Here is a 114,691-nt window from a genome sequence, read left to right as displayed (position 1 = left end):
AAGAACTAGTTAATTATAGACCAATCTTGAATCTCCCTTTTCTGTACAAGATACTAGAAAAGGTGTTATCCTCACAATTATATTCCTTCTTAGAGAAAAATGGTATATGTGAGGATTTCCAGTCAGGATTTAGACTGTACACTGTTAACCCTTGCTGTATTTTCTAGGGTAAATAACTGTAAAATAGCCAGTGTTTTGCTGTATCTTCTGGGAACAATATCTTACTGTAATATGAGGTGCATCTTTAAGAATTTATGCAGCTCAAATAATAAATTACAGTAAATTACTCTATGTACCCATTACAGGTACCAACTGTAACATTAATCAGTAAATAACTGTCCTCCGACACTACTCGAATGCATTACGTCACATTATATTGTGAAGTGTACACATATTCAGGCAGAAACCAAGGATTTATGCAATATGCATTAACACACACATACACACGCACTGACTGCCTTATCCTAAAAGTGAAGGTGTTGCCTCTTTAAGGCAGCCTGGTGGTCAAGTCATTTGTTTACTTTTCAGCCTGCATCGTTAGTCAAGCAGCTGTGACGTTTTCACGTTTTAAGCCTTAAAATGGAACCTTACACAAGGAGTAAGTAAACTGTTCAAATATAAGTGTGGTTTCTAGAATACTTTATGTGAAGTTAAATCGTTATTATTTGTTCTTGGACTTCCTTTGTTTCCAGAATGCTATATGGTAAGCTGAGTTTTGAGCCTCTCCTCAAAACTTTGAGTGACATCCCTTGGTGTTGCAAAATATTGAATTGATCAAAAATTTACCAACTCAGATTGTTTATTTATTTAGTAATTAATTTTTTATTTATTCATTTAATTGGTTAGTCAACATTTGCCACAATGTACAGATGCAAACTGTGCAATGTGCCTTTCCACCAGCTTAGTGTTTTTTATGCACATATAAAAACACCAACATAGAGCAAATTTTCAATATGCCTTTGGAATGCAGAAGTGCCCTTGTACATTTAAGAAATTCTCCTCGTTTAGGCCTCATATGCACAGAAATCACAGGCAGTCACAAAAACAAGATAAAGTTATACATAGGCATCCACAGGCAAACCTCCACTGTCAGGTCCTAGCGTGTGCATTTGTGGCTTGTAATTTTTCAGAGGTGTGCTTCCACTTGCGAATTCATATGAGATGGTAGAAAAGTTTGCTCACTCCCTTTAATTCACTAATTTTATTTAAATTATTAAATAAAACTATTAAAATAAACCCTTTTAAAGGGAACATTTCTACATTTTTGCTGAGTAATCTTTTTATTTAAAAAAAAAAAAAATTATGTTTTCAAGGAAACTTCAATAGAGACTGAACAAATCCTACCAGCCACACCAAGGCTCATCATGGTAAGCATAAAACATATGGTAAACAACCTATATGTTCTTTGCAGTTTTTAGAGTGACTTTTCATTTTTCAGGAGATAAACTTCTAACCTCATCTAAGTGGATGGTCAGCATTGAGGGGAAAGTGAAACATTGCATTGAAGAGAAGCTGGATTATGCTGCAGCACTCTCTGTGCTTTTTGGTTGCTTTTATTTTTTTAACATTGGGTACCAGGAGTCAGCCAGTGCCACACTTGAGCTTATTCAAAGGTAAGTGTTAAAAATTGTTATGTCCAATCATGGTTTTAATTAAGGAATATCTTTTTTGCCAATATGTATTTGTTGTTGTACTTGGTTCTCATAATAAAGGTTTTTTTTTTTTTTTTTTTTTTTTTTTGCCGCAAAACTGGGTCTACAGTTAAAAGAAAGGTTCAAAATGTGAATCCACATGACCTTACATTTTTGCAGAGCCATAGTGAATTTAAATAGAAAACATCTGATTAAGTAAGCAAAAGAAGTATTTCATAAGACTTTCATTATAAAGAAATAAACTGGTAATTAAATTTTTGTTGAATTATTACAGGTTTGGAACAACATGTGGGTCAATGGTGACTGAGTATTATATTTTGTCACTACATATTTTATGTGTGTGTGTAATATTGTAAAGGAAGAAAACATTATTTCTATTTGGTTATAATTTTATTGTAAATGTTGATTTCATTAATTTGCTTTTATTGAAAATATGCCTGATTAATTAAGTTACTAACATACACTGGCGTTGTTGTTTATTTATTTTACTTTTGTTATTATATTGTTAAGGAAATAAGAATACTTGTATTTTGTTTATAATTTTTACTGATGTTGTAAGATGTTATTTAGCCAATTCTATAGATAATGTGGTTGTTTTTGTGTGTGTGTGTTTTTTTTTTCATTTTAGTATATGTTCTGATTTGTTAAATTTTGCGATATATTTCATGTTATGTATTTGTTTTTCCCAAATGAATAAAATATATTTCTATGAACATTTTCTATGCATTCTCTTTTAAAGAAAAATATATAAATAAAAATATTGTCATTCTGGTGTTACACAAATATTATATACAGTAAATTTATATGCAGTATTATACTGAGTGGTTTCATGTAATTACAGTAAACAACTGCCAACACTCCTGCCAGTTATTCACTGTAATTCTTTATTTACAGTATATAACTGGCAACACTGTTGCCAGTTAGTCACCGTAATGGTTCAGTTACAGTAAAATACTAGCAACACTGTTGCCAGTTAGTCACTGTTAAAGATGAATTACAGCAACTAGCTGGCAACAGTGTTGCCAGTATTTTACTGTAAAAAAACCCCGGTAAGGTCTAACAGTGTATCATAGCACTGAGACTGCTCTCCTTGGAGTTACAAATGATCTGCTCTTATCATCTGATCGTGGGTGTATCTCTCTATTAGTTTTATTGGATCTTAGTGCTGCATTTGACACAATTGACCACAACATTCTTTTGCATAGACTTGAACACTTTGTTGGCATTAATGGAAGTGCATTAGCATGGTTCAAATCATACTTATATGACCACCATCAGTTCGTAGCAGTGAATGAAGATGTATCATATCGATCACAAGTGCAGTATGGAGTACCTCAAAGCTCAGTACTAGGGCCGCTACTCTTCACGCTTTATATGTTACCCTTGGGAGATCTCATCAGGAAACATGGTGTTAGCTTTCACTGTTATGCTGATGATACTCAGCTCTATATTTCTTCGCGGCCCGGTGAAACACACCAGTTTGAAAAACTAATGGAATGTATAGTCGATATAAAAAACTGGATGACGAGTAATTTCTTACTGCTAAATTCTGACAAAACAGAGGTGTTAATTATAGGACCTAAAAACTCTGCTTGTAATAACATAGAACACTGTCTAAGACTTGATGATTGCTCTGTTAATGCTTTGTCATCAGTTAGGAACCTAGGTGTGCTATTTGATCGCAATCTTTCCTTAGAAAGCCAAGTTTTTTAGCATTTGTAAAACTGCATTTTTCCATCTCAAAAATATATCTAAATTACGGCCTATGCTCTCAATGTCAAATGCAGAAATGTTAATCCATGCATTTATGACCTCAAGGTTAGATTATTGTAATGCTTTATTTGGTGTTTGTTCTGCACGCTTGGTAAACAAACTACAGCTAGTCCAAAATGCAGCAGCAAGAGTTCTTACTAGAACCAGGAAGTATGACCTGGTCCTGTCAACACTGCACTGGCTCCCTATCAAACATCGTATAGATTTTAAAATATTGCTTATTACTTATAAAGCCCTCAATGGTTTAGCACCTCATTATTTGAATGAGCTCCTTTTACATTATAATCCTCTATGTCTGCTACGTTCTCAAAACTCAGGCAATTTGATAATACCTAGAATATCAAAATCAACTGCGGGCGGCAGATCCTTTTCCTATTTGGCGCCTAAACTCTGGAATAACCTACCTAACATTGTTCGGGAGGCAGACACACTCTTGCAGTTTAAATCTAGATTAAAGACCCATCTCTTTGACCTGGCTTACACATAACATACTATTATGCTTTTAATATCCAAATCCGTTAAAGGATTTTTAGGCTGCATTAATAAGGTAAACCGGAACCGAGAACACCCTATGTACTTGCTACATCATTAGAAGAATGGCATCTACGCTAATATTTGTCTGTTTCTCTCTTATTCCGAGGTCACCGTGGCCACCAGATCCAGATGGTGGATCAGCACCTAGAAAGGACCTCTACTGCCCTGAAAGACAGCGGAGACCAGGACAACTAGAGCCCCAGATACAGATCCCCTGTAAAGACCTTGTCTCAGAGGACCACCAGGACAAGACCACAGGAAACAGATGATTCTTCTGCACAATCTGACTTTGCTGCAGCCTGGAATTGAACTACTGGTTTCGTCTGGTCAGAGGAGAACTGGCCCCCCAACTGAGCCTGGTTTCTCCCAAGGTTTTTTTCTCCATTCTGTCACCGATGGAGTTTCGGTTCCTTGCCGCTGTCGCCTCTGGCTTGCTTAGTTGGGGTCACTTCATCTACAGCGATATCGTTGACTTGATTGCAAATAAATGCACAGACACTATTTAACTGAAAAGAGATGACATCACTGAATTGAATGATGAACTGCCTTTAACTATCATTTTGCATTATTGACACACTGTTTTCCTAATGAATTTTGTTCAGTTGCTTTGATGCAATCTATTTTGTTTAAAGTGCTATATAAATAAAGTTGACTTGACTTGACCTGCGCTTTAATTGGAGTCAAAAGCACTTTAGGCACTTAACCTTTTCTAGGCTTCAAGGTGAGTCTGCAATCACCTGGGCCAAATTCAATACACCTGTCATCTATTGACAGTGTTTGCATGTCCCCAACTCATTAACAGATGCCAACATGCGCAGGAGCGCTGTTTTGAGGGAGACTACTCGCAAGTTTGCTGATTGCATGGGCTCAAATGGGGGTTCTGTGAGAGCTTCCCCCAAGTGGGTAGGGTGGTAGGGCAAGAAGGGTTCAGCTGTCTTGCTTCTTTTAAAAATCATATATGATCAGGTCATTTCTGCCGATTGAGTGATTATTGACGTGTACATGAGAGGCTGTTATAGCGGCCACATACACTTTCAGTGTGGATGGCATACGGCCACTATCAAATTGCTCTTGAAAGAAAGCAAGAATTATTGGTATTGGACAGTTATATGGGTCTTCGCCCCGTGATAAGCACCAATTTGTGAAAATTCTCAAATTTATCCACGTAAAGACACCTCGTGGAAGGATCCATAGCCTCAGAGATAGAGTATGGTTGCCATATTGTTCCTTGTGCAGAGAGAGGAGGTCTCTCTTCGGTGAAACAGTGGATGGTTGGGCCACTAACAGAACAGATTCCCTTTCCTCTCTGATTTTGCAAAGCACACGAGTCAGAAGTTTAAATGGATGAAAGGCATACTTGCGTACTTTCGGCCTGCTGTTAGCAAGTACATCCACTCCCAGGGGAGACTGTGTCAGTGAATAAAACAGCGGGCAGTGAGTGTTCTCCGCTGATGCGAAGAGATCCACCTCCACCCTGCCGAATACACTCCAAATAGTATTGACTGTCAAAGGGTGTAATCTCCACTCTCCATGTATCACACCTCCCCACGACAGTAAGTCTGCGCAGTGATTCAGGCGTACGTGGACATGCACTGCCCGGATGGAGTGGAGGTGTTGATGTGCCCACAGAGGGAGGTCTCTCACCTGCCGCAGCTCCAGCTGCAAGCTCACGCCTCCTTGGTGATTTGTAAACACTAGCTCTGTCATGTTGTCCGTCCTGATGAGAACACGATGGTGGAGAATATCCGGGAGAAAACACTTGAGCACTAGGTGTACAGCACGAGGCTCCAGACAGTTTATGTGCCACAACTTCTCAGTTTCTGACCACTTCTCGAAGGCTGGTCTGTCATCGCATATGGCTCCCAACCCATGCTCGATGCATCTATCATCTTTCTCCTGATCACTTGGCCAATAGGAACACCCTGGCGATACAGGGTCATATCGTGCCAAGGGGTCAGCGCTTTGAAGCAGTCGCATGTTACTTGTACATGCAAGGTTCCCGTATGCCATGCGCAGACCATAACTGGGGCACGTGACTTTTCAGAGCTGAAGCTGTCGCATATGTAGGAGACCTAATTTGCACACTTTTGAGGCGGCAGCCATCTTGCCAAGCATCCTTTGAAAGCATTTCAATGGGGAGAGTGTCGTAGCTTGAAGACTGCAAGAGAGCGGATCAATTTTTGTGTGCACTCCTCTGACAGACACACTCGCATAGTGATTGAATTCTGCTCCACTCCTAAAAAAGACTAGCAAATCGTCGAGATAGTTCAGAATGCACATTTCACTCTGCTTTAGAGGAGAGAGAGAAGCATCCATGCACTTCGTAAATGTATGAGGGGCAAGGGATAAACCAAAGGGTAGGACTGTGAATTGATATGCTATCCCCTCAAATGTAAACCACAGGAAGCGCCTGTGCCAGGGGGCTACCTGAATGTGGAAATAAGCATCCTTTAAATCCATGGCGATAAACTAATCTCCCGGTCTGACATGTCAGAGGATTTGCTTTAGTGTAATCATTCTGAATGAGCGCTTGAAAATTGCGTGATTCAACAGTCTCAAATCCAAGATTGGGCAGAATCTGCCAATGGTGGTGGGGTGTCGGTGTCGAACACACACAGCAAAGCAAGCAGACTTGTTCAGTGGCTTGTCTTCGGCACTGGGTGCAGCTTTCCCCCTCCGAGAGACAGCGTCAGGAACACAGTTTTGATTTTGGAGCCGATTGCCTACCATTTCTGTCAGGGCCACTGGTTCTTGGATCCCTGATTGCGCCTTGGCCACGGCTGTCTTGGCTGGCTCATGTTCTCACGGACCTGCAGCAGAAGAGGTGGAGCGGAGCGGGAACACACAGGAGGGTTCTTGGGTTTTGGCAGGAAATGGCTAAAGGCCTTAGACTGTTTCTGCATTTCAATTAAGTGCTCTGTTTAAGTCTCCAGCACTGCTCCAAAGAGACTTGATGCTTTAATGGTTGCCTCCAGAAGAGCCGTCTTGTCTGAGTCTTTCAGCTCAGTAAGGGTAAGCCACAGGTGACGATCCAGCACTACAAGGTAACCCATGTAGCGGCCGATCACACAAGCTGTAACATTCGTCACTCTGAAGGCCAGATTTGCGGCATGTTGGAGCTCTTTAAAGACTTAATGGTCCGAGCAACCCTCATCCAGAGACCTGAGAACACCTGATACACCTGGAGAATTGCCATGACATGCAGTGCTGAAGCTGCCTGGCCTGCAGCAGAGAAAGCCTTGCTAGCGAAGTTTGCAGTGGCGTGGCAAGGTTTCGAGTGGAGGGATGTGTTGTTTCTCACTCTACAGTTCACCACAACTGCAGGACAGAGGTGGGCAGCAATGGCTTCCTCCACAGGGGGGATGTTTAAAAAGGGGCCAGACCTCCATGGGGTGTCTTTACGGCCGTGGTCCGACTGGAGGTACCACTCATCCAGACAGCTTCTGGCCAGCTCGGCAGGAGGCGCCCTTTCCAAACTGAGCACATCAACCGCCTTAATTGGTCAGAACGCTTACCCCTCTTTCACACCGCAAGCGTGAGCAGCGCATATTTTTTTCGGTGTCCATGTTAATCAATGAGTGCATTCACACTGGGAGCAGGAGCCACGCATGAGCGTCGCGTGAACAGCAGTGCAGTGGGGGTTTTGGGTGTCCGGTCTATTTTTGCTATGCTGCACACGCTCAATTAAAGTGAAAGCACACTTTTGATTAACAAAATATATGTGATTTAACAACAAAACGTGCTCAAAATGCACAGAATAAGCATGTCAAGATTTTTAACAACAATGCCAATGTCTAGTGTTTTAACAATTATGCCAGAATACTCGCGAGTTCATCTGCTGCTGCAATGATGATGTAGTTGCGCGTCATGCTTGAAAAGAGGTTAGGAGCTCAACATCACTATGATTGAGGTCCCCCGAGTCGCTGTCATGAGTTGCAGTGTAATCCAGAGTGCTGTTGGATGCTGCCACCAAAATGGAATCATCTTCATCCTCAGCTCCCTCCATGGCACTGAAAGACATCATATCCCGCGTCCTGGGGGAGGGTCGGATATCAGCGGTGATGAAGTGCATTGGAAGTAGGGTTGGATATCGATTGGGTTTTTTACGAGACCGTTGCCATTTCGATAATTTTAAAAATGGTACCGTGCCAGAACCAATACTTATACAAAATAAAAAATATTAAAAACTATGGATAACATTAAAGAACATAACAAAATATTTAAAATATCCATAGCTTTCACACACTGCTTGGATGCTCTCATTTCCCAAGCTTCCCTTACTCTAAGGCTAATACATTTATTTCATGATCTGGGTCATTGTTTAATACAAAACCACATATAATGTTTCTACTGTATCTCTGTGAATCACTCTGATATTTAGTTAAATTGAGTGCTGTCTGTCACTATCTCTAATTAGCTCTGTGAATGACTGTATGGTCATTCTTTATAAAGAAGCAAAATGTCGTTTGTAAAGTAGGCCTACCGTACTGTGCAAAAGTCTTAATGTGCAAAAGCACATTAATATTTTCACCCCAAAAAATATTATATATTTTTTATAAATATTATATATTTATATATTTTGCTGTAGTATGTCAGTAGGAAAGTTTACATTTCCAAACATTCATTTTGCCATTAATTTGAATAATCATCTAGTGAGCACCAGCTGTTTTTAGACTGCTTGTGCGTTCAAAAATCTCACTAGATGATTATTAAAATTAATGGCAAAATGAATGTTTGGAAATCTAGACTTATATTTTCTACCGACACACTACAGCAAAAGATTTAAATAACTGGCTGAACACCATTCTTTGGGGTTAAAATACTAACGTGCCTAAGACTTTGGCACAGTAGTGTAAATATAAATTATGTATGATTAAATTAAATACAGTATATTTAAATAAGTTTAATTAAACTATGCATTCATATGTGTTAAGGGCTAGATTTTCTCTGGAGGAAACAGCTGTGGTGTGATGGGCGGTGAATGGATGACGTACAAGTGCTCCCTTTTATAGAGTGGGGGCAACCCTCATCACTGGTGTGATTCAATAAGGCTTCAGTAGTATTTGGAGGAAAGGGTAATTCCCATAGCAATGTAGAGTGACCAAATCGAAAGGGAATAAGCAGTTAGAGGACTGTAGGGACGGGGCTAACCGGCTTGAAAGATGTTCATGTCATTTAAGGTGGAACTATTACTTTTTTGTTCACCCAATTAATTTATTTTTTTATTGTGACTAACATACACACTCAAAATTAAAATCCACACACTCTAACTGTAATTCATTCATTCATTCATTCATTCATTCAAACATTAATTAATTAATTAATTAAAACATTCATCCATCCATCCATCCATTCATTCATTCTTTTGTGTAATTTTGTACATAAAAAAACTTCAAGTATATAAAAACACCATGAAACATTTGTGAAAATTAAATGTGATCTAGGAACTTTATACAGTACTTAGTTCGTTCGCTGCGAGGCCCCCTCAAGCATGCATCCCCCTATACTCCTGGTGTCCTCGTTCCTTGCTCCGTGTTCATATATATTATTTCTGACAGACATCTGCAGAAGATCTTCTTACAATTGTTACATGGGTTTATGCATATTAGACAGTGGTCTAATAAATCTTATAAACACAGACAGTGCTTCACAGATTTATTAGACTGTATTTATTAACTGCAATTGGGCATCTGAATAAATAAAAAATAATAATAACATGCTTTACTATTTTTTTTCTGGCTTTCTTGTAAAACAGTAAATCTGAAAATTATCTGATAACAATACTTATGTGCACAAAGCTTACGTTGGGCGGTGGTCTAATAAATATGTCGGTAACACTTTAGAATAAGGTTCCATTAGTTAATGTTAGTTAATGTATTAATTAACATGAACAAACAATGAATAATACATTTATTACTGTATTTATTCATCTTCGTTAATGTTAGTTAATGAAAATACAGTTATTCATTGTTAGTTCATGGTAATTCACAGTGCATTAACTAATGTTAACAAGCTCAACTTTTGATTTAAATAATGCATTAGTAAATGTTGAAATTAACATGAACTAAGACTTATAAATGCTGTAGAAGGATTGTTCTTGCTTAGTTCATGTTAACGAAAGTAGTTAACTAACATTAACTAATGGAACCTTATTCTAAAGTGTTACCAATATGTCAAGCACTGTGTGTTGCTCTCATAGAGTGAAAAATCCTCTCGATTGCCCTCTGGAGGAGAAAAAAAGAAGATGACATGTTCATTCCCACACTGAAAACAGACAGAAGCCACAGAGAAAGTGAATGAAAAAAAACAACAACAACTAAACAATGGTAAATCATGTAAATCACCTTAAATGTAAAATATATTGTATAATAATAATAATAATAATAATAATAATGAAAATGGTGGAGATTTTACATAGTTTTAGCACAAAGAAGGCCTGGCTAATTTAACGTTTTTAAGTAAGTATGTGGTAAGTAAGTATGAGGATTCAAGATGTATTGTAAACAAATGCTGTGAGGGCACTTCATAAATGATTTCCAGAGCACCTGTGTCCTAACTTGGATTTTCCCAGCTGTAAAGGGCAGAACAAATTTTCCAGCCACATGTTCGACTCAGAGTTAATCATCATCAGAAACTTTAGTGCACTCAAACTGAACAGCTCACCTGTTTCATTTAGCTTATTACCAGTTATAATTCACATTTGAAATGTTACAGAAAGGCTTTTATCTGGTTTGGCTTCTGTTATTATTTGGGTTGAGCAACAGTGGAGCGCTGAAGGACCCTCATCCAGAGCTTTCTGATCAGGACCTTTTCTGGGGAGCTGACCAGTATGACTTTTCCATCATGCTGCGTGCTGGAGACCTCCAGTGCTACTGGCACTTTGCTCACTTCGGCGAGCACTTCTACTTAAACTTCATGGTAAAACAACTTTCTACATGTAAATATTAGTATGGTCTTGAATCCTTTGAATGTTGTAGCTCACTGTGTATTTGTTCAGGTCCAGCTGGTGACCGGTGTGGCTCTGGACCGACATCTCTCTGTGATTGTTAATGCTCCGAGCGGTTTAATAGTCGGCAAAGTTGACGATGCAAGTGGTCAGATTGCCTTCAGTGTTAAGGAGACTGGTGAGACTCTCCTTGATAAGAGTTTTATATCTGCTGCTAGGTTATGAAGAAGTTCATATGGATCATGCAGTGAATGGGAGACACAGAATATTTCACCTCAAAACAAAAAAAAATATGTTGTTCTGTGTATTGTATACTGTTACTTGAAACATTAAGAGGAAAAATTACACAAAATAAATTAAGTGCAAAATTGATTTTCAAACATTTAAACATAACAAAGCTATCCAAAGTGCAGAACAATACAGACAATAAAACAACAATGAAGAGAAAATGCTGAGGAGAAAAGATACATTTTCAACCTCGATTTAAAATTGTAATGGAAGGTGCAAGGCAGCAGTCTAGAGGCAATTGGTTCCACAGATGGGGGGCAGTGACTGAAAAGGCTCTGTCACCCTTAGTTTTCAAATGGGAATGAGGGACAGATAAAAGAGTCCTGTCAGCAGATATTAACTCTTGTAGATGGCAAAGGTATAATAAGATCTATGAAGGAGCTTGATTGTTAAGAGCTTTAAAAACAAAGAGAATCTTAAACTGAACTCTAAAATGGACCGGAAGTCAGTGAAGTGAAGCTAAAATTGAAGTAACAGTCATATTTCTTTGCCCCAGTAAGCAGCCTCGGAGCTGCATTTTGTTCCGACTGGAGGCGAGAAAGTGATGACTGAGGAAGACTGAGTACAGTGAATTACAGTAATCTAAACTTGAGGTAATAAAAGTATGAATAACCTTCTCCAAATCCTGAAAAGACAAAAATGATTTAAGTTTGGAGATGACCCGTAATTGATAAAAACTGTTCCTAATGACAGAATTAATTTGTTTAATGATAACGCCCAAGTTTCTAACCTGTGTGGAAATGTAGGGGAAATGATTGCCCAGCTCCTTAATAATATCCATTCTAATTTTTTGGGGCCAAAAATAAAATTTCTGTTTTGTTCTCATTGAGTTGGAGAAAGATATTTGATAACCATTTTTTGGTATCTGAGAGTCCAGAAATGGTTGAATGGAATCACCGGCTTTTAGCGTGAGGTATAACTGTGCATCATCAGCATATAAATGTAAAAAAAACATTGTGCTTCCTGATAATATCCCACAGAGGGCGCATATATAAGTTAAAAAGAAGCGGTCCCAGAATAGAGCCCTGAGGTAATTAGGCCAGATGATGAGGAAAACTTGCCTAGTTCTAAAGAAAAATACCTATCTTTGAGATATGAGATGAACCATCATAAGGCTGTGCCCCTGATACCAATCAGATGTTATAAATAGCAAATAAGAACATTATGATCCACTGTATCAAAGGCAGCTGTAAGATCCAGTAAAATCATTACCGAATTTTTCAGGCATCAACTGAAACCAAAATATCATTGAACACTTTGAGCAAAGCAGACTCTGTACTGTGATACGTAGTGACACCAGATTGAAAAGTTTCTAATAAATAAGCTGTATTTAAGAATGTGATCAAATGTAATTGCATAACTTTCTCCAGAAGCTTTGACAGAAATTATAAGTTTGAGACAGGTCGAGAATTGTTTTCTTGAAAATATTTCTTAAGAAAAGGCTGAACAACCGCATGCTTAAAGCAGTTCGGACCCACACCAATGTCCAAAGATGAGTTAATCAACACTTGAACACTGGGGCCAAATTACTGGAAAAGCTGCCTTTATGATCTCAGAATGAACAACATCCAGTGAGAAGTTAGTAGACTTCATAAATAAACAAACACAAACAAACAAATGATCATCTTTTTTTGTGCAGGTTTTTATCAGATGTGCTTCAGTAATTTCCACAATCGCTTCGGGAGCATGCAGGTTTCCCTGAACTTTGGTGTGTATTATGAGGGACAAAAGGAAGAAGAGAAGAAAAAGAAAGAAGAGGATATGAAACAGATAAATAGTACACTGTCCTTCATTGAGGTAATAAACAATGACATCCAACAGCAACAAGCACATCCTTACCAAACTGTTACTTTATATTAATTATCATAACCTCCTCACTCCTATTTTTTTAATTATCATATTTATTTCTTTAAGGAATTCTATCTGATTATTTTTAAAATTATTTTTATTTAATTTCAGATCTTTATTATTCTTCCCCCTGCAGAGCCAACTGAATAAAATGACATGTTTATTTTGACATAGTAAGTCCTTGAATGTCGTACACTTTTCTCAAATCTTCATGTAGGAAAGCAGCAGCAGGCTGCAGAGGTTTGTCTTCCACATGTGGCGTCATTATAACTACGAGCGAATGAGACGTGGCACCGATTTCTACCTGCTTCAGTCCAACTCCACTTATGTGAACATCTGGTCTGCTGTCCAGAGTCTGCTCATCATCACAGCTGGATACCTGCAGCTCTACTGCCTCAAGAGACTCTTTAACACCAAACCAGCAGATGGAGATAAACCCCGCTGTTAACATCGACACCAGACCAGCAGAGGGAGACAAACCCACTGTTAACATCAACACTACACCAGCAGAGGGAGACAAACCCCACCGTTAACATCAACAATACACCAGCAGAGGGAGACAAACCCTGCTGTTAACATCGACACTACACCAGCAGAGGGAGATAAACCCCTCGGTTAACATCGACACTACACCAGCAGAGGGAGACAAAACCCGCTGTTAACATCGACACTACACCAGCAGAGGGAGACAAACCCCGCTGTTAACATCGACACTACACCAGCAGAGGGAGACAAACCCCGCCGTTAACATAGACACTACACCAGCAGAGGGAGACAAAACCCGCTGTTAACATCAACACTACACCAGCAGAGGGAGACAAACCCCGCTGTTAACATCAACACTACACCAGCAGAGGGAGACAAACCCCGCTGTTAACATCGACACTACACCAGCAGAGGGGGACAAACCCCCTGTTAACATCAACACTACACCAGCAGAGAGAGACAAACCCCGCTGTTAACATCAACACTACACCAGCAGAGGGAGACAAACCCCGCTGTTAACATCAACACTACACCAGCAGAGGGAGACATACCCACTGTTAACATCAACACTACACCAGCAGAGGGAGACAAACCCCGCTGTTAACATCAACACTACACCAGCAGAGAGAGACAAACCCCGCTGTTAACATCAACACTACACCAGCAGAGGGAGACAAACCCACTGTTAACATCAACACTACACCAGCAGAGGGAGACAAACCCACTGTTAACATCAACACTACACCAGCAGAGGGAGACAAACCCCGCTGTTAACATAGACACTACACCAGCAGAGGGAGACAAACCCACTGTTAACATCGACACTACACCAGCAGAGGGAGACAAACCCCGCTGTTAACATCAACACTACACCAGCAGAGGGAGACAAACCCCGCTGTTAACATAGACACTACACCAGCAGAGGGAGACAAACCCACTGTTAACATCGACACTACACCAGCAGAGGGAGATAAACACCGCTGTTAACATCAACACTACACCAGCAGAGGGAGACAAACCCCGCCGTTAACATCAACACTACACCAGCAGAGGGAGACAAACCCACTGTTAACATCGACACTACACCAGCAGAGGGAGACTTTTTTTTTTACCAAGAAATGCATTTATTAAGATGCGGAACACCGTATCTCTCTTTATGACCACATCAAACAGGAGAATTTTAAAAAGCGCACTTCAGCTTCACCTCAGCATCAGGCGTGAGTCAAACGAGCGCGGAAAAGCTACAGCAGCCAAATCAACTTAAGTAGAACAACTGCGAACTTCAGTCTTATGAAATGTTATTAGACTAGCCTTTATGTCAGTAAAACACACTTTCCTAAGGAGCCCCTCTGGTCCCACTTTGTCAAAAAAAAAAAAAAAAAACTAACTCGTGGCCTCAAGATAAGTTAACTCGTGGCCTCAAGATAGTGAAGTGTCTGACACATGGACCCTTTGTTATTAAACTGGACCCTGTACTGTAGTGCAATGTAATACTTCACATTCTGTGCAATATTATCTGTTTTAATATTCAGTGTAATATAGTTTGCTGCAGTACTGTTTCTATTTATTTACTAGTACTGTTCATCACAATCAATTAAATTCTGTTAATACAGTAATGTAAATCTTGTAGGCTGCATATCCATAGTCCTTTATAATTCTTCTTCATATTTTATAGCATATTTTATACTATTTACATGTATATAGGCTACTTGTTTATTTACCAACTTCTATTATTATTTATATTCCTTTAAATGTCTTGATGTGCACATCAACTGTGACACAAGAATTGTCCCCCGGGTTATCAATATCAATAAAGATCAAAGTATTTCTGATTCTGATTTTAAGATAGCTTATAGTAGTGTGCAGACTGGTTCATTAATTATTGAAGTGTTTCACAATTTGGAAAAGCATGTCTGTGTAGCCTACGATAAAACGTCAGAAGATGGCATTCTATGCTTAGGTCACGGTACCTCCGTCTGGCTGTATGTATTTATGTGTATTTCCCGGTATTTCCCAGTTGACAGCAAGGAGTTGCGGGATGAGAATGCGTTAGATGATCATATGAATAATTGTGATGGCTTTACAGAGGTAAGAGTGTTTTAATTAGAATCGTTAACATTTAGTTAGATGGCAAATTACTGAGTTAAGATAACTGCAAGCCTATAGGTGTTCGAGCTGGAAGTATTAACGATTAGCATAACAAGTTAAGCAGGCTAATTCAACGTTAATGGCTATCAAGTCACTGCTATCTTAGTCTCTGTTACTAACGTTACAAATTTTATCGGACTTGATAGCCATTAACGTTGAATTAGCCTGCTTAACTTGTTATGCTAATTATTCATATGATCATCTAACGCATTACCATCCCGCAACTTGTGGCCTTATCTTGAGGCCACGAGTTAACTTATCTTGAGGCCACGAGTTAACTTATCTTGAGGCCACGAGTTAGTATCTTGAGGCCACAAGTTAACTTATCTTGAGGCCACAAGTTAGTATCTTGAGGGCACGAGTTAACTTATCTTGAGGCCACGAGTTAACTTATCTTGAGGCCACGAGTTAACTTATCTTGAGGCCACAAGTTAACTTATCTTGAGGCCACGAGTTAGTATCTTGAGGCCACAAGTTAACTTATCTTGAGGCCACAAGTTAGTATCTTGAGGGCACGAGTTAACTTATCTTGAGGCCACAAGTTAACTTATCTTGAGGCCACGAGTTAACTTATCTTGAGGCCACAAGTTAACTTATCTTGAGGCCACGAGTTAACTTATCTTGAGGCCACGATTTAACTTATCTTGAGGCCATGAGTTAGTATCTTGAGGCCACGAGTTAACTTATCTTGAGGCCACGATTTAACTTATCTTGAGGCCATGAGTTAGTATCTTGAGGCCACAAGTTAACTTATCTTGAGGCCACGAGTTAACTTATCTTGAGGCCATGAGTTAGTATCTTGAGGCCACGAGTTAACTTATCTTGAGGCCACAAGTTAACTTATCTTGAGGCCACGAGTTAACTTATCTTGAGGCCACGAGTTAACTTATCTTGAGGCCACGATTTAACTTATCTTGAGGCCACAAGTTAACTTATCTTGAGGCCACGAGTTAACTTATCTTGAGGCCACAAGTTAACTTATCTTGAGGCCACGAGTTAACTTATCTTGAGGCCACGAGTTAACTTATCTTGAGGCCACGAGTTAACTTATCTTGAGGCCACGATTTAACTTATCTTGAGGCCATGAGTTAGTATCTTGAGGCCACGAGTTAACTTATCTTGAGGCCACGAGTTAACTTATCTTGAGTTTTCATCATAAATAACCCGCAAAAGAAATATGAGCATACATACCCAGTTCTGTCGTCAGTCATGCAATCTCCAAAAAGATGATCAAAGCTGAAAACTTTGCATGTATACGCAGCATGCATGAACGTTGCTCAAATGCATACTAAAATATATTCTATAATTCGAGAATACCTAAGGCACAAACTATTTTTATTTGTAATTTAATGCATAGATAAATGTGAGCACATTGCACTTATACTAGTATAAGTGTACTGTGTTCACATTTATTTGTGCATTAAATTACAAATTTTACAAATCTAGTAGAACATATATGAAAATGAAAATTGAAATGCATAAAATAACAAATTTTATATCCTGGCATTTATGTCTACTGTTGACTTCCAGCCATTTTCACATCTTTCTGTGTGTCTCATCCATTAGTATGCAATATTGGAGAGCAATTCGGGTTGAGAAGTTGAATGAGCAATAAAGCTATAGTGAGCCCTTTTATAAAATACCTGGAGGTGAGGAATAATAAAAAAAAATTCATATTCACTCAGTATTACTTGATCTAATTCACAAATATTTCAATTACAGTTTAGTAGAAATTAATTGTACTTTGTTGTGTTTTTGGAATGAAAACAGTCCAGTACATTATAGTCAAACACATTTTTATATTGAAATAATGAAGATTTCTGTGCCACCCCAGACTGGTTGCTGGCCCTTCCCTAGCCACCCCTATGAAAACGTCCTGGCTCCGTCACTGAGAAGAAGAAGAAGAAAATGAAGAATTAATTTTTAATGTTTCATGACACTTAAAAGGAAATCATGAAGAACTCATTTTGTGTAGTTCTGGATTGAAAGGACATGAGGACTCTATCTGATTCCCTGCATGAGTATCGTTAGATTTCATTGGATTGTTTAATGGTGGATCATTTTGAATAATGAATTAACTTCATCCATGGTGAAGTTGTTTGTAAAAAACAGATCCAAAAAAGACCCACAGATAATTACAAGACTTCAACATTTTTGAGTGAACGAGACTGTTATAAGAAATAACAGAAAATAAAATCCATCAGCAGCTGCAGTAACTCTCAGCTGTATCAGTGCAGTCACTGTGACTCTGACTGACGGAGGTTTTTGTATGACTCTTTATCACTGTGTGAACACTGGACCACTGTGTGTACTCTGACAGTAATAATCTCCTGTATCTTCAGTCTGGACTCCACTGATGGTCAGAGTGAAATCTCGTCCAGTATCTCTTGTTCCACTGCCACTGAATCTAGATGGAGTTCCTGACTGGAGGGTGTTTATATAAGATATCAGAAGTTTAGGAGTTTCTCCAGGTTTCTGCTGATACCAGTATAAGTGAGTGCTGTATATTCCTACATCTATATGACACTCTATTGTAGCTGTTTGACCGAGCTGGACAGTTTTCTCTTTAGGTTGAGTCAAAGTGACTCCTCTGGATGCTGAATAAGAGAAAATAAAGTCATTTTGTTTGTAAATCACCTTTTTATCAGAATACTGGAGTATTAAAATGGTAAAAACCACAATAGCTTATTATTCATATCAAAAAGTATTATCACACCTTGAATAAAAGCTGCAATGGTCCAGATGAGGATGATGATGTTGTTCATTGTTGTTGTTGTGTCTTGTGTGATGATGAAGATTGTGTTCTGTTCTGCTCTCAGTCATGAAGTGTTAAACTCACAGCACTATAAACTCTCTCATGCAAAGTGTCTCTATGTAAATGCTCTTCACACACAGAACAGACAGCTGTCAGTCTCAGACCTCAGATTGATTTCTTCATGCATGTTCATGTTCTACAAAACATTAGAAACGTTCATACTTTGTGATGAATATAAACTAGAAATACACTCTCTACAATGAATGTTTGATTAGTTTCTGAGTTGATAAAAGATCTAATAATATTAAAGATTGTTCGCTCTCAAAGCATATAGATTCATACATGTGAACCAGTTTGATGTGAGACTGAAATCTGAGGTGATATTTCTATTTCTATTTTATAGTAAATAATTTTGTGTGCAATTCTATTTTAAAAATGTACTGCACTCTTAATGTTTTGCTTTCAATCCTTCGGTAAACTGACTAATATTACAGAAGTCAAAAAGATTGGTGAAATCTTACATAAATATAGTAATTAAAAGCTAAAGAAAAATGTCAAAAGTATACTGGTTTTCTTTGCTCATGAATGCAGTTCTGGTTCATAAAGGGATATTTGTGGCTGTGTTTGTTCACTGTGCTTGAATTTTAAGATGAACTAAGATTCATAATGTGGGATGCTTTTATGGACATTTTAGAGCATATGTTTTTTTAAATCGTCTGTAGGGACCTTTTGGTAATTTAAACTCATATTTTATAATCAAATGTCACGCAGTGTACCATGAAAACACCTGCAGATGAAGCAAATAATGAAACTAGACTGTGTAGTCAAATTATGAACCTCAAACAATGAAACATTTCCTAAGATCACTGTTGGTTCTCTGTTTGTTGACTCTGTGTAGTTTTACTGTATCATGAAGCTCCTGTGAGGATGCTGAACATCTGCTGATGGAGCTGCTCTGTTCTGAGAGGAACACAATCACTCAGATATGAGTTTGACTGTTTGACTCTTTATTCTCTGAAATGAGTCAGTAGAGTTGGACTCATGGAGAGATGAGGTTTGTTCATATTCATCAGTTCACACTGAGACTCAGCAGTCAAACTGAGCTCTGAATGTTTGAATCAACTGTTGACTCTGTGATGAGACGCAGTGAATGATTCAGTGTCTCTGTCCCTCACAGCTGATGAACTAAACCCATCCATGCTGAAGCTGTGTGTGAAAATCAGATGAGAGGATCAGGTTAGCCAGATTACCATGAACCAACCACCAAGTGATGAACTACCTAAGTACCATCTATGACTCCATTTAATTATTGTCTCTGTATCTATTTTTTTGTTTTGAAATATTACCTCATATATTTAAAAAGGCAGCGGGAAGAAGAGATACATCGAGTATCTCAGGAATAAGTGTTAAATCCTCTTATTCTCAGAAAACCAGACAGGTGCAGAAACAGGTGGATAGTTTTATTGAACAGCAATATTAAATAGTCTTCAGATTTGATCATTTATTTCAACGCTTACAGTCTATATTTATTTATTAGGTCATAGATCATAGGCATAAACGAGGACAGGACATGTGTGCATGATTGCGTTCGATTGTGTGTTTGGAAAGTGTGTGTGCTTGTGTGTGTGCTCATGTATGATACTGGTTTAAAATGTTCTAAATAAAAATTGGCCATTTTAAAATTAATAAAATGAGTTTCGAGACATAAATGTCACATTGTCTGGGTTGTACTCCCTGGGAATCCACTAGGTGTCCTCCTTCCCCACGGTGTCTGTCACTTTATTAATCACATTCCTCACGTCCTCTGCTTAATTTGCACCCAGCTGTCACTAGTTACTAATCATTACACTCGGTCTAATTCCATTAGCATTTGTCTCTCTGCTTGTGTATTTAACCCGGTCTGTCTTAGTATGTGTCACGGAGTCCTTGTTAATTCATGTCCGTCATCTTGTCGTGCTCTTGCCCTGTGTTCTTGTTTGTTTATGTTTGGTTTTGTCTGGTATCGACCCGTGCTTGGACTGTTTATTCTCTCTGGATTACCCCTTAAATAAAGACTTACCTGCAATTGGATCTCTCACCGTGTATCCTTGTATCACCGGTTGTGACAATAAAATCGTAGGTTTTAATGAATAACTTTTTATACTGTCGATGCATGGTGTCACTGCAGTGGACAGATATGTAACTGGCTCAAAAAAAAAAAAAATTATATATATATATATATATATATACACACACACACACACACACACACACACACACACACACACACACACACACACACACACACACACACACACACACATATATATATATATATATATATATGTATATATATATTTATTTATTTGTTTAAAAGTAAAAACAAACATAAAAAAAATTACTTTTTCAATTAATAATTCATGCACGTGAGTGAAGCAGTATAAAAGCTGAGCAGAATATTCAGAAGATGAGAAGTTCTCTCAGAGCATGTCCTTTGACCTGCCCCGCCCCACCCTGCACTGCCCCGCCCCACACTGACCTGCCCTGACCTGCCGAAGCCTTTTGGAGTTCTGTATAGTTGTTATCTTCATTAATCTGAAGAACTGTTGACTAAATCTCTGTTGCTGCCAGAAGACCGAGGTAACCTTTCTTGTTCTGTGTTGAACAAGATACTCAGCCTACAGCTGTACAGCTGTTTAACCCTTATTTTCTATTTCCCATCACCAACTGCCTAAGCTTTTAATCTGTTGATTGATTTTAACCCTTTAGGAAGCTGTAGGGAGCTGGGTGCCCTTTCCTTTGTACTATACATGTTTTTCTCCTGGTTTGAGGATTTTTTTTAATTTTTCTTTCATTTGACAGGTTTAGAAAGAATCTAACCCAGAAATACTTTCGTTTCTTATTTTCTGCATTGTTCCCCCTCCTGAAGTTTTTTTTGCTTCCCTCTTAATTTTGCATTCTTTTGTTTGAGAATTATTTATACTCTCCGAGCTGTTAATAAAACCTGTTAAAGGGATGTTGTTGTTGTTGTTGTGCTGTGGAAGGAGCTCGGGCTCGGTTCTTCTTAAACCCTTAATATTGTTACGTTACTTTTAACCCCCCAAGACACTTAAGATGTAACAAATTCAGTGGTTTAATGGTTACATTTAATTATCTTGTTTCATCCATCTTGCTTCATAAAAAAAACACATTAATAATGAATTATTCAAATATTTAGCCTCATTGTCATTGTTTTTTTTTATCTGTGTATACAATCTCATGATAAAAGCAAACCCATGATATTTGTTTTTGTATTGTTATTACGATTTATTATTGTTAGATACAACCATATCTCCCTGATCTTATATGTAATTAAGTTTGGCAATAATATTATAAAACAGATGTGCACTAACACCCCACAGCATCACTAACTCCACAACTCTACTCGAAAGGTAGAAGGTAAGGTAAGCATTTTCTGCACAAAAAAATGGCATCTGCTGGAAGATCTCGACTTTGGAGAAGAAGGAAACATTTTAATATTACTCCTTAAAAATGATGATTGCCTCAGAATGAATTGCATTGCACACCCCAACCCTTATGCAACAATTTCTTACTGAAAGAGATAAGTTTTAGCAAAACAAGCATTATTTTTATCATATGACATAGCGATGCATGAATGTACACTAGTTAGAACACAGATTCATTCTCTCCAGAAATACAAGATTCTGATTGGTAATGCTATTGTGTTATTAGTGTTTGTGTTGATCAGTGTTGTGTGTGATTGTGTTCATCAGCAGCTGCAGTATCTCTCAGCTGTATCAGTGCAGTCACTGTGACTCTGACTGATGGAGGTTTTTGTACGACTCTTTATCACTGTGTTGAACACATAGTTACTGTTTGGATAGTGTAAACTCTGACAGTAATAATCTCCTGTATCTTCAGTCTGGACTCCACTGATGGTCAGAGTGAAATCTTTTCCATAAGTAGATCCACTGCCACTGAATCTAGACGGAGTTCCTGAATAAAGGCTACTTATATCATGAATCAGAAGTTTAGGAGTTTCTTTAGGTTTCTGCTGATACCAGTGTAAGTCATCATGTGTTAGTCCTACATCTATACTACACTCTATTGTAACTCTCTGACCCAGCTGGACAGTTTTAACTCCAGGCTGAGTCACAGTAAATCCTCTGGATTCTGAGGAAGAGAAAATGAAGTTAATTAGTTTGTAAATCTTCTTAATAGCAGAATAATAAAACGATAAACAAAACAATAGCTTATTATTCATATCAAAAAGTATTATCAAACCTTGAATAAAAGCTGCAATGGTCCAGATGAGGATGATATTGTTCATTGTTGTTGTTGTGTCTTGTGTGATGATGAAGATTGTGTTCTGTTCTGCTCTCAGTCATGAAGTGTTAAACTCACAGCACTATAAACTCTCTCAGAGCACTGAAGCATGTGCTGATGATGCAAAGAAGTGGGCAGGATTTACAACAGATCGAGCTGCCAACAAACTAATAAACACTAGAATAATAGAAAACATAATTTCAGTATTAAATTTATAATGTTATATTTAGTAACTCTTTTAGAATACAAGAGAAGTTCAAGGGTCAATGGATTTTCAGGGCTTACAAAACATGAATTCAGTTTTCACTGAATAATCACATTTGAATCAATCAGTTAACTGACTTCTAAGACAATAAAGAAATATAGATGAAGCACAATCTCTGTGTTCACATGACATTCATTAAAGTGCCCATCTTCAATCTCAAGATCATCTTCACTGCTACACATCCATCAGGGATCTCAAAACCTGACCCTGGAGACTTCAGTTTAGACCCTGATCAAATGCCCTCTTCTCTGCAGATCTCTAGTGTCAAAGTACTGGCTGATCTTTCAATCTGCTGTTTTCTGCTACATTCAACAAAGCTTCTCAACAAACTCCATTTGTGTCTGACAACATCATTCAACTAACAGATGAAGATGCATGTAGTGTTTGTCCAGGTGTTTTTCAGAAGCTCGATCAGTAGCAGTAAATCTAGTCAAATAAAGCTCTTGGGGTTTGAACATGGTCTCTGGAGACAGAGCTGCTCTATTCTGAGAGGATCACAATCACTCCACACTCACAATGTAAATGAGATTTTCAGTCCACACTCCCAGTGTCTCTGTTTGATTGGTTACATGATCTGAACTGAAACAGACCAGTTTCACTTCTGCTGTAGTCAAGCAGCACACAGACAAACCTATCATTAAATTTGCAGGAGAGGGAGAAAATATATGTAAAATATAATACAAATAATGACAAATCGAACAAATCCATAATCATAAATCAAGAATCAGTCATTCTGACATTAACAGAATGTCATTAGAAAGATTGTAAATCTTTCTGTGGGTCAAATGGAAAGCATCACATCCAGACAGCAGAAGTGACTGAATGCAGTCTGTTCAGTTTGATTGACTGTATTAATATATTACACATGAAACATGATGATTATATTAAAACACTGACTCATTCTCTTCAGAAATACAAGATAAATGTTGATTGTGATGATACTGTGTTATTGGTGTTTGTGTTGATCAGTGTTGTGTGTGATTGTGTTCATCAGCAGCTGCAGTATCTCTCAGCTGTATCAGTGCAGTCACTGTGACTCTGACTGATGGAGGTTTTTGTACGACTCTTTATCACTGTGTGAACACATCTTTACTGTTGATCCAGTGGTAACTCTGACAGTAATAATCTCCTGTATCTTCAGTGTGGACTCCACTGATGGTCAGAGTGAAATCACTGTAAGATCCACTGCCACTGAATCTAGATGGAGTGTTTGACTCTCTTTGGTTTGCTGAATGAATCAAGCGTTTAGGAGCTTCTCCAGGTTTCTGCTGATACCAGGCCATACAAGTATATGAACCTGTACAGCCATTATGCACTACTGTGTTAGTTTTGCAGTTTATAGTGACTGTACCACCAATCTGAACTGTTTTAACAGATGGAGTCTGAGTCACAGTCACCTGCCCACTGAAACCTAGAAACAGAGTTGAAAGAACAGGTATATATGTGTAATATTCATTGTTGACAATATACTACTACTACTACTACTACTAATAATAATTTTTTACCTCTAATACATATGCAGAGAGTCAGTGTCCAGATGAGGATGATGATGTTGTTCATTGTTGTTGTTGTGTCTTGTGTGATGATGAAGATTGTGTTCTGTTCTGCTCTCAGTCATGAAGTGTTAAACTCACAGCACTATAAACTCTCTCATGCAAAGTGTCTCTATGTAAATGATCTTCACACACAGAACAGACAGCTGTCAGTCTCAGACCTCTAATAAATGACTCAATATGTTCATGTTCTAAAAAACATTAGAAACTTTAATGAATGAATATGAACTATAGAAACAACTATAGACAATGCATGTTTGAATTAATATTTGTTCAAACACAAACACACACACACACATTACTTGTTTGTTTCAGGTGATTGGAATGCACTACATATACAGTACAGACCAAAAGTTTGGAAACATTACTATTTTTTATGTTTTTGAAAGAAGTTTCTTCTGCTCATCAAGCCTGCAAACCTATTGTGAAATATTATTACAACTTAAAATAATAGTTTTCTATTTGAATATACTTAAAAAAAAACAATTTATTCCTGTGATGCAAAGCTGAATTTTCAGCATCATTACTCCAGCTTCAGTGTCACATGTAACATCCAGTCTATCACATGATCATTTAGAAATCATTCTAATATTCTGAGTGTTGGAAACAGTTCTGCTGTCTAATATATTCAATGAATAAAAGGTTAAAAAGAACTGCATTTATTCAAAAAAAAAAAAAAAAAAAATTCTAATACTGTTTTTTTTTCAATCGCTAACAAGCGCTTAACCATACTTCAGATACTTTTTCTAAACTCTTAACACAGACTAACACCTACAAAACACAATTGGCCAAATGGATCATTTTCTTCTCAAAAACACATTTTGTTAAATATATACTAAATCTTCATTTCAAAATAGAACGCATCTTTCTCTGCACACACCAACTTTACCAAAACACTGGAAATCTGACTCAAAATTAAATTATTCCGTCAAAGAATAACACTTGATTTCACCTCAAAAGGTACATGCAGTCAATCAAAGTACACCAGGTTTCAAAATACTGGCTATAGTTGACATCACAAAAACTGCATAGACTTTTCAGTCTCAGTTTTACAGGTATTTGCATGCAAAACATGCAATTCACTGTTTTACACTAAATTTCTTTGTTAGAAACTGTATGTCCAAATGTTTACTGTTTACTGCAGGAGGTACAGTAGAAACACGGTATGATAGAACAGAAAAGGTTTGACAGTATTGCTTACAGTGAACAAAATATCCATGAAACACATAAGAGCATTGTAACAATATTAAAACTCCATATACATCGGGAAGAAGGAGGCGGGAACCGGCGCACAATCAAAAATCACTTTAATATTCAAAAATAAAAGCCAAAACATAAAATAATGTCCCAGGCCTGGTCCTCTCTCGTCCTTCCCTATAGTCGCTCCAGTTTTATATCCTTCCATCTCCTACGTGGGACTCGATACTGGCGGTGGGGCGCAGGTGCAGCTCATCTCCAATCACTACACCTGGCCTCACTCCTCGTTCCCATGCCTCTCGGCCCCGCCCCACTCGCCACATACCCCATCGCCCCTCGCAGGCCGGGGGGTACCCTCGAGACTGCGCTCTATCCCCCCCCCTTCCCTCTGGGGGGGACCGCTCATGGGGACCTGCAGGAACCTGGGGGTAGGACAGACGAGGCGAGAGAAAAGGAGACGGAAGGAGGAGCGACAAGGACGAGAGAGGGGAGAGAGAAAAAAAAAAAAAATTCCGGTTCCCAGACGCACTGCTGCTCGGCCCTCCACCAGCTGGGTGATCTCCTCCGCGGTGCCCGGCGGTGGCACTGGACGGCCCTCGGCGGACGGCACGACACTCCTCCGCCGCCCGGTGGACGGCTCCTCCGATTTTGGGCAGCGGCAGGAGTCCCCCGTTCCCTGCCCCTCCGGATTCCATCACGGAGGCGGCAGGCTCCATCCCCCTGGCGAACGGCGCCGACTCCTTCGCTCCCTCACCCCGTCCCCGGCAACTCGCTCCAGCCCACCGCCTCGAGCGTCCATGGCGGCACATACTTCGCCAGCTCGAGGGCACCGCGGATTCACCACAGCGGCGAGGGATCTTCAGCAGCGCGTCCCTCCTTCTCCCGGGCTTCGGTACCACTGTAACAATATTAACTTCCTATTCATCGGGAAGAAGGAGGCGGGAACCGGCGCACAATCAAAAATCACTTTAATATTCAAAAATAAACAAAACAGCGCATCAGCCCCTCATGGCGACTGCCGCGCACAAATAAAAAGCAAACACATAAAATAATGTCCCAGGCCTGGTCCTCTCTCGTCCTTCCCTATAGTCGCTCCAGTTTTTATATCCTTCCGTCTCCTACAAAAAAACAACAACAGCAAAAAGCCCAGATAAAAAGGGGGAGGGGGGATAAAAACAATCTCTCATTGCTCCTGCTCCCATCACTGCTCCTCTCACTGCTCCTCTAACTGCTCCTGCTCCTCTCACTGCATCTCTGACTGCTCCTGCTCCTCTCACTGCTCCTGCTCCTCTCACTGCATCTCTCACTGCTCCTGCTCCTCTCACTGCATCTCTCACTGCTCCTGCTCCTCTCACTGCATCTCTCACTGCTCCTGCTCCTCTCACTGCATCTCTCACTGCTCCTGCTCCTCTCACTGCTCCTGCTCCTCTCACTGCATCTCTCACTGCTCCTGCTCTTCTCACTGCTCCTGCTCCTCTCACTGCATCTCTCACTGCTCCTGCTCCTCTCACTGCATCTCTCACTGCTCCTGCTCCTCTCACTGCATCTCTCACTGCTCCTGCTCCTCTCACTGCTCCTGCTCCTCTCACTGCATCTCTCACTGCTCCTGCTCCTCTCACTGCATCTCTCACTGCTCCTGCTCCTCTCACTGCATCTCTCACTGCTCCTGCTCCTCTCACTGCATCTCTCACTGCTCCTGCTCCTCTCACTGCATCTCTCACTGCTCCTGCTCCTCTCACTGCATCTCTCACTGCTCCTGCTCCTCTCACTGCTCCTGCTCCTCTCACTGCATCTCTCACTGCTCCTGCTCCTCTCACTGCATCTCTCACTGCTCCTGCTCCTCTCACTGCATCTCTCACTGCTCCTGCTCCTCTCACTGCATCTCTCACTGCTCCTGCTCCTCTCACTGCTCCTCTCACTGCTCCTGCTCCTCTCACTGCTCCTCTCACTGCTCCTCTCACTGCTCCTGCTCCTCTCACTGCTCCTCTCACTGCTCCTGCTCTTCTCACTGCTCCTTCTCCTCTCACTGCTCTTCTCACTGCTCCTTCTCCTCTCACTGCTCCTCTCACTGCTCATCTCACTGCTCCTGTTCTTCTCACTGCTCCTGCTCCTCTCACTGCTCCTCTCACTGCTCCTGCTCCTCTCACTGCATCTCTCACTGCTCCTGCTCCTCTCACTGCTCCTGCTCCTCTCACTGCTCCTGCTCCTCTCACTGCATCTCTCACTGCTCCTGCTCCTCTCACTGCATCTCTCACTGCTCCTGCTCCTCTCACTGCTCCTCTCACTGCTCCTGCTCCTCTCACTGCTCCTCTCACTGCTCCTGCTCTTCTCACTGCTCCTTCTCCTCTCACTGCTCTTCTCACTGCTCCTTCTCCTCTCACTGCTCCTCTCACTGCTCCTTCTCTTCTCACTGCTCCTCTCACTGCTCATCTCACTGCTCCTGTTCTTCTCACTGCTCCTTTCACTGTTCTTCTCACTGCTCCTTCTCCTCTCACCGCTCCTCTCACTGCTCCTCTCACTGCTCCTCTCACTGTATATCTCTCTGCTCCTGCTCCTCTCACTGGGCCTGCTCTTCTCCCTGGGCCCCTTGCTCTTACTCTTACATACATTACAGTGTTTGTCTTTTTCTGTTTCTGTTTCCAAAAATATCACTCTTCAAAGTCCTCCTTTTATTGTATAAGTGTCAATGTAATAGAAAAAAAACCCTGCCATTGAGTCTAAGCCAAATTGGAATCAGTTGTGGTTGGCCCAATTTACACAAAATAAATCAGCTAAGATATATTGTTTTTGAACTGATATCATTGCAGAAGCAGAGGTTTTTATACTGTATCTAAGGTTTGGAACATAGTTTTTGCTATTGTGGGATGTTGTGTGTTAACATTTGTAAATACTACAAAAACGATCCATAATTTTGTTGGGAGGTATAGCTTGTCTGTTCAGAAAATGTAAGCATTGTGGAAATGTGTTCAATGACTCCATATTGTGTGAAAACGACATGAAATGTGTGAATGGTATGGCCACAATAGACAGATGCTGTGCTAATTGTGTTTAGAGTTTTGAAAATGTGACAACTGTTTGGACAAATGCTTGTTAGTGACTGAAAAAAACTGTAATATATATTCTAATAATATATTTGCTTTACTATCACTTTTTATCAATTTAAAACATCCTTGCTGAATAAAAGTATTGATTTTATTTAAAAAGAAGAAATAAAAAAAAATTACTGACCCCAAATTATTGACCAGTAGTGTATATTGTTATTACAAAATATTTATATTTAGAAAACAAAGCTTTTTTTATTTTATTCTTTACTTTTTATTCATCAAAGTATCCTAAAAAAGTATCAATCATCATATTAGAAAAATTTCTAAAGGATCATGTGAGAATGATCCTAAACATTCAGCTTTGCATCACAGAAATAAAAGATAATTTAAAATATAATAAATTTAAAAACAATTATTTTAAATTGTAATAATATATCACAATATTACATTTTACATTTTTCTGTATTTTTGATCAAATAAATGCAGGCTTGATGAGCAGAAGAAACTTCATTCAAAAACATTAAAAATAGTAATGTTTACAAACTTTTGGTCTGTACTATACATACATACATATATATATATATATATATATATATATATATATATATATATATATATATATATATATATATATATATATATGTACAGCTTGATATTTAACAGTTGTGTTTAGTCTGGAAAGAGCTCTAATATAAGCTTTATTAAAGCATGTATTAAATGAAATGTTTATTGAAAACTTATTTTTAAAATTAATAATATGAATTCAAATTGATTTGAACTTAAAAACAATTTGTAACACCACGCCAGCAGAGGGAGCCCTCTGACTGGTACCACTTCCTCTGCTGCTTCTGTGATTACTTCCTGTTTTGCAGCCATTTAAGCATGGTCAGGCCAAACAGGCCTTTGTGAAGTATTGCCAATATTGATGCTTACTGAGCATTTCCATTGTCTTGTTCTGATTGCTACGTGTACGATTTATCACCTGTTTCTTTGGATTTTGCCTTTTAGATTTCCCTTGTACACTGTAAAAAATATTTTGTTGATTGAACTAATTATTTTTTGTTATCTTTATGTATGTTTTTTTTTTTTTTGAGTTAAACTAACTTATTTGGAAAAGTGTACCTGACAAATTTGGAAAGGTTTACCTTAAAAGTTATAAAGTACTATGACATGATTTACTTCGAATTTAAGCTTGGCTAACTGAAGTTAAGTTATCTAAACTACACCCAGTAAGTTCAGCCAACCATAGTTATCAATACTACATCCAATAATTTCAGCCAACATAAGTTAATTTATCTTAACTACATCCAATAAGTTAAGACAACTAAAGTTAAGTTATCTAAACTACACCCATTAAGTTCAGCCAACTAAAGTGGTGTTTAACAATTTTAAAACCCGCAGCGGTACCAAATAATGAATTACTACTTGAACATTAATTGGTAAAATACATTTGATTTAAATAAAAATGTATGGCAAATGAACGATCACTAATACAATTTTCAATACAACATTTATTGCAATGAACTCTTAATTGAACTCTTAACTTAATTGAAAAACAACTTAGTTAAAAGGTGTTTTACTCCTGTCTTAATGCACATTCGGGTTGAGTATCGATTGGGTTTTATACAATACTGGTGCCATTTTGATACTTTTAAAAGGGTACTGGTGCCTGAACTGATACTTCTATAAAAATAAAAATTTAATAAAAAAACCCTAAAAAGGATATCATTAAAGAACATTAAAAATATTTAAAATAAATCCATAGCATTCACACGCTCCTTGGATACTCTCATTTCTCAAGCTTCCCTTACTCTAAGCCTAATAAATGTATTTCATGATCTGGGTCATTATTAATTATAAAATCACTAATTATGTTTCTACATTATCTCTGTCAATCACTCTGATATTTAGTTAAAATGAGTGTTGTCTGTCCCTGTCTTTAATCAGTTCTGTGTATTACTGTATGGTCATTCTTTATAAAGGAGCAAAAATGTTGTTTGTAAAGTACATTACTGTGCAAAAGTCTTAGGCACATTAGTATTTTCACCCAAAAAAGGGTTTTAAGCCAGTTATTTATATATTTTGCTGTGGTATGTCAGTAGGAAATTTTAGTTTACATTCCCAATCATTCATTTTGCCATTAATTTTAATAATAATCTAGTGAGATTGTTGAATGCACAAGCAGTCTGACAACAGACTGCCTAAGACTTTTGCACAGTAATATATGTATAAAGGACATATAATTAGATTAAGTATATTTAAATACAGTACAGACCATAAGTTTGGACACACCTTCTCATTCAAAGAGTTTTCTTTATTTTCATCACTATGACCTGGCCTCCACAGTCACCGGACCTGAACCCAATCCAGATGGTTTAGGGGTGAGCTGGACCGCAGACAGAAGGCAAAAGGGCCAACAAGTGCTAAGCATCTCTCGGGGAACTCCTTCAAGACTGTTGGAAGACCATTTCAGGTGACTACCTCTTGAAGCTCATCTAGAGAATGCCAAGAGTGTGCAAAGCAGTAACCAAAGCAAAAGGTGGCTACTTTGAAGAACCTACAATATGACATATTTTCAGTTGTTTCACACTTTTTTTATTTATAGAATTCCATATATAATTCCACATGTGTTAATTCATAGTTTTGATGCCTTCAATGTGAATCTACAATTTTCATAGTCATGAAAATAAAGAAAACTCTTTGAATGGGAAGGTGTGTCCAAACTTTTGGTCTGTACTGTATGTGTAACTAAAGTATGTTGTGGCGAGTGGGGTGGGGCCGAGAGCAATGGGAACGGATCGAGGGCGGTGGAGTGATTGAAAATGAGCGACACCTGCTCGACCCACCGGTCTCGAGTCCCACGGAGGAGATGGAAGGATATAAAACAGGAGTGACGACAGTGAAGGACGAGAGAGGACCAGGCCTGGGCTTCTCTCGTCCTTCACTTTCGTCGCTCCTGGTCTAAGCTTTCCAGGGCCCCCTCATTCCCTGAGATTGCAGACAAGGACTCTGTCCCCAACCTGAAGAACCACACCTCTGCTCCATTTATCATAGTATGTCTTCCCTTTGGAGCTGGACTGTCGGCTGTTTGCTTCTGCTATCCTGTATTCCTACACCATTCTTCCTGCCCATTTCTCTGCATGTCCTTTTGGTCCATTAGTTTCAGCTCCAAATCTGGGAATGAAATCATTGAAAACCCTGTCAGCAGACATCTTACCAGCCTTGTTCCTGGTGGGGTAGGCTTGTGCAAATCTTGTGAAGTGATCAACCACTACCAGTATATAGTCATATCCACCTCTGCAGGCTTCCAGGGGAAGGAAATCAATGCAATGCAAGGGGTGAATTTGATGTGATATGGCGCTGGGGCATTCGATAGCCCAAAGGCTATTCTAACCCACTCGTAGAACCCCCAAGGGGGTATGAACAAGGTCAGGTACCTTGATACTTCAGCAATAAAGCAATAAAGATATGATTAGGAATGTGAGTGTCAGTCCATTGTTGGTCAGTTATGCTCACCTGAATCAAACAAGACTATAGCTGGGTACCTGCCAATCAAACATTTCAGCAGACTTTTTAGGGGTGCCCAGCAGGCGATGTTACTCTGGCTGGTCAGTACATGTGGATTTTGCTGTTTCTTTTGCTTGGGTTGTCTTGTTATTTGTTTGTTATTTGTTACTTTTTGGGACTGAAGCTGCTCACCGATCTCTGGGTGTTCCCCCATTTCATTGTCTGCTGGTGTATTGCATGACATGTTATTGTTGTTATGATCTCCTATCTCAACCTTGGCGCTGTTTGCTTGTGTTACCTTTTGTCGGGGGAGTTGGCCCAGTCTGCGCTGGTGCTCATTCTCATCACTTATTATTGACATGACCTGGCACATGATTTCCTAATCTGTGACTTGACTGTTTTAGATTAGAGGCATCAGTAGCTGTCGGAGGTCAGCATATTTTTGCTTTCTCTCCGAGGTGAGACCTGAATCTTTATTTACAAGCATATCTTTAAAATCCCCTGGTTTTATTATCCTCAACACCACATCAACCTGACCACCTTTGCTTCTGCAAAGCCCTCTCTCACTCTCTCGTCGATTTGTTTGCTGATATTGTTGTCATTTAAATCAGAGTTCTAACTAACTATTGTAACTGAGATGAATAAACTCTTTAGCTGATTATTGAAAAACAAATACATTATTCTTCAAGCAATAACAAACATTTTCAAAAGATTTTGTGCGGAATTTTGTCAAACTAAATGTCTGAGTGTTGTCAGCAGCTGAGGTGTTTGTGCTCTCAGTGTGTTGAAGTGTTGTTTCTCTCTCTGCTGGAGTTTGTGTTCACTCGAGTGGAATAGAGGTTTTTGTACGAGTGTTTCATTAGATTGTATCAACATGGTTGACTTTCGGCGGAGGAACTAAACTGGTGCTCTGGCTCTTTTAAATCTCCACTGAAAACATACAATTTAGCTCATACAAAAGTAGTAAAAACTGAAATGACATAATTATTATATTGTAATAGTTTTATAGTAAATATGTAATCTAAAATATTGTCATGTTTAGATATAAAAAAACCTGAATTATTCACTTTTTCATAATGTGGCTCACTGTGAGTTTAATAAGTATATCACAGTTTTTCTTTCGTTTTTTCTTTATTTAATTCCATTATATATGCAGGCATATACAGCTAATCTTTTATTGTAGATATCATGCATGGAAAAACAAGGTTTGTTGGTAAAATGGGAATGGAGCTACTTTCTGTAGTTCAGGCAATGATTTTGAATTTGTTTTGCCAATGATGTGCTTATAATTCAGTTAGTTTTAATACAAGCACAATTTATATAATAAATTACTTGATTAAATTCTAATTCCATTAATGTCATTTGTAGTCGCATAATCTAGGCATTAAATTGAGTTACATTTTGACTTGAATATCTCAGCTAACTAAATTGTAAAGACTTCTTAAGGATATACAAACTACTAGAATTAAAGGCAGTAAATATCTTAGTATGTTTAATTTCATTAATGAGGTTTCATCGAACTGTATGTAGTGATTGTGAAGTTTGTATATAAGCTCATTTAAAATGTTGATTTTGTTGTTTTCTAATCTAATCAGCTATTGTGGTCTGACCTGCATTCTCATTCTCTTTTGAAAAAAAAAAAGAACATGTAAGAGTGTAATATATAAAATGAAATCAAAAAATGAAAAATGATATAAAATAAAAACTCTATGTTGGGGTATAAAAACGACTGAAATTAAAGCAGTGTATTAATACATTTACTTTCATAAAGTTTTCATAGTTTGATATATATGTATATTTTTGTTGTTTTTTTGTGTAGTTTGTGTGTATATATATATATATATATATATATATATATAGTGATTATTACAGTATTCCACACGTCTGCTGCTGAAGTCATGTTGAAATGATGTGAATGCTGCAGGGCAGAAGAGTGCTGGAGCTGCAGTGTGTTTTCTCTGTGTTTGTGAATGTGTTGTGTTTGTCTCCTGCAGCTGGTCCCACAGTGAAGCCCTCAGTGTCTCTGCTGCCGCCCTCTTCTCTGCAGATCTCTGGAGACTCAGCCGCACTGCTCTGTCTGCTCAGCTCTTACTCTCCACAGGGGGCGCTGGTGAGCTGGACACTGGACGGCTCAGAGGTCACCGAGGGGGTTGTGACCAGCGCAGAGAGCGAGCAGGACGGCCGCTACAGCCGCAGTAGTGTCCTGACCCTCAGCAAAGCACGCTGGGAAGAGGGAGAGCTGTACGTCTGCAGAGTAACACATGATGGAGCTCCTCATGAGGCCTCGTTCCACAAGAGTCGCTGTTAGTCGCTCGCAGTGCTGATGTTTCTCCAGTGAGCGCTGCTCTCTCCTGAAGATGAGTGTATCTGAGTGTCCTGTGTCAGGCAGGATTCACATGAGTCTAGTGCTGCAGCTGAAGTCATTTACAACTCAATACTGAAAGAGAGCTCTAGTGTCAAAGCACTGGCTGATCTTTCAATCTGCTGTGTTTGCTGCAACATTCAATAAAGCTTCTCAACAAACTCCATTTGTGTCTGACAACATCATTCAACTAACAGATGAAGATGCATGTAGTGTTTGTCCAGGTGTTTTTCAGAAGCTCGATCACTAGCAGTAAATCTAGTCAAACAAAGCTCTTGGGGTTTGAACATGGTCTCTGGAGACAGAGCTGCTCTATTCTGAGAGGATCACAATCACTCCACACTCACAATGTAAATGAGATTTTCAGTCCACACTCCCAGTGTCTCTGTTTGATTGGTTACATGATCTGAACTGAAACAGACCAGTTTCACTTCTGCTGTAGTTTAGTAGCCCAGGTGGAAAGGAAATGTTTTTAAATTGTGCTTTTTGGGATGTACTTATATTTCAATCATGCCATATTAAATGCATATTAAATGTATTATCTTGAAACAATAAGTATATTAAGCATAGTTAAACTTTATATTATTTGCAATATATTTTAATATATTAAATTGTGCTAAATTGGAAGCACTTCAATTACATTTAGTGCAATTTAAGTGTATTTCTTTACAATTAATTAAAAATAAAAATAAAAAAGAATCCTGTTGCTAAATAAATAAATACATTGTAAATAATCCACGTCCAGGCACTCACATAGTCAGCAAAGAAAAAAATTAGAATGTTAATTCTAAGACAGGGCTACTTTTTAAAAGGACACCAACATGTGTGTCAGCCCAAACAGGCCTTCACTGGGGTGTGTGACAACAGAGCAGGGGTGTCAAACTCAATTTCTGGAGGGCCGGAGCCCTGCAGAGTTTAGATTCAACCTTAATTAAACACACCTGATCCAACTAAGCAAGTCCTTCAGGCTAATAAGATAAGATTAGATTCAACTTTATTGTCACTGCACATGTAAGGTACCACGCAACAAAATGCAGTTAGCATCTAACCAGAAGTGCAATAAGCAGTAAGTATAGAATATACAAGGTCTACAATATGTACAATAACTATACAGATAAGTATGGACATAATTTACAGATATTAAATACTATCAGCATGATATACAGATAGGTGTACTATTAACATACTATACAGATGGATTATGTAAAAGTGTTTGTACACTATAGGCAGAACTATGAAAATCATTTACACTATTGCAATGGAAAGTAAAGTGCATAGAAAAAAAATAGTGTGCAAATGGATTACTCAGTGTTTCTTGATAAACAGACAGTAGTGCAAGTAATAACAAGGTTACTGTTTTTTTGTATGTTGTAAATTAATAAATCAGTCAGATGTAGTGGAGAAGAGGGGGAGGAGTTTGTGTGTATGGTGTGGGTGTGTGTGTGTGTGTGAAGCGCATCCCGGAGGGCAGGAGGTTAAACTATGGTCAGGGTTAGATGAGTCCTTAAGAATGCTGCGAGCTTGATGTAGACAGTATTTTCTCTGGATGTTCTTAATAGCAGGAAGTGATTTCCCTGTGATGCGTTGGGCAGTTTTCACCTCCATTTGCAGTGCCTTGCGGTCAGCCACTGAGCAGTTCCCTATACCAGACTGTGATAAAATTGGTCAGGATGCTCTCGATCGCACACCGGTAAAAGTTCACCAGGATGGTTGAAGACAGCTGGTTCTTCTTCAGTGTCCTGAGAAAGAAGAGGCGATGGTGAGTCTTCTTGAGCAGGCTGGAGGTATTTGTAGTCCAGGACAGGTGCTCCGAGATGGTGGTTCCCAGGAACTTGAAGCTGGAGACACGTTTGACAACCATCCTGTTAATGTGGCTGGGGTCATGTGTGCTTCCTTTCTTCTTCCTGAAGTCCATAATGAGCTCCTTTGTCTTACTGGTGTTAAGGAGCAGGTTATTGTCAGCGCGCCATGTGGCCAGGTGCTGTACCTCTTCCCTGTAGGCAGTCTCATCGTTGTTACTGATGTGGCCAATCACTGTGGTGTCATCTGTAAACTTATGATCCATGCACAGGCTTGCAGTCGTGGGTGTACGTAAGTTGTAAAGGAATAGGCTCAGCACACAGCCCTGTGGTACACCGGTGTTAAGTGTGATGGTGGTGGAGTGGGTGTGGCCTGACCTAACATACTGAGGCCTGTTGGTCAGAAAGTCCATAATCCAATTGCAGAGGGAGGTGTTAATGTCCAGGTCTCCAAGTTTTGTGGTCAGCATGGAGTGAATGACGGTGTTACATGCTGAACTGAAGTCAACAAACAACATCCTAACATACGTGTTGTTATTGTCCAAGTGTGTGAGTGCAGAGTGCAGCACTGTGCATACTGCATCCTCTGTGCTCCTATTTCTGCAGTAGGCAAACTGGTGTGGGTCCAGTGTGGGTGGGAGGCAGTCTTTGAGGTGTGCTAGGACCCGAAGCACTTCATAATGATGGGTGTGAGTGCTACAGGGTGGTAGTCATTTAAGCACAATGGGGAGGAGTGTTTCGGCAATGGATGTGGTCTTAAAACATGTTGGCACAGCTGCTTGGCTGAGGGACAGGTTGAAAATGTCTGTGAAGTCCCCTGCAAGCTGCTTTGCACAAGCCCTGAGCACACATCCAGGAATGCCGTCCGGGCCAACAGTCTTGCGTCCGTTGATCCGGCTCAGTACAGTGTGGCCGTCTCCTTGCTGTCACTGTTGAAGCGAGCATAAAAGTAATTCAGCTCGTTAAGGAAGGAGACGTCTGTGACCGTTGGAGTGGAGTTGCTTGACTTGTAGTCACTGATGATCTGGATGCCCTGCCACATGCGTCGGGGGTCAGAGTTGGAAAAGTGTTCCTCTACCTTCAGCTTGTAGCAGTATTTGGCCTTTTTGATGCCCCTTTTCAGGTTGGCCCAGGATTTGCTGTACGCCTGAGTATCATCTGACCTGTAGGCAGTGTTGTGGGCTTTCAGCAGAAGTCGTGCCTCTATGTTCATCCATGGCTTCTGATTAGGGTATGTTGTGATCTGTTTTTCCATTGTAACACTGTCAATGGTAGTGTTGATGTAGTCCAATACAGAGGAGGTATAGATATCAATGTCAATGTCTGTGTGAGAGCAGCCTGAGAACCAAACATACTCCAGTCCGTGTATTGAAATCTGTCCTGAAGTAAAGAGTCTACTCCAGTTGGCCACACTTTGATGGTCCTCACTGATGGCTTCACACTGTTGATGAGTGATGAATACTTAGGGGTGAGAAACAAAAAAAGGTGATCAGACTGTCCGAGGTGGGGGAGGGGGTCATGATGTAAGCTCCATCAATGTTTGTGTAAACATGATCCAAAGTTTTGTCTCCTCTGGTGTGGCAGGAAACATGCTGGTGGAATTTGGGGAGCACCGTCTTTAATTTGCAGTGATTCAAATCACCCGTGACAATAAAAGCAGCCCCCGGGTGAGCAGTCTGTTGTTTACTAATGGCTGCATGTAGTTTGTTCAAAGCAAGCTTGGCATGAGCATCCCTTGGAATATAGACTGCGGTTATTATGGTGGAGCATTTAGCCATGACAAACTCTAGCTGAGCAGTGTCTCCCAACAATGACAGTGTTCGTAGACCAAGCTTTGTTGACATAAATGCACAATCCACTACCTCTTGTCTTGCCGGAGTCATCTGCCGTTCTATCTGCCCGGAGTGTGTAGCGTCCGGCTAGCTCAATAGCATTATTTGGTATGTCGCTGTGTAGCCATGTTTCTGTGAAAACCATGACATTGCAGTCCAAAAGTCTCTTACTGTGGGTGATGCGAAGTCGTAACTCGTCCATTTTGTTCACCAGTGACCGCACATTAGTGAGGAAAATGCTGGGTAAAGAGAGCCGGAGCATTGTTAACTTTAGCTTAGCTCTTAAACCTCCGCACCCACCCACCCCCCCTCCCTTGTTTATGATCTCGACGCCGCCTGCGAGGCTTCGGGTGTTCTGTCGATGTCAGCGATGAGCAGTGTTGGGGGTAACGCATTACAAGTAACTCGAGTTACGTAATCAGATTACTTTTTTCAAGTAACTAGTAAAGTAACGCATTACTTTTTAATTTACAAGAAAATATCTGTAAATGACCATTAAATCCCCCAAGCATTGAAGTGGGTCGACACCTTTACTTCCAGCCACAGAGGGCGGTGTTGCCATGGAATAGTCAAAAAAGGACTTTATTATTAAATCGAGGCAAATGTCACTCAAGAACTATTTATTTTTTTTGTTTTGGTTGTCTGGTGATTTTTGCATAGTGCTTAATGCGGACATTGTGTTCCTGTTTGTTTTTCAAGAGTGTTTGTTTCTTGCCTCACGCTTTTATTTTGAAATTTGAAAAAGGAAGTGAAGTGGTGCTATGTGTGTACATTGGCGCACTTTTTTGTACGTGAAGCGTCATTCTGACTAACGTTACCAGAGAAGAAGGATGAACTTTTGGGTGCACGCTCTACATATATACGGTTAAAGGTTTCTCCCTATCTCTTAGCTCCTGGCTGATGAAGGGCACAAGGTATCGTTTTAATTTCATGCTGTGTGGTAAACTTTGAAAGACTTTGAAGTGTTTATTTTAGCGATTACCTCTGAAGCTATTAACTAACGTTTAGCTGGTTGTTAGCATATATGCAAGTTTCGAATATCAGTGATGACCATTTCACTTGCTAATTTTGTTATTCAGAGAGAGTGTGATTCATGGTTACTGTATTATTTCCTCGTCAATGTTACAGTTTTTCTTGGTTTGCACACCAGGTGGATTGTTTACAGTAAATCAGGACTTTATTTGGTCATTTTATGTTTTATGTTTTTCGCACTAATTTGATGTCAATTAACATATAGTTCTCATTGAACTTTAAAAGGACATTGATGTGATTTATAAAATCAAATGGGTCATATAAGTAGCACTTTGAAAGAAGTTTGTCAGTTGTTTAAAACTCATTTATTCGTTGGTGCTGTATCTGCATTAAATATGGTTACTGTCAGTGTTAAAATAATTCATATTATTCAGGCTTACTACAGTACAGTAAGGCAAGGTTATTACATTAGCCTGTATACTAAAAATGTGATTTATTGTCATACAATTTATGATGTAGGTCAATCAGATTGCAACTGTGTATCTATTAGTTTATAGGTTTGTTTTGGACATTTATTTACAATTTGCAGGAAGATGTCTAATGACACTTTGTTTGTTTGTTTGTTTTATTCAGCTCTTACGGTGTTTTTGAAGATTAAACCCTTTGTAAACATCAGTTTCTGAGAGTAAAGTGCATCTGTTCAGCTGGGAATGCTACAGTAAGAGCTTGCCCTTACTCTGGAGAGTAAGTGCTTTACCAAAAAAAAAAAATAATAAAATAAATAACAGCTACACCTCATCAGTCCCACCACATATCTGAAAGCTGTTTAATGACAACCAAAGGATTTAGTCTGGAGATCTAAGTCGGTGGCACTTCTTTAAAGAAAATGGATGCTTCTGAAAATAAAGAACCAGACCAGCACGTGGAGGCCCCTTATAATAGAACGGAAGAGGAGGAGCTTCATCGATCTGGTCGACAACGGAAACCCACGGAAAAGATGCGTGTATTTAAAGAAGGTGAGGCCCTGAAAAAGGAGAAAAGATTGATTCAGCTGTACGAACAATGGAAGGTCCTGGCTCGCAACACAAGGGAAGAGCTAAAAACAGACATTAGTGAGAGCCAACTGGTAGCGCTTATTAATACACTTGAGAAGGGAAGGGATGATGTCATGCACGTCTACCTGGAAATTAGAGATCACATCGCTCCATCCAGTGACACTAGACGCAGAATTGATACTTGTGAAGCTGTGACAAAAGATATTTCGAAGATAATTTTTGACAGAATGGCATGCCTTGAGGACTTTGACAGAGAAAATGTAAAACACAGTCTTCGTGAGATACTCCATCACGATTATGCTCGCTCTGTCTACGGATCCACAGTCTCACACCCCACATCATCAAGGTCTACAGTTATGTCCATTGCAGCTAAGCGAGCGGATGCAGCAGCTGAATTAGCAGCCAAAGAAGCAGAATACTCAATGATACAAGAGATCGAAGCTCAGAAGTGTGAACTGGAAAAACTAAAGGTAGAGAAGGATCTAAAAGCAGCTAGAGCCAGACTGCAGGCCTATGATCAAGAAATGGCACAAGAAGACAGCATTCATTCTTCAGATTCAAATTTAGGGGAACCGCAGGATGTGAGTGTAACGCCACAACAGCATTTGATTCCATTTCCTATTCAATGTCCTACCAACATCACAGCAACGCGTCCTACTGACTTCACAGCAAAATCCTCACCTCCAAGATCTGATATATCTTATCTCGCTCAAGCTGTCCAAGATAGCATAGCTCTGAACAGGCTGCCTGCAACAGAACCATCTGTGTTCAACGGTGATCCTATCCAGTTCATTGAGTGGAAGGCTGCATTTGTGTCGCTCATTGATGGAAAGGCCATTTCTTTTGCTGACAAGCTGCACTATTTAAAAAGGTACGCTGGCGGTCCAGCTCGTAAGTCTCTTGATGGTATCTTCTACAGGAATGATAATGAGGCTTATAATGATGCGTGGAACAAGCTGAACCAACGGTATGGACAGCCATTTGCTATACAAAAGGCATTCAGGGAAAAACTAGCCAAATGGCCTAAGATTCATCCTAGGGATGCTGAAGGTTTCAGAGAATTCTCTGACTTCTTGAATGCTTGTCATCAAGCTATGCCTCATGTCAAAGGGCTTGAAATATTAAATGATTGTGATGAAAATCAGAAACTTGTACACAAATTACCAGATTGGGCAGCAGCACGTTGGAACCGTCAGGTCACGCAGACACTGATTGAGACTCATGACTTTCCAAAGTTTATAGATTTTGTGACCTTCATGTCGATGGAAGCAGAGATTTCTTGTAATCCTGTAACCTCCTTCAGTGCTCTTCGTGCCTCTGACCCTACTTCAGAAAAACGGAACCTTAAGGACAGTAAAAGGAACAGGGCTAACGTCTTTCACATTCAAACAGCCACAGAAAATAAAGAAAATGACGAAAACGAACAAAAGCCCACTAAAGGGAATTTCAAAATGTGTTTCTTCTGCAAGGACGACAAGCATAAGATTCACAACTGTCCTAAATTTGTGGCAAAATCATTAGAAGAGAAACGGAAATATGTGAAGGATAACAAACTCTGCTATGGTTGCATGAAACCAGGCCACAGCGCAAAAGACTGCCGTCACCGTCTGTCCTGTGACACCTGTAGAGGTAGACATCCAACGTGTCTACATGATGAAAACTATACAAAGAAAGTCAACTCTGCACCAGTTTCAAACCAAGGTGACACAGAGATAACTACTTCTACATCTCACAAAGTAGAGAATAATGAGCCATCCACCAATACTTCAATGATCGTGCCAGTGTGGGTGTCAACCGAGAGGAATCCAGGCTCTGAAAAACTTGTTTATGCTCTGCTTGACACCCAGAGTGATACTGTGTTTGTCGACAGAGAGCTGAGCATTAAGTTACAAGCTGACTCCTGTCCGGTGAGACTGAAGTTGACAACCATGACTGCAAAGGATCTTGTCATGCCGAGTGAAAGGGTGTCAGGTCTTAAAGTAAGAGGGTACAGCTCCTCCGTTGTCCTCAACCTGCCCCCTGCCTACACTAAGGACTCCATTCCAGTGAACCGTACTCATATCCCTACTTGTGACACAGCACGACATTGGAAGCATCTCTCTACAATAGTGGATAAAATTCCAGCTCTGCAGGATTGTGAGGTTGGTCTCCTGATAGGCTACAACTGTCCAAAGGCTTTGGCACCAAAACAGGTGATTTTAGGAGGAGACGATGAACCTTATGCAGTCCATACAGACCTAGGATGGAGCATTGTTGGTCGCCTGTCTTCACACAATGAATCACAAAGCTTCAACACCATCTGTCATAGAGTCAGCATAAAAGAGCTCCCTCCAGTGACCCCAGCAGATGTTATTAAAGTATTGGAGTCTGACTTCAAAGACGCTGGTGAAGATGATAAAACTGTGTCACAGGATGACATCCTCTTTTTGACCAAACTGCAGCAAGGCATAAGGAAGAATGACCACGGGCATTACGAGATGCCTCTTCCCTTCAAAAGAAGACCTAATTTCCTTAACAATAAGCAGCTGGCCATTGTAAGGCTCAATCATCTTAAAAGGAAATTGCTGAAAGATGAAAAGTACAAGGAACACAATGTGAGGTTTATGGAAGAGGTCATTGAAAGAGGTGATGCAGAAGAAGTGCATGATGAAGGAAAGGATGGAGAGAAGTGGTACATCCCTCATCATGGGGTGTACCACCCTAAGAAGCCAGACAAGCTCCGTGTTGTCTTCGACTGCTCCGCCAAGTACCAGGGAACCAGCCTCAATGACCACTTGCTCCAAGGCCCAGATTTAATGAATAATCTGACTGGTGTTCTTGTAAGATTCAGACAACATCCCATTGCCCTTATGTGTGATGTTGAAAAGATGTTTCACCAATTTCACGTGGAAGAAGCAGATCGAAACTACCTCCGTTTTCTCTGGTGGAAAAATGGAGACTTAGCTTTACACCCACATGAATACCGCATGAAGGTCCATCTTTTTGGTGCAACCTCATCACCTGGATGCGCCAACTATGGTCTGAAACATCTTGCTAAGGAGAATGAGGGTATGTATCCTCTTGGCTCTAAATTCATCACAAAAGACTTTTATGTAGATGACGGTGTCACCAGTGTAGTCAGCACAGAAGAAGCTATCCAGGTAGCAAGAGAAGCTCGACAACTGTGTGCCTCAGGCGGTCTTAGACTGCACAAATTTATTTCAAATGACAAAGTTGTCCTGGATAGCATTCCAATTTCTGAACGAGCTGTTGAAGTAAAGGCGCTTGACCTCAGCTTCGAAGACACACCTTTAGAGAGAGCTTTAGGGATCCACTGGCACATTGATTCTGACAACTTCAGATTCTCTGTTGACCTCAAAGACCAGCCAGCAACACGCCGTGGCATACTATCCACAGTTGCATTTCTGTATGATCCACTGGGCTTTATTGCTCCTTTCCTGCTCAGTGGAAAACTAGTGCTTCAGGAAATGTGCAGAAACGGAACAGGCTGGGATGACCCCCTTCCTAAAGAATTGCAGCCTAGCTGGGAGCATTGGAAAGCAGATCTTGTGAACTTGGAAAAGATCAGTATACCCCGCTGCTATGTGCCTGCAAACTTTGGAAAGGTCATCAAAAGGGAACTTCATCACTTCTCTGATGCGAGCAACAGCGGATATGGCCAGTGTACCTATTTGAGACTCACAAGCAAAGAAGGAAATATCCATTGTGCCCTGGTCATCGGTAAATCCAGAGTTGCTCCCATTAAGGTCCAGACCATCCCCAGGCTCGAATTGACAGCTGCTGTCATCTCAGTTGCCATGAGCAATATGCTTAAACGGGAGCTACAATATGCAGACATAGAAGAGCACTTCTGGACCGACTCCCAAGTGGTTTTGGGATACATAAACAACGAAGCACGCCGTTTTCACACATTTGTGGCGAACAGAGTGCAAAAGATACATCTCAGCACTACTCCTCAACAGTGGAGATATGTTCCCACTAATGAAAACCCTGCTGACCATGCGTCGAGAGGTTTAAACGCTGGTGAGATTCTTACATCTAATTGGTTGACAGGGCCAGGATTCTTATGGAAGAAGGATATACCTCCTGTTGCAGATATTGACACAGCACTAACGATTGGAGATCCTGAAGTGAGACAGGCTCAGACACTGAGTGCACAAGCAACAGAAGTCAGCCTCTCAGACCGCTTGTCAAAGCTGTCTTCGTGGTCTGGAGCTGTCCAAGCTGTGGCTCGCCTCATTCGACGAGCCAAAGGGGACAAATCCAGCAGCCACAGTACGGTAGCTGAACGAGAAGATGCTAAACGCATCATCATTAAAGATTTACAAAGAAACACCCATCCAGAGGATATCAAGTTATTGAGCAAGGGGACCCAGCTGTCACCTGGCAGCAAGCTGTATCATCTTGATGCCTTCCTGGATCAAGAAGGAGTACTCAAGGTAGGAGGAAGACTTTGTGATGCATCTTTACCCAACTCAATCAAACACCCAGTGATCATTCCTAAAGATCACCACATAACGAAGATGATCATCTCTCAATGTCATGAGAATGTCAAGCACCAAGGAAAGGGTCTCACAATTAATGAGATCAGATCACAAGGCTACTGGATTCCAGGAATTAGCAGAGCAGTAGCATCCCATGTGCATCACTGTGTGACATGTCGGAAGCTCAGGAGACCCACAGAAGAACAAAGAATGGCCGACCTCCCTTCAGAGCGTACGAATCCATCCCCACCGTTTACGTACTGTGGCATGGACTGCTTTGGTCCCTTTATCACTAAACACGGTCGGAAGGATCATAAAAGGTACGGCCTCCTCTTCACGTGTTTCAGCTCCAGAGCTATTCATATAGAAATGCTAGATGACATGTCTACAGATGCTTTCATCAATGGCTTACGCTGTTTCATTGCATTGCGGGGAGCAGTGCGCCAAATCAAGTGTGACCAAGGCACCAACTTTGTAGGAGCCAAGAATGAGCTGAAAAATGCTCTCAAGGAGATTGATGCTGATCGTCTGACAGTGTTCTTAGCTGAAAAACAGTGCGATTTTGTCCTAAATGCGCCCCATTCAAGTCATGCTGGTGGGGTATGGGAGAGACAAATCAGAACAGTGAGGAATGTTCTTCGCTCAACTCTCTCACTCTATTCTGGCAGACTGGACGATGCATCACTGCGGACATTCTTTTATGAAGCTATGGCGATCGTAAACAGTAGACCACTCTCAGTTGATAACTTAAACGACCCCAACAGTCTTGCACCTCTCACCCCTAATAACCTGCTTACTATGAAGTCTATTCCAGCATTACCACCACCAGGCAGATTCATCAGAGAAGACATCTATGCAAGGAAAAGGTGGCGTCATGTTCAGTACCTTGCAGAGCAGTTTTGGAGTCGTTGGCGTAAGGAGTATCTATCCAACATTGCCATCAGACAGCGCTGGCACACAGTAAAGAGAAACCTGCAAGTAGGAGACATTGTCATGGAAAAGATTGATGATCTGCCCAGAAATGAGTGGCGGTTGGCCAGAGTTACAGAGACTACTACAGATAAAGACGGGCTTGTGAGAAGAGTAAAAGTATGCCTTGGTGACCGAAATCTGGAAACGGATGTTCGTCGCCTCAACAAGCTGTCTGTCATTGAACGCCCAGTCCAGAAGCTGATCCTGTTGCTAGAGACCGTCTAGCTCCTACCAAGAGCAACCAAGTGTATCCTTTTCTTTATATTACTTGAATTCTAGAAATGCCTTAGTATGGACACTTTATGTCCATTTCTTAAAGTAAAAGGTCATTTTCATTTGAAAAACATTTGTAATTTATATTCCTTAATGTCATACAAATCACTCATGTTTTGGTGGGAGTGTAAATGACCATTAAATCCCCCAAGCATTGAAGTGGGTCGACACCTTTACTTCCAGCCACAGAGGGCGGTGTTGCCATGGAATAGTCAAAAAAGGACTTTATTATTAAATCGAGGCAAATGTCACTCAAGAACTATTTATTTTTTTTGTTTTGGTTGTCTGGTGATTTTTGCATAGTGCTTAATGCGGACATTGTGTTCCTGTTTGTTTTTCAAGAGTGTTTGTTTCTTGCCTCACGCTTTTATTTTGAAATTTGAAAAAGGAAGTGAAGTGGTGCTATGTGTGTACATTTGCGCACTTTTTTGTACGTGAAGCGTCATTCTGACTAACGTTACCAGAGAAGAAGGATGAACTTTTGGGTGCACGCTCTACATATATACGGTTAAAGGTTTCTCCCTATCTCTTAGCTCCTGGCTGATGAAGGGCACAAGGTATCGTTTTAATTTCATGCTGTGTGGTAAACTTTGAAAGACTTTGAAGTGTTTATTTTAGCGATTACCTCTGAAGCTATTAACTAACGTTTAGCTGGTTGTTAGCATATATGCAAGTTTCGAATATCAGTGATGACCATTTCACTTGCTAATGTTGTTATTCAGAGAGAGTGTGATTCATGGTTACTGTATTATTTCCTCGTCAATGTTACAGTTTTTCTTGGTTTGCACACCAGGTGGATTGTTTACAGTAAATCAGGACTTTATTTGGTCATTTTATGTTTTATGTTTTTCGCACTAATTTGATGTCAATTAACATATAGTTCTCATTGAACTTTAAAAGGACATTGATGTGATTTATAAAATCAAATGGGTCATATAAGTAGCACTTTGAAAGAAGTTTGTCAGTTGTTTAAAACTCATTTATTCGTTGGTGCTGTATCTGCATTAAATATGGTTACTGTCAGTGTTAAAATAATTCATATTATTCAGGCTTACTACAGTACAGTAAGGCAAGGTTATTACATTAGCCTGTATACTAAAAATGTGATTTATTGTCATACAATTTATGATGTAGGTCAATCAGATTGCAACTGTGTATCTATTAGTTTATAGGTTTGTTTTGGACATTTATTTACAATTTGCAGGAAGATGTCTAATGACACTTTGTTTGTTTGTTTGTTTTATTCAGCTCTTACGGTGTTTTTGAAGATTAAACCCTTTGTAAACATCAGTTTCTGAGAGTAAAGTGCATCTGTTCAGCTGGGAATGCTACAATATCTGAGTTACTTTTTCAAAAAAGTAACGCCAGTTTCTTTGTTTTTCCATTTATTGACTGACAAGTCTCCAGTCCCCATACTGAGAGAAATCAGAAGTACAGAGGCGTTGTGTGCACTGTGTGAACATGATGTAGTTCTAGACTAAATGTGAATGTGTATTAATTCATTCTACTCACAAAATAATTTAGAGTTAGTATTCTTCAAAATGAATTAAAACAGTGTAATACAAACTTAAAATATGACACAAACCTGCAATAATTAAATGTTAAATAACACAAATGTATCTAATCCCATTTTATTAACTTTGCTGCTGTCCTTTGATGATCCAGTTCAACCATACTAATAAGCAAAAATGACTTTAGATAAACTAACAATTGTGCTTCATTTTTTTTTTTTTTATTGCTGAGGAGTGTTGAATCTTCTCCTGTGTGCTACTGTACTGATGTGAATTTACTTTTCCTTCAGCCTGAGGTTTATTCTTTACACTTTTTGGTGTGAAAGGGCTTTTACATTTTCTATAAATAGAACTTCTTATATTAAAAACAATCAAGCCCTGCTCATATTTAAAAAGTAACGCAAAAGTAACGTAATGCATTACTTTCCATAAAAAGTAACTAAGTAATGTAATTAGTTACTTTTTTGGGGAGTAACGCAATATTGTAATGCATTACTTTTAAAAGTAACTTTCCCCAACACTGGCGATGAGTCGATGATTGTTGATAAAACTGTTGGAAAAGTCCTCACCGATATCCAAAAGCTCCTGTCTGGTGTAGGATGTTAAAGCAAAGCTGTTCAAAATGAACAGACCCGAGATGAGCAGGAATAATACTGCAAAATTGCAAAAAACTCTGCAGGTCTCCAGCCCTCCAGGATTTGAGTTCTGACACCCCTGCAAAAGAGAATAGGAAGTGGCTAAATATATATTTTTGATAAATATATTTGATATTTCAAATGTTGTTATTCAATTTTGTTGTTTATAACTGGTCCTTTCAGTTGGCCAAGATTTCTAAAAATCCTTTCTTGTATTGGTCTTAAGTAATATTCTAATTTTCTGAGATACTGATTTTGGGATTTTCCTTAGTTGTCAGTTATAACCATCAAAATTAAAACAAATAAACATTTGAAATACACCAGTCTGTGTGTAATGAATTAATATAATACAAGTTTTACTTTTTGAATGAAATTAATGAAATAAATCAACTTTTTGATGATATTCTAATTATACGACCAGCACCTTTATATAGGAATACATTTATCACAATTGTGCAAATAAAATAAATTAAAAACCACCTACAGACAAGTCTGACAATGGGAATGGAGAAAAATCAATATCTTCATTAAGACCAGGTTATAAAAGAGCATGAAATCTTCTGTTTCAACCATCTTAGACTATCTCCACTTCTGATATTTAATGCCACATGACCAATTCCAATGACCTTCAAGTTGCAGAACTTCTCTGGATGAAAAGCATGGTACATTATAAATGTACAAAATCAGTGACCCCCCCCCCATAGAACCGTGTAAAGGAAACAAGTCAATTTAGCTCAAAGGGAATCATTTAAGATTTTAAAGGGTATTTGAACAGAATCACTGTTTCACAGCTGGTCACTGAGACGCCCTGCGATTTACTTAGCACAGTAACAAGATTGGCAGTTTAAGACATTAACTTGTAAGCACAAAACACAAGATACTTCTCTTTTCAATATGAATAAGGCTTTATTAGATAAATCTAAGACATATAAACTAATCTAACACATAAACGCACGCACACACACATTCACACAAGTTGCAGGAAGGTCGAAAGTTAGGGAAAGATGAGTTTAAGAGAATGGAAATATGGAATCCCAAGTTTACAGCAATACGTTAAATTTCATAGACATGAACAACCATCATTCACGTAATTAGCCCTTGCATTGAGTTCCTCAATAAGGTTAAAATTATTTTAGATACACCAGTACAACAAATATCTGGGGATACATTGCCTTTGTTTCCTGTGAAAGGGACTCCCGTTGAAAGGAGTATCTTGGTATCGCTGATTGGCTGGAAGTTCAGTAGTGGCTGAAGTGACGTCTTGGGAAGCCCGTGGTTGTTGGCCGTTGGCTGAAGGTACAGAGTCGTGTGTGCTGGTTGAAGTTGAACGGGCACCCGAGGTCAGGCGTCGGAGACTCGACGTTACAAATCTTAACTCAGAACACGGAACTCTCAAACGGAAAAGAAAATAAATAAAGTTTGACGAGACTAGGTTGTGTTCCTTCTCATCGTGGCTAAGTAGCAGGCGTGCAGGCTGAAGCACGCTGCAACCGCGCTCAAAGAATAGTGATGACAACAAAAAAGCAGACACTAAAAGCAGACTAAAAGCAGACACTAAAAGCCAGATTTTATGGTGTCCAAAGTATTTAACTTGCCTGTTGGCCACACCTCAACTGTTGTCTTGACCAATCAGATATTGTCTTGGCTCGGGGGTATCATAAATCATTTGTTTATCTTACCAAGCATGTGGTCCAAATTTTCCTGCTCTTGCAGGGTATAATTTTGGACATGATTACTTTAACACGAATATGATACATGTGACAAATAAATGATTGTCAGGGCTATTTCAAGCAAGTAGATTCAATCACACACATACCAGACATGACTATGTATCCTTCAGCTATCCCATAGTTATTAAAAAAACATACACAATAAGATGAATATAACATGATTGTCAAATGTGTGGGTTACACATAAATGAATATGGAGTGAAGCGATGGACTGATTCATTTACAAGTCTTTTTGAGTTCACTCTGGTCCATATATGTGTACAAAGAGCAGTTTTCTTTGCCATTCTCTTGACAAATACTTCTGTGGAGACAAAATACCTTCCCCCTTAGGAATTTCAGTCTGCTTCTGCTAGGTGGGGGGAAGTCAATGGAAGTGTTTAACTCATGGGTTTCCATGTGATGTCCAGCGTTGCATTTCAATTACGTACAACAAATTTGACACCAAATTTCTCTTCTTCGAATTGAAATTGTAAATAATTGTTCTAGTGGTGTTAATGTTGAAAGCTGTTGTGTGAACAAGTTGGTTGGTCATCTTGCTTGGTTCTTGTGGCACTAGAACTGATTTATGACTTCCTGAGGAATTCGGCTCGTGTTTCAACGCACAGCTTTGATAGACTCTTTAATTTGTCTGGTTCGACTCAATTCTGTTACATATATCCCCCTTTCGATCGGCGAGGTGTTTAGGTGAGGACATCATCGATCGCTGGAGAAACAAAGGCAGAAGAAGCAGACAAACACAGCAAACAGCAAGACAACACCTCCATGACAGTTACTGTACTGGTGCAGGCATCAGGTTATTTAGGTACACGTGGTTAAGTTCAATTAGTCCATGTAGTTTAGCACATTGAGGATAGTTTATACCGTCTTGGAAATTGTTGTTTTATTCTGATTCATCAATCAAATTTGTGGTTAACTTTGTTTGGTTCTTCTAGGTTGTCTTACTTTACACGTTTACCGTTAGTTTTCTAGTAATTTCATTTTCAATTCAATGAATTGACCTATCATGCATGGAGCTCTCTGGCTTCCATTCAGTTTAGAGTGGCTGGCGGATATTAGGTGTTGCGAGTCAATCCTAATATCAGACCTTCGACCCTCGCAGGGTGTCTAGGCGTTTCACCAACTCAGGAAAGAGGGGAAGGAGAAGGATAGGTAAAAGAAGAACAAAACAAAACAAGGCTGCTGTGGGTTTTCCTAGCATGGGTTACAACTACTATTGAGCTAGGATGTCAGGTGCAGCTAGTGTGTCGTGAACCTTAACTTAGTGTCAGGTGTTCTACCTATTGTGAGGATGGCTGCACGTTTCTTCATGGTGGGTATGTGTAACTTTGTTACACTAAAAGTTGGATATTCTACCTGTGGGAAGAATATGTTTGTTGAATGTGTTATCAGTAGATGTGTTTACCTCTGGGTGTAGGTAATGTTGTGTGTGTTACTGGTGTAGTGCATGTGTGGTCAGATCTGTTCAAGTCTGTTTTGTCTCCCCCTTTTCCTAGTATGTCACTGAAGACTGGCTCTCAACATTCTTGGCTTGGATGAGGGCGTGTCCATGGTCTAATGAGGGTCAGTCCAGCAAGGCAGGAAGTTCTTTAGCAGACAGTCGGAGGTAGTTTGGCATGGCTGTGAACAGCTGGTTTGCAAAACTTTGTCTCCTATGTTGCATTCTTCTTGTGATGCCTTCTGGCTATAGCAGACTTTTTGACCTTCTGTGCTCTGGTGGTTGCTGTTGCACAGACAGGGAATGTGGTTCTTGGAGTTGGAGTTCATTTGACAGTTTGTTAGTGACTGAGGTGATGTCCTTTAGTACCTCAGATTTTACATTCACAGTTGGCCGTGAAAGACTTGTTCGTTCTGGGTCGTTGTTGAACAGGTGCTTGTCATCTCTGATGTGGTGCACCAGGTGATCACCGGCCTTCCGTTATGTCGCTGGTCACAGCGAGCATGACTCAACTTTGTGGTCATATGCATGTAAATTGTCTTGAAATAACTCTCTCAGTGGTTTCATGACTTGTTCCATGTCTTCTGATGGTAAGCGGTCATGTTCTTGTGCATACTCAGTACTGTGCATGTTTGAGTGGTGCTGAGGTGGGTTTTGTTGTCGCTTACCCACAAAAGTTGCTCTTGGATGAGTCAGGTGATTACCTTTGGATATCTGGTTAGGTTTTCAGATGTTCTTATCCTTTTGGTTTCTTGAGAAGCGTGGCTGGTCCCATGGATTTTTCCAGCAGTTGGGCTGAAAGCGGTCGTGGATTTGGGCTTCACGTTCTCTGTGCTCTTGATGGAAGACTCTCGTGTTGTGATGCCACTGGGTGTTGTCCAGTGCAAGGCTTGAGTCTTTGTTGACAGAGTTCAAGAGTGGAGATGTTTTGTTACCTTTCTTTGAGGCCAACTTCTGCTTGTTATAGGCCTTCTGTGTTAGGTCACGCAACTGTTGGATGGTCATGGAGTTCGGACAGGCCATGACACCTAGATGGTGGCTGACTCCAGGGTGCGAATTATTTAGGAAGAGGGTTTTGAAGTTCACATCCTCTTCAAGGTCAGGCTTGTTGTGTGCACCAAAGTAGGCTTGTCGGAGTCGGTTGTAGTAAGCTTGTGGAGTCTCTTGTCGACCTTGTTTGGTTTCCAAGGCATCCAAGGCATATCTCGCAGGTAAGCTTGGATGTCGGGGCTCTCTGTGGAGTTCGGGTTGAACCTGCTGATGTTTTTAGACAGCTTGTTGAGGTCTTTGATGGTCATCCAGTGTGCAGCTCCAAGGTCTTGGACGGGAGGTTTTCTTTCATTGGCAGGAAAGGGTTGTGTGGCGAAGGCAGGTGAGGTTTTGGCTTGTGGCCCTTTGCTCCTTTCGTCATATGCCAGTTCTTGGACGTGGGACTCTGCTCTGCTCTGCAGTGATGAGGCTAAGAGAGGTTTCTCTTTCCTTGGCTCTTGTTTGTGCTTGTAAGCATTTTGGAGTTCTTTTCTGACCCTGTAGAGCTTATCGTTGGTATCGTCTAGTTGTTGGGTCAGATTGTCCATTTCAGTTCTGTACCTTTCAAGGTGGTCTTTCAAAGCACTGATTTCAGAATTCTTGTTTCTGAGGTCTAGCTTGGCTTTCTCTAGTAACTGTTCAGCTTACTGGAGTCTGTTTACCAGGACTTTTTGAGCAGCCGTTGCATGTTGCTGGTCGAGCTGAGCTGCTGCCAGGGCTGCTTGGAGCTTCATAACTTGTTCCGTTGTTTCCTGCTCCCTCTCGCTGGGTGCTTTGAGTTGATCTTGAACTTTCACTTCCAGCTTGTCTATGCGACGTTGAGCACGTGTCAGCTCCTCTTGAAGGTGGGTGATGTGCTTGTCGCTCAGTTTCAGATGGGTTGTGAAGGCATAGCTTAGGGAGCTGGTGATCTTGACTAGCTCCTCGTGGTTGTTGTTCTGGCTTGAATCTTGTGTCAGGAATCTTCTCAGGATTAGGATTATTATTAAAAATAATAACAGTTCAAATGTCTTTGGAGTGAGGCTGTCTGTCATGCCTCTCAGCCAAATGTTCACATCTTCCCAATGGGCAATGGGGTCTGCAGTCTGCGGCATGTTGGCATGCTAGGGAGAAGAGAGACTGACACAGATCTGTGTGGAGTAAAAGCCTATATGTGGTGGGACAACTAAGTGTTGTATCAGTGATTGTGACCCACTAGTGAAATGTGGTGATGACTGTGTTGGTCTCAGGGTGTCTAAGTAGACTAGAGATGCGAAGACTTTGTCACTCTAATGAGGAAGAGGAAAAGAGAGAAATAGGTGAAAAACTAATTCAATGACAAGCAAATTTTCTGTTTTTCAGATGAGGAAAATTATTTTTTTCCAATTAAATGTTATCAAAAACGTAAACAATATTATTATATTTCTTGCTTTGGACAAAAGAATACAATAATAATTCTGATATCTCTTTGCTTAGTCTGACAGGATTGACACCATACACCTTACAGTTGGACCGCTCACCAGGGAGGCTGTGAAGGCGACAGTTGTTCAACACGTATCTTTATTAAATTAATCTCAACGTTGGATGAGATGCTAAAACTTGGATTGCGTTTCCAAATGTAGGGAGGTTAGGAAGAACAAAGGAGAGGATGATAACAATCAAATTCATAAGGATGATTCGTCGTCTTTGGCACAATTGTGTATTTAATTCACTTGAATTGATTGATGGTTCTTACATGTCCTACAAATGTAAAAAGAGAAGAGGAAAGTAAAGGAGAGAGAGGACGGAGATGGTAAGTCTCAATAGCGATTATTTCAACTACAAGGAGAGTGTTGTGTTATTGCTGCACAACTAATCAAACAAAATAAACTTTAAGTGAAAGAGAGTTGTCTTTCTAATTTATTTGAACTCGTAGTGAGGGATAACAATGTCTCCTTTTAGGCCTCAGGTGTGTAGTTCCCAGGCTAGGATACACAAAATAAAGAAATTGTAAGAAAAAGTAAAATAAAAAAAAAAAAATTATAAATGGGCAAAATATGCAAAAATGAAATTAAAATGAGGAAATCAATAAGTAAAACAATAGTGGTTAAGTGTATAACCAAAACAGGAAGAGGGGTAAAACGCATTCAAATAAGTAAAGGTCTGAATAGCAAATATTCAGGTGGGTAATAAATAAATTAGGAAGAATAAATTTACTTAAACTTCCAAAGCTCAAGGCTTATTCATTCCTAAAATAATTAGGCCCAAAAGAGAATACTAGAAATAAAAGATCATATGAAATGATCTGAGAGGGAAATTTCAAATGATTCAAAATAAATTTAATGTTTCAATTAAATTTCAATTTGTCACAATTAATAATTGTGAGTTAGTATTTCCCTTTCTAGTAAAATGAAAATAAGTGGTTTAGTGAGAAAAGAGAGCAATAAAAGAGAAAGAGACTAACAAGTGTTAGTTAAGATGTTTAAAGGGTTAAATCACGTCAGCGTCGCCCAAACACACACTATTCATCCAGTGGATTGTGATGCTAACGGCTAACCTTTGAGACTAGTGGCTTTGGCATAGACTTCAATGTAAATGCAACGGTTTCGTTAGCTTAGCAACACCGCTGAATTTGTTTACACTAGAGTCGACGCGCTGCGCGTGCACAGTTCAGAGTTGCTCCGGAAGTACGTTAAGGCTTCCGGGTCACGGTCGTCACTATGGCAACCAAAACACACTCTAGTGGATAAATCGTTAACACATGAATCGTTGCATTGTTGCAAATACAGTTAAGCATGTTACATGAAATGTCGGCTCATTTCAACACTGTACAAATAACAACACCGCCTTTAGTTGGTTTTGCGATTTGGCACTTAAACTCTCAGTTCGTATGGAGTTAAATTTGTCTTAATTCAAATAGCAGCTTCCTGCTGTAGTTAAAAGGGAACACATTGATAGCGACCTTCTGCAGATCTGAATCTCCGTGCCAGTTTCTCTGGACACAAACACAAAAGGTTTCCTTCGCTGTTGGTACACAGTTAAAATTTACTTGATCAAGCTTTTAAAACATTCCCATTCAAATAACTCTCGGGCACATGCAGTGTTCCGCGAGAATGCATTCACTCTGTGAACAGACACAAACGGGCAAACATTATTCTCTGATGTTTAACGTTAACTTAGGGGAGTCAAATATCAAATTTGATTCGGCAGTGGAATATGGAGCCAAAAGAGTCTCAATAAAGATAAATGCACACACTACATTCACATATGCACACATAGGATTCATACATGCACACACATAATTCATAAATACACACACAGGATACACAAATGTGCAAAAAAAATCACAAATGCACACACAAAATTTAAAAAGCACAGAAGATTCACAAATGCATACAAAATTCAGAAATGCACACAAAATTCAGAAATACACACAAAATTTACATATCCACTCAAGATTCAGAAATGTATTTCTGATGCACACACACATACAGCGGTCTGTGAACTACACTGCATTTTTTTAAACAGGGAATGATCTGCAACCAATCAGATATCTCCCTAGTTTTAGCCAATCACAAGAATGCACCCCACGTGGGGGATTGTTTACTTATAAGCCAATCACATAAGCCAAAATTATTCACTGGCAAGATCGCAAGTCCTGTTAAAGCGGTTCCTCTGCTATGTAAAAATGCCACGCTAAAGCACGTCCTTTCCTTTAGGTGGCTTTTAAATGTTACGTTTTTAAATGATGTTTTATTTTGTGAAAGTTTTAAAGTGTTTTGGAGCAACTGGAAGTTGAAAAAGTCTTCATTTGAAAGTCTGTGTCAGTGGTGGGATGTGGGAAAGGTGAACATAAGACTTTCCAGTCAGAATTATGCTTCCCAAACATCAACCATAGTGAAAAACACAGTAAGGACTTTACAGAAGGACATTGAGTCGATGGAAAGAAATCTTGTATTCAGTAGTGAAGCTGTGCATTGCATGTTTTAAAAAAGAAAAAACAAGAACTGAACTCTTATTTGCAGGAGCAGGCAAAGGGAGCGTTGGTAAGAGCCAGATTCTGCTCTGTCAAGGACATGGACGCTCCAAGTGCTTTCTTTTTTAATCTAGAGAGAAAAAGTGTCCATCAGAAGCAAATGTGTCATCTCCGTCGGCAAGATGGATCGGTGACTTCAAATCCAGCTGAAATGAGTAAGCTAGCGAGAGACTTCTATAAGCAGCTGTTCAGCGCTGAGAGCTGTGATGCTGCGAGCGTTGAGGATCTGCTGAAGGAACTGCCTCAGCTCGAGCACCAGCAGAAAGAGGCACTGGACACTTTAATCTCTTTTAAAGAACTCACAGAAGCAGTGCATCAGCTAAACACTGGCCGTTCTCCAGGGATTGATGGCTTATCTGTGGTTTTTATCAGCAATTCTGGGATATAATAGGACCAGATTTTTATGAAGTGTTGTTGGACTGCATCAAGAACAAAACACTTCCCACAAGCTGTCGACGAGCCATCCTGTCTCTCCTTCCAAAGAAGGGGGATTTGGGATTTTTAAAGAATTGGAGACCTGTATCCTTACTGTGTTCGGACTACAAAATATTCTCCAAATGCTTATCAAACAGACTGAAAAATGTTTTAGACCAGTTGATTCACAAGGACCAGTCATACTGCATTCCTGAAAGATCAATTACGGACAACCTGTTTTTATTAAGAGACATGATCGACATTAATCAGTTTTATCATGGAAATCTTGGTTTTTATCGTTAGATCAAGAAAAAGCTTTTGATCGAGTTGATCATGAATATCTTTTTAATGTTTTAAAGTTTTTTGGATTTGGTGACAGTTTTATATCTTACATTAATTTGCTGTATTTTAATGTGTTTAATGTTTTAATACAGCCTGGTCATAGAACCTTTGTTGTGCAGGTTGAGGAAGAATCTTAATGGAATAGCAATTCCTAATTCACAGGACAATTTTAAGTTATTTTTATCAGCATATGCAGATGACATTACTGTTTTTATTTCAAATCAGGATGACATCACAATTTTAAATCAAACTCTTGGTTTGTATGAAAGAGCTTCCTCTGCAAGAGTCAGCTGGTCCAAAAGTGAAGGTTTTATTGTTGGTGGGTGGGAAGGCACAGGTTTTCCAAAACTCCCGGGTGGGTTATGCTGGAGACAAGATGGTTTTAAAGCTTTAGGTGTTTTTTTAGGTAATGAACAGTTTCAAAAGAAAAATTGGGAGGGTCTGCTGGAAAAGGTGTCTGCCAAACTGACAAAGTGGAAGTGGCTGTTGCAACAACTGTCTTACAGGGGAAGAGTCCTGGTCATCAACAACCTCACTGCATCGATGCTGTGGCACAGGACTGCAGTCATGGAGCCACCTGAAGAACTCATTTTAAACATTCAAAGGACACTGGTCAACTTCTTCTGGAGTGGACAGCACTGGATCCGTGCAGCTGCCCTGTATATTCCAGTCCAGGAGGGCGGGCAAGGCTTGGTGGATTTGAGGAGTCGGATCCGAGCCTTCAGATTACAGTCTGTGCAGAGACTTCTTTATAAAGATGTGACATGGGCCAAAACGGCAAGTGCTTTGCTGAAGCAGGCAGGAGGACTTGGTCTAGACAAACACTTGTTTTTAATGAAATTAGAGGAAATAAGCCTGTCAGAGCTTCCACCGTTTTATACGTTTATGCTGCAGACATGGAGAACTGTTTTTAAAGTGAAACGAGACATAGATGAGCAAGAACATTGGACTCCAGAGGAACCGTTGTTTTTTAATCCGTTGATCCAGACCCGATTGCTCTCCTCCGTGACTGTGCGGAGATGCTTAATAAGGAATGGCGTCTACAAACTTGGACATCTTCTTGATGAGAGGGGCTGCAAACCTACTGAAGAACTCCAAGAGTTGACGGGTTTAAGGTCCTTGCGTCTTGTTTTTAAACTGAAAGAAGAGATCTCCAATGCGCTACCAAGTGGCTGCAGGTCTTGGATTGCACGGAGACAAACACTGGACATGAGAAATAACCAAGACTTCCCAGACATCAAGAACTCACCTATCATAAATGAGGAAGATGGTGAAATTGCGGACTCGATTTTATCTTTCACGACCCCCCCAGCTTGATCTTTTTAAAGATGCGTCTAAGAAAGCTTTATATTGCACTTCAGTGAAAATGACACACCAAGAATCACTAAAAGGAATAAAATGGCCTGAACTGCTACAGCCAGACTTCCTGGTGCGGGACAGGTGGAGGACGCTGTACAAACCCCCGGTGGAGAACGGCAGACCTCCAGTGGAGGATCATCCACGGTGCCATCGCTACGGACCGGCATGTGGCGCACCTCAATCCAGCAGTGGGGGGGGGGGGGGGGGGGGGGGGGGGTCGGTTCTGTGGGATTGAGGAAAACCTGGAGCATTTGTTTTTAAAGTGTAATAGATTACAAGGTATTTTTAATTTGCTTGAGACTTGTTTTAGAAGATTCAATGAGGATTTTTCTGACGTAGTTTTTATTGGGGGTCTGAAATACAGTTTTTTAATGAGAAGGAAAATGGTTTTACTAAATTATTTGATAGGAACTGCCAAACTGGCAATCTGGAAAACCAGAAAAAACTAAGGTTTGCAACTCTCTACAATAAATCCTGAGATGATGTTTAGGCATCTGGTGCAAGGAAGGCTGAAACTTGAATTTGCATATTACAAACTTACTAATAATTTGGTGTTTTTTTGCGATGTTTGGTGTTTTAATGAGGTGATATGTACAGTTCAGGATGATCAGCTTGTTGTGAATTTTTCTATTTTGTTAATTTTTTTCAGTAATGTGATGTAAGGTGTAATGGAAAAATAAAGTGCTTTAAACCTCAACCTCTCTCTCTCTCTCTCTCTCTCTCTCTCTCTCTCCATGTAAGGATTCTAAGATTATTTGTACCAAAAATAATAATATAACATTTAATAAAATTATAATTAAGTACAGCTTAATGCACTTGACTGATTTGCTTAATTTTGAAATGATAATGTTTCATTCTGTTTTGAAATTGCACTTCATTAGAATGTATGTGATTATTTTACCATGCTTATGCAATATTGTATTTATCTTGTTTATCATGGGTCACATAATATGCTGCCAGATCTTAGCCTGATTTGGGCCACATATCACTGGATTGATCTGGGCCTCCCACCCAGAGTTATAAAGAACAGGATCTATGTGTAATATTAATTGCTGATAATATTATAATTTTTTACTTTAACATTTTCATGAAAACCATACCTGGCTGGTACACATATACACAGTGTCCAGATGAGGATGATGATGTTGTTCATTGTTGTTGTTTTGTCTTGTGTGATGATGAAGATTGTGTTCTGTTCTGCTCTCAGTCATGAAGTGTTAAACTCACAGCACTATAAACTCTCTCATGCAAAGTGTCTCTATGTAAATGATCTTCACACACAGAACAGACAGCTGTCAGTATCAGACCTCAGATGAATTTCTTCATGCATGTTAGTGTTTTGATAAGTATGGCACTATTAGCAGTGTGTGTTGAATTATTTTACTGGGTTGATATTAAACAGAATAATATTAAAGAGCATCTGCTTTCTAAAACTATATAGATTCATACCTGTGAACCAGTTTGACACAAGACTGAAAACTGAGGTGATATTCATATTTATCACTTATAATAAATAATTTTATTTGAAATTCCATCTTGTGAATTTATTGAACTCTGTTTTTCAATCTGTCAGTATTCTGTTTTGATGATGTTCAGATTCTGAAGTGTTTAATGGTTGTTTGGTGGTTTTGTTTGTGCAAGATTTATTATTAATACTAATTTGATCAATATTTACAGAAGTCAAAATAAAAGTACAAATGGGTGAAATGCTATTTAAATATTTGGATTAAAACGTACAATATGTGAAAACTATACTGGGTTTAATTTAATTAAAAAACACTTAGTAAATTTGTCTGTTTAAATTTGAAAAGGTCACGAGCCTCATTTATTAAACACATCCTAAATTCCATGGATTTTTTTCTGTCAAAAGTGAGAACAAATAGGGATTTAGTTGCTATGGAAATTAATTAATTCAGCATTGTTTTGTCACAGTGTCTGGGTTGTTGTTCCCTGGGGTTCCACTAGATGTCCTCCTTGCTCACGGTGTCTGTCACCAGATCACTTCCTCCTCCCTTATTTGGTCACCTTCCTCCTTGTTGTGTAATTGATTGTCCCCCACCGTTCTCTTGTTCCCTCATTATCCTTCTGTCTATTTATACCTAGTCTGTCTTAGTCTGTGTTACGGAGTCCTTGTTTAATGTAATGTTATTTCATGTGCGTCATCCTTGTCTTGTCTTGTCTTGTCTTGTCTTGTCTTGTCTTGTCTTGTCTTGTCTTGTCTTGTCTTGTCTTGTCTTGTCTTGTCTTGTCTTGCTTTGCCCCGCCCCGCCCCGTGTTCGTGTCCTGTTTATGTTCCGATTTGGATTCTCTGGTTTTGACCCTGCCTGGACTGTTTACCCCTTTGGATTATCCCTAAATAAACGACTACCTACAATTGGTTCTATCTCTGTGCCTCATTGCATCACGTGCCGTGACAGAAGGACTCCGTCACTGCAAGACCCAGCGGTATGTCGACTTATATCTCCTACCCAGCCACAGTGCGGGAGAGGAGTGGATTTGAAGGAACTCGTCTGGTGGTTTTCCGGGGAACCAGAGGAGGTCGCCGAGGAGGAAGTGGTCAAGAGGATACTCAGTATCGCTCTCAAGTGGAACCGCCCTTCGACCCGGGGCTCGTGTGGGATGGATTAGAGCCACCGTCTCACCATGGCGGACAGAGAGGTGAGAAGAAGCGCACGCCCGCCATGGTGTCGCCCCTGCCCATGATGGCCGCTAGATCAGCGCCAAGAGGCAGGATGGACGCCAGCACAGCGCCACAACCCAAGATGGCCGCCAACCCAGCGCCGCTGCGGTGCATGGCCACAAACCCAGCACCACGAAGCAAAATGGCCGCCAGCCCAGCACAAAATGGCCGCCAACCCAGCGCTGCTGCGGGCCATGGCCACCAACCCCGCATCACGAGGCAGGAAGGAAGCCAGCCTCACACCACAGTACCAGATGGCCACCAGCTCAGCTCCGACGCTCAAGATGGCTGCTGACTCATTTTTAGACTATTTCTCCATGCTGTCACTGATCCTAGAAGTTCCCAAAACTGTTCACGTCAAAGCTGCTGAGCCAGCGCCACAACCCAAGATGGCCGCCAATCCAGCACCACAGCACAAGATGGCGGCCAGTCCAGCGCCACAGCCCAAGATGGCCGCCAGCCTAGCACCACAGCACAAGATGGTCGCCAGCTTAGAGCCACAGCACAAGATGGCCGACTCAACGTCTGAGTCGCCAGTCAAGGTGCCCTTGACTCACCATCGTAGAGTGCGGAGGACTGGGAGACAGGCTTCTACCGTTCCTCAAAGCCTGGAGAACGTTCCCGAGCGGGCTGCTGCCATCCAGGGGGACGTTCCTGAGCGGGCCGCTGCCGTCCAGGAGGACGTTACCAAGCAGGCCGCTGCTGTCCAGGAGGACGTTTCCGTGTGGGCCGCTTCCGTCCCCAAGGCTGTGCCCGAGGTCGTTCCCGATGCAGTGACCGAGGCGGTGCCCAAGGCTGTTCCGGAGGTCGAGGCGGTGCCCGAGGCTGTTCCAGAGGCCGAGGTGGTGCCCAATGCTGTTCCAGAGGCCGAGGCGGCGCCCGATGCTGTACCAGAGGCTGAGGCAGTGCCCAAGGCCGTTCCTGATGCGGTGACCGAGACCGCTCCCGAGGCCGTTACCGAGGCGGTGCCTGAGGCCTTTCCCGATGCAGTGTCCGAGGCCGATCCCGATGCCTTGACCGAGGCGGTGCACGAAACAGTTCCAGAGACAGTGCCCGAAGCCAAGGCGCTTCAGGTCTTCACAGACAGTCCAGAGTCTAGTCAGATTCCCATGGACTCTCTGGAATTGGGTCAGGTTCCGATGGACTCTCCGGACTCGAGTCGGGTTCCGGTGGACTCTCAGGAGTCAAGTCAGGTTCCGGTGGACTCTCAGGAGTCGAGTCAGGTTCCGGGGGACTCTCAGGAGTCGAGTCAGGTTCCGGGGGACTCTCAGGAGTCGAGTCAGGTTCCGGGGGACTCTCAGGAGTCGAGTCAGGTTCCGGGGGACTCTCAGGAGTCGAGTCAGGTTGACTCTATGTAGTTTTACTGTATCATGAAGCTCCTGTGTGGATGCTGAACATCTGCTGATGGAGCTGCTCTGTTCTGAGAGGAACACAATCACTCAGATATGAGTTTGACTGTTTGACTCTTTATTCTCTGAAATGAGTTAGTAGAGTTGGACTCATGGAGAGATGAGGTTTGTTCATATTCATCAGTTCACACTGAGACTCTCAGCAGTCAAACTGAGCTCTGAATGTTTGAATCAACTGTTGACTCTGTGATGAGACGCAGTGTCTCTGTCACTCAGCTGCTACTGAACCTGTTCTCTGCACAAGATTCCAATCAGAACACTTTTTTTCAGCCTGGTGCCACAGTTGTTTTAAATCTTTTATTGTTGTTATAAAGAGCCACTGTGAAGTTTCTGAGAGTGTTGTCATAGGAGAGAGCTATTCAGCTCTAGTCATGGAGGGCCAGTGCAGTTTGATTCCATCTCTGTTAAAGGAAAACCCTTTCCAGTCCCACTTTGTGTATCTCCGGACCTGGGGTCAGAGTTACAGTTCCCAGCATGCACTGCAGATCAAACTGATAATCAAAATGATTGTTTAACTGTTTAAATATGTTGTTGAACCAGATACAAACATATTTTATGCCTCGTTGAGTTGCGTTATATAGACATAATGTGAAGCATTTGTCTCCATGTGGTTTGAGTGCTGGGGGTCAAGAATACCACACTGATGTAATTTAATAGCAAATTACTAAATATATGATGTATTGATTGAATTTTAATCTTATCACTGCATGTTTGGACATAATGGCAATTATCAAATCATATCGTAAAAAAGAGAATCAATGTCATATCGTATCATGATGAAACTGCTGTTTATTACATACTGTACTGCTCAAGTGTACCACACCATGGTCCATATTTCCAGTCTCCACTGAACCAATGCACTGATTTGAAGAACCTGTAATAAAAAATGAAGAACCTTCTGAATCTCCAAAGAACCAAAAGTAAGTAAATAATAATTACAGTAAACATATTTAATCATATCCTCTGATCAGCAGCTGCAGTAACTCTCAGCTGTATCAGTGCAGTCACTGTGACTCTGACTGACGGAGGTTTTTGTACGACTCTTTATCACTGTGTGAACACATCTTTACTGTTTGGGTAGTGAAAACTCTGACAGTAATAATGTCCTGTATCTTCAGTCTGGACTCCACTGATGGTCAGAGTGAAATCACTGTTAGATCCACTGCCACTGAATCTAGATGGAGTTCCAGTGAAACGGGTTGATGCAAGATATATGAGGAGTTTAGGAGCTTCTCCAGGTTTCTGTAAATACCAGTGTAACCAATTACCACCATGCACATTACTGCTGATTTTACAGTTTATTCTGACTTCTTGTCCTGGTTGAGCTGCTGTTATTGATGGACTCTGAGTTACAGTGTACTGTCCTCTACTCTCTGAAAGAAAGAACAAGAATAACATTAAGAAACAACTGTAAATGATTATTATTTTACACTTCAGAGAAAGAATAATCATAATTAAAACTGTATTACACAAACCTTGAGCAAACAGTGTGAGAGTCCAGATGAGGATGATGATGTTGTTCATTGTTGTTGTTGTGTCTTGTGTGATGATGAAGATTGTGTTCTGTTCTGCTCTCAGTCATGAAGTGTTAAACTCACAGCACTATAAACTCTCTCAGAGCACTGAAGCATGTGCTGATGATGCAAAGAAGTGGGCAGGATTTACAACAGATCGAGCTGCTACAAGACTGATATACTAGACTAGAGTTACAGAATATATTACTCTATAAATTCTATTAGATGAATCAACACCACTATAAGAAGAGAGTGAATTGTGAGTTTGTTCATAAAGTCTCAGGACTGACTGTAAATCTCTAATCAGAGTTCATGGTGTCACTCTGTCTGTCATCAATCCTCATGTCGGTCTGAAATTGTAAAATGGACAGAAAACATTCTGTTAAAAATGATGACAGTTGAAAACTTTAGTTTTTAGCTGGAGACTCACTACAAGATACAGATACCCTTTTCTTTTATTTTGTTTTCTTTCCTTTTCTTTTCTTTTATTTTCTTTACTTTGTTATAAAAACGTAACATGATCAAATGTGTCTTGATTCTTTTGTCTGAAGCTGCAGGTTTCTCTGTGAATCATGATTGAGCTTCATATGAACAACAGAAGAATCATTATGAGAAACTCCATGACATCATCCATGATGAAAGAGGTCAAAGGTCATCTCAGAGGTCATCAAATATATTTCTTTAAAATAAAATTTTGCAAGCAGATGACATGATAATGAGTGAGAAATGTAGGATTATGAATTCAAACTGAATCATGTATATTGCAAATTGCATTACTGTAATAAAATCTTCCACTGATTATGAAAAGATTCTCATTGTTTATCAAGCAATAACAAATATTAAGAAAATGTTGTGTCTTTGTTCTTACTTCATGACAAGCATTTTGTCAAACTAAATGTCTGAGAGTTGTCAGCAGCTGAGGTGTTTGTGCTCTCAGTGTGTTGAAGTGTTGTTTCTCTCTCTCTGCTGGAGTTTGTGTTCACTCGAGTGGAATAGAGGTTTTTGTTCGAGTGTTTCATTCGATTGTATCACTGTGGTACACTTTCGGTGGAGGAACTAAACTGGTGCTCGGTAAGTCTGGCTCTTTTAACTGTCTTGTACAAAATTGTTGAAATGTTTTTTAAATGATTTTAATGTTTAATAGAAATTATTTTATTGTCACCTTTAGAGCTTCAAAATAACTTTATATATACTCAGCAAACAATTATTGTCCAAACACATTACTATAATGTCTCACTTTGAGTTTTATTCATTTTATCATTTAGTTTGACAAAATGCTGATTTACTTTCATGCATTTTTACACTGATCATATAAAGTTAATTTATTTTGTAGATATTATACATAAAAAAGAGATTTGTCATCAGAATGCAAATATAGTTTTTGTAGTTCAAAGATTTTTTATCTCTTTTGCTCATTGTGCTTTAAAAACATAAAAAATACAAAATATATGAATGTTTAGAAATGTTTTTGAAATACTATGAAATAATTTGCATTTGCATTTTAATAGATTGAAAAGTGAAAAAAAAAAAAAAGTAAAAACAAAAGTCTGTAAGAACATTTTAAGTTGAAGTAAGATATAATGTAAGAACTTTATGACAATATAATAAATTATACTGAAATTATACCAGTCAGTGTCATTTTACATTTGGTTTCATTTTATGATGTTTCATTTATATAGTATAATATGTATATAGTGATTGTGTAGTTTGTATATTGTGTATATATCAGCTGCAGTGATGTTGAATAAGATGAATGATGAGATTGTTGTGATTGTTACTGCATCTCACACGTCTGCTGCTGAAGTCATGTTGAAATGATGTGAATGTTGCAGGGCAGAAGAGTGCTGGAGCTGCAGTGTGTTTTCTCTGTGTTTGTGAATGTGTTGTGTTTGTCTCCTGCAGCTGGTCCCACAGTGAAGCCCTCAGTGTCTCTGCTGCCGCCCTCTTCTCTGCAGATCTCTGGAGACTCAGCCGCACTGCTCTGTCTGCTCAGCTCTTACTCTCCACAGGGGGCGCTGGTGAGCTGGACACTGGACGGCTCAGAGGTCACCGAGGGGGTTGTGACCAGCGCAGAGAGCGAGCAGGACGGCCGCTACAGCCGCAGTAGTGTCCTGACCCTCAGCAAAGCACGCTGGGAAGAGGGAGAGCTGTACGTCTGCAGAGTAACACATGATGGAGCTCCTCATGAGGCCTCGTTCCACAAGAGTCGCTGTTAGTCGCTCGCAGAGCTGATGTTTCTCCAGTGAGCGCTGCTCTCTCCTGAAGATGAGTGTATCTGAGTGTCCTGTGTCAGGCAGGATTCACATGAGTCTAGTGCTGCAGCTGTAGTCATTTACAACTCAATACTGAAAGAGAGCTCTAGTGTCAAAGCACTGGCTGATCTTTCAATCTGCTGTGTTTGCTGCAACATTCAATAAAGCTTCTCAACAAACTCCATTTGTGTCTGACAACATCATTCAACTAACAGATCAAGATGCATGTAGTGTTTGTCCAGGTGTTTTTCAGAAGCTCGATCAGTAGCAGTAAATTTAGTCAAATAAAGCTCTTATTATTATAAGTAATAATAACCATACATCAAGAATGAATCATTTTGACTGCAACTATGTAAGATTTTAAATCTTTCTGTGGTTCAAATGGAAAGCATCACGTCCAGACACATAACACATAAAACATGATGATTATATTAAAACACTGACTCATTCTCTTCAGAAATACAAGATTAATGTTGATTGTGATGATACTGTGATATTAGTGTTTGTGTTGATCAGTGTTGTGTGGGATTGTGTTCATCAGCAGCTGCAGTGTCTCTCAGCTGTATCAGTGCAGTCACTGTGACTCTGACTGACGGAGGTTTTTGTACGACTCTTTATCACTGTGTGAACACATATTTACTGTTTGGATAGTGGAAACTCTGACAGTAATAATCTCCTGTATCTTCAGTCTGGACTCCACTGATGGTCAGAGTGAAATCACTGTTAGATCCACTGCCACTGAATCTAGATGGAGTTCCAGTGTAACGGCTTGTTGCAAGATATATGAGGTGTTTAGGAGCTTCTCCAGGTTTCTGTAAATACCAGGCTAAACAATTACTATACACTGAACTGCTGGTTTTACAGTTTATTCTGACTTCTTGTCCTGGTTGAGCTGCTGTTATTGATGGACTCTGAGTTACAGTGATCTGTCCTCTACTCTTTGAAAGAAAGAACAATATATATATATATATATATATATATATATATATATATATATATATATATATATATATATATAATAAAATGGTAAATTTACACTTCAAAGAATGAAAGAATAAATAACAAAATTAAATAATACACACTTTATCACACAAACCTTGAGCGAACAGTGTGAGAGTCCAGATGAGGATGATGATGTTGTTCATTGTTGTTGTTGTGTCTTGTGTGATGATGAAGATTGTGTTCTGTTCTGCTCTCAGTCATGAAGTGTTAAACACACAGCACTATAAACTCTCATGCAAAGTGTCTCTATGTAAATGATCTTCACACACAGAACAGACAGCTGTCAGTCTCAGACCTCAGATTGATTTCTTCATGCATGTTCATGTTCTACAAAACATTAGAAACTTTCATACTTAGCGATGAATGTAAATTACAGAAATCGGACACTTTCTACAATGAATGATTATTTTACTGGGACGATGATAAACCTAATTATATTAAATATCACTAACATGCAGTGGTGGGCCTAGGGTGTGGCTGTTCACACTACACAACTGATAACGCATGTCACATGACCATTCTTGCAGGTACAACAATGTGCAAGATGTTATTGTTTACACGGTCGTCAGGGATACGCAGAGAGAATATGGGCAGCATTTTTGTCCGTTTTAGTGATGGGTCGTTCTTGAACGATCTGTTCATTTTGAATAAATCTTTGATAATGATGAGTTGTCTGAGCGAGGGATTCGATTTATTTCGAGTTGACCGTGGATGCGCAACATCCAATAGGATCTGTACAGGAAATAGAAATTATTAGTTCATCTCTCGAGTCTTACAAACTTTATCTGTATGATGGGGGAAATCACTTTGATAATTCCTAAATATAACACAACGTTACAAGATACTGATTCGGGAATCTGTCACATGACAAAAGAGCAAACAACTTTAACCCGAAGACTCGAGAGGTGAACTAATCAATTCTCTTTCTGTGAAGACTGCATATCCTCTGGTCTATGGAGCTGTCACGTGATGAACGAACGACTCAAGTCTGAAGACTCGAGAGGTGTTTCTTATAATTATGTCTTGGTTGCATTATAGTTTATATGACACAATCAATGTTTGAGTAAAAAGATGTGTTGGGGAATTTGGATATTAACACGAAAATAATGAAATGACGTGAAAAAGGATTTGTTCATTTTGCTGAACAAGATTCAAAGATGCGAGTCAATAAAATGATCTGAACTTCTCATCACTAGTACATTTATACTGAAACTCAACCCCGTCTGCAGCATTTTTTGAAGTCTCCATTTTCGAGGGTCGAAAACGCCAGAGTAGTGTGAACAACAGGCTTAACCATGACAAAAGTTATGTGTTTTAAAAAGAAAACACTAGTGTAAATGTATCAGTCTGAAGTTCAGGATGGAGAGGAGTCACACAGAGTAGCGATTCTTTAAAAAATAGTGGGAAATAGGAAATAGTTTTATGAATTGTCACCACTTTTTCTACTGTAAAAAAATATATATTTATATATATTAGAATTTCTGCATTCCAGCCATTTGGTATTGACAGTGACTAAATTAGTAAAAAGATATGTTTAAAATTATTTAAAATTATTACTAACAAAAGAAGAAAAAAAAAAACTACTTTCTCTCTTTTCTAAGTGCGTTCATAATTGTATTCATTTATAGGCCTATGTATCATATTTGGCAGTTGGCATTAGAAGTTATATTATAATAACAGCAGTGGTTTATGGGAAGTTTAATACCACATATTATTATTATTATTTTATTTTTAATATATGCCTTTTTCAAAGCTCATATAAAATATATAAAATATTTTCAAAATATATAAATATATCTATATATGTGTGTGTGTGTGTGTGTGTGTGTGTGTGTGTGAAATGATATGAAATGTCCTTAGGTGTTTTGCATGCATATATAATAAAAATAATCTAACATTGTTTATTAAAATGTAAAGAGTAAAGGTAAAAAATAGATAATCACAATATTCACCAATTTATGCTTTGTGAAAAGTATGTCACTGGAATGAATTAATTCCTGAGTTTAATCATGATGAGTGCTTTACTTCAGAAACATAAAGGGATGTTTGTGGCTGTTCTGTAGTTTGATGCATTTGTTCACATTGTGCTTGAATTTATAATGAACTGAGAATTATAAAGATTGATGCATTTAGGGAACTCAAGCTCATATTTTATGATAAAATGTCACTCAGTGAACCATGAAAACACCTGCAGATGAAGGAAATAATGAAACTAGACTGTGTAGTCAAATTATGAACCTCACATGACTCTGTGTAGTTTTACTGTCTCATGAAGCTCCTGTGAGGACGCTGAACATCTGCTGATGGAGCTGCTCTGTTCTGAGAGGAAATCGATTATGAGTCAGTGAGTCTGTTATAATAATGTACTTGTTTAGGACTGATGATTTACCCTCTGAACAAAAACTCCAGTCAAATATAGACACCAAAATATTATAAAGACAAGGCAATTTTAATTTTTTTAAATTGTTAACATTGTAGAGGCAAGTTTTGATGAACAAGCAACACACATTTATTTTTTCTTCTCAAAAATGTAAGTGATATACATTATGATTATATTAGGTATATTGTCAGATCCTCCTCCACCAGAGTCTAATTAACAGTCTAATTACTTGTTTGTCTAATTTGACTGACCCATTTAACCCCTGACTGTGTGTTCACTCAGTGTGTTTTGCACTGTATATGCTTGGATTTATGATTATTTTACACACCCCATGCATGTTGTTTGCTTCTCTGCCTGTTTGCCTTGTGTTTGACCCTTGTTTTGACTGCTTTCCCCTTGTTTTAATACATTTCTGCACATAGATTCAGACCCTCACTCTGCTTCACAATTTGTGATTTTGTTTTTGTCCTCCTCTCATCAGCAGCTGCAGTATCTCTCAGCTGTATCAGTGCAGTCACTGTGACTCTGACTGCCGGAGGTTTTTGTACGACTCTTTATTACTGTGTGAACACATAGTTACTGTTTGGATAGTGAAAACTCTGACAGTAATAATCTCCTGTATCTTCAGTCTGGACTCCACTGATGGTCAAAATGAAATCAGTTCCATGATCGGCTCCTTCATCAGAATAAAGCCAGAGAATTGACACAGCTGTCAGATTGCAGCAGGATGTCGGGTTCACCGACTGTAAATATGTGATAGTTTCTTTGAACGATGAATTTGAATAAAGCTTGTTGTTCACTTGTAAAGTATTTAATTATTGTGAATTTTATTCATTCAAATTGTACACAAGTGTTGAGGTGGGCTAGCAATCCAGTTCATTCTGGGGTAATCTTTTTTTTTTTTTTTTTTTTGTAGTAGCCCTAATACATAATTGTTTTTGAGTATAAAATCTTCTCCAAAGGCGATATCTTCGAGGAGCTGCCTGAAGTCTTCATTTTGAAAACATTGCAAACATTGAAAATGCTATACTAGGTAGGAAAACCGTACTAATGTACTACTACAACTACTAGACGGTTACTGTTACTGATGCAATGAGATGTTAGTGCACATCGTTTTTTTTTTTTTTTTCATTCTTTTTTTTTATTGCATACAAGATCAGGAAAAAAAAAGACACAAACAAGATTACAAGCACATACATATTAAGGGTTTGGATCATAGCATGAGATTATATACACAGAAGCACAATGACAAGGTGAAATTGTCACAGTGCCTGGGTTGTGTTCCCTGGGTTTCCACTAGGTGTCCTCCTTTCCCACGGTGTCTTGTCACTTTATCACTTCCTGTTCCCTTATTTGGTCACCTTCCTCCTTGTTTGAGTTTATTGATTGTTCCCCACCTGTCTGCAGTTCCCTCATCACCTTCTGTCTATTTATACCCTGTCTGACTTAGTCTGTGTTACGGAGTCCTTGTTTAATGTTTGAATGTTAATTCATGTCCGTCAGTTCTTGCCTTGCCTTGCCTTGTCTTCTTGTTTGTTTTCTTGTTGGATTTGGATATTCTGGTTTTGACCCTGACTGGACTGTTTACCCGTTTGGATTACCCTTTAATAAATTACTTACCTGCAATTGGTTCCCTCTCCGTGTTTTCTGTAACACCGATCGTGACAGAAATATTTTGAATAATTCATATAATAATTCATAATCATAACATTAGTAGGGTTAAAAATATAAGAACTTAAATTGACCCAAAATGCATTGGTTATACCACAACAACAAAATAAATGGGGAGCTTTTTCATGGACAAGACCCCAAAATGAACAAATGTCATCAATATCAAGATATTTGATATTTTCAGATAGATAAAATGAACCAGTCACACATCTTCTGCTTTTAAGTTGTTGCGATTGTTATTACGTTGTAGGTCACATGATAACTTCAACATGGCGGATGATGTCTGGACTGTATTCATACTTCATGCATTCTGACTATAGAGTATGCACTCTTTTAGCGCTTGCTAAGGAAATACTTTTTAAGTACCTACTCAGTGAGTTTGCAGTTTTGAACGCAGTTTTGTCAGTTTTTGTGAAAAAATAAATAAATCATTTTTTAATTATATTTTAGCATAAGTAAACATTGCTAGACAGGTAGTGAACATAATCATTCATAATTAATGGAGCCTCGTTATCCTTTTGTATTCATTGTATTCATGGCACTCATTATTCTGGTTTTGCCTGTTGGGTCTTGATGAATTTCTCCACAGATTCACTGAAGGAAGGTAAATCATGACCTGCACACACTTCTTAGATACGTTCTTCTGAGTTTCTGAAATTCAACAGTTTTAAACCCTCATGTGAAGACATTTTCAGTGACTTCTTTCTCATTATGTGAAAACTTTCTGTGATGGAGGGACTTTGAAATTGTCTACCATCACTGGTTTCACTGGTTATGTTGGTACAAATGTTTTGGTTTATTCATTCTTTTTAATTGTATTATTAATTGTATTTATTTAAACGCTTGTTTCTAAATCATGTATATATAATAAGATTCTAAGGCAAGAGTTTTTAATAAAAAATGGTATGTTCCAATTTGGGGAGAGTGGGAAAAATTTATTTTTAACATGGCCACCACTGGAAGTTGGGGTATGGATGGATAGAGAGCTGAGACACGATTGTTGTGCTGTGTAGCAAGGGAAACTCCAGCCTCAATGCTGTTGTTGGTACTGTTTCTAGTACTTGCACTTCTAGTTTTAGACTGTTTTTATTACAATATTTGTTTTAAGCTCTTATATCTATTTATTTGCACATTTTGTGAATAAACAACCCTTTGGACCCCTACATCGCTATTGATCCTCCTTGTGATTGCTTGGGTCATTATCACACTTTCTTAAGCTGTTTTTAGACAAAGTTTACACTTTTTGAGCCCAGTTACCTACCCCCTCTTATGGAACAAAAATATGGGAATATGCTGCAAAATATAATGCAATTTATCACATAATACATTTCTATATATGGGAAACTAGTGAGTCAAGCCTCTGATAAGGTCTTCAACAGACGTTGTTTTTCTACCCCAGGGTAAATATGGCTTTCAGGTTACCTCAAGTCCCAGCAAAAGTTCTGTGAAGTTTTTATTATCTTGAATTTATGATGAATTTGTTTCAATAATAATAATAATTCATTACGTTTTGTTCTGATGTGAGTATTTAAAGAGAATCGATGAAACAGCTGCAAACAATCTTGCACTCTCTGATTAAGTTCGGACTGGTGAGTTTGTGATCATGAGATCTGTGTACGGCCGACGTGAGACTCAAATGTGACATTGTGTCCCAGATGATCAAATAACTGAAAGTATGGGATATTCAAAATAAGCAAATATATGAATGAATACATAATTGATATTTGTTATCACTTCTTAATTAGAAATAGTCTAAAATTAATGATATCTTGAAAATTGGAGTCAGATTAAACACGGAGCTAGACTAAAATTGAAACTAAATCCTGATAAATTTTAAGTGAACTTGCAGGAGCACAAATAAAAGACATGCACACATTATTTTTCCACCCTCACCATTGGGTTCCCTCGTTGGGCCAATGGTTGATCCTGTAAGGATCCACCCGCCAGCCCAAATTGTAGAATCCAGTGGCCTGGTCGAAGGTTTAATGCGTATTCGGTCTTTTACTTGCGCTTCTGAATTTATCATGATTTAGTTTAAATCCTAGTCTAGCTCCATGCTCAATCTGACTCCAATCTCATGTGGTCATTAAATTTAGACAATGTTTCTATTTAAACACTGATCACAAAGGTTGATTATGTATCAATTTTGATATTTGATTATTCTGGACTCAGTATACTTTCAATTGTCCGTTCACTGGGGACCTAATGTCTCTTTTAAGTCTCACGCTAGCTTCACGTGGATCTTACGATCACAAACTCTCCAGTCTGATGTTAGTCAGAGGGTGTAGGTAGACTAATACTTATTGTGCCTGCTGCCTACTGCTTGCTTATGACAAAAGAGTAGTTCGCTTAGTCTTTTCCCATACAACTTGCTAACACCAGCGATAGACAGAAATCAGAAGGTCTCCGTTGATGTGCCTACTGCTCCTAACATTCTCGAGCCTTCAGTTTGACCTAACCTGGCCGTAACTTTGCAGTAACAAAAGCCTCCTCACAGTTTACTATTCATAATGATTTCAGACGAGTTTAGGATAAATCAAATATAACAATTTATTATTAGTCAGGTATAATTGTATCATGTCAATTACATAATGAAAACAATTAGAAGCCAATTTAGAAAAGATATTGCTATTGCGAATCACATTGTAACCGCGTGGCAACTTTGCTCCTGCATAGACACTGTAGCCATACGGGCAACAACCACGTGATCCACGCAGGAGACAAACACATTTAACATAGTCACACATGTAACAGTTATTCTAATTTAATACACATGTTCTAAAATGTATAGCAAAGCACTCAAACTAGTAAACTTAACTAGACAATGTGCACAGGTAGTAACACAAACAACTATACAATGTGCTCTATGGGCACAATGTGTTCAACACAATTAAATTTTTGAGTAAATAATAATATACCTGACTTCAGAAAGATACATAGTATGGAGCATATGAGATATACTCCACACTATGGGCTGATCTGACTACAGAATCGCCCCATACTGTTTTGTCACTCCCCTTAAATACTCAGACCAGACAACAAAGAAATCTTCAAATCAGTTGTAAAAACATAACTGTCATTTTGGTTCAATAGGTTCCCGCGGTCATACAAGGGTCAAACCTGGTTGGAGTTAAACATTCTCAAAGACCCCTAAAGGGGGACACACCTCCTTTTAAGCAGAACTCAATTTTACAAAAGTTCTTAAACTTTCTCATAATATAAATGACTGCTGTGAAATTGAGACCATTTTACCAATCGCACAGAGACCTTTAAAATGATACTGAACATGAAGTGGAAAAAACAACATTTTCACAAGATATAACATGGCATATGGATATTCTTGCTTTTGGAGGAGAAGAGTGAGAGTCAGAGGCAAGGAGGGGAGAGGGAGGAAGGAGTTCGTAAATAGGGGTTGTTTGCACTCCTTGAAGATCTCTTCTCCAGATCAGTTTTATTGTTTTATTGCATGCACTGTAAAAAAGTAGAAATATTCTGTATTATTTTACAGATATTTTCTGCTTTTTTAACATTACGTGTAAATGTAATTAAAATACAGAAAAAAACTTTTATTAAAAACATTAACCATAAAATAAAAGTAATAATCTTTAAATTCATATAATGAGAAATTATAGTTTTTTTTACAGGATTATTCTTTTGTTTAATTGGCTTGAATGTGAAATTACATGAAATTCTAAAAAATTCACATATTTAAAATTAAGACAACTATGTGTTTCTTTTACTGTGAAACCTTAAATTTAAGGTAAATGCATGTAAAAAAACAATCGTAAAAATAAAAAGTCTGGCAGCAAAGTTGCCAAACACTTACCATCAAATTACAGTAAAAAACCTTACGTTATTCTACGGAATAATTCTGTTTTTTAAATACAGATATTTACTGTAAACATTTTCTGTATTTTTACAGTTCCACTGCTGAAGAATGAAAAGAAAATCTCATTAAAAAATGTCTGTAGAATGTTAAACAAATGAATAAATCTGCATAGAAACTGGAAATTATTGCAGAAATACCTTAAAATTATACAATTAATTAAAGTCTTCTGTTTTTACACAGTATTCTTTGGTAAATTCATAACATAATCAATTACATCCACAATAATTCCCCGTCAAAGTACAGATTTTTAGATGTAAAACACACAAAAAATTACATAACATTACTTAAAATACCATATTTTAAAAGCTTTAGGTTTTTATTTTATGGGATTATCAAATCTATTAATATTAAATTCCTGTTAAATTTAGTTTTTGAACTGTAGAAAAAATAAGATCACATTAAAATAGCTTGCAAAGCCATATTTTTTTATAGTCATTACTTTATATAAACAATATTTGACAGTAATTACAAGCATTTATCCAATATATCTACATAACTTTTCCCATTATTGTATGAGGTTAACTTTGAATGAACATACTTTTATAGTAATAACAAGCATTTATTTACGTACTTTTCCCATTAATGTATAGCTTTACTTTGAATAAACTTACTTTTATAGTAATTAAACGCAACTATCCAATATATCTACATACTTTTCCTATTAATTCAAGGAATTCATTTTATATAAACATTGTTTTATAGTAAATAAAAGCAACTATCCAATATATCTACATTACTTTTCCCATTAATGTATAGGTTTACTTTAAATAAACCTGACTTTTATAGTAATTAAACGCAACTATCCAATTTATATACATTCTTCTCCTATTAATGTATAGGGTTACTTTATATAAACATTGTTTTATAATACTTAAAAACAACTATCCAATTTATCTAAATACTGTTTCCATTAATTCATGGAGTTCACTTTATATAAAAAATGTTTATAGTAATTAAAAGCAATTATCCAATACATTTACATACCTTTCCCATAAATTTATGGAGTTCACTTTGTGAAAAAAGTGGCAACATTTTCAGCCCCCACCCATGGACTGTTTGAGCTGCTGCTGTCTGGCAAGTGGTGCTGCAGCCTCAAGTCTCTGATCATCATGCTTTGGGACAGTTTTTCCGCAAGACAACCAGGCTTAAAAATGCTGGACACTAACCTCCTAATGCCTGTCTGCCTGTTGGTGTGAAAGGACTCTTGAATCTTGTGTGATGATGTCCTCTTTTGGCTTGGCTTTTAAGGAAATTGTCCTTTTTGTCTGTTTGAAATGCTGCCCTGACAGTGTTTTTCTATTATCGTATATATTGACCATAGACCAGAGCTGTGTCCAAATTCAGGGTCTGCATCCTCCTTAGGATCCTTTCTACCCGGTTGAAGGAGGATGGGTCCTCCGACGACCGCAAAAACCGGAAATCGGTGTTTGTGAATTTGGACAGCCTATCCTTCTTTCAGTTCCCTCCCTTACACGTTGCTCATATCCTGTCGCCTAGCAACCGTGACAGCGCTAAGCAAGACGCGGGTGAAGAGCTCATCGTTCTCTCCCCGGAGCTTTATAAACACTTCTGTCTGCTCTTTCGTCCTTAGAAGCGTTAAAAACAGCTTCAATCACTAACAAATAAGCTGTGTGTAAGGGGATATTCAGACAGGCAGTAAGGAAGAAGCTAGTTTACGAAAGTAAACTTTTTTTTTTTTTTTTTACATATACACATACAAATGTAAAAAAAAAAATTGCTTAACGCTAAAACAAAATGCCTAACTAGAAAACCACTGAAAATATATATTTTTGAAAAGCCAGTTTTTAAAAAACACCGAAAATAATACTCGCTCGCTTCGTCCTGCCGAAAATAATTATGGGATAGGTAGGACGCGAAAGGATCCACCACACCCATCCTTCCAATTCGGGGAAAATGAGGACGCATTTGTGGGCCGCATTTGAAGGATCCTACGAATTTGGACAGCCTTCATCGCGGGGCTCTGACGTAACATCCTTCAAATGAGTCCTCCGAAGGATGTAGACCCTGAATTTGGACACAGCTTATATTGACACATGTCCACTTTAAAAACGTTGAAGCATTAAGACACAAAATCTATCTATATTCAACAAAATTCAAGTCCCTCACTTATGGGATTTAAATCCTGCCATGATTCAAAACTGAAAATACAGTTCTGAAAGGTTGAAACTAAGTGTTCTAAAACTCAAAATCTTACAAAAAAAAGTTTTGCAAGTTCGAAAAATAAGATTTGAAAGCTTGCAAAATGTAAAGAAAATAAAAATATGTCTGCAAACATTTTTTTTTTTTGAGATTTCCTTCTTCAGAACTGCAAATTTTTTTTTACAATGTTGCGCAAAGAATTTTTCAGTTTCAAATTTGTCAGTGTTCTCCCACTGTATTCGATTGTTTTCCAGGTTTGAAACCTTGTAAATGGTAATCTGAAAACTGGTTTGCGAATGTGTGAAAAAAAGTTTTGAAACTCTGAAAACAGACTGAGCGAAAATGAAGCTTCGCAACCTCGCAAATAAAAAAAAAAAACCTGGAGGGAGGGCCTTCTGCTCTTGGCCAATGCTTTGCTGTCTATTGACGTACAGTCCAATCAAGTCGTATTTACCTGAAAGGTGGGATTGACCGAATGCTCTGCCAATGACAAAAGCGCACAGGATACGCAAAATAGGCAATTATTTATAATTTTACTGAAATATTTTAATAAAAGTAAAACATACACTGTACACCTTTCTGAATATTTAAATATAATATCTAAATATTCTTTTGGATGCACTATAGAAGTCACTTTATCACTTTAATTGTAATATTCGGTCACTACATGAAGAGAGAGTCAGTGGTCCACTGCCTGAGGAAAGTGAGTCGTTCGCTGCATGAGGTGAGTGTGTATACTGATGCACCGCCGGCCTATCAGTGGTAAACTCAGTGGCTGCTGGCAATTGTATGGTGAATTCCAGCAACAAGTCGGTAACCTTTTTTAAATTTTAGGACCGTTTAATTTGCGTATCCTGTGCGCTTTTGTCATTGGCGGAGCAGTTGGTCAATCCCACCTTTCAGGTAAATACGACATGTGATTGGACTGTACGTGGACAGACAGCAAAGCATTGGCCAAGAGCAGAAGCCCTCCCTCCGTTTTTTTTTTTTTTTTTTTTTTTTGTGAGGTTGCGAAGCTTCATTTTCGCTCAGTCTGAGTTTCAGAGTTTCAGAGCAGAGCTACGTGAGTTGCAAGCTCACAACTGTGTGGGCGTATCTCCGCAAAGTGGGTGTTGTAAACTCAGCTCTGAAAAAATAGTCTGCATAGTCTTTCAAAACTTTTTTTCACCTATTTGCACACCAGTTTTCAGATCACTATTTACAAAGTTTCAAATCTTGAAAACAAACTATACATTGGGAGAACAGTGACAAATTCGAAAACCTGAAAAAATGATTGCACAACACCATTAAAAAGAGTGTTGCACTTCTGAAGAGGGAAAACTCAAAAACAAAATTATGTTTGAAGAGATTACATTTTTTTTACCACTTTGCAAGCCTGCAAAGCTCTGTTTTCAGAGTTTCAAAACTTTTTTTCACACATTCAGACACCAGTTTTCAGATCACAATTTACAAGGTTTCAAACCTGGAAAACAATCTAATACAGTTGGAGAACACTGACAAATTTGAAACTCTGAAAAATTCTTTGCGCAACATCGTACATTTTTTTTTTGCAGTTCTGAAGAAGGAAATCTCAAAAACAACATAATGTTTGCAGAAATATTTTTTTTTATTTTTACATTTTGCAAGCTTGCAAATCTTATTTTTCGAACTTGCAAAACTTTTTTTGTGAGAGTTTGAGTTTTCGAACACTTAGTTTCAACCTTTCAGAACTGTATTTTCAGTTTTGAATCATGGCAGGATTTAAATCCCATACTCACTGCAGTGAAATCATTAGGCCTCTGTTGATGGGAACAAACAGCCACACTATGAATACAGCTTTAAAATGGGGTGCTATATATTTTTAATTTACAATAGGTGAGCAATGTGTGAAAGACTAGGAATTTATTCTGGGGCTCAACAGTTCAACTAAGGCTCTTGTAGCATAAACTTGAGCTTTGGTAAACTAGGGGTGAAGGAATTGTAGACATTAAAATGGTTGAAACATTACACAACCGTGTTAACAAACATGGTAATTATTTTTCTAGTCTCTGTGCTTTAGATATCACTAAAGGTAATTTAATATATTTACCCAGCTGGCACATGACCTACCTTCAACGTTGAAATATGATTGAAAATATGTCAGTTGTTGATTCAACGTTGAAATAACCTTTAATGCTACATGGTTGAAAAAGGTTAACAAAAACACTTCTAAATCAACGTTGAATGAAAACATTACGTTGTTTCAACATACAGATCTTGTAAAAAAAAATCAACGTTGATTTAGAAGTGTTTCTGCCTTTTAACGTATTATTATGATAATTAATTAGCATTTAATGAGTTTTTGATCATAACAGCTCTTCAATGTATATGTTAAAATATAATTATCATTATTAACAATAATAGTTTCACCCTCAAGACAGCAGTGCAGCAGAAACCTTTTGCCTTATGTGATTTTGTGTGAATTTACAATTTTGTCTGCTTGCCTAACAGTTTACATTGCATTATTACATTTTTATTCATACACTGTCATGTCATTTGACCAATTAATTAAATAATAATACAGACTGCAAATAAAACTTAATACACAGCTATGTTAACTCGCGCAAACTATTGCTATTGTTATTGGTTGTTTCGCCGTTTTACTTTGAGCATGATTGGTTAATCTGTCTGTTTTCCAGGAAACCGTCCAATGAGAATGTGCGTGGCTCTGCGTGGCTCTGCGCGCCTATTTTAAATTTGAAAATATGTCCGTTACTCTCGGTCGGAGCAGCTGCTTTGCGTTGATTACTCGGTCAGACCTGGATTATTTTATATCTGCCTGTTGAATTCTTACATTTTGAGCGAATTTTTGTTGATATGTCAACGAAGAACAAAAGCTGGAATGTGAACAGAGGAAGGGGTTGTACGTGGTCTGTAAAAACTGGCGATATCAGGTAAGAAAACATTTTTCAGTCCTTAACAGTCTAACGTTAACGTTTAGGGACACGGGTAACTTAACTGTCATCTTAACGTTCAGCCTGAGCCTCATAAGATAAATAAGTTATCTCTGTGTGTGTTTTTGTACTGCTTCACTATTAGCGTAGCAATATTAGCACGTATTTCATGTGTTGGTACCTGACATTGCTGTGTTTTGTTGTTGGTAAGTTAACGTTATGTGTTTATGTTGTCAGCTAACGTTAGTTTAAAACTCAAATGCATGAGAGGTAAAAAAGCGTGGGAATGAGTAAAGTGATAAAACCGTCATTTATTCTTTAGAAGTATGTTTACATAACATCTTCAAACACTGATTGTTTACTCTTCTTTTTCTTTAGATCAAGCATTGGAATACGATTTTTATCGGGGGAAAACACCCAACAGAAAGACACATGATTCACCAACGTAAGTCAATTTTACCCATGTACTGTTCGAAAACCTACACTAGGATAGTATTAAGTATGATTTTCATACTGTTACTGATAGAAAGTCTGAGTAACTTTCTGTCCTTTTGTCTTTCTTCTGCTGAAGTGGCGCACTGAAACGGGAGATTCATGTCACCTTCATCAGTTCTTTCTTTAATCACTGGACACCATTAAGGGAAAGACCCTCAGATACCATGATAAATGCGGCTGCAGGTAAAATTATTTGATGGGTTAGGGTTATTTGATTTTGGTACCTATTGGCTTTTTTTGTGTGCTTCCCTTGCTATGATACACATTTCTGATGGGATTGCCATGCTTTAAGTGTATGTTTACATTTTTAATCATGTAATAACTGACCGTCTCAAAGATGACATTACTCAGTTCATGTTGTGTGAATGTTATAATGGCAAAGTTTTTACAATTTAAATCAATTTCATATAAATTATATATATATATATATATATATATATATATATATATATATATATATATATATATATATATTTACAGTATATGTTTCCTTACAATGTCAAATGTGCTTCTTAAAGCTGCAGTAGGTAACTTTTGTAAAAATATATTTTTTACATATTTGTTAAACCTGTCATTATGTCCTGACAGTAGAATATGAGACAGATAATCTGTGAAAAAAATCAAGCTCCTCTGGTTCCTCCCAGTGGTCCTATTGCCATTTGCAGAAAGCCATCCGCTCCCTGTAAGAAACAACCAATCAGAGCTGCGGTCCGTAACTTTGTTTGTGTTCAAAATGTAGAAAAATGTATGTAATAAGCGAGTACACCATGAATCCGTTTTCCAAACCGTGTTTTTAGCTTGTCCTTAATCACTAGGGTACATCTATAATAAGTGTTTATATTCGGACTATTTTAGATTGCTTCGCGGGTATCGCAGAGGAGTAACCCAGTACCTGTGTGGTTCTTCATAGACATAAACAGAGAGAAGTAGCTCCGGCTACAATGTTCTTCCGCAAGACGCAAGCAGTTCTGTTTATTAACCGCTAGAGCGTCAAAAGTTCCCTACCGCAGCTTTAAGTGCGGCAGCTTTTTTCATACACTGAAAACCCTAATAAGTTGACTGAACTAAATTTATTGAGTAAACTTGTTGGTCAAAAATTTAAGTTTATTTAACTTGACGGTTTTGTAGACTACCTAAATCCCTCAGAGGTTTAAATGTTGATACATGATTCATTTGAAGTCACCATTGTGGTGGAAAGTGTTTGGTTTAGTTGGGATCTTGGTCCAGTTACTTCTTGTGTTAATTTGTCTCTTGCTGCTGTATTGGTGTATTTTAAAACGCTGTTTTTGTGGTGAAAAAAGACAAATTTAAATGAGCTCAGGTGTTATTTGATGTTTTTTGTTGATGAGAAAGTCATCACATAATACGTATTTGAGATCATAAAACAAGTTTTGTTTGATATTTTTAACAGGCACCAGGAGTAAAATACTTATTTTAAAGATGGACCAAATGAATGTGTTTGAAATAATTTGAGTGAAAGACTAAATCAAGTACACACACAAACAGACTTCTAGATGTAGCATATACATCACAATAATGGTGACAAACAAAAGAGCTCCATAACACAAACCCATCCTTAATTTCCAGCCTTTTTTGTTCTGATTGTCACCATTGATGTGATGCATATCCAAAATCTTGATGTCTGTTTGTGACGACATGATCAGTTTTCTAAAAGTAAGTACATTGTTTTATCTACAAAGTTTATATCCATAAAAGTATATCCATTGTTGCAGCAATACATTTTATTTTACTATAATTAGTCACCATTACAAGCAAGATATGTGTATGTTAGATCTCAACTCTCTTTGCCACAGTAACAGTGTTTTACAACACACAAGTTACAGCAGCAAGAGACAAGCTAACACCAACAAAGAGCTGATAACACCTGAGCTCTTTTAAACTTCATCTTTCTTCGCCACAAAAACAGCATTTTAAAATATACTGTTATAGCAGCAAGAGACAAGCGAACATAAGAAGTATCTGGACCAAGATCCCAACTAAACCAAACATTTTCCACCACAATGGTGACTTCAAATGAATCAAGTATGCACATTTAAACCTCTGTTAATTCTCAATAAGAGCTTCTCTAGATGTCTGACAGAAATAAAGTCACAGATCCTTGTAAGGAGGATATGTGAACATCTATATCGGATGTACAGAAGACATAAAAAAACATTAAAAAAAGACGTCATAAAAACATTCTCTCCTCAGTGGATGTCTTTTCAATGTCTTCAAAGACATAAAAAAACTTTTTTTTTTTTTTACAGTGCAGTATAGGGTTTACTGTATTTTCATAAATATTGTGACAGTTTGTCAAAAGGTCAAAGTTTAAATATGCTGTTATTTGTTTTACTTCACTGTGCTGTCAAAAATAAGAACATCATTTTCAGTTAAATTTACATGTTAAGTTAACTTAAATATATAAGTACACTTGAAATTAGTACCAAGTTAAGTGAACATAATTGTTTAAGTACATTAAATAAGCATCAAGTTTGGTGAACTGAGTGATTTAAGTACAATCTACAAAACCGTCAAGTTAAATAAACTTAAATATGTAAGTTTTGGGAGACTCCATTACTCAATTAAATTGAGGCAACGAGTTTACTCAATCAATTTAGTTCAGTCAACTTATTAGGGTTTTCAGTGTACAGTCTACAAAACCGTCAAGTTAAATAAACTTAAATATGTAAGTTTTGGGGGACTCCATTACTCAATTAAATTGAGGCAATGAGTTTACTCAATCAATTTAGTTCATTCAACTTATTAGGGTTTTCGATCTAACGAGTTAAGCAGTAACTTTAGCTGCCATGTTCTTTCGCTCAAAGGAAAGCGATTGGGCCACTTCATCAAATACTTAAGTTGTCGTTTCAATCATACCATCTCAAAATCACGTACCACAAGGATTTAAATTAACATATTTCACCAGTAGAAATCATGCAAAACAACTTTATATCTACATAATTTTAGTCACCGAACATAGTACACAAAGAAAAACTTCCTCTTGAATTGTAGTTCAGCAACCAAACAGACCAAAAGGACGAATTTTGTAACCCACCAATCAGTGCTTTTGTTCTCTTGTTGCTAGACAGAATTTCTCCCATAGCCAATCACATTAAAGGAAGAACAGAGTGACGTTGAGTTTTTCGAAAGGATTACTCATGATTTTGAGCTCACAACACTTGGAATCTTAATTTTATGCTTTTTTTAAGGTAAATTAGTTAAATTAACTCATATTTTTAAGTGACAGGGCCAAAATGCAAAAATTTAAGTAATGTTTAGTCAACATTACTTGATTTTTTAAGTCAAGGCAACATTAGGGTTTACAGTGTACATTTTACAATTTTAATATGTAAGTTAACATTAACATTGTCGAGTCAGCAGGGCTAATGTTAAAACTCGCCGTTTGTAACGTTACGTTATGTATTAACCTTATAAAAGTCTGTCTAGCTTTAGCAAATGTAACATTATGCCGGTCCTAATAAAGTTCAAGTTAAAAAAAGTAAAAAAATCTGTTGCAGGTTGGGACCTTGTTTTATACAGTCTATGGTTTCACTTAGTTAACGTAATGTTAAGTTAGGACCTGACAAAGACTTGTCTCAGTTGCAGCTCGTTTTTAACTTAACGTTAGCAGTAGCACATTCAGTCAGTTAACATTAACTTTCGCCCGGAGAGAGTGCGTGCACTTAAAACGTGTCTCCTCTCGTTCAAACTGTATGCTGTGCACTCACAACTCTCTATGCTCATATGCTAGATATTAATTATTTTCGCACCTTTCCATATCTAACCTTTTCCGTTCACATCTTCGCATCTTTTACTGAATGCAGTGTAAACGTTCGGATCCATTAACATGGGCTCGGAAAAAATACGCATCACAGACAGAGTGTGTGAACCTGGCTTATGCCCAGTCTGTTCTGTTCTCGCACTCCACTTAGGTGCGCTGCATTCTGAATGGATCGGATAGCATACTACAGGAGGTCGGGACCATGGAAAATCGTGCTATAAAGCGATTTAGAAATTGCGCACGCTCAAATTGTGATTTTATTACGATTTCGATTAATTGCACAGCCCTACTTTATAAACTCGGAAAAAATAACAAACTATTCCATTTGACAATTAATGAAAATTCGAAAATCATGACCCATCTCTAAATTCAATAATTGTACTGCGAGTCAGAATAATTAAACTCAGTCTTTTGGTAAATGGACTGCATTTATATAGCGCTTGACCGCATTTATATAGCGCTTTCAACAGACCACATGGCCATCCAAAGTGCTTTACAATTTGCCTCACATTCACCCATCCATTCACTCATTCACACACCGACGGCGGTGTCAGCCATTCAAGGCGCCATCCAGCTCGTCGGGGGCAGCTGGGGTTAGGTGTCTTGCTCAAGGACACCTCGACACTTGGTCAGGTGGAGCCGGGGATCGAACCACCAACCGTCCGGTTTATAGACAACCTACATGAACCACTGAGCCACTGCCGCCTTTTGGCACAAACCTTTTGCCAAAGGTTTGTGCCAAAATCACACTTGATAGCAGTCTGTTTTACAAGTGGTTTTAAGATTTTGTTGATCACATTTACAGAGCACCTTGAACCCTTTTAATACATTTTAACCCCTTAATGTTCTTGCATTAGAAGCATTAATAGAGGCAAAGTTTGTTCATGCTCAATTTTCATTCAAGCTCCAAACTGCAATTATTGTTAAGCGGCATCCTAATGGCTCTGCACTGGCAATGCTGTGAGGGTAGGAGGCAAAGTTGCCATTGTGTGTAAATTGAAAACAATACAATGTGGCCACCGTTGATGTGTAGGAATTTTTAGAAGCATAATACATCTGATCTATTTTTCAGGTCAAGGCCTGGTGAGAGCCACTACAGAGGATCATAGCCATCGTTGGAATTCTGAAAGGACGTGGGTGAATATCAATCTGCCAAATGAACATTCACATCTGTATTTTAATACTGTGTAACGATATTCCCTTTGTAATCATCGGGAAGAAGGAGGCGGGAACCGGCGCACAATCAAAAAGCATTTTAATAATCAAAAATAAATACAAAACGGTAATACACAAATAAAAAGCAAACATAAAATAATGTCCCAGGCCTGGTCCTCTCTCGTCCTTCACGGTCGTCACTCCAGTTTTATATCCTTCCATCTCCTACGTGGGACTCGATACTGGCGGTGGGGCGCAGGTGTAGCTCATCTCCAATCACTACATCTGGCCTCACTCCTCGTTCCCACGCCTCTCGGCCCCGCCCCACTCGCCACATACCCCCATTGCCCCTCGCAGGCTGGGGGGTACCCTCGAGACTGCGCTCTACTACCCCCCCCCCCTCCCTCCGTGGGGGACCGCTCACGGGGACCTGCAGGAACCTGGGGGTAGGACAGACGAGGCGAGAGAAAAGGAGATGGAAGGAGGAGCGACAAGGACGAGAGAGGGGAGAGAGAGAAAAAAATAATAATTTCCGGTTCCCAGACGCACTGCTGCTCGGCCCTTCACCGGCTGGGTGATCTCCTCCGCGGTGCCCGGCGGTGGCACTGGACGGCCCTCGGCGGACGGCACGACACTCCTCCGCCGCCCGGTGGACGGCGACGGCTCCTCCGATTTTGGGCAGCGGCAGGAGTCCCCCGTTCCCTGTCCCTCCGGATTCCGTCACGGTGCTCCATTTTTCATTGCAGATCATACCCAGAGATAGTACCCCTCAATGCAGATGGTCGTCATAGCAAGGCCACACACAACTGCCGCAACGTAATGTTCAATGCGACACACACACACCTGCGACCCACATACAGCTGTCTCTTGATTTAAGTTAAAACCTTTCAGCATTACTCAGAATGTAAAGACAGATACTTAAAGGTGCTCTAAGCGATGCCAGGAGTCGTAACTTCTTGTTGACGTTCGAATTGTTGTCAAACAAAATGGAGGCTAGCTAGACCCTCCCTCCTCCTCATCCTTGTCGCTTATTGGCTGGAACAGTTTGTTATGTTTCGTGGTGCGGGTGATCCCAGTTTGTTTTTCTTGTTGTTTGTGGAGCCTGTGGTGTCTAGAGAGACCGCGTTTTTTTACAGTGTGTTCAGGGGACAGGCAGCTAGCGGATAGCGGATGTGACAAAAAATGTTTAGGCCTAAAAAACGTGACATCACTTAGAGCACCTTTAATTAATATAAAATTTAATTTAACTAAAACAAATATCAAAAACATTTCTAATACTTCATCAACACGTCATACTCCTGGAAAAGACCGACATAAAGCTCATATTTTAAAATGATTAAAGAGCCACACAGATGGGAAATCAAAAATTACCTGTATTACAGTGTATGATGTAGCTGTCCATCAGTGTAAACAATGTGCTAAGTAATTAAACCAAAAAGTACACGATTTAATAATAATCTCCGCCTACCGTCATGGGAGAAACAAAACTCTGACCTGCCCCACCCCCCACACAGATGCTCTGGTTAGTGGTGGGTGTGATAGCATCATGTCGAGGAGACCGTGTGTTTTTAATTGTAAAGGCAAGTTTGTTTTATTTTCACTGCCAAAGAATGAAGATCAGAAGAACCAATGGCATTTCACTAAAAGAGGGTTCATTACCAACTTTATTTAGAACAACAAGCATCTCCGAATCACAACGCGAAGTATGATTATGAAGTTATGTGTTTGTTTTCTCCCAAGCGTCTTATCAGTATGTCTCGCTAGCATTAACCGTTATATGTTAAAACCCTATATGTTGAAAACGCGGATACGCGTTATGAGTCATTTTCCCCTGATAACCCCGAAAAAGCGCTGATCTTCATTTACACACAAATCATTAAAATGAAGTGTAACTCTGTGAATACTCAACGAAGAGACATGAAAGAGATATCTATAGAAAGCTTGACATGTCTAGTTTAAAACTAAACAAGTGCTGCTGAAAACAGATATTCCGTGATAAAGTAATCCATATGAAAACAACGTGATGTCCAATCTTTCACGTCTCCCTTCATTATATCTAATGTGACCACGCCCCCGCTCTGAACGCGCTATTCAGATTCAAACTGAAGCGTGCGGCTTGAATATGCCCACACAGAAGAAAAAGCAGCGAGACTGTTCAAGTTTTTTATTTTACCGTTTGCTTCGCGATGAGAGGAATAAGACATAATTCCTCAAAAATTTAACTACGCATCGCGATGACGCGGACTGCAAGATCTGTGATTGGTCGGCTTGGTAGTATCACGTTTCCTCCTACGCATTTCCGGAATGATCTTCCGCACTCTGGACTGCCCGCCATTTTTAAATTCTGAAATTCAGTGAAGAGCCAACATGGAAATGGACCAAGTGACCGAGCGATTAATTGAAGAAGTGAGGAAATACAGCCATCTGTATGACTCCTCTTCGGGAGATTACAAAGACTGTCAGATGGCAGCGAATTCAGTCGCCATTGTTCGTAGAAACCCGCGAGGATCGAGGAATGTAAACACAGTGGAACCCGCTCGCGTGAACTAGCGTTTCGGCGGTGTAACTGCAGAGCAAAACAGACATACGCAGAAGTATGCTCACGACGGCGTCGCCTACGACGTACACTACGGCGTACACTTGACGCAGAAGTATAAATTGGCCTTAAGGGCCGTTTCATAGTCAATGCATCTGTATGCATACGCGTCCCCAAGGCTACACATCGATACGCTTTGGCTGCCATTATGCGTCGGTGCATAGGCAAATGTGTCGTCCTAGTTTTTGATACGCGCCGATGCACGCAATGCTATGCGTTGTCGGTGGAGGCGCGTTGCAAGTATTGTACATTAATTCAAGTATATTATGTTTACAGAAGAAGAAGGTTTGAGTACAATGGCTGGTGAAGAGGAAAAATTATGCGAGCTTATACGTATAACATTGTAACAATCCACTTACTCTTCATCAACAATTACAATAAGGGATTTTACAGTACGCTTCAAGGGCATAAGTTGGATCCATTTGTGACTGCAGATATCATTTTGATCAAATCAAAAAGAAAAACAACCAAAAAAAAAAACACATCATACTTCATAAATTGCTTAAAGTGCGTGTATTGACCTCATTTCTCATCTTCTAAACACCCTTTTTCATTGTACCCCCACCTAACTTACATTGCACATAACCCCGTACCTTTAAAACAATTACAAATTACATTGCATAATCGACAAGGAAATTCAACACCATAATGGCCTTCAGAGTCCATTAGAACAATTCACCAAGTCCGTTTTTCCCAGTCTCTTCCAATTCAGACCACTTTAAAACACGTTCATTTTGCGGCCGTTTGACTCCACAGCGATTAGAAGCAGAACCAAGTCCGTTTTTCCCAGTCTCTTCCAATTCAGACCTTTTTTTAACACGTTCATTTTGCGGCCGTTTGACTCCACAGCGATTAGAAGCAGAACACAGCGGTTCACACATTTAAACCCCCGCTGCTTACCACACAGGCATTTTGCGACCGCGCAAATCACTCGTGGAAAATATCGTGCTCGGACCAAAAGTCCACCACCGGGCCCATCGTTCCGACTTCCGATTAAGTGAACGCAGGTCTTGCTTCGCCGGGCATAAGCGGAACTGTTTTTTTTCTCCTTCCCTCCGTTTGCGTTCCCCTTATATACATCCGAGTCCACCCATCATTAACATGTTCCACCTCATACTTTCTCCTCCGCATCACGTTATCGATCTTCATTCCCAGATCAGATATACACAGAGTAAATGAGACACAATATGCATACAAAATACATGACGATAAAAACAATAATAATCAAAAAAACAAAACAAAAATCGTTCATGTATACAATAACATGCATGAAACAGACTCAGCTAATGGGCACCATTACAACATACCACCGCCTATCTCTGCGCTGCCTTTGTTGCCGCCAATGTAAAATCAGCAATAGAATGCCCTCCTCTTCAGTTGTCATTGTGATCTGAATATCATGTGACCCGACTCTACTAATATCACCCGACTCTACTACCCCGTAGCGTGAGCGGTGTATTGCATATGCGCATCGCCCGTGACACTTGCGTCCACTGTTTAGACTATGAAAGGATGCGAGTCGCTCGCATTGCTTGCTCGCGTTAACTATGTAACAGCCCTATATCGTGCTATTCGTGCGTAGTTGGACGCTTGAACATTTTGAGTTTAGACACTTCATTCGCGCGTGAAATGAACTTCACAACAGATGCGAATTCACGTCATGGGGGGGCTTCTGCCGGTTGAGTTCACGCAGCATTTTTAACCACCATTTTTATTTTGATAATTTTCAAAATATTACTGTTATCGTGTCATGAAATGTAGTTTTACAATTATTTCAGGCGAGAATGTAGTTGTTTTAAACTCAAATATGTGGTTTATTTATAAAGACAGCGTCTATTTAAAAATGTGTTTCGCCGATTTCGGAGAAGAGCTCCACAAGATCAGCGGGAGCTCAGTGATCATGTTTCCGCTTAGAGCTGTTTCCCCTCAGCTATACCTTCTGACATGTGCCGCTGGCTCTGATGTCTCTTTAGTGGTTCAAGATAAAATATAACTTGTTTGGGGTAAATCTAATCTTTGGTCTTTATTCAATTAATCTAATGTTACATATACAAGCAAGATCCTTTTTAATCCTGTTTCTGTAAAAGTATGAAGAAGTATCATACAGCTCCGGGTATGCACATACAGCGATGATAAGTTTGTCCTCCATTGTTGTTTCGGGTTTTCCCTCCGCTTGCTACGTCGTAATCACGTCACTACTAGAGTAAGCTCCTGATTGTTTAACGAGGCGCGAAATTTTGCCAAAGTTCAGATTTTTCAAATCGCGAATTTCGCCCGACTTAACATTGAAATCACTCGCGCCAGACGCTCTATTCACGTCTGGAGTGAACGCATCATTAGAACTACCGATTAAGGTGAAGGAAACACTGGGACATGCCATTATGTACAGTAATAGTACGATTTGATTAGACATTTGATTTGACAAGTGTTCAAGCCATTGAAGGGTTAGTTCACCCAAAAATGTGTGTGATGCGTGTGACGTACAACACAGCGCTATCACACTACATGAAAAGACTCGATGCCCAGATAGAAGGAAATGAATAGTGGAATAAAGTCGCTATTTTTTATTTTTTTGTGCACAAAAAGTATTCTCGTCGCTTTATAAACTTAAGATTGAGCAACTGTAGTCACTTGGACTATATTAACGATGGCTTTAATACATTTTCTGGGCCAGCAACTTCGGACTTCGACCGGAAATAGGAAGTAAATACAGGTATGTGCGCTGGCTGAATTAACATCACTTTTATTCATATCTTTCACATCTACTGCAGTCAGATTCACCGTGTTCACTCTGAAAGGAATGACTCACATGACTTAACATTTTTCTTTCGAGGGGAAATATACATGTCAAATGGGGATCTGCACTGAATGGATGGGACATTGCTGTAAAATGTCAGAAAAATGTATGTATGTATTTAGTGAAAAAGTTGTTGATGCAAATCCACTTAATATAGACCTTCCAGTTTTTGTACATTCAAAACACCATATACTAATATAGAATGTGTGGACATAAATTGGAATGTTGCTTGTAATTGCTGTCAAATAATGTTTATATTAAGTGAATCCCATGCACTAATAAGAAAAGTCTGTAGATATATTGGAGTTGCTTGTTATTACCGTCAAATTATGTTCATAAAAGGTTAGTCTCATGCACTTATAACGAAGGTGTCTATAAATCAGAGTTGCTTATTATAACTGTCAAACAGTGGTTATATAAACTAAACCCCATGCCGTAATGGAAAAAGTATGTACATATATTGGACAGTTGCTTGTAATTGCTATCAAATATTGTTTACAAAATAAACGTTTATTTTTACATATAATGGAGAATTGGTTGTAATTACTGTCTATTAATGTTTATATAAAGTGAACCCATACATTGATGGTAAAAGTATATAGATTTATTGGATAGTTGCCTTTAATCACTATAATATATTGTTTATATAAAGTAAACCCTTGTACATTAATGGTAAAAGCATGTAAAGTTATTGGAGATGTGTTTATAATTATTGTCAGGTGTTGGTTATATAAGGTAACCCCCCATATATTAATTGTAAACGTATGTAGATATATAGATATATTGGGAAGTTGCTTATAATTACCATAATAAAAATGTTTTTATAAGGTAAAGCCCCATACATTAAAGGTACAAATATGTAGAAATATTGGAGGTTTGCTTGTAATTACTACAAATAATGTTTGTATAAGGTAATCCCTGTACGTAAATGGTTAAAGTGTTTAGAAATATTGGAGAGTTGCTTGTTATTATTGTCAGATAATGTTTATATAAAGTAAACAACCATATTTAAATGGTACAAATATGTAGAAATATTGGAGAGTTACTTGTAATTACTGTCAAATAATGTTTATATAAAGTAAACTACCGTATTTAAATGGTAATGGTATTTAGAAATATTGGAGAGTTACTTGTTATTACTGTCAAATAATGTTTATATAAAGTAAACTACCGTATTTAAATAGTAATGGTATTTAGAAATATTGGAGAGTTACTTGTAATTACTGTCAAATAATGTTTATATAAAGTAAACTACCGTATTTAAATGGTAATGGTATTTAGAAATATTGGAGAGTTACTTGTTATTACTGTCAAATAATGTTTATATAAAGTAAACTACCGTATTTAAATAGTAATGGTATTTAGAAATATTGGAGAGTTACTTGTAATTACTGTCAAATAATGTTTATATAAAGTAAACTACCGTATTTAAATGGTAATGGTATTTAGAAATATTGGAGAGTTGCTTGTCATTACCGTCAAATAATGTTTATATAAAGTAAACCCCAGTATTTAAATGGTAAAAATATGTAGAAATATTGGAGAGTTGCTTGTTATTAATGTCAAATAATGTTTATATAGAGCAATAACAGTTAAAAATATGTTTCTGAAACTTAATATCACAAGATCTTATTTTTTTGTACAGGATATAACCAATATTTAACAGGAATTTACTATAAATAGATTGAATAATGACATAAAATAAAATTTTAAATCAATCAATATACTGGTATTGGGCTTTAAATTAAGGTATCTGAAGGTAATTATACAACATATGTTTTACAAAGAAAAGTCTTTGCTTTGACAAGGAATTCTTGTAGTTGGATTGGATTATCTTAAAAATATACCAAATAATACTGTATTAAAACAGAAGTCTTTGTTTTTATTATGTAATTTTAAGGTATTTATGCCATATTTTTAAGTTTTTATACAGATTTATACATTTGTTTAACATTCAACAGAGATTTTTTTATGAGATTTTTTTTTCTTTCTACAGCAGTTTGACTGTAAAAATACAAAAATTGTTTACGGTACATATCCGTTTTCAAAAAACATAATTTTTCCATAAAATTATTGAAGGTTTTTTACTGTAATTTGATGGTAAGTGGTTGGCAACTTTGCTGCCAGACTTTTTACCGTTATTTTACGTTTTTTTTTTTTTTTACAGTGTGGCAGCATGGTATCTGTGCATGGCAGAATGGTATCTGTTCCTGAGTTTTGGCTAGGGGAGTTAATTTCATAAGGAAATCATTTCATTCCTTTCCGTCCCAACATACCAAATGTAATATTGCATATGTGACCTACAGGAGCCAAGTGACAAAAAAGTATTGTCTGTCGGGTGCTCGACTATGATAATTCAATACAACAACAGTCTGGGGCTTATTTCTCAGAATAATATGGGACAATACAGATTAGACACCCTAGACCAGCCAGAGGGAGATAGTGGCTGCCACATTAAATATCAAAAATACAAACAAATAATGTTTTGATGGATCAGCTGCTTAGGGAGAGGTTGCCTGTCCTAGAAGAGGAATGAGACCAACACAGACATACTCACACACACTCATAGGCACAGGCACTACAAGAGCAATCACTGCAAATAGTGAGGTGCACGTTACCACTGCAAATACTCTGTGCAACACACAATAAAAAAAGAGGACTCAAATCAGGCAGCCTGCTCCACAAACTAGCTTCAACACTCTACTTCCCCAAAGAGGAGAAGGAAAGTTTATATTACTATTAAACCTACCGGGGCAGCCAATATTACTCCAGTTACGGCCCACAAAAAACAAACAAGCAAGAGAACCAACCACGCTTATGTTTAGGCCAGCTCAAATGGGCAAAAAAAAAAAAAAAAAAAAAATTACGAAATAAGGTAAAAGCTACAATTACCGTATTTTCCGGACTATAAGTCACTCTTTTTTTCATAGTTTAGCTGGTCCTGCGACTTATAGTCAGGTGCGACTTATCAAAATTAATTTGACATGAACCAAGAGAAATGAAAACATAGAGCGCCCTCTCGCAGCTGTAGACGGTAATGTTTTATCTTGGTTCTTGGTTCTAAATGAATGCGACTCATAGTCCAGTGCGACTTATATATATTTTTTTCCTCACCGTGACATATCTTTAGACTGATGCGACTTGTACTCAGGTGCGACTTATAGTCCGAAAAATACGGTACATTAAAACTACAGGAGGCAAAGCAGCAGTGACAATCATTCTAAAAGGAAAAAACAAACACAATTAAAATCAATTATGTACAGTAAATATAACCTAACCATTATCAATCAATGATAGGTAATACAGGTACAATAACCAAGATTTCCTTTTACCTCTAGGAATACAACACTCAACATAAATGTAAATGGGACTCCCTGGTTACTTCCCCCGCATACGTACCTACATGAAATCACACATAAGCATAGTTCACATACAAAATAGCCCATCATAAATCAAGGTCATTGGTTAGTCACATCCCAAGGATTTACAGTGAAACAATCATATAGTAAATCAACTTAAAGGGTTACTTCACCCAGATAGCAAATTTATGTAATTAATAACTAACCCTCATGTTGTTTCAAACCCGTAAAACCTCCGCTTATCTTTGGAACACAGTTTAAGATATTTTAGATTTAGTCCGAGAGCTCTCAGTCCCTCCATTGAAGCTGTGTGTACGGTATACTGTCCATGTCCAGAAAGGTAAGAAAAATATCATCAAAGTAGTCCATGTGACATCAGAGGGTCGGTTAGAATTTTTTGAGGCATCAAAAATACATTTTGGTCCAAAAATAGCAAAAACGACGACTTTATTCAGAATTCTCTTCTCTTCCGTGTCTGTTGTGAGAGAGAGTTCAAATCAAAGCAGTCTGGATATCCGGTTCGCGAACGAATCATTCAGTTCACCAAATTGAACTGAATCGTTTTAAACGGTTCAAATCTCTAATACGCATTAATCCACAAATGACTTAAGCTGTTAACTTTTTTAATGTGGCTGACACTCCCTCTGAGTTCAAACAAACCAATATCCCGGAGTAATGCATGCACTCAAACAGTACACTGACTGAACTGCTGTGAAGAGAGAACTGAAGATGAACACCGAGCCGAGCCAGATAACTAACCCTTTAATATAAACATACATATACAAACACGTTACATGGTGAACACTACTCTATTGCTGTGAGCCATACAGCCAATATTACCTCAACTCGTATTCCAAGAGACGATGACAGAATGCGCGCACAGCGGTCCGGCCAAGACCTTCGGTAGATCAACAATATCCTACCCGGAAGTGTCTTTTATAGGCGACAACACAGAGAACACAATATCAGGAGGACATACAAGCCAAGGGATTACTTCGTCTTCCACCCGATGTGCCGGTTTTATACGAAGTGCCATTAACGCTAATGAATGACTAGCCACATGCAAGCTAACTAGGGGGCGGGGCTGAGAGGAAGACGGATACGGTAAGAACAAGAGGACAAACTTGCTATGGCAGTTACTCTGCTGGTTACACATACATTATAATATATTGTCATATATTTTCAATATATGAAAAGCGGCAGTTCCTTATGTATTATTCAATATATTTTAATATATTAAAGGGGTCATATGATGCCACTTTGCCGTATAGATGCTGTGTGTTTCACTGTGAAAGCAAACTACCAAGAGGACGATATCTGCATCATCATGCCTGGAGCTGATCGGTGCTTGTCGGTGAGGAAATACATCAGCATTGCACTGTGGATTGCCAAATCGGCTTTCACCATGGATGAAGCAGAGTCCAGCCCGAGGTTGTCACATATTATTGTTGCTCCAAGACCAAGGTACGCTCCTTCGTAAAATGTACCAGCTGCACTGTTCTCAAGCCGCCAGCCTCTGCTCACTCAAGACAACCGCAGCTCACTCTAGACATCACAATATGTTAAGAGGCGTAACCCTTTTACTTTAGCTCTCAACGGAGGCGGTCACATTTCTCTCTTCCCTGCTTTGCCTGTTCTCTTGTCTTGTCTACTGTGTGAGACTCTCTCTGCACTGCTCTCCTAAACTGGTATATGGATTTGATTAATTGGTCTCTCAACGCAATTGACACCATCTTCTCGATGAGAAGCTTGGGTTCGAGGGAACCTGACTGCCCTGCCGGAACGCTCGCAGCTGGCTACATGATGGACGCATGGGCGAATTGGCGGGTCGTGTGTCTGGCGGCTCTTTCTGTGGAGGACATCTACCTATTCGGCACCATGATAACAGGTCTTCTGCTGATTGGATTAGGCTTTGCCCTGGGTTATCGAAAAATTAAGAATGGTAAATGGACTGCATTTATATAGCGCTTTCAACAGACCACATGGCCATCCAAAGCACTTTACAATTTGCCTCACATTCACCCATTCACACACACATTCACACACCGACGGCGGTGTCTGCCATACAAGGCGCCATCCAGCTCATCGGGAGCAGCTGGGGTTAGGTGTCTTGCTCAAGGACACTTGGTCAGGTGGAGCCGGGGATCGAACCACCAACCTTCCGGTTTGTAGACAACCTACATGAACCACTGAGCCACTGCCGCCCCATAGGGAATACATTTTGATAGGGAAGACAGGAACAGATGTCCAAAGCCTCGCAAGGCTGCCCATCATTATTGGAGCAGTGGGCAGAGCGGTCAGCATTGAGACTGAGACTTTTAACCGCAATATGGATATCATCACGAAGAAGCTCACGGCTTTGGAAAGGAAATTGGAGAATTTGGAGACCAAAATAGAAAGTGAAAGTGACAGTGAAAGTGACGTGACATTCAGCCAAGTATGGTGACCCATACTCAGAATTTGTGTTCTGCATTTAACCCATCCGAAGTGCACACACACACACTGTGAACACACACCCGGAGCAGTGGGCAGCCATTTATGCTGCGGCGCCCAGGGAGCAGTTGGGGGTTTGATGCCTTGCTCAAGGGCACCTAAGTTGTGGTACTGAGGGTGACAATGAACCCAATAGACAATGAACAATCATAGTGACCGTGAAATGGAATTCGGCTACTAGACCAAACAACTGGTATCTTATCTTCTTTCGGCTTTACCAGCGCTGGACTTGGCTAGCTTGGAACAACAAATTTCTCCCAGGGAGCACTGCAGCCAGACCTTTCTCGCGTTCCTCTCCCCCTTCACAGACACCTGTTGATTGTTGACTCTGTCTAGGACCTGACCAAGGCTGTCTCCATGGCAACTTGCTGTGACGCTGTATAATCTGCGGACTGAGGCATCTAGAGAGAATCCCAACTCTCCAGGCCTAAAAATACACAAACTCCTACACATATACAGATAAGCATTCACCACCCCACACCCATCCCTCGCCTTCGCCGCTTTGTTCCGCCAATCTGGCAAGCGGATCTGTGACCAGCACTTTAATAGCTGCAGGAGCGGATGGCTATTTTTTCTGCACTGGATTACATCGACCCCCCCCCAATTTCTATCCCCAGTTGCAAAGTCATGTGTTTATGGTGTATTGATTATGTGCTTTTGTGCTGAGGTGTTTTTCCTGTTCCCATACCGTGCTCTCAAAAGGAGCATAGTCTGGGTGTTGTTTTTTCTCTCCTCACTTCCCTAATGTTATGCTGTATTTCTTCCTCAATTCCCTATCTTCCTGTCCTGTCTACCCCCTTGTCATATTGTATGTATGTTGTGTATGTATGGACAGGTTGATGGCTAATTGCACTGGTACTTGTGACTAGTGACAATAAAGGGCTACTACTACTACTAAATTTCCGTGACACACTTGTCACTGTGTGACAAAATAACCTTTAAACTTAAAGATGTTACACATTCAAACGGGGATTCGCCAAGTCAACGTCAAAGTATATCACAATAAACTCCACCATCTGTTTGCATTGTTTTGTTAGTGTTTGTGTTGATCAGTGTTGTGTGTGATTGTGTTTGAGCAGCGGCAGTATCTCTCAGCTGTATCAGTGCAGTCACTGTGACTCTGACTGACGGAGGTTTTTGTACGACTCTTTATCACTGTGAACACCCAGCTATTACTGATGTAGTGACCTTATGTGAACTCTGACAGTAATAATGTCCTGTATCTTCAGTCTGGACTCCACTGATGGTCAGAGTGAAATCACTGCCAGATCCACTGCCCCTGAATCTAGATGAAGTTCCAGTGTAACGGGTTGTTGCAGTATATATGAGGAGTTTAGGAGCTTCTCCCGGTTTCTGTAAATACCAGTGTAACCAATTTCCACTATACACTGAACTGCTGGTTTTATAGGTTATTCTGACTTCTTGTCCTGGTTGAGCTGCTGTTATTGATGGACTATTGTATATTGATTAATATTTTACACTTCAAAGAATAAAAAAATAAATAACAACATTAAATAATAGAAACTGTATTACACAAACCTTGAGCAAACAGTGTAAGAGTCCAGATGAGGATGATGATGTTGTTCATTGTTGTTGTTGTGTCTTGTGAGAGGATGAAGATTGTGTTCTGTTCTGCTCTCAGTCATGAAGTGTTAAACTCACAGCACTATAAACACTCTCAGAGTACTGAAGTATATGCTGATAATGCAAAGAAGTGGGCAGGATTTACAACAGCGTGAGCTGCTACAACTAATACTGTAATATTTTTCTTTCACAATAATATTTTTTTAAATAATTTACTCATAATTGCATTGATTAATGTAAATGTAATGTAAATGTAATATAAAATATTAGTTTTGTTCATTTGTTGTTGCACAGGCTGGTGTGACACTAGTCCTAGTCTTTATATTGTCATGCAACAATTTCAGTTTGTAGTGTCACTGTAATAACATATTCATCTGTTCTAGTCATTCATGATTCATTTATTTAAGTGAAAGTATCTGATAATAGATGTGTTATCAAGAATAAGTCAATAGTATTCAGCTGTATTTAGATTAAAAGAGTAAAAGTCCCTTGTGGTCTTTTAAATGTTGAATCGGTGTTGATGTCACTATATGGGATATCTTTTATGAGACCTATTGTGTAAAAAGAGTCTAGACTGAAAAATGTGAATCTGAAAAATGTAATTGTCTGAAGATACAGTTTTTTTTTGTGTGAATCATAATTATCGAGCTTCGTGTGAAGATCAAAAGCATTATTATTATATACTCCATGACCGTCAGGGTTTTGCACTGTCATTTTGTTTTATGTTTGTTTCTTGTGTCTAGTGTCAGCACATGGCCTTGTTAGTTATTTTCTTAGCCATGTGCTCCTTTAGCCCCTCCTCCTTGTTTCCTTTTTACCACACCCTCTTGTTACCCTAGTTGGTCTAATTGTGCTCACCTGTCCCTCATGTATTTTCCTCCCTATTTACAGTGCACCTTACTCTTTTGTGTTTGCTGCGCCTTTGTCATTCTCACCCCTCTGTCTGAATATGTGGCTGAATATGTGTCTGGTTGGTATTGTGCCCTTGTTTTGTCTAGTCCATGTGATTCTATGTTCTTGTCTTGCTCCTTGTTTTTAGTAATTTGTTTGTTCTTGCCCTTTGCTTTCATCTGCAAGATTCATTTAGTTTTCTAGTCTTGGTTTTGTTTGATAAGTCCCATAAGTTTAAATTTGTCTTTGCTTTAACTTGTGTTTTTGGAGCTTTTTCCTGTCTAGTCTTATGTTCGAGTTCCTGACCTGTCCCCATTTGTCCTGCCCTGGTTCTACCAGCCTGGCATCTGGTCTGTCTCCAGAGGAAGTGGTCAACAAGTTTCTGAGCTCTGCTCTATGGTGCCTTGTGTAGCCTTCTCTATCAACCTGGTCTTGCTGCCCCCTCTGTTGACTAAGTATTCTGCCAATTGTTTCCAGAAGCCTTCCCTAGCTGTTCTGTTTATTGTGTTTTCTGTTGTGCACTTCATTAGCTCTTGTATCGGTCTTGTCAATAAAACCTTATCTCACTGCAATTGGGTCTTCCTTCCCAGATCCCTGACAATGACATCATCCATGATAAAAGCGGTCAAGTTTCATCAAATTTATTTTCTTAAAGTGTTATTGGCACACAATGAAGCTATGAATGCGAAATCTAGGACATAGTCAAACTGTATCAGGATTACAGTGAATGAGATTCTTCAACTGCTAATGAAAAGAATGACATTGTCAGCAGCTGAGGTGTTTCTTCTCTGTGTGTTTGTTTCTCTCTCTCTCTGTGCTGGAGTTTGTTCACTCGAGTGGAATAGAGGTTTTTGTGCGAGTGTTTCATTAGATTATATCACTGTGGTACACAATCGGTGGAGGAACTAAACTGGTGCTCGGTAAGTCTGGCTCTTTTTAAATTTCCATTAAAACATACAATTTAGATTTGTGTAAAAATGTTTTAAAATTAAAACCATTTTTTTTATTATTTTTTTAATATAAAACAAATTGTTTCCCAAAGAATATTTTATTTAAAATATTCTCATGTAACACTCCGCATAACTGAACTATTCACTTTTTCATAATGTGGCTCATTGTGACTTATCAGTTTATCAAGTTTTTCTTTCATTAATTTCTATACGGAGTTCACACATACATAATATTTCATTGTAAATATCATGGACAAAAGAGCTCTGGCATTAAAATATAAATAGAGCTACTTTCTGTAGATCAATGATTCTGAATCTCTTTTGCTTATTTTGTGCTTATTTATTCATTTATCATACAATCTCTGTTTGAAACGGAGTTCCATTTTGAGTTAAATATCTCACCTGACTAAAATGTAAAGACTGTTTAGGATTATAAAAAGTATTGGAATTAGAGCTGGTACATTTCTTAGTATGTTTTGTTATATTTAAAAGGTTTCATGGGAATGTGTGTAGCAATTGTTTAGTTTGTATATCAGCTCATTTAATATGTTGATTTGGTGGTTTTATAAACTAATCAGCAATCTACTTTACACTTGATCTGAGCTGCAGTCATAATGTAAGTCTGAAATTGAGTTAAACTTGGATGTATAAACAAAAGAAAATTAGCGTGGAACATCTAACAGAAAATTTTAAAAATCATTTTGTTGGGGTACAAAAACTACAGAAATGAAAACAGTCAGTGTCTTTTGTAAGTTTGTTTAATTAAGGATTTAAATGTTATATAGTTGTGTAGTTTGTGTATATAAAAGGTGCAGTGATGGTGAATAAGATGAATGATGAGATTGTTGTGATTTTTACTGCATCTCACACGTCTGCTGCTGAAAGTCATGTTGAAATGATGTGAATGCTGCAGGGCAGAAGAGTGCTGGAGCTGCAGTGTGTTTTCTTCGTGTTTGTGAATGTGTTGTGTTTGTCTCCTGCAGCTGGTCCCACAGTAAAGCCCTCAGTGTCTCTGCTGCCCCCCTCTTCTCTGCAGATCTCTGGAGACTCAGCCGCACTGCTCTGTCTGCTCAGCTCTTACTCTCCACAGGGGGCGCTGGTGAGCTGGACACTGGACGGCTCAGAGGTCACCGAGGGGGTTGTGACCAGCGCAGAGAGCGAGCAGGACGGCCGCTACAGCCGCAGTAGTGTCCTGACCCTCAGCAAAGCACGCTGGGAAGAGGGAGAGCTGTACGTCTGCAGAGTAACACATGATGGAGCTCCTCATGAAGCCTCGTTCCACAAGAGTCGCTGTTAGTCACTCGCAGAGCTGATGTTTCTCCAGTGAGCGCTGCTCTCTCCTGAAGATGAGTGTATCTGAGTGTCCTGTGTCAGGCAGGATTCACATGAGTCTAGTGCTGCAGCTGTAGTCATTTACAACTCAATACTGAAAGAGAGCTCTAGTATCAAAGCACTGACTGATCTTTCAATCTGCTGTGTTTGCTGCAACATTCAATAAAGCTTCTCAACAAACTCCATTTGTGTCTGACAACATCATTCAACTAACAGATCAAGATGCATGTAGTGTTTGTCCAGGTGTTTTTCAGAAGCTTGATCAGTAGCAGCAAATCTAGTCAAATAAAGCTCTTGGGGTTTGAACATGGTCTCTGGAGACAGAGCTGCTCTATTCTGAGAGGATTGCAAACACTCCACACTCACAATGTAAATGAGATTTTCAGTCCACACTCCCAGTGTCTCTGTTTGATTGGTTACATGATCTGAACTGAAACAGACCAGTTTCACTTCTGCTGTAGTCAAGCAGCACACAGACAAACTCACCATCACATTTGTAGGAGAGTGTAAAAACATGGATGAAATGTAATAAAAAAAAAATCCATTATCCTAAATCAAGAATCAGTAATTCTGGCACTAATTGTTAAAGAATGTGAATCTTTCTGTGGGTCAAATAGAAAGCATCATGTCCAGACAGCAGAAGTGACTGAATGCAGTCTGTTCTGCTTTATTGATAACACTTAATCTGCCCATAAATGCAAGATTAATGTTGATTGTAATGCTATTGTGATATTAGTGTTTGTGTTGATCAGTGTTGTGTGTGATTGTGTTCATCAGCAGCTGCAGTATTTCTCAGCTGTATCAGTGCAGTCACTGTGACTCTGACTGATGGAGGTCTGGACTCCACTGATGGTCAGAGTGAAATCACTGTCAGATCCACTGCCACTGAATCTAGATGGAGTTCCAGTGTAATGGGTTGTTGTATAATATATGAGGAGTTCAGGAGCTTCTCCAGGTTTCTGCTGATACCAGGCCATACAAGTATATGAACCTGGACAAGCATGTTTCACTTGCCAACTGAAACCTAGAAACAGAGTTAGAAAGAACAGGATATATATGTGATATTCTTTGCTGATAATATTATAATATTTTACTTTAACATTTTCATGAAAATCTTATCTTGTACAAAGGGATGTAGTGGAGGCTTAACGCACGTAAACGCCTTTTACGCATGTCCCAAAATTCGGAAATTGTGTTTACCCACCTTCAAAGTGCATTTATCCACCTCTAAATAGCCTACAGTTCCTAAGCCATTTTTATCCACCTCTAAATAGCCTACAGTTCCTAAGCCATTTTAAATTAAGTTTATGTGGTTTTAGTTTCATATTGTTCATTATTAGTTTCATGGGTTGTTTGTTGTTAAACCTAAGATGGTCTTTCATATTGCGCTGCAACTGTCATTGTTGACCAATTGCTTGCGGTGTTGCCAGTAGTAGTGGGTTTTTTTAGTGGGTAGTCGTTTTTTTAAGCATCATCAAGACAGCAGCCCTCCTCCTGATGCCAGCAAACGGCCTCGGGTAAAAACCAAAAGTGAGTGAACTCGGAGAACAGTACTAAACTTCATGTTTTTGAGGTTAATTTGGTTCACGGTAGATTCATGCCACTGATTCAAGTCACCTCTACCTAGCTAGTTAATGTTATCACTAGCCGTTCAAGGTTTCGTGGGTACGGTAAAAGTCTGTTAATAATAATAATAAGAATAAAAATAACAACTATTTTGATAATCGATTAGTCGGTTTGAGTCATTTCTTAAGACAAAAGTAAAAAATTATTTGATTCCAGCTTGTTAAATGTGAATATGTTCTAGTGTCTTCTCTCTTCTGTGACAGTAAACTGAATATTTTTGAGTTGTGGACAAAACATTTGAGGACCACTCCTGGGGTTTTGGGGAAACACATTTTTCTGACATATTATACACCAAACAACTAACCGATTAATTGAGAAAATATCCAACTGATTAATTTTATAGTCAAGTCAAGTCACCTTTATTTATATAGCGCTTTAAACAAAATATATTGCGTTAAAGCAACTGAACAACATTCATTAGGAAAACAGTGTGTCAATAATGCAAAATGACAGTTAAAGGCAGTTCATCACTGAATTCAGTGATGTCATCTCTGTTCAGTTTAAATAGTGTCTGTGCATTTATTTGCAATCAAGTCAACGATATCGCTGTAGATGAAGTTACCCCAACTAAGCAAGCTAGAGGTGACAGCGACAAGGAACCGAAACTCCATTGGTGACAGAATGGAGAAAAAAACCTTGGGAGAAACCAGGCTCAGTTGGGAGGCCAGTTCTCCTCTGACCAGACGAAACCAGCAGTTCACTTCCAGGCTGCAGCAAAGTCAGATTGTGCAGAAGAATCATCGGTTTCCTGTGGTCTGTCCTGGTGGTCGTCTGAGACAAGGTCTTTACAGGGGATCTGTATCTGGGGCTCTATTTGTCCTGGTGTCCGCTGTCTTTCAGGCCTGTAAAGGTCCTTTCTAGGTGCTGATCCACCATCTGGTCTGGATACGTACTGGATCCGGGCGACTGCAGTGACCCTCTGATCTGGACACAGACTGGATCTGGTGGCTACAGTGACTTCAGAATACGATAAAAACAGACTAATATGAGCGTAGATGCCATTCTTCTAATGATGTAGCAAGTACATCGGGTGTTATGGGAAGTGTTACGGTTCACCTAATTAATGCAGTCTAAAAATCTTTTAACGGATTTCGATATTAAAAGCATATTAGTATGTTATGTGTAAGCCAGGTTAAAGAGATGGGTCTTTAATCTAGATTTAAACTGCAAGAGTGTGTCAGCCTCCTGAACAATGTTAGTTCGGTTATTCCAGAGTTTAGGTGCCAAAAAGGAAAAAGGATCTGCCACCCAATTGATTTTGATATTCTAGGTCATCAAATCTGGATCTTGAGATCCACTTTCCTGCAAAGTTTAGCTCTAACCCTAATCAAACACACCTGAGCATGCTAATCAATGCCAATCAAATGTTTTTGGGATCATTGAAAAAAAAAAAAAAAAAAAAAAAAAAGACCAGACAGGAGACTGATCAGGGTTGGAGCTAAACTCTGTGGTGCATTGGACCTCCAGGCCAAGATTTGAGGAAGGGGGCTCTAGGTATCATCAAATTGCTGAGTTTTGAGAATGCAGCCGAAGTGGAGGATAAGGTTACAGGAGCTCATTCAAATACTGAGGTGCTAAACCATTCAGGGCTTTATAAGTAATAAGCAATTGATTGTAACCTTGCCCAGTTAATGAGCTTACAGGTAAACCATGTATATAGAATGAACCAGCAGTGAGGATTTTAAGTATAAACGCTTTTACAGAGCAGATTTCACAAGTCCCTTATAGGCATAAAAAACACATAATTAAAAAGACAAAATAAACCAACCCAGGCAGTACACAGAGGTACAAGTGGAGTGAAGATACTCCAAAACAAACCACTACATCACCACAGCATTTACCTATATGTGACACCCTCACACCAAACCACTGCATCCAATAAGAGTAAACACCACACGTGCGCCCACTGTCCCTCGAGTGCAACAGTCTGGGAAAACAAAACAAACAAAACACCTTTAACAACCAACTCAGCAATTCCTCATTCTCATGAGCACTATGCTAGGTCATTACTCCCCGCAAATGTTAACAGAGACTCACTCGTCATTCATTTGTCACACTTAAAACACACTTTCAGTTGAGTTCAAGAACTCATTAAAACCTCATATAAAATAAGTAGTAAGAAACCAACTCTAAATTAAACAGATAACAATCGGTGCCAGTCCTACAATAAAAATGCACACCTTAGTACATTTCTAAAACAGAAACAATTAAATAACTATTAATACCTTGTTTTAGTAGCTTGTGCCTTCCAATAGTACATTAGTAATCAGCCCCGCTCATGATGAATCAAAATGCTGCAAACAAACAAGGATCACATAGCATTATACTTAAATACTAACCAAAACCATAAAAACAGTTACTACCTTGTTTTTAGCAGTTTGCGTTATGCACTGAATCAGCTCGCCCCCTGAACAAACAAAGAGCCCAGCTTCCCGTTCACCTTCTCATCTTCTGATCGTTTGGCTTACCTTAAATAAGTTGTTTCACCTTGTCTTGTTTGTGTGACAATTAGTTCTAGCACCCCTACCAGTCATGCCTCACCCAATTCTTCCCCAGGTCCTAGTCTTCTTCTTCTTCTTCTTTTTTAACGGCGGTTGGCATCCAGCTTAATGGTGCATTACCGCCACCCCAGGTCCTAGTGTCCTCCTCTCTGCCACATATCTCCTCCTCAAATTTCGTTGACGTCCCGTCGACAGGACAAAATAATCTCCATGGAATAGGGGAGCTACAAATCCGCATGCCAAAACCCTTACAGTTCTGTTTCTAATGGACGACTTGGTCGTGGCTAGTGATGTGGGTTAGAATGGTGGCCTGCTGTCGCTCTTGAAGTTCTCCTCAACTCTTCTTGCTGTCCAGTTTCTTTTTGGGCCGTAACTTCAGGTTGGTTGTACCCGTTCCGCTGACCCTCCGCTGGGGAATATGCAGGAAACACAGGGTTATTGAGATGACAATCTGTCACAGTACGGAAAAACACAAAAGCATGATTCGGACTCTCCAGATCCGGTTCAGTACTTTGACTGGGAAATCCCAAATCCTCCATTTCTAACACGGGAATGGGAGCATGCACTGGTCGCAGTTCTGTCCTATGAATATTCCGCACTGGTCCGTCACCTTCCACTGGGACAACAGTATAAACAGCGTTTCCATCACTGGGGCACCATACCACTTTAAACACTGTGGGGTCCCAGAAATCTTGAATCTTTTGGCGACCTTTCCTTCTGTGATCCCTCTTTACAACTAGTTTCCCCAACTCAAGTTCTGGATTCTTAACGGTCACATCATGCTTCCTTGCTCTCTGGTCAGCAGCTGCTTGCAGTTGACGTCTTGCATCCTGAAATACACTCTTCAATTTCTCCTGGTGCTCTGTGATCCACTCACCAATCCGCCCTCCTTGCAGGCTCTCCTGCCCCAGGAGTAAAATCTACCGGTAGTTGCAGTTCCTTTCCAAACAGCAACATATGAGGGGAATAGCCAGGTATTTGATGCACCGTTGTATTATAAGCAAACAACATTTGTGGAAGGTGAACAGGCCAGTTGCATTTCTTTTCAACAGGCAAAGTGCGAAGCAAATCATGAAGTGTTCTATTAAAGCGTTCACACTGGCCATTACCCTGTGGCCTATAGAGCTTGGCAGCGTGACGTAACGCCTCTAGCGTCGCGGTGGCTTATGGGTAGCACCGCCATATTGTGAGGCCGTCGCCGTTCCGCAAATCTGTCAGGCCAGGGGTCCGCTAATATATAAATTATATATTTTTCCATTAATTTTTAAGTTATGGGGCGAACATGCTGTGTAGTCGGTTGCAGTGTCCGTTCACATGACCGACAAGGTACAAAATTAGACAACGCATTGTCTTTCTTTAGCTTTCCTGTCTGGAGGAAGAATCAAGGAAGCTATGTGTCGGATGTTACAAAAAGACGCCGGCTGTCGTGGATTTCAGCCGTAAGACGAAAAGACATCAACTTTTCAAGCATCCCAAGATCGTTAAAAGTGTGTTCCAGACATTTTTATTCAGGTGAGTGTCAAAGAATTAGAGACACTTCTAAATATCTTGCAGAAAAATAGATCTTATTCTTTAGTCTGAGCATTGAGTGGTATGGAAGACACTTTTTATCCAACATGGTATTATAATTTCTATGAGAAATATAAACAATGTTTAGGTGAAATGTAGTAAATGAAAAGTCCAGAATAACTACCAGGCACTTATATAGCTGTGAAACTACTTTAACATAAGATATTTTAAAAACACATAATGGTGTGTATATACCACCACCTTTACACAGTTAAAATAAATGAATATGACATTTTTTACAGGGCTGACATTTAGGACAACACATGTTTGTGTTTTTTAAGACATTCCTATTTTAATTTCATATTATGATTTTGTTAAATAAGGTGTGATTGATTTAATATGCATCTTAAAAATGTTTTTTCTATGTTGTTTAAAAAGTTGTTTCACTGCAGTAGTTTTTTTTTGTATTTATTTATTTATTGATGTCTTGTTTTCTTAAAGGGAAACCATCTTATGAAATGGATGAGTCAAATCCTGACTGGGCTCCAACACTGCACCTGGGACACTGTGAAGTGCGTGCTACCGAGTCAGACCGGTATTCTCGTCGATTACAACGACAACAAATGACCGTGCCAGTAGCAGGAGACGACGGTGAATCCCAAATGCAGAGAGAAACCACTGCAGAACCGGTGGGATCAGCACATGAAAAGGAAGGTGGTGACCAGGCAGAGGCAGAAGTGGCAGCAGATGCTGCAGGTGGTGACCAGGCAGAGGTGGGAGCTGTAGAAGATGAGTGTGGAGAATGGGCAGATGTGGAAGCCGCAGAGGATGAGGATGAGTAAGGTGGAAACCAGGCAGAAGTTGACATGCCAGTTAAGAGACAAAGAAGAGAATGTCAGTTCTGTGAGCGCAACAGTGCAGAAGTTAACCGTCTGTTGCAGGAGAACAGGGAGCTTAGGTGTGAGCTGAACAAGAGAAAGATGGATGAGGACTTCTTAAAGGGTGACACAAATAAGGTCAGGTACTACACAGGAATTCCATGCTTTGCAATTTTATTGTCTTTGTTCACCACTGTTAAGGCTTTCCTGCCAGTTACCAAAAAGTTGTCATCCTTTCAAATGCTTTTGTTGACACTCATACGTCTGAGGCTTGATCTTCCTGTACAGCACCTTGCCCATCTCTTCCATGTGTCACGTAATACTCTTTCTACTGCCTTTACTGACACCATAGATGTTTTAAATGCACGGCTTAATCCATTGGTGTGCTGGCCAGAGAGGCATTGCTTACAAGCTACAATGCCGCATCAATTTTTGGAAGCTTTTGGGAAACGTGTTGCTATTATAGTCGACTGCTTTGAAATACGCACAGAAAGGCCATCAAATCTAAAGGCACGGGCACAGGCCTTTTCTCATTACAAAGGTACACACACCATGAAATACCTCATTGGTATTACACCACAAGGTGCCATATCATTTATTTCCAAGGGATGGGGTGGGCGTGCCTCTGACAAGCACATAACTGAGAACTGTGGCCTTCTCAACAAACTGTTACCTGGTGACTTAGTGCTAGCTGATCGGGGCTTTGATATCAAGGATAGTGTGGGGATGATGTGTGCAGAGGTCAAAGTTCCTGCGTTCACTAAAGGAAGATGTCAACTTGACGCTAAGGATGTGGAAAATACACGTGCAATAGCACACCTGAGGATTCACGTTGAAAGGGTGATTGGCAGTTTGCGCAACAAGTACACATAAGAGAATACCAATTAGTTTGTTACTGCCATGTGAGGGGGAGGAGATGACACTTCTTGACAAGATAGTGAATGTTTGCTGTATACTTCTTAACATGTGTCCCAGTGTGGTTGCGAAACCAGATGAAAATGAAAGATGTGCATGTTAAAACGGTTTCATTGTAATGTTGTAAATATGTATATTACTGTTGTAGACATATATTCATTTTGATGACATGTTTGTATACTTAAATAGTTCTATTGAAAACAGATGACACAATAAGAATTTCTAGAAAAATTTGCATGTTAAAAGTGTTTAATTCTAATGTTGTAAATATGTATATTACTGTTGTAGACATATATTAGTTTTGATGACATGTGTATACTTAAATTCTACTATTAAAAACAGATGACGCAATATGAATTTTAGAAATAAACTGGTTTAATAAAAATGAAATTTGCAAGTACAAAAACAACTTGAATTTTTTCAGCAATAAATGTAAACATCTTCAGAAACTGCAAATATATATCTATTATATAAAGTGCAATCATGTTGAGATCAAACTTATATCATATACAGTGCAATCATGTTGAGAACAAACTTCATATATATCTTGTATACAGTGCAATCATGTTGAGAACAAACTTCATATATATCTTGTATACAGTGCAATCATGTTGAGAACAAACTGATTAATTTTTCCAGCGATAAATGTAAACATGTCTCTGTAAACCTCTTCAGAAACGGCAAATATATATATATATTATATAGTGCAATCATGTTGAGAACAAATTTCATATATAAATATATACAGTGTAAAACCCAGACTACATTGGCTGTGCAAGCGAGCTTATAGTACCTTTGGTGTATTCTTTGAGTAATATTTTGCTATAAGCTCTGGAAGGCAAACTTTCTCAAAGAATTTTTGTGCTTTCTGTAGACGTAGATCCCAGAATTCCTGGTCCGGAAAGACCCGTACGACTACAAAGTCCTTCAGAGTCCAAACAGCAAGGTCAATGTGGTTGGATCCAGTGACAAAGATTTGCGTCTGCATCTGTGTGTAATAACTGTGTGTTTTCTTAAGCTGAAGCTTTTCATAGGACAACTCAAGACAGAAGTTTTTGTCCTTTGTTTCTAAGGCCTGTTGGATGGTGCTTGATCTATATTTGAAGGGACACTTAACTTCAAGGCAGCCTTTCCCACAGCAATCGCACATTGTAAGTCCATCAGGAGAGGCTCCAACTTCAGGAAACCTGGGGTTAATTATAAAACCACACTTTTCGACTTTTAGGTTAGTGTGATGTGGGGCTCTGGTGTGAAGGTAGGTCTTTTGAGCATCCATCTCATGCTCTATACCCCATCTGGTTTGTACAGTTGACACTGTGTGTTGTGGGTTGCACACCTTTTTAATAACAGTCAGGGCTGGCTTTTCTATACTGGTGGCAAAGACTGCATGCATGTTTGAGGCAGTAATTCTTCCAGTCCGACTTGCATACCAAGCAGAAGATTGATGCTGTTGTCTTGTGCACATCTCAATAGATGATGCCTGCTCATCAGTCACATTTGCAGCATCTCTGTATTTCTCACAATTTAGATGAAGAGCTGAAAGGGAATTTGAATCTATTATTTTATCACACAGAGATGTGGCAAGGCATTCGGGCACTGCAGAGGGCTGTACGGTGTCTGTGTACATTGTGTAATACTTATTCATCCCTGACAAACCAACAGCCTTGCTATGCTGCAGCAGTGTGTCAAGCAGGGGTGACAATTCATCAAGTTTAGCTTGGGGAATTTTTCTTTTTTTGGCACGACTCCTTATGCCTGGCGCAGTGGAGGGTGCAGTTATGCGCTGGTCAAGCATTTTTTTTTGCCTAGCAGATGAGGTGTAGTCAATTTTGTATCCCACTTCAGCTGTAATCTTGCTCAAATTGCTGGGCAAAACCCAGTATGCCGGTACATCTGTGACAGTTTTTTTCCCATGAATCCGAAAAGTAGCCTCAACTTTAAATAACAGAGCCCCTACATGGGTACATGTCTCCGCTACTCCTGCCATACACGTGCAGTGTGCACACTCCACCTTCCCACTGTTGCTGATGATCACCCATGGCTTTAAAGGTGGTTCATTCAGTCGCTGAGAGTGCATGACCTTAACAGAGACAAAAAAAAGTTAATACTGTAATGAATATTGTAATGTTTATGTATTTTCTACGTAAACCTTCTATGTTTGCTTTTGCAACTGTGTGTGTGTGAGATAGAAAGAATAGAGGATTTTATTGCTGTTTATTTTCATGTATGTCTTTAGTTATATATTTTTTTTTTATTGTATATATTGTATAGGGTTATTAATGCTTTGGCAATGTAAATATTTATTTCGCCATGTCAATAAAGCTATTTGAGAGAGAGAGAGAGAGAGAGAGAGAGAGAGAGACTGACTGAACCCTGTGTTTGTGTGTATGCGCATGTACAAGCAGCAGCCGCTAGCTCCTTCAAACTTCGCTAACGTTACACTTTGTCTGTTGTTTAAGGCTATATTTATTAATTTTTATCGTTATACAAGTTTGCGCTGTACAAATGACACATAAACTACATTGTACGCAAAAAAAAAAAAAAACACTGTAATAGAAAAATGCTCAAAGAAAGCTGGTAACTTACCTTTGTTCGGACGACAGTGTTTTCACCGCTGACAGGCTTAAAACTCTCCAGGTCATGTACCCAACCATTAGTAAACTGAACGTGGGCTTCCAGAGACTTATAGTTACGAAATTGCTCAGCAGTATAAGCACTGACACCACAAACAAAATACGTAAAAATATCAGGAAACGTGATGGGAGGTAAGGCGTCAGGGTCGCGGATCCACTGGTCTGTTGGGACATCATAAGGATCGACATTTCCAATAAAGTTGATTTTTTCAATATAGCGCTTCTTGGCATCCGGTAGGAGTTTCTCTCTGTACAATCCACCTTGTTTTAAACTAGTTTTAAGCATTCTTATATATACTTACATTGTGTACTGCGCTATTGTGTATGGTTTCTTTGGTTACCGGCTTGTGTGGTGGCCTCACATTATGGCGGCGCCCTATTGTTTACATCCCAGAATGCACTGCGCAGTGACGTCGGTTGCCAAGCTCTATATGGTGTTGTTCTTGTCTTAACTACCCCATACATGGAACAAAGTTGTTGGATCAGTATGCTTTCAAAACACCTCCCTTGGTCTGAATGGATTTGGCGGGGTACTCCAAAAATATAAAACCAGTGATTTACCAAAACCTCGGCTACAGTACTGGCAGATTGATCCTTGGTAGGGATGGCTTGAGTGTACTTCGAAAAAACATCAGTCAATATTAAAACAAACAAACAAACAAACATTCTCTTTTCCATCAGATAAAGGCTCTAATACAGTAAAGTCTATTGCCAAAATATCAAGTGGTTTAGAAGCCAATAGATGGCCCATAAAACTGCGTACCCTTGGCTGAACGGCCTTAGCCAGTGTGCATCTTTCACAGTTTTTACACCATTGTTCAACATCTTGATTCATACCTGGCCAATAACATCGCCGTCTCACCAGGTCTGTTGTTCTCTCAATCCCTTGATGCCCATGTTCGTCATGAAGACTCGTTAACATATCCTCTCTTAACACCTCTGGAAGCACCAATTGATGAATTTCCTTGCCTCCCTCCTGTGGCATAATTCGTCGATAGAGAGTGTCATTTTTTTTCAGCAGCTTATTCCATTGCCTACAAAGTTCTAATAATTGTGGCGATGCAGCCTCTCTCTCTTCCCGATTTGGGCTTTGCTGACGCTTCCAAAACACCAGAAAAGGGCCTATCACCGGATCTGCAACCTGCAACAGTGTAATGTCCCCCTTTGTTCGTGCTGGAAGGGTGGTCACTGACTCCTGGGTAACCTGCATGTCTGGGCTACTCGCCTCTTGGATCGCCTGTGTCAACAGAACTGGCAAAGGGGTTAATGGGGCAATAACTTCCATCGTTGCATCAACATACTGGCGAGATAGTGCATCGGCATTGATGTTTGCCTTTCCGGGCTTATATCGAATCTCTAAATCAAAGGCTGCCAGTTGTGATGCCCATCTTTGCTCCACTGCTCCCAATTTTGCCGTTTGGTAATGGCTCAATGGATTATTGTCGGTAAAAACAAGACATTTATTTCCCAACAAATACTCCCTGAACTTATCAGCCACTGCCCATTTCAGGGCTAAAAATTCCAATTTCATGGAACTATAATTTTGCATGTTACGTTCAGCTTTTCTCAGTCCTCTGCTTGCATATGCTATAGGCCTTACTTTACCATCTTGTTCTTGCGATAGTACCGCAACAAGTCCATTATGGCTTGCATCTACTTCAAGAATAAAAGATTTCTTGAAGTCTGCATAAGCTAACACAGGAGCAGATAATAACTTGCTCTTTAATGTTTGAAATGCATGTTCACATACGTCAGTCCATTGCTCCAAGGCTTTCTTTGACGTACCTCTGTGATTTTTAGGCAGCAACCAGGGTATTTAACGGCTGCGCTATTTTTGAGAACCCTGGGACAAAGCGGTGATGATAGCTTGCAAAGCCCAGGAATGATCTTAGCGCTTGAAGATTTTTAGGTCTTCTCCACTTTGCCACAACTGCGATCTTGTCTGGATCAGTTGACACTCCATCAGAAGACACCACATGGCCCAAGTATTTCACCTTGTGCTGAAAAAATGAACACTTAGGCAACTTTACTCTCAGATTCTCCTTATCAAGTCTGCGCAGGACCAACTCCAGTCTTTGTACATGCTGTTCAAAAATAGATGAGAACACAATTACATCATCCAAATATAGCAGCAGGGACTGAAAACTCTGATCTCCAAAAATGCGCTCCATAAGTCTTTGAAAGGTACTTGGTCCATTACATAGGCCAAAAGGCATACGATTAAATTCAAATAATCCAAATGGTGTGCAGAATGCGGTTTTGGAACGATCTGCCTCCGCCACAGGGGACTTGGTTATAGCCACTTGCTAAATTGAGAGTGGAAAACCATTTGGCCCCGGACAGTGCATCCAGGGATTCATCAATTCTGGGAAGGGGGTATGCATCCTTTCGAGTCTTAGAATTCAATTGCCTGTAATCCACACAGAGCCTCAACGTGCCATCTTTCTTCTGGACCAAGACAATGGGTGAGGCATACGGACTGCAACTCTCCCTAATAATCTGTGCTTCTAAAAGCTGTCGAATATGTGCCTTTACAGCCTCATACTGGGAAGGGGGTATCCTCCTATAACGTTGCCTAACTGGGGCCTTATCAACTACTGGAATCTGGTGTTCTATTAAAGTAGTACAGCCCAAATCACTTTCTCCTTTAGAAAAAACTCCTCTATATTTAGACAAAAGATTTTTTACTACTGCCTGTTGTTCATGAGTCAAATTTGTAAGATCTACCACATCAAAACTTTTCAACTCTGGCTCTACTTCCGCAGTATGTTGCATAATAGAGGCGATCCACCCATCTGGTGTAAATCTTTCCTCAAAATAAATTTCAG

At 39.2% G+C, this 114,691-nt stretch overlaps 3 protein-coding genes, 1 long non-coding RNA gene and 6 gene segments (V, D, J or C); 7 read left to right on the top strand and 3 right to left on the bottom strand.

Annotated features, from left to right (window-relative positions):
- Positions 1-10,574: 10,574 nt before the first annotated feature.
- Positions 10,575-14,938, top strand: tmed6 (transmembrane p24 trafficking protein 6). Its single transcript, XM_026239557.1, has 4 exons — positions 10,575-10,877; positions 10,957-11,083; positions 12,833-12,990; positions 13,259-14,938. The coding sequence occupies exons 1-4, from the start codon at positions 10,665-10,667 to the stop codon at positions 13,487-13,489; spliced, it is 729 nt and encodes a 242-aa protein (XP_026095342.1). The 5' UTR covers positions 10,575-10,664; the 3' UTR covers positions 13,490-14,938.
- A 1,812-nt stretch (positions 14,939-16,750) lies between these two features.
- LOC113067234 (Ig kappa chain V-III region PC 2154-like) lies at positions 16,751-18,901 on the bottom strand. The segment is given in 3 exon segments: positions 16,751-17,563; positions 17,994-18,272; positions 18,392-18,901. Coding segments are annotated over 3 exon segments (363 nt in total).
- Positions 18,902-21,633: 2,732 nt separating this feature from the next.
- On the bottom strand, positions 21,634-22,892 carry LOC113067233 (Ig kappa chain V-VI region XRPC 24-like). The segment is given in 2 exon segments: positions 21,634-22,582; positions 22,694-22,892. Coding segments are annotated over 2 exon segments (450 nt in total).
- An 11,299-nt stretch (positions 22,893-34,191) lies between these two features.
- On the top strand, positions 34,192-34,827 carry LOC113066480 (immunoglobulin lambda constant 7-like). The segment is given in 1 exon segment: positions 34,192-34,827. A coding segment is annotated over 1 exon segment (393 nt).
- A 3,958-nt stretch (positions 34,828-38,785) lies between these two features.
- On the top strand, positions 38,786-47,340 carry LOC113067232 (uncharacterized). The gene is made up of 2 exons (XM_026239556.1): positions 38,786-39,208; positions 39,900-47,340. Exon 2 carries the CDS (start codon positions 40,153-40,155, stop codon positions 46,000-46,002), a length of 5,850 nt encoding a protein of 1,949 aa, XP_026095341.1. The 5' UTR covers positions 38,786-39,208; positions 39,900-40,152; the 3' UTR covers positions 46,003-47,340.
- A 16,007-nt stretch (positions 47,341-63,347) lies between these two features.
- Positions 63,348-64,130, bottom strand: LOC113067231 (immunoglobulin kappa variable 3-15-like). The segment is given in 2 exon segments: positions 63,348-63,961; positions 64,064-64,130. Coding segments are annotated over 2 exon segments (375 nt in total).
- Positions 64,131-64,674: 544 nt separating this feature from the next.
- Positions 64,675-66,536, top strand: LOC113066490 (immunoglobulin lambda constant 7-like). The segment is given in 3 exon segments: positions 64,675-64,765; positions 65,024-65,173; positions 66,005-66,536. Coding segments are annotated over 3 exon segments (555 nt in total).
- Positions 66,537-79,556: 13,020 nt separating this feature from the next.
- LOC113066479 (uncharacterized) lies at positions 79,557-85,959 on the top strand. The gene is made up of 4 exons (XR_003279177.1): positions 79,557-80,368; positions 80,747-80,813; positions 80,940-81,046; positions 85,717-85,959. It is a non-coding gene; the product is annotated as an uncharacterized LOC113066479 (long non-coding RNA).
- A 15,327-nt stretch (positions 85,960-101,286) lies between these two features.
- On the top strand, positions 101,287-101,986 carry LOC113066489 (immunoglobulin lambda constant 7-like). The segment is given in 2 exon segments: positions 101,287-101,353; positions 101,453-101,986. Coding segments are annotated over 2 exon segments (381 nt in total).
- Positions 101,987-107,111: 5,125 nt separating this feature from the next.
- Positions 107,112-109,188, top strand: LOC113067230 (uncharacterized). Of its 4 annotated transcripts, none has more exons than XM_026239552.1 (3): positions 107,112-107,440; positions 107,939-108,151; positions 108,194-109,188. In XM_026239552.1, exon 3 carries the CDS (start codon positions 108,304-108,306, stop codon positions 109,186-109,188), a length of 885 nt encoding a protein of 294 aa, XP_026095337.1. In that variant the 5' UTR covers positions 107,112-107,440; positions 107,939-108,151; positions 108,194-108,303. The 4 variants fall into 4 exon arrangements, with proteins under 4 accessions (XP_026095337.1, XP_026095340.1, XP_026095338.1 ...); XM_026239555.1 differs by having other exon boundaries at positions 108,194-108,307; XM_026239553.1 differs by having other exon boundaries at positions 107,939-109,188.
- The last annotated feature ends 5,503 nt before the right edge of the window (positions 109,189-114,691 follow it).

This window comes from Carassius auratus, chromosome 50 (assembly GCF_003368295.1).
Source record: "Carassius auratus strain Wakin chromosome 50, ASM336829v1, whole genome shotgun sequence".
Taxonomy (NCBI): domain Eukaryota; kingdom Metazoa; phylum Chordata; class Actinopteri; order Cypriniformes; family Cyprinidae; genus Carassius; species Carassius auratus.
The sequence above is the reverse complement of the archived record's forward strand: the minus strand, read 5'-3'. Positions and strand labels throughout refer to the sequence as shown.

Bases quoted from the DNA above. Each gene is read 5' to 3' on its own strand.
- tmed6 (XM_026239557.1), top strand. From the start codon at position 10,665: ATGTTACAGAAAGGCTTTTATCTGGTTTGGCTTCTGTTATTATTTGGG. The intron at 10,878-10,956 runs GTAAAACAACTT...GTATTTGTTCAG, and splicing joins ACTTCTACTTAAACTTCATG to GTCCAGCTGGTGACCGGTGT. The intron at 11,084-12,832 runs GTGAGACTCTCC...TTTTTTGTGCAG, and splicing joins CTTCAGTGTTAAGGAGACTG to GTTTTTATCAGATGTGCTTC.
- LOC113067232 (XM_026239556.1), top strand. From the start codon at position 40,153: ATGGATGCTTCTGAAAATAAAGAACCAGACCAGCACGTGGAGGCCCCT.
- LOC113067230 (XM_026239552.1), top strand. From the start codon at position 108,304: ATGCCAGTTAAGAGACAAAGAAGAGAATGTCAGTTCTGTGAGCGCAAC.